Source organism: Lacerta agilis, chromosome 2 (assembly GCF_009819535.1).
Source record: "Lacerta agilis isolate rLacAgi1 chromosome 2, rLacAgi1.pri, whole genome shotgun sequence".
Classification (NCBI taxonomy): Eukaryota; Metazoa; Chordata; class Lepidosauria; order Squamata; family Lacertidae; genus Lacerta; species Lacerta agilis.
The window spans coordinates 70,506,842-70,638,832 of NC_046313.1; the positions used below are offsets into that span (position 1 = coordinate 70,506,842).

General features: G+C 43.6%; 1 protein-coding gene across 1 annotated transcript; it reads left to right on the forward strand.

Annotated features, from left to right (window-relative positions):
• Nucleotides 1-37,339: 37,339 nt before the first annotated feature.
• On the forward strand, nucleotides 37,340-116,213 carry SEMA3G (semaphorin 3G). Its single transcript, XM_033140661.1, has 16 exons — nucleotides 37,340-37,920; nucleotides 68,607-68,767; nucleotides 74,908-74,970; nucleotides 84,342-84,461; nucleotides 88,499-88,589; nucleotides 90,284-90,400; nucleotides 90,806-90,948; nucleotides 102,163-102,277; nucleotides 103,498-103,567; nucleotides 104,706-104,850; nucleotides 106,176-106,407; nucleotides 107,356-107,447; nucleotides 108,125-108,166; nucleotides 109,483-109,708; nucleotides 111,304-111,443; nucleotides 114,285-116,213. Exons 1-16 carry the CDS (start codon nucleotides 37,803-37,805, stop codon nucleotides 114,738-114,740), a joined length of 2,331 nt encoding a protein of 776 aa, XP_032996552.1. The 5' UTR covers nucleotides 37,340-37,802; the 3' UTR covers nucleotides 114,741-116,213.
• Nucleotides 116,214-131,991: the final 15,778 nt, after the last annotated feature.

Consider the following 131,991-nt stretch of genomic DNA (forward strand, 5'->3'; position numbering starts at 1 on the left):
AGCAGAAGGCAGGCCAAGACTGTCCTGGCTTTAATTGGTGCCTCACTTTCTTCCAACATGGTGCGGTATTCAACTAAAAAAAAGTGAGAGTGGAGTGACTTTGTTTTGCACTGTGAGTCTTTCTCCACTCTCCTTCCCCTGAGCATGACCTCAGCAAAGTGCCACTTAGTGGTAACGTTGAGTACAACGCAATATAACTCCTCATAATATAAACTACATAAATGTATGAATGTAACTCAGATGTTACATTAGAAGCATAAAGAGGAAGTACAAATCACCAGCTCATCTTCTCTTTGCCTTTCATGATATTTTGCTGCCTGAGGCAGTGCATCAAATGATGCTCCTTTCCAAGTCAAAGGAGCTCTGGACCCAAGTTACTTTGGCACCTGAGGCAGAAATTTCCATCAGCATCTTGATTGTGGGCTGCAAACAAGCAATCATAATTAATTAAATAACTATCAGAGTTTGCTGCATTTTCCTGACACTGCAAATCAGCTGCCTAATGCAGCTGCCTCCCTCTGCCTAATGGTAGAGCCCAAATTGTACTATTCATGTAATGTTTGCTGTGGGGTTTTTTGTTGTTGCTAGAATGGCTTCTAGCTAGTACTGCTCTGCTGCAGTAACTCTCTCTCTGAGATCTAAGACAGGTAGCCCAAGTGGAGCTGTGGTATAGCAAATGATAAACTCTGTCTCCAGTTATTATGGGTTAGAGCTAAGATTCTACATAATAGCTGATCATTTTAGTTGCTTCATTTCCCTATGCCTATTGTTATCTACTACTACAAAGTGAGTAATCTTGCCTTAAATAAGAACTTAACAGGTGCCCTCCAGATGTTTTGTATGATAACCTCATCAGTTCCCCTCAGCGTGGCCAACAGAGACATTGGGAGCTGTATCCAAAACATCTGGAGGGAACCACTTTGGCTACCCATGATTTAAGAAGTAGGAAATTAAATCGTTGTTGTTGTTGCTGTTGTTGTTATTTCCTTGCTGGTGTAGGGCGACCTGTACTGATTATTCTTCCTCCAGGCCTAATCCACTTGTCCCCTTGGGATCGGTCTGTTGCCAGGCAAACTGTTGCCCAATCTCAAGTCAAAAAAATGAATCGTTTCAGGCTGTAGGTTGAGATAGTCATGCTTTGCTTATCTACAGCAGCACTCAGAAGGCCTGGCTCTGGGTCATGTCCAGACATTTTACACCCTACTATAGTCTTCTGCCCCCGCTGCACTTATAGGGTCTTATCGCACTCTTCATAAATACCTTGAGGGGAACCATATCTCCAGAAGCAAGACCTGCCTTGATGGTTTCCTCCTGTGTGCTTATCTTTTGGTAGGCTCCTGTGATCCCAGCTCAAAGGGATACAAACCAGGGGAAAGACCAAAGGGCCTTCCTAAGAACCCCACTTCAAAGTCTCATCAGATTTGGGACTTTCTGCTGCTGCAGGGAGATTATGAACTGCAGTTGTTCCTGGTGCACTAGGCACATCTGGCTCTTTTACCCTTTCCCCATGCCCAAGGTCATAAGACGTGCCAACTGCTAAGTGCTAATCTCACAAAGCATTTGGCCCGTCTGACCACCTTCTAGTGCACTAGACAGTCAAGGGGCATCTCACTTGCACTTTTCTGAGATGGCCTACCCTCTTCCAAAAGCATTCGATAATTGCAAATGTATTATCAGCTGTTGCCAATAACTTTTCAGATTTGCCCCTGAAAACCTATTTTTGCTTATTTAAAACAACCCCAAGAAAATAACCAAAGCAAGAGCTTTCATTGCAATAATCCATTTTATTTTAAATTAACGTGTTGTTTGTCCTACGGACAAAGCTGACATGGTGGACGTTCTGAATCTTAGGGTCTAGGCTGGGGGTAGCCAATGTGGTATACTTTCCAGATATTGTCAAACTCCAACTCCCATTGTCCTCAACCAGCATAGCTAATGGTCAGGGATGATAGCAGTTGGAGTCCAACAACATATGGGATGCACCACATTGACAACCCCTAGGGTAGGCAAAATTAGGATCTTTTTCTCGGACTGGAACTGCTGCCTCAAATAATCCAAGTATGTGTCAGCTTCATCCATGTCTGGCACAGCACTGGATTGACATGTGACACCACCACCCCCCCAAAGTTATGGGGGTTATGTGGGTGGCATAGAAGAGATGTATTTCCCCAAAAGATTTCTTATCCTTTCAGTGTCTGGCTTTAAAAGCAAATTCTTAGACTACAGTGCAGAGTATGTAGTACTTGAGTATAAAATATAAATCCAGGTAACATCAGGATTTCCAGGAAGTGCTTGCTATTACTGTGATAACCTTTGAACCCTCTTCTTACTCTCAAATGGAGGAGAAAACAATATCCTGTAGAGGATGCTAGACAACTAGGATCAAAAAAGGACTGCCTTTGTAAAAGAAGGTAGATGGGGTGTGTCACCATCTTGCACAGCACAGTATTATAGAGGGACTGGCTGCAACAGGTTTGAGCTTCCTAACTTGCAATTAGGAGATGCTCCAGGTTTTGTGTTGCTAAGGAGTGGATCTTGTTGTATTACAAACTAGAATTAGGCAACCACCTAGGAATCCTCCTTCCTAGCCTCTTGTCTGTTTTCCCCATACTATCCCCACATAAATCAGAACACATGTTTTCTCTTAGGTTACCAGCAAATCCAATTGCTTCCAGACCCATTAATCTCTGTCAAAATATTAGTTTTCTGAAGCTAGAGGTCTCCCTCTTATTTAATCATCAGAAATGTTCTCATTAGGAGGGGTAATGTCTTCATTTGCACTCTTCCTGCATCCCAACGTGACATCCCAGTATGGGATAAATTTAGCCCTATGCAACATTTAGGCTTCAACCCTATGCAGGCTTCATTGGCATCAATGGTATTTTTCTTCTTCATTCATAAAACCCCCAATTCTTTCTAAATACAGTACAGACAGTCCTGCCTGCAAGCATGCAATTGAACATGCAGAATGTAAAATGAAAAGGAAATGGGGAGTAAAGGGGAATGAAAGCAAAATAGGTGTGCAGCCTTAAAGCTTGATAATTGAACTTATAGCATCCAGATGAGGAGACAATTCTGCAAGAGGAAAAGCCAAAATGGCAGTAGGTCCAGACCTAACAGAGTGAACAGGGCTGTCTGTCCAAACTAGCATGCATAGGATTGTGCTGTACTTTGTGTCTGTTCCTCAGAGCGCATAGGCAACAGCAGACTTAGAAGCCAGTCATCCTGCAGTGCCTTTTCCTACTTGTTTATGATGTCACTAGTGGGGCTGTCCAACCTTTAGACAGGAGTGAGGCACGTGGTGGGAGAATGTGGGATGAAGCAGAGACCACAGCCCCCCCCCCATGGGATGCCCTAATTTAATCAGGGCAGTTGAGGGGTATGATGTAATCCTCAGCTTTCCCAACTTTTCATGTTGGTGACACACTTTTAAGATGCATCGTTTTGCGGCACAGTAATTCAGTTTTACTAGCCAAACGGAGGTTAAACTGACCCCTTTCCAACCTCTGGAGGAGCTCGGGGAGCTTTCTTGTGACACGCCTACACACTGCAACTGACACACTGTTGTTGTTGTTGTTGTTGTTGTTGTTGTTGTTGTTCAGTCGTGTCCGACTCTTCGTGACCCCATGGACCAGAGCACGCCAGGCACGCCTATCCTTCACTGCCTCCCGCAGTTTGGCAAAACTCATGTTAGTAGCTTCGAGAACACTGTCCAACCATCTCATCCTCTGTCGTCCCCTTCTCCTTGTGCCCTCCATCTTTCCCAACATCAGGGTCTTTTCCAGGGAGTCTTCTCTTCTCATGAGGTGGCCAAAGTACTGGAGCCTCAACTTCAGGATCTGTCCTTCTAGTGAGCACTCAGGGCCGATTTCCTTGAGAATGGATAGGTTTGATCTTCTTGCAGTCCATGGGACTCTCAAGAGTCTCCTCCAGCACCATAATTCAAAAGCATCAATTCTTCGGCGATCAGCCTTCTTGATGGTCCAGCTCTCACCTCCGTACATTACCACTGGGAAAACCATAGCTTTAACTATACGGACCTTTGTCGGCAAGGTGATGTCTTTGCTTTTTAAGATGCTGTCTAGGTTTGTCATTGCTTTTCTCCCAAGAAGCAGGCGTCTCCCGTTAATTTCATTACATGTCCCTTACCTAACGTGTCACAACACAGAGTTTGGAAAGCTATGATGTAATCAATATGTAACCTTTTTGCTGTATCCCTTTTATAGGCTGGAAGCAATTGCATGTATGCCCAAGCACATGTATAAGAATTTTACTAACCCAGAGGGTTTTCAGTAGGACTGCCTGTGTGCATGTACGCTCAATATATGCCTAAAAGCTTCACTCAAGCCTGTCTCTGTTTGGAGTTTCCCATTTGGCGCCCCAGGCAATGAGCCCTGGGCTAAGTTTCTCCATCAAAGGTTGTACCAGTCTTGGTTAGGAATCTGGTCCATTTTCTCCCTACAAATTTACAGAGATATTTCAGGTATTGCTGCCTGCAGGATAGTTTGATGGAGACAGATGATGTTAGGAGTGTTGTGGATGAAACGAATAAGGATCAATCACGTGTCCTTGTTATAAACGAGGTAAGGGACATGTAATGAAATTAACGGGAAACAGGTTTGCCACAGGGAAAGTCCTTTTCCATACATTATCCAACAGATCTGAGAAACTTCAAAGAGTTATGTGATGCCTGTTAGATTAACCAAGTTCTCCAAATTATTGAATAAATATGTAGAGGATAGCTTCATTCATGGCTATTAGCCAAGCATACAACTCCATTCCTAAGGTATCAGTAAATCTCTGAAAGATTTTTGATTTTCTAGTCCCATGGTTCTCTTAATGGGATGCAGGCTCCTTTAAAAGCTCCAGAAAAAGTCAGGGGCAACAGTTTCCCTCCCTTGAATCCTTCCAGGTGGTGTAATGGTTAAGAGTGAACCGAGTTTGCATCTCTGCTCCTCCACATGCAGCTGCTGGGTGACCTTGGGCTAGTCACACTTCTCTGAAGTCTCTCGGCCTCACTCACCTCACAGAGTGTTTGTTGTGGGGAGGAAGGGAAAGGAGAATGTTAGCCGCTTTGAGACTCCTTTGGGTAGTGATAAAGCAGGATATCAAATCAAAACTCTTCTTCTTCTTCTTCTTCCAGCTCAACTACCTCAGACTTGAATTTTCTGATTAAGAATTTCAGGGTTACTAATTCACCTTCATTTTTGGAATAGAATGTTTTGTTTTTGTTTTGTTTTTTGCAAAGACTTCTGGATTTCAGTGGCATTTTGCCCTTTTGGGGGAGCAGAATTAAGACTGCTTCCCCCTCTTATTTTAAGTTTTGGGAAATGTAACAAGTACCAAAAAGGCAGGTCCTGAAATAACAGTTTAATTTTTCAAAATAATCATATTTAGTACTACAGTGGTACCTCAGGTTAAGAACTTAATTCGTTCTGGAGGTCCGTTCTTAACCTGAAACTGTTCTTAACCTGAAGCACCACTTTACCTAATGGAGCCTCCCTCTGCCGCTGCGCTGCCAGAGCACAATTTCTGTTCTTATCCTGAAGCAAAGTTCTTAACCTGAAGCGTTATTTCTGGGTTAGCGGAGTCTGTAACCTGAAGCATATGCAGGGGCATTCCTAGCCCCTTGGCTGCCCGGGGCAGGAAGCCAAGAGGCACCCCTGGGGGCGGGGCATCGCGACGTGTGCGTGCGCCATGACATTATGACGCACGTTCACAGCGCGACGCCACGCCCCCAGGGGAAAAAAAGAGAAGCATAGCAGGCGCTTGAGCATGCCCGCTTTGCTCCCCCCTTCCCTTTTGGCCGCTTCTTTCGGCGCTGTCTGGGCTGCGACTCTGCAGCTCAGCCAGCGCCAAAAGAAGCAGCTGAAAGGGGAGAAAGAAGAGAAGCATAGCGGGCACTTGAGCGTGCCCACTTTGCTTCCCCCCTTTCCCTTTCGCCCATACATACATGCATACAAAAAACGTTCTGAAAATGTTTTTAAAGCATTTTTAAAAATACATTGTATTTTCTATAAGACTCACCATCGCCATCTAGTGTTCCATTGTATATTGCACTTTAAACACACTTAAAACGTTTTATTTGCAGCTGTATAGCTGAGTCCTATGTTTTTGGGGGGACAATAAAGGCTGTGGGCAGTATTGAACTACCGCATTCTGTCAGTGCAAGGATTTCCGCTTGTGCAATGGGACTTTATCGCTGTGTGTCCTGTGCCCTCCCCGAATATGCTCCAGAGGTTTGATGGGATAAAGCAGATTTAGGATGGACAGAGGGAGGAGAGTTGGAGAAGCAGAAATTCTTGCACTGATGGAACATTCATTTAGCGTTACGTTGGATACAATTCCATTGGATCTCATAAAGCCTTATTCCCCACAATGTAAGCTTATGCCTTGATTTTCACTACAGTTCGGTTTGGAGCATGTGAAGCAACAGAAAGAAAGAGAAAGACCCTCAGCATTTACAGCATGGCTTTTTCTCACAGTTGAGCAAACACAACCAGTTGACAAAATTGTATACATCATTGGGTGATAGAATATTGAGCCTTTGCAAACCTCTTCCCCCTGATACAGATGCTCTGTTTAAAATCTGGCATTGGTTATATGGTTTTGATTAAAATTTATAAAGTGACATTTCTGGGAGAATTTAAAAAATTGGTTTTGCAAAATTGTAAACAAGTTTTATAAAACACCAGACTAGCTGTTTTTATTTATTTATATATATTACAAAAAAAACCAAACAATTTTGGAATTTAAAGAGCGGGGAAATGTCCATTCTGTGTTAAAATACAAAGAGGGATTGTATTAACATTGCATCAGTCTGTTGAACTGAATGTTTGACAACCTGTTTGCTTTTGTCTAGAACTTCACAACCCCTCCTCAACCCGTAAAGTATGAGTCATCCATAAACTGTAGCTGCATGTGTTAGAATTTCTTTAACACACCATTTCAGTGGCACTGTGCTCAGAAACCTTTTGGCAATTATCAGCATGGGATCAAACGCAACACATGTACCACTGTTTTCTTTTTGTTTTAAAGTACAGTATCTTGGCTTTATTTGAACTTGAGGGTTCAAATTTCTCCCAAGAAAATTGACCCACCTGATCCTATGCATGCTTACTCAAAAGTGAAGGCTATGGAGTTCAACGGAACTCACTCTCAAGGATTGCAGCAGGTCTGAAATATCAAATCTGTCTCTACTTTTAGCTTTTAAAATCTTGGCTCTTAAATTACACATATTTATGAAGAAGAAGAAAACCCAAACCTCACATATGCTAGAAAGGCAAGGAACAGAAAGTTTAAATTGATTCAACCTTGAAACGTTTATGGATGCAAATTAGATCAGGAAAAATGTAATCTTGTTACAATTATCTTGTTTGTTCCCAATTTCATTATTACATACAAAGGGGACCATAGCTAGTGAAATTTCTTTCGCTATGATAACCAATAAAAGAAAGTAAAAAAAAAAAACACCCCGCAACATTAACTCCTTCAGTGCTGTTATTTTTGCTGTAATACCTGAGAAATAAGGAGTTATGACTTATCATAGAATCATAGAGTGGGAAGAGACCACAAGGGCCATCCAGTCCAACCCCCTGCCAAGCAGGAAACACCATTAAAGCATTCCTGACAGATGGCTGTCAAGCCTCCGCTTAAAAACCTCCAAAGAAGGAGACTCCACCACACTCCTTGGCAGCAAATTCCACTGTCGGACAGCTCTTACTGTCAGGAAGTTCTTCCTAATGTTTAGGTGGAATCTTCTTTCTTGTAGTTTGAATCCATTGCCCTGTGTCCGCTTCTCTGGAGCAGCAGAAAACAACCTTTCTCCCTCCTCTATATGACATCCTTTTATATATTTGAACATGTGGCTATCATATCACCCCTTAACCTTCTCTTCTCCAGGCTAAACATACCCAGCTGCCTAAGCCGTTCCTCATAAGGCATCGTTTCCAGGCCTTTGACCATTTTGGTTGCCCTCCTCTGGACACCTTCCAGCTTGTCAGTATCCTTCTTGAACTGTGGTGCGCAGAACTGGACACAGCATTCCAGGTGAGGTCTGACCAGAGCGGAATACAGTGGTAGGCCTACTATTACTTCCCTTGTTTTAGATGCTATACTCTTATTGATGCAGCCCAGAATTGCGTTGGCTTTTTTAGCTGCTGCATCACACTGTTGACTCATGTCAAGTTTGTGGTCTACCAAGACTCCTAGATCCTTTTCACATGTACTGCTCTCAAGCCAGGTGTCACCCATCCTGTATTTGTGCCTTTCATTTTTTTTTTGCCCAAGTGTAGTACTTTACATTTCTCCCTGTTAAAATTCATCTTGTTTGCTTTGGCCCAGTTCTCTAATCTGTTAAGGTTATTTTGAAGTGTGATCCTGTCCTCTGGGGTATTAGCCACCCCTCCCAATTTGGTGTCATCTGCAAACTTGATCAGGATGCTCTCAAGCCCATCATCATAGCTGTGGAGAAATGGAGTTGCAGGCTAGACACAGGCTGCCCCATGCGCTGGGGTGTGGTTAGCTCCCGCGTCATAGAGAGTCCCCTCCGTATCACGCCCCAAGCTGACCAATCCAGTCGGCCAGGGGGCGTGGCATGCTCTATTTAACCAGCCCGCGGTCGGGAACTCGCCCCTTATCCTGGTTCCCGCTATTTCAAGAGTATTGCATTAAAGGAATCCGGGGGACGTGGCCCCATCAGAAGCCCAGGCGGGGACTAGGCCCATGGCACGACTGACCCTGGAAGAGTTCCTAGTTGATGTGCATCAACAGGGCTCCCCTACTGGTGGTTAACCCTTCTGAGACTTCCTGCAGGTGGGCAGGAGTCAGATATAGTTGGTTCGGTTCCAATGCCTAAGCCATGGGTAGGCAAACTAAGGCCCGGGGGCCAGATCCAGCCCAATCTCCTTCTAAATTCGGCCTGCAGACGGTCTGGGAATTAGCATGTTTTTACATGAGCAGAATGTGTCCTTTTATTTAAAATGCATCTCTGGGTTATTTGTGCGGCCTGCCTGGTGTTTTTATATGAGCAGAATGTGTGCTTTTATTTAAAATGCATCTTTGGGTTATTTGTGGGGCATAGGAATTCGTTCATCCCCCCCCCTCCAAAATATAGTCTGGCCCCCCACAAGGTCTGAGGGACAGTGGACCGGCCCCCTGCTGAAAAAGTTTGCTGACCCCTGGCCTAAGCTAATACCACTTACATTCTGTAACCATTAAAGTTGTGGCCTTTTTTAGCCTATTAACCTAAAATACTGGTGTCAAGTGTCTTTATTCCAACAAAGGGGAAGGGTTCAGGGCCTTGCCATGCAACTGCGCTTACTTTACAACTGCCAGATCCCATATATTGCACACAACAGCACCAAAACTTCCCCACAGGGGGGATTCGGCCCTTGGACTGAAAAAAGTTTCCTCACCCTTAGTGTACAGAATCAAGTACCTAGCGTCACATCTAAACTGGGTCACTGGTTCTTGCAGGTGCAGTGTGAGCATGCCAGCTCAAAGCCGTACCTCACTGAGCCAGGAATCCTTGCCACAGTCGCAAGTCAGACTAGATATGGCACAGGTGTATGGGATGCTGCTGCAGGGGCAAGCTTTTAACACATGGTTGGAATCATGTTAAAAGTGAGTCTTAGCTGTACAGGTTTGATGGGATTGAGTACTAGTGGGCAGAGCCAAAGTGGATGGGTAGGAGGGTCACATTCTTGCTGGAAGTGGGGAGAGCAGGGAGGCATTTTGTCTCTGGGGCCTGGCTGGTACCGTCTGCGCGGCATTGGCAGTGTGTGAATGTTGCTCTCAATGAAGAGGCCCCTTTCTCTCTCGCTGTGATTCATTTCCAGCTGGAGTTCAAGCCTAAGAAACACTATCCAGAGATAACTCTGTTAGTGTGTGATTTATGGGGCTCCATTCTCTTCACTGACCTGCCTTTGAGCACCTAGATGGAGTTCGGTGTATTGGTGGGGAAGCTGCTGCGCTTAAGAGGAATTCTGCATATGTTTGCATTGATAGGCTCGAGGGAAGGAGCCTAGGAGCAATGGACTCATTTCTTGGACTGCTGCAATTTGTTCTATGCCTGGAGGATGACAGCCAAGAAAGTTCCCCCTCTCCTTGACCTTATGCCAAGATGCAGATGAAAAGCTTGTGCACCTCCCAGCTGAGGTATGGAATGGAAAAGCTTAGGAGGGAAAATGTGGACTCCCCCCCCCCCAGCAGCTTGCTCCAGTGTTCAGATGGGCACCCAGGAGCTGCCTCAAAGGCCTCTTATTACCCATCCTACTGGTCCCTATACCTGATGCAGTGAGAATGGGTTGATCTTTTGACAAGCTTCTGACTTGGAGCAGTGTGTAACAAGGCCAACCAAAATAGGACTACGTACATTCCTACCAGTCCCAGCTAGCCTAGCTACCAAACAACATCTGGAGGGCATCAGCTTGCAGAAGGCAGTGTGGTGCAATGGTTAGACTAGTACCTGAGAGACAAGGGTTCAAATCCCCACTCAGCCATGAAGCTAGCAGTTTGAAAGCACGTCAGAGTGCAAGTAGATAAATAGGTACCGCTCTGGCGGGAAGGTAAACGGCGTTTCCGTGCGCTGCGCTGGTTCGCCAGAAGCGGCTTTGTCATGCTGGCCACATGACCTGGAAGCTGTATGCCGGCTCCCTCAGCCAGTAAAGCGAGATGAGCACCACAACCCCAGAGTCAGACACGACTGGACCTAATGGTCAGGGGTCCCTTTACCTTTTATATAAATGCAACAAACAAACACAACAAGCAAAGCTAAGAAATTCTTATTTTAGTGCTTATAATCTTTGGTTAGAATAAATTAACCTGGGGTGAATTTATTTTTATTTTTTAACCCAGTTCTTTACGTTTAAATGGTTGTTATCCTGGTCTACATTTGTACTGTAGATAGGCCTAGAGAATAGCACTTGGCTCTAAAATGTCATGTCTCCTTTTATATATAACCTGTGTGTCAGAATGAGGGTGCCACTCCTATTTACATTTTATAGTTATATGGAATTATAGCATGAACAAGACCAGCTTGGAGAAAAATACCTCATCAGGTTGACTTAAAACATATTCCCTTTTTTTGGCCATCCTTAAGCCATTAAACCCCTAAATTAAATATATTGAAAGCTATGGAAAATTTAATGCACTCTGGAAAAAATATAAAAGTATAGCCAAATCAGGGCTCTGATCGTTTTTATGTTTCTGAAAGAGTAACCAGCACCAGGAAGAGACATAATCTATAATCTAGATACGTGCTTGATCTGGGTTTGCTTGCTGAATAAAGGCATTTGAAGCATTTGACAACCTAAACAGGAATGGAAAACCAACTGCTAACAAGAAATGACACACACATCCCTCATCCCCAACCATTTCTCTCTTTTAAGTTCTCTTCAAATCACAGTCCCTTGTCTCTTTTGAAACATCCAGCCAGCCAGCAGGATCAGAGGCAGTTTTCGCTTGCTCTGTGCAGCTGTGAGAGCAGGATGGATTACAAAGGCAATATTAGGAAATCTGAGAGGAAGGTGGTGGCGTTAGGTGTGGAGAAAGCAGCCTCTTGGAAGGACGACTCAACTGGGGCATTGCTCCCTGCTTGGGAGGCTGACACACCATCATTCAGTGTCTACCCAAGATCTCACAAGCCAGATGTGAACCTCATGCTTTTGGCTTCTATTTTAATTGGGAGTCTTGAAACCCTAGAGCGGGGAGCTTGGAAGGGGACTCTCTAGTATTAATGAGCCTTTCATGAAGTCAGTGGCCTGGAGAACTTGCCCCCGGAGAGAGGGAAAGGTCAGAGAAGCCTTGAGTGTTTTAGGGAAAGGGAAGCCTTTTGTTTTTCCCTTTGACCTTGCAGGCTGGAAGCTTTTAATTATGTCTCTGTTTCCCCTCCTGGGACTCAGCCAGTTAGACATCTAGCTTGTCAGGCAAGCAACGCTGGCCGCCTTCGATAACGGCACTGCCGCCTGATGGTTGAGCACAGCATCTGGGAGAAAGAATATCCAATGCTACGTCCAGTTTGTAGCTTGACAGAGAGATATGGTGGGAGGGCTGGAGAACCACAATCAGGGTTTTGTCCTGCCATGGCCTCTGGTTAAACTAGGGTTGCCATATTTCAAGAAGTAAAAAATCGGAACACTAAAGAGTTGTTGAGCTTCAGAAACCCGAACATTGTGCCGATTTCCTGAAATTTCCTCCGGACCTATGGCAACCCTAGCTAAACGGGTTTTGATATTTTTTAGCTGAACTCTGTAAAAGGTGAAACTGGCTCCCAGCAGTATCACTGCAAACATTTTGCTGCAGACAGCATCACTCCCTGAGTGACTGAAAAGTTTGCAAACATGTGGGGATAGCCAGCAGATGGGACGACCAGTAATCCCAGAGTTCCTGCTCCCACTGCGTCATGAAAGGGTCCGCTGGCTATGATCTGAAAGTAGTTGTCGTGAGTTCTGAAGGTTACTGAAGGTTTCCGAAGGTTTTCTGCAGGTATCTGAAGGTTCCGGAGGTTCCGGAGGTCTCCGGATAGAAAGATAGGCTGAGCTAGGTAGCGGCCAAAACTTAGAAGGCCAAATAAATGCTTTTTGAAATAAAAGAAATAAAAACTAAGAGACTGCAGTCAATGGTGAAGAAGCTCTCAACTGCTCTGTGCGGCTGGTTTTGCTTTCGGTTTCTCTCTGGCTTGTCTCGCACTGATGTTCTCTCTGGCTTGTCTCGCGCGTTCTCCACACACGCTACAGAGAGCGGAGGCTATTTATTAAGAAATCAAACATCGTCACAACATTTACAAGAACCAATCACAACCTTGTCTCTATGCTAGTTTCTGGGCGGGAAACTATCAACTGACTGTTACATTGGCTAAATTGGCGCGCGTTGCCCAAACGCGGAGGGATCCATGCAGCAAACTCTCTGCTGGATTCTTTGCCCTTCCTTCCTATCGCGGAAGGTTACCTTTAAATAAACAGAAACAAACAGGTGCAGGAGCACCTTAAAAACGTATTCCCACACAAACATTCTGTGGATAATGCATCAGTTCAGTCAGAGGTCTCCCTGCAACAAGCACAGTATAGCAATTGCTACATTCACCCTATTTATACCAGTGGTGTGAAGTTCCAGGGACACAGCGCTTACTTACTAGGTTTAGTTTTGCTACTCCCGTTTCCATGTCCACTACTTTCTTGTCGGAGAACCTGCTCCAACAAATGAGGTATGGTCGTGAGGGTAAAAAACGGGAGACTGCAGTCTGATATCTGGTGCACAACAAGAACAGCGAACGAACCTTCCTGCCAGCACCGGGGCGGCGATTTTTATTTATCCTTATGCATACGTAGCCTATCAGGTCATATACAACCAACCAATAATAATTGGACACATACAAACATTGCCTTATATGGGAATAACTCTGTACATGTGCATTATTATACTTAACATATCATGCCACATCTACTTCCGTCATGCGCAGCAGGCTCGCTTGCAGTTAATGGCGACTACACGCAATAGCGCCAATACCAACATAATCCTACACTTTCTCAATGATTTAATTTTTCTTCCAGTGCTCATAACTATTTCCAGTGTGCTCCTGAAATACACACAAACACAAACAAACACATTTCTTTTGATCCATCAGATTTGCACAAAATCAGAAAACTGTACAAGCAAACCACATCAATAATTTCTACAACTGCAGCAATCTGTAGTGAGAATTTACCATTACTTTCCTTTCTTTTCTGGCTCTGCTTGTAACTATTTCCAGCATGCTCCCAAAGGAAGAACTGCAGCCTTATATATTTTTGCCCTTTAACCCCTCAGATATGCGCAAACCCAAAAACCTGCACAAGTAAATCTACAGCTGCCTGACTCTGTGTTTTTGGACATTTCTTGGGTGGGGAAACCTTTTTTTTTGTGAAACACACATGCCTTATTGGTACATAATAAAATCAACAAATTGGAAGGCAGGAACAAACACCAAAGAGAATGCTGACTGGTATGAATGGGAAAGGCCAATGGTGCTCCTTGTGTACAAATTCAAATACATGCAGATGTGAACAGTTCTAATCTAAGTCAAATGCAAGGGACGGGAACGGATTCACAGCTAAATAATGCCCAAATGTGGAAAAGTCCTAGGCATGTAAAAATTGGGACCAGTGGGTCCCATTCTCCCCTCTTTACCCAGACATTTCCCAAACATTTCCTGTGCCTATCTTTAATAGCATTCTGTATATCTTAGAAATTAAGCTTTTTTATTTCTTCAAAGGTTTGTTGTTCAAACTGTGTTGGTTGTCTTGTACTCCCCACTTGTTATATTCTGATTTGTTATGAATTTATGTAGCTGATATATCATACCACTGATGTCATGTGAGGCCTTAATTCCTTAAACCTTATCCCTAAATTGCCATTCTGTTATTGGCTCATAATTTAACACAGAAATGGTCTAATCCCTTTTCTGCCCATTTTCTGCACAAGTCTTGTTTTCCTACGTTGCTAAATAATATCAGGGGATTGAGCAATGCTATTGATGGCACTATAATACTCATTTGGACATTCAAAATCATTTGGGTAAGTTGGTGGTCCAGCTTATGCAGTTGTTTCTATTGCTTTCCACTCAAAACTAGCTTGCCACCCAACCCCCCCCCCCCAAGCAGGTAAGAGTAACAGGAATGAATTATCTTCTCCAGATATTTCCTAGCCTTATTGGGCCATTGACCTGTAGTTTTCCTAATGAAAGGTGTGCCAGCAATTTCAACACTGACTATTAGGGAACCTCCAGACAAACCTCTGGGTCTGTTAGCCTTCTCTTGTCCAAACACCCATTTGTACAACCATAAGCAAATTATGCTTAGCTCTTTATTAGATTGCCCTTAGAACAGGTCAAGCTAGGAGGCTAGCCAGGACTGTGTCATTTATAAAGGTCTTGATGGTATGGCTAAACTCGCACTTGTATTTTAGTTTTGAGGTTGTTTGCAATGTTGGCACAATGTTGAGATCGAGGTACTTTTAAACAAGTTTGCTGCAGGAATTGTGATGAAATCTGCTAATATAAAAAGGCATGGAGAAACTTGATTAGTATTCTATTTTTTTTGCTTCCTTTACAGAACCCTAGCATTCTGTTTTCTGCTCTTGTGGGCCTTGTTGCCAGATAACTCACTGTTGTCATCACCAGCCATGCATGGAAAAGTTAATCCAGCCCATTGGAAGGTTAAGCTCCAGAGCTATAGCTGTATTGGGGATAAAGATGTCAACATCAGTGACTTCACTTGATTCCCACCATTTGGCACCCATTCTCTTGGAGCGTTGCTCTTGGATTTGGCCAAGGCAGTAAAAAAAAACCCTTCACTGACTCCTTCTCTCTGCCAACAGCTTCTAGAGAATAGGCCCCTGAGAAGACATTGGTAATGGAGTATGACACATGGCAGTGGGGGCTAATAAACAGAATTTCCCACACTATTTATTTATTTAGATTTATAACTTTTGGGGAAAGTTTTTTAAAAAAAATAAATTTAAGGCTTGGGCAGGTAGCATCATTAAAAATGAAAACGATTCCATACTGCTGTAATCAAACCATTCAAAAACAGCCAAGCAAGGCAGTCTTAAAGGGCTGGTGAAAATTCTCAGTCTGCAGAGGACAGGAATTCCACAGCTATGAGAGCAATCATAAATATGTCCCTACATGTCCTGGTATTTTGAGTTGGTGCATGAAGAGAATAATCAAGGGGACACTCTCGGCTGATCCTGGAGGGTGGCGTTTTTTTTTGCAGGGACAGTGGAGAATAAGGGGTCTTTTAGATGTGGTTTAGTTTTTTAAATAGCATTGCCCGGGTCCAACCCTTCCCAAAGATCACATCTGCTTATCTGGAAACATATTGTAGGGAACTGTACTTTGTGCAGGTGGCTCAGTTCATCAGATTGTGGTGCTGATGATGCCAAAGTCGTGGATCCAGTCCCCGTATGGATCAGTTGTATATTCCTGCATTGCAGGGGGTTGCACTAGATGACCCTCTGGGATCCTGCCAACTCTACAGTTCTATGTTTCTATGAGAAATAGGACTCATCCACACTTTCACCTGACCCATATTTTTGATTGTACTGTGAATTCCCTTGAGTCGGAGAGCTTTTCTGCGGCTGTGCCTTGCAAAAAGCTGATCTTACTCACTGAATCAGATATTTATCAGATGAGCAGAAAATCCAGAGAGAGATTTTGCTTTCTGATCTTCTGATTCAGTGGGTAAGATAAGGTTTTTGCAAGGCACAGCCACAGAAGAACTAGAAAAGCTCTCAAACCCAGGAGAATTAATCAGAACACAATACAACCAAGATACAGGTCAGGCGAAAGTGTGGATGAGCACATCGTCTCATCTTTATTGCTGCTTTATATATTTCAGGGCTGAGCTTTAAAGGGTTGGTTGCTAGAGTATGACCTGGTAATACAGGTGGAGGTGAGCTGCCTGTGGCTTCTCCTACCCCAATCCCCTCTCAGTTTCTTCCTTGTGCCCTGCCAGCAGCAGGACAGACCCCTTGCTTCGGCAGGTGGGGAAGCAGGATAGAGAAAAGGCGAGAAAAGGGACAGCTAAAGCTATGCCTATATTGTTCCCCAATTTTTCAGGGCTTTTAAAAGTATATGCAGCATCTCTGGGCTGTGACTTGGCTGTCCTAATATTGTGTGTGGTACAGGTTGACACTGGTACCTTGCCATTTGTTTGTAAAGATCAGTGTTCTACACCAGCTTCAGTTTCTGAATTCAAACGGTCATCAAGAGCAACCCCAACGTAGAGTGTGTTACGGTAGTCTAGTTTTGAAACTAGGTCTTTTTTGTGTGTAAAATTATTCACCAGGTCTATGTCTGATACATTATGGTTACCAAATAATTCACCTACAAATGTTGTTTTTTACATTTAATTAGGTGCTTTAACATTTTTTTCTGCCTGTCAGTGGTGGTATTCCAATGGAAAGTTTTATTTTAATTGGCAAGTGTGTTTGATCTGAAAGTGGCCCTCTTCCACTTTCTCTTTCTACAGTGAATTAGTGATATTCCAAAGTGATACATTCCAGACTAAAAGGCATTATTGTGCGATACGTTTTCAGCTGGAGGGAGTTATCAGACTCTAGTGAGCCCAAAGAATGACTTCAGCTGATGAGTGGGCCATCATGCTCTTAGCGCTTTGACAGAAACCACAAAAGTGGATTCAGCTTGGAGAGAAAGTCCAGAAAGAGAAATAACCAGGAACACCAGCTCTTCAGCAATGCCCTGCAAGCAGAGCCGTAACTAAGTGAACCACCCAGATTGCGCCCCCTAGCCACGGACAAATTATCTCTTCTTTTTTCCGCCTCTCCTCCAGCCCTACCGCCCTTCCACCCATTCAATTCACCCTCTATTTAAAACCATTTCTTATGAGGCAATAATCAATATTTATATTTATGGGCATATTTTTAGCCGATTTTGTGCCTGTCCCCCATTGTGTGTGCCCCTGGCGGGGGCCCAACTCACCACCCCCTAGCTATGGCCCTGCCTACAAGTGGGGCTCACTCACTTGCTTTCCTGATTTTTATGTCAGCAAGAGAGAGGGGGATATGGGACAAGTGACCTGCTTGCAATTTCTTTTGTATGTTTTTTTTTTTAAAAAAATTTTTATTCATTTTATAAGATATAAAACATACAAAAAAAATACAAAAAACCCACACAACACAAACAACTCTTATATAATTCTCACATTTTTTTCCTTAACATTTTGGGCGACTTCCCCCGACATCTCCTGTCTAGGTTTCATTTCCATTCTTCTTTAACAGTTTCATAATTTAACCAAATATCCTTTATCTTGTTCAATTACTTATTATTTCATTATCCATTATTAATTCCCTAAATAATTTAAATAGATCATTTATACCCAATTTTATACCAGAAACCTATAATTGCTCCCTAGGATTTCAATAATTTAAACATTACAAAAAAATTAATTCAAATAAATTTTAAACTTCTTCCAATCTTCCTGCACCGTTTCCTCCCTCTGGTCGTGCAGTCTTGCTGTCAGTTTGGCAAGTTCCATAAAGTCTATCATTTTCATTTGCCAGTCTTCTATCGTTGGTATCTCATGGCTCTTCCATTTCTTTGCAATTAAAATTCTTGCTGCTGTCATGGCATACAAAAAGAAACTATGTCCTTTTGGGGGATTTCCTCCCCTACGATTCCCAAAAGAAAGGCTTCGGGTTTCTTTAAGAAGGTGTCTTTTAACACCTTTTTCATTTCATTATCAATCCTTTCCCAGAAGTCCTTTATTTTGGGGCATGTCCACCACATATGGAAAAAAGGTTCCTCCCTTCTCTTTACATTTCCAACATTTGTTATCTGATGTATGATACATTTTAGCGAGCTTTACCAGAGTTAAATACCATCTATGCTGTACATCATTTTCATCATATTTTCTCTCAGAACAGTACATGCAGTAAATTTTAAACCTTTCTTCCACAACCTCTCCCAATCTTTCAGCATTATGTTGTGCCCCACATCTTTAGGCCAATCAATCATGACAGATTTCACTTTCAATTTCTTTTGTATGCTATTGGGATTGTCTTTTTTTCTGGAAGGGCTCCTGTATGGCAAGCAGATATCCAGCTTCTTCTTCTTCTTCTTCTTCTTCTTCTTCTTCTTCTTCTTCTTCTTCTTCTTCTTCTTCTTCTTCTTCTTGTTTTGTTGCTGCTTCTCACATTATCTGCGTCTTTAACGGCTGTAAGGAAGGCTGCATATTTTCCACGCTCGCTCCATCTTCACATTGGAATGTCCTTTCTGCTGATTATATAGCACTGAAAGGCAAGTTTCCTGTAAGAAAGGATGATAGCACTAGTAGAGGAAGCACATTCCACTATTGTGGAATCTCCATTGAGAATGCCTCATTGCATTCCCTCATAGCCCAAATTGTGCACAGTATACACAATGCAGAGGACCTTGGCTCCATACACACCTTACATTTAAAGCACACACCCCTCCCCCAAGGATCCCGTGAACTGCACTTTACTCACAGTGCTACATTTCCCAGAACCCTTAAGAAACTTCGGATCTCATGATTCTTGGGGGAGGGGAGAGTGCTTTAGAAATACGGTGTTTACACAGTTCTTTTTTGTTCATTCCAGAGATTGTAACGAAACACAGCTCTCTTTCTTTTATTAGTCCTTGCTTCTGTGTCTTTGGGCGCAGTGCGATCTGCAAATATGAGCAGGTGTTGCTAATCTCCATGTTACTGACAGCTTCACTGCTGATAAAAGGCCCAGGATCTGGATGTCCTTGTCAGTTGGCAACTGCTAAACTGGACAACGAAAGTGGTCAGACCTCGATGCTTCCACTCGCGCTCTTATCAAATGCTTACCCCGTGGACATCCCAGCCAAATCAGCCTGAACTGCTGTTATAGACGCTGAAATGTTCTGGTCCCCCCCCCCCCTGGGTTTGGGAAAGTAGAGAACTCCTGCTTTCAAGACAGTGCCAAAGCATGCTGCCCGAGTGGGTGAGACACTTTGAATCTTGGTGGGAGGCAAAATGTGCAATTATATTTTATCAAAACTTGAAATTGCATGCAGTCCAGCACTTTGAAGGAAGCAAGTTGTTGGGAACTGCCTAGCCTGTCTGTGTAAGCACTGAGTAGCCTCCTTGTGAACTCGGGGTAGATGTAACTAATGTCCGGAGAGAAGGAATGAAAGATGTTGGGATTGTTTAACTATCTTGGTTTTATCTCGACTCTTTCCTGCAGTCTCTGGTCGAGGTCAGCATTCTGGTTAGCCCTGCGTTTTGCAAATATGTTTTATTTCTAATTTTCTGCATCATTCTATGGCTATTAACTTTTTTATAAACACGTTTCCATTCTTCTCAGAATCCTTTCAGCTGGAGAAACTAATACTTTTGTTTTTGAAACAGCTGCATGGGTTAAGACCCCCCCCTTCCCCTCTCTTCCTCTTAAATGTTATTTATTTAGACTACGGCCCTGTAAGCAACAGGGGATAAAAGGCTTACACTGGCATTTTGGATTCTCACCATTCATTGTCATGGATGGATCTGGACAACTTTGGGTGGGTGGGGGAGGGGAAGATAGGATGGTCTCCATCTTGGTAAAGAAGAGGACGAGGTAGGTCTTCTTCGCTGCCATGACTTTTGCGTGCATTCTTTCAAGCTCTCACTGTGATCATGACACGCAGGCTGCTGAAGTGAAGCAAATGAAGCAAAACACGCCACTGTTTCATTCAAGAAGCCAAATGAAGCATGCCTTCGTTTAAAGAAAGCAAGTTCACGAGGACCGCCAGTGTTATTTCCTCACAAGGTGATGTCAGGGTTGGCATAAGATATTTTTCTCTACCCCAGCAGTAGCAGCAAATTGTGCCTCCTCCCCAGGAAAAGGTGCATAATACTTAAGGCTAGCTACATATTATTATTATGTTTTAGACCTGAGCAGAGGACCCCCATAAACACTTCTCTCCCCCCGGGAGAGAAACATTCAATAATTTGCTGCCCTTTCCTGACACTCCAAATCGGCTGCATGAGGTGGCCACTCAGTCTGCGTGTGTGTGTGTGTGTGTTTGGGTTTGAGTGAGAGTTATCCTGCAAAGTTGGAAGGACAAACAGCCGCCATCCGCTCCTCAGCAGTCTGGAAAGCTCACCACCCTTTCCACCTATGAGTACACGGCTTGTAATTGCCAACCTCAACTAGATTCCTCCTTGGACGTATGGACTGCCTATTTGAATCTATATGTTTTAATCTGGTTTGGTGGACTATTTTTTTATGTTAATGTCAACCGTCAAGTTCTTTATTTTGTGTCTTCGTATCTTGTCTTTTAGTTATATTTAAAAATAACAATTCTTTTTTTGGGGGGGTGGGGGAGAGAATCCAGTGTGTGAAAGCTCTTGCCATCGGAACGGTGAAGTGATAGGGACCGTTTCCAGTGCTGGATTTCTAGTAGTCACAAAGCGATTAAAAGCCCAGGAACCCTGCCATGAAAGGAGGAGAAAAATGCAACCCCCATGCTCTGGAATCGGCTTCTACTGGATTAGGGATATGAAGTGGAAGCATATGGGCCATTTCTCTGCCTCCTGTGTGGTATTACTGTAGCAAATGCCCTGCAGAGTTTTCTCATTGCAGAATTTCCATTCAAGATGCTGTTTTTGCCTGTTCTAGTAGTCCAGGCTTTGCCAACCTGGTGCTCTCCAGATGTTTTGGACTACAGCTCCCATCAGCCTCCCCTAGCATGGTTGTGCCGGCTGGGGCTGATGAAAGCTGTTGTCCAAAACATCTAGAGGGCACCAGGTTGACAAAGACTAGACTAGCCATTCACGGAGGGGACTTTTAACTATACTTATAAGGGGGGTGTTTAGTGATAATTAACCTGTCAACACAATGTCTGAGGAGAGAGTTGTTACAGGAAGCCACCTCTGCTCTTGTCGGAAGCAATAAAGACAGCAGGCCCCATACATTCTGACAGTGCTCCCTTAGTTCAAGTTACTGAGACCTTAAATTGGTGGAGATGGGACTTGGTTTGAAGGAGTTGCCTGGCCCATGGAAACACAAAAGAGAGGGGTGAGGTTACTTGATATAGCTTCTTGCTAAGTCACTGCTGATATTAGTCTCTCCTACCCAGCTTCCCTCACCCCTCACTTCCCAAGATGGAGATGACCAACGCAGTCAAACTGTTTTTAATTCATTTCGAAGCCTAACATATAAACGTACCCAATGCATGCTGCCTGTCAACTGATCCTGAAGGAGCACACAACCAAGAATCAGTGGCAGATACAAGTACAAAATAGTATGCCTGTACTGTACATCACTTGGACCCTTTAGTCCACTAAGTCTCTCCAAAGCTTTCCATGCGTTTTAGGTGGGTGCTTTGTGTGGTCTTCATGGCACATATAAGAAATGAATGGAGTAAAGAAAGAATATGAATTATGGTGCTGGAGGACACTCTTGAGAGTCCCATGGACTGCAAGAAGATCAAACCTATCCATTCTTAAGGAAATCAGCCCTGAGTGCTCACTGGAAGGACAGATCCTGAAGCTGAGGCTCCAATACTTTGGCCACCTCATGAGAAGAGAAGACTCCCTGGAAAAGACCCTGATGTTGGGAAAGATGGAGGGCACAAGGAGAAGGGGACGACAGCGGATGAGATGGTTGGAAGTGACTGGCATGAGTTTGGCCAAACTGCGGGAGGCAGTGGAGGATAGGGGTGCCTGGTGTGCTCTGGTCCATGGGGTCACGAAGAGTCGGACACGACTGAACGACTGAACAACAACAACACACAGATAATATTGGCCACAACCCATAGACTGAGGAATACTTCTGTCTAATGTGGTTTTCCCTCAGCCACTTCCATCTGATTAGGAAACTGTTATGTACTGAGCTGAATCCTAGAACAATAGGATCCAGAATGCAGCAGTCTGATTGGTCCTAGAACAATAGGATCCAGAATGCAGCAGTCTGACTGGTCCTCAGGAGCCACCCAATCCAGCTCCAGGTGGAAGTGAATCAGTGACCTGATTGGCCTGCAAGAGCAGCCAATCAGGCTCCTGGAGGAAGTGAATCCGCAACCTGATTGGCCTACAGGAGTAGCCCGGAATTAGCCAATCACGTGGAGCCCATTGTGTAAATAATGTATGTAGCAGATGTTTTGGGGAAAGAGCCATTTATTGCTACTATGAGCATGAAATTCACACTTGACTCCGAGTATATTTCAGAAACTGAAGTTATGGTTAAGCTGAGGTGTGTATGTTTCAAGAAGCCATTGTGCTTGCTCAGATGACAGCTTTAATGAATTGGAGTTCAACAATGTCAATGTCGGTTTCTGTTCCCACAGTGGGGGCAGGAAAGCTTGAATTGCTGGTCCCTAGTCATTTATTATTATTATTATTATTGGCAACCACCACCATTGTTTAACCTTGCAGCACTCATCATTTTCAAAATTATTATTTCAGTACCAGCCTCCAGAAACTTGAGAGAGGATGGCAATCAGTGAAAACATACACTTGGGGTGTGGGGGTGGAATTGTTATTCAAAACCAATTTCATCCGGTTTGGGCTTCACGCTTTCATGATAGTTTAATGCAGGTAAAGTGATCTCTTTTACTAGACTGACATGGTTTGATTAGATTTTGCCAGCTTTATTCCGCCGAAGCCGGTCTAATAAAAGGCATCATCTTTCCTATTTTATGCTGAACCAGCACCATCTTCCAATGAATCACTCACAGGACGAAAGCTGAACTAGAAATTACATGCAAATGCGTATTATTTACTCCCAACAGCCCTCTTCCATCCACTCCTGGAAAGCAGCTTGAGAAGGGGATAGTTTGAAAAATCGACAGGTTTAGAGTAGAAGAGGAAGCTCAACCTTTCCCTTGCCCACCAGTTGGGTTCTCCAAATATTCCCTTCCAGCTTTTCCCTGAATGGGCAAAATAACTGGGGTCAAGTATGTGTTGTTTATTTTTTATATTACATGGAAGATGGATATCCCTCAGGAGGTTCTGGACTCTCCTTCCTTAGAGGTTTCTAAGCAGAGGTTGGATGGCCATGTGTCATGGATGCTTTAGCTGAGATTCTTGCATTGCAGGGGGTTGTGCTAGAAAGGTGACCCTTGGGGTCCCTTCCAGCCCTATGATTCTGTGTTTTTCTGCTTCAACAATATTTTATTATGTTCCTATCATTTTATGTAATTGTATTTTGCATAAATTATAAAAAAATGTTTTATTTACAAACATGTTCTATTTACGAGCATAACATTTAAATAGCTACCTACTGTGGGGTGGGGCCACAGGAAAGAAACAAGGTTGGAAGGGGGCCACGGTCAGAAACAGGTTGGGAAACACTGCTTTACTGGACCAATCATAGCTATATTATAAAAGTTGGAGGAGTGGGTGGATAAGGGGCTGAGAAAGGACCTTTGTTTGGCATATCACCTTAAATGGATGCATGAAAAATGAAAAAGAAAGCAGCTTGTGAACCAGGCCTCCTTTGAAGAGACAAGGCAAAAAGAAAGGGATTAGAAGGGATTGCCTCTCGTCAGGAGATCAGTCATAGTAAAATCATTTCTAGTCACTGGTCTGTATGGAACTGTATGGATCACCTCTGACTTACATTGCCCTTGAGGTCAAAGTCTGGCAAATTAAGTGCTTTTTAATTCATGGAGTACTGGATTTGGTAAAATCCCTTTCCAGGGCTTCTGCATTTGAAGAGGTTCACACAACACACACTCAACTGGGGCACTTGGCCAAGTCTTCTCTTCCCATTCCATGTTAGCACAGGAATGTGGGGATGCAGAAGCTACACAGAAGGGGGAGACCCAACTGGGAAGAACCACTACTGGCTTCGGGTGTTGACATGGTTCTTTGTGCACAATCTGCCTTTCTCACTTGGTTTCTGCGTTACCAGAGAGCAGCGTAGAATGGAGCCACTCGAAAATGGCAGCCATGGTACTCCTGTAACTTAAGAGCTGGTCCTAAGAAAGTGTCTTAAGTGGAGAGTGATTTACAGTATATTCCTACTGTGTGATTTTGCTTTGGACAAACACCATGGCTAAGCGTAGGTTCCTTAACACTGAGATATGGTTTAGTAGTGCACATCTGTCGAAATTGCAAGCATGCATTCTGGGGCAGGTGGGTCTCCTCCCATCTCCAAAGGCATTGCCTGTTTCTCGGTGACAAGGCTGTCCCCTTCTGGTGCTGCTGACTCCTGTTCAACCTTCCCATTCAACTGAACAAAGCCTTCCCTGTTATCCCCTGAGGCACTCTGTTCTACAGGAAGGTTGAAGAGGAGAGCCAGAATCTCTAACCCCCTTCTAAAGTGGCTGAAGTCAGGTGGAAAGGGGAGGTCCCCACTCCTGGCACCTCCAGGTTCCTACAATTCAGATTCCCCCTCTGTTTCTTCTTTTTCCTCCTCCTCCTTCATTTGAGCCTGCCACTCCAAACCTGTTTTTTAACAGTGGTGAGAGGCTCATGGCACTTTGTTGCACATTATACAGTACTCATTAAACCCAGCAGATCAGGCAGGCTAAATCAGGGTTTCCCAAACTTTGGTCTCCAGCTGTTTTTGAACTACAAGTCCCATCCTCCCTGAGCACTGGTCCTGCTAGCCAGGGATGCTGAAGGCTGTTGTCCAAAAACAGCTGGAGACCCAAGTCTGGGAAACGCTGGGCTAAATGGAGAGAGGATGACAATTTCTTGGATTCTCCTAACTACTACAGTATTGATTGATTGTGCTTATAACTCGCCATTCACTAAATGGTCCTGTGGCAGATTATTTGTATTAAAAGAAGAAAATGAAAGCACAAAACAAGCAATGACACAATAACTAAATAGCAGGCAAGAACAGCAGTGTACAGCAATGCAGGATGTAAGAGGGGAGAGAGAGAGAGAGAGAGAGTAGTTATGAGTTTCAGAGGTAGATGGAAGTTGAGACCCTTCTAGCCCCTGGACCTAGTAAATGTTAAAATATAAGCCAGACTAGCTTCCTGTGTTGAGGTGATTGCTTGGGTGATGGGCCATTAAGAGAACAAAGGATAGGGGACTCTGTGCAAGATGCAAAATGGGTGGGGGCCCTCCTCAGATGTAGTTAGAAAGACAAAGCCTGAGTTTAGAGTTTTTAGAGTGACGGGACCTAGATTCCTAGAAGAAAAGCAGCAAACAGAGAGGGGGGAGGGAGGAGCCATAGAGAGAGCCATGCCGGATCTCTGAATCCAAGGCTGTGGCTATGGGAGAAACAAGACCCTTTGGGGGCGTTAATGCTATGAAGCCTTCCATCGTAGGCTCAGTTTGTATATATGTGCAAATAAGCCACATATCATAAAGACACCACAGCCTCCACAGTGCCACAGGAACTGTTTGTAAGTAAGTTGGTTTCCTTTTATTTATTTCTAATTCTATTTATTAACAGATATAAAAGTTAGTTGTAGTATGCAAGATTTTCAAATAGGCGACTCGGGATGTCTGAGATTGGCTTTTTCTTTTCAGCAAGAGTCAAACAGATTAAAAAGTTATTGCCTAGAAAAGAAACTTCATTGTAAGTTCCTTAGTGCAATCAGCAATTGATCTCATGTTACATGTTAACAGCTATATAGTAAATGGAAAACAAGATACGGTTTTGTGTACGAGCATCAAGCCTCACTTAGTTATAAATGAACTGAATTGGTCTAGCATTGGGTAGTTATGAAGTAATTCCACTGCAGGGAGTTTGTGAAAGCTGACTTGGTGTGGCTGCTCCACTGCTACAGCCAATTATTGTGTCAGCTACTTACCCAAGTCTTTCCTGGCTTGTTTCTCTGACCATATTCTCCTCCACTTGGCATTCAACTACTGAAGTCTGCTTAGGAAAAATCTGTGTTCAGGGAAGGCCGGATAAGCCTCTCTCTAGAACAGCAGTGGGGAACCTCCATCCCATAAGCCTAATAAGACCCTCCATTTGGCCCAGGAGGCCAAGCCATACCCACTTCTCTCACATTGACATCATATATGACACTAGATGTGGGGCAGGTAAAAGGCCTCTGTGCACAGGTTTGGTGTGAATAGGATGGGGCAGTGCAAGTGGGTGTAACATCACACTCCCACCTAGAGTTGTTGGAGAATTCTGAGGAAAACAGAAATGGGAGTGGAAACTGCCCATGCTTGCTTATTTGTCCCATGTCCAGAATGGAAATAATCCAGTGAATGTGACCAGTATTCACTGTTGTTTCTCTCAGTCCACAAATGATATGTAATTGATTATGTTCAACCCTCCCTGTCTTTACCTTGTGCTTCTTTTGCATTGAAATAAATGCAAAATGGGGTGGAAGAACATAGTTAATAATGCAAATTACGTAAATTACCGGTACATAGTTTTGCCACAGCAGACAGCAAGGGGAATAACATACAGTGGGTTTTAGTGTAAGGCAGGGGTGAAGTGTAGGTGGGTTCCCACAAGGTAAGACACAGCGATAACAGCAAGAACCTTTATTGAACGAACAGAACTGGACAACAGAGGCAAAGCAACTGCTTATATACATTCTTGAAGGCCTGGGCCACTCCTAACGTGATTGGCTGTCCAAACTTCCAAGATGCGAATCATTACTCAGATTATAAGGGCCAATGGCAGAGGCCCAAATCCTGAAATGTTCTGTGATTGGATATCATGTATTTAATCAGAACACAGGAGCTCAGAATCCTTAATGCAGACTCAAGCTCAGGCAAACACAGACCACTGAATACATAACACCAGAAGTTTTCAACCTTTTTGAGTCCACGGCTCCCTTGACAAATTACATTCTTTCTATGGCACTCCTGTGGGGCTCAGGAGCCCAGTTATGTCACCCCTTGCCTGCAGAGCTGGCAGTCACTTACCCTTTTTCAAAAACACTCCCTTCTGGAGTGTTCCTTCAGCCTCCTCTCCTCTTCCTTCTCTTTGGGAGTCCTCTGGGTAGCCGCAGCTGCCACCCCTGGTCTCTGAGCTGTTCCCCCTGCCCCAAAGAGAAGTGCCTCCTCACACTGCTCCGCATGAGCCTGAGAAGCACCCCCTGGCCAGCGCCAGAGGCACCATTCACCTGGGGAGCTTGTAGCCTGGGCTGCTGCAACAAACAGCTATGCAAGCCTTTGGGAGGCAGAAATGCAAGAGGGCATCAGAGGAGGGAGAGAAGGAAAGAGGGACAGAGGCCAGTGTTGCCCGCGGCACCCCTGACCATCATTCAAGGCACTCCAGGGTGCCCTGGCACACTGGTTGGAAACCGCTGGTGTAAGGTGAACTGCAGCAGAATAAACACATTGCTGCATGTGACAAATGCAGAGTGGAACAGAAAACATCTTATATCCCTTCTACCACCATCAATTTTTTTCACTGTTTCTACAGTTTCCTCAGAGCTACTGTTGTCCTGCAGCACTCAGCACATTTTTTTGTAGAGTACAATAATAGGATACAGGCAAAGTTGATGTCTGAAATAGGAGGCACTAGGGCTTCAGTCTTTCTAGAAGCCAGACGCTCTGAGCTGGAAATTCAAATGTCTTGAATTAAAGACCAGGGAAAGAGTCTGTGGTTATTTGGTGGTGAGAGTAACCAGATTTTGGCAGGCACGCCAGCTTTTTAAAAAGACATTCCAAGCATGATATTGCATTCCTGCTAGAGCACTTTGGTTAATTACCAGTGTTTTCCTCTCCCACTTCCTCAAGCTCTTAGAATTTAGACTTTTCTAAGGCCAGTTTCCTTGGGAGGAAAGAGCAGTGAAGGCTTACAACATACTTGAGAAAATCTGCTTATGCACATTGTGCAGACGGAAAAGGAATGGTTGGATGCAGGCCCCAACATTCAGCAAATTCAGAGCACACCAGGCTCCTCCTGACAAATATTTTACTATCTGCACTCCAGAGAACTTGTTCAGAATGACTTCCCCAGACCAGGATCACATTATCAGTGCTTGTGCCTTCCAAGAAACCCATCCATTCCATACAGTAACTGACAAATGAGCTTGGAGGGAATATTTTTACCTTCCTGTGAAGGCAAGAAACTTAAGTGGATAGTTTTAGTCCAGTGGAAAGACTGACTCTGACATTCTGGCCATAATTCAACAAATGGTGCATTCTTACTTGGAAGTAAGTGTACCTCCAGACCAGCTTTTCTCAACCTTGTGTCCTCAGATGTTGTTGGACTACAATATCCATCACCCACTGGTTCTGCTAGCTAGGGATGATGGGTGTTGTAGTCCAACAACATCTGGGGACCCAAGGTTGAGAAGGCTGCTCCAGACTGCCACTATTTTGTGGGAGAGGTTCAAGTGCATACCTGAACTTTAGGTTTGCTATTAAAGCAAACTAAAGAGCTCTGTGGCCGTAGCACATGTCCACTTAAAAAAAGGTGGAAAGGTGATGGGCAAATGCATAGAGAAATGTAAGGTGAACAGGTGATTAATGGATAAAACACCCTGCAAGCAAATCAGGATGAAGGCTCGTTCTCATAAAACCCCCCCCCCACACAAATGCTCAATAATACACTATGTCTTTAAAGCAAAGCACATTTTCCATCAAAGAATTTGGAGCACTGCAGTTTCCCCTTCACAGAGTTACAATTCCCAGCAACCCCAAACAAACTATGGTGCCCAGAATTATTTAAGGGAGAGAATGTGCTTCAAATCTATATTGAAGTTATAGTGTGTACACAGTTGATGTCTAACTATCACATAAACAATGTGCAAGCAAATTCCATTATGTTCAGCTGGATTTTCTCCTACATAAATGAATACAGGATTGTAGTCCTAGTCACACAGCCACACAGATAACTGAAGCTTGACTTGGTGGTGAATAGATATTGCTGGATTGTGCTCTCTTTCTGAAGGTTTTTTTTTTGGGGGGGGGGAATCCTGCTGGAGAGGGATACATATTCCTGTCCCACCCACATAAAGGGGGCAGGCGGGTTTTGAGTTTCTGCTCATCATTTGTTGCAGCACCATCAGACTGATTTTTGCCTAGAATGAATTGGCTTGAGATCTCTCCCACATTTGATTTTTCTTTCTTTGCTTCTGTGAAGAGGAGCTTGGTTGCTTGAGCAACTCCTATCCCCCCTCTGTCTCAGAAATGCTTTAGAAGAGAAAATTAGTTTGAAAGAATGATGGCACAGGGTGCTGATGACAGGAGCCTGGTTAATTAAGGGAACCCGTCAAATGCCCCAAAGGGGAGAGGGACAAAGGTCATATATTTTCTATATCCCAGGAGAAATATGATCCTTCTTTGGTGATGTTGTTGTGACATGGGTCTGGGCAACCCGGATGAGGTCATATACAGCTGTATGCGAGCAGCGGAGTTCGGTGCTCAAAGCAAATGTAGGGAGGGAGGAGGATTATATGGGATTCGCAGAGCTTGGCAGGGATTCAGATTCAGCTGGTTATTGCTAACTAATGCTGCCTTTATTAAAAGGATTTGTGGGATGAGGGTTAAGAGCTTGGCCAAGAATATGCACATAAGCTAGAATGGAAAATAAACAATTCATGGAGAGCCCAAGTTAGGAAAAAAAAAAGTGTGAAAAAAGGAGGTGAACGGCAGGATGCATGAAGAGCCGGCTGAGAGTAGAATGGGAGCCAGGATATCAGGGCTGTCTCTGTGTTAGTGATACTATGTGATTGATTAAAGGGGAGACTGATCTCTTTCAGCCTGTCGGTGGCCAGTTCTGTGATCATCAGAGTCCCAAAGGATGGCATGAAATGAAGAATGTGAGGAAGAAACTTGAGGTGAGGGAACAGCATTGTTTAGATTAATTTAAGGCTGATAGGGGAGTACTGGATGAGGATCATTTTTAGTATGCAAAATGTCGTAAATTTGTGACCCTAAAATTCTCACTATGCATTAACATTCATTTAGCACCAAGGGTGTGCTAGATACTACATAAAACTTGGGGCCCCTTCAGTATATAAGAAACAAAAGAAACAATCAGAATAGAATAAAAAATTGTACAACATACAGCACAGCAAATTACAGTTGCTACAGCAGGCAGAAAAATAATTAAGCACTTTTCAGGGGGCCTATGGTAGAGGAAAAAGTTTGGGCACCACTGTTCCATGTGATTCTGAGGGGTCAGATTCAAAGGAGTTGGCCCTTTATGTCATTTGCACATAATCATCGGCTGCAACACACTGCCCCTTAGCTATGTAAAATGGTATTGACTTGAGCAAAGGCAACTGGTGTTAAAAACAACATTCTCTTCTTTTGAAAGAAGTACCGGTACTTGGGCATCCCTTTGGGCTGTGAAAATTCTTTTAGGTTTTAGGGTCTTTTTATTTTTTATTTTGTGAGCCTCGTCTTTTATTGTTGTTGTTGTTTATTAAATTTATACATCACCCTTCATCCAAAGAGCTCAGGCCAGTTCACAAGATTTAAAAAAAAGTATTCTTCTCTGAGAACTATCAGCATTGATAATGGCATCTTTATGTGCATTTGAGACACAAATACTGTAGTGCATTATTTCCATTTGGCTGTTGCTACATAATGCACCAACCTGAGAGCTGCCACAACCATAGAGGTGTTTTTTATTCCTGTCTCCTCTGAACCCCCCCCTCAACTCTTAAACCCATCTACCCCACTCCAGTGACCTGAGTAGAACTTACCATGGAGTAAATGTGCTTGAGGCAGAGACAGAAGGAACAGAATTAAGGATAAACATTGGAGTCACACAGCACAAACATTTGTGAACTAGGGTCCACTTCATCAGATGCATGATGTGTTATCCTAAGCTGACAGGTATGTATGTGTGTGGTTGGGGAGTCTGCAAGCAGTGAGGTCAGAGGGAAATGACATGCCAGAATTACAGACCTGGACAATTATGTTAAAGTTTAAATGTATGCAGAATTGTTACAGTGGACTATTCACAAAGCAGTGTTGGAGGTAATGCAAACATTCTGGCTTTGGTAAGCTGACCTCGCTGCTTACAATTTGCCCCCAACCCCTTACAACCCTACGGATATGTATACCTGTCAACTTAGGTCCTAAGTCTTTGAACAACACTTCATCCATTTTAAGAAGTCGACTCTAATCCACGAAACTTTATGCTATAATAAATGTGCTGGCTATTAAGGTGCCACAAGATTCTATGTTGCTTTTGCTGCAGGAGACTAACACAGCTGCCCCCAAACAACAACAACAACAACAACAATTTATATTTTATTGGCTGTATGCAGCCATGAGGGCCAGTGAACAGTAGAAAAGCAGTATACAGATGTTGTAGATGTATAAAATTAAACATCAAGATTTATCCCACCAGATCTTGGTTAAGTACCAGCAAGATCACACAGTTGTTTTCCTCATTCACTTACTGTTTAATCTTGGCCAGGGTATATAAAGTAAAAGTTATCTGCCAGAGCCTTTACTGGGAACATTTACTAGCAATATTGGCAGACAGGAAGTTTCCTCTTTCGGCTCATTTTCATACATGGACCACTTACTCCAGGACAGCCTGTTTGTGTTTATTTGACAGGTATAAATATGTTAATTATCGGACTGTTCACTGCAAAAGCATACAGCTTGCTCCTTTCTAGAAGGCCAAGGGCTACTGGCACACACTGACGTTGTGCAGTTGTTAACATGGCTAAGGTCTCTCCCCTCCCACAAGCTTTCATGCCTCTCTCTATTGCTCCTCCTGTCTGGAATACAAATCCTTTACCTCTCTCTCCTTCCTAAACTCTTCCTTGGGGATCCTGGGGCAAGCCCCGAACTAATTGAATTCAATTAGCACTCCCTCCTCTATGACATGCTGTAATTGATTGCATGCTGGACCTCCAGTATTCCCTCGCCTGGTCCTGACATCTGTTTAAAGCCTTTTCCTTCCTTTAAAGCATCTCTGTCTCCTAACGTCTATGTAATGCAGAACAGAGAATTCATGCTTGGCTCCTAGTGCTTGTATGAACATCTCAAGTTAGCTTTTGAGACACAGGCCAATCCTTCTTTCTATATCTATCTATCTATCTATCTATCTATCTATCTATCTATCTATCTATCTATCTGTTAAAATTTGACCCTTCTTGCAGGGAGTTCAGGTTGATGTAGATGGATCTTCCTTGCCCATTTCATTCTCACAGGTATTCTGTAAGGTGGCTAACCCTTTCAGCCTGTGTAGGCCATATTTGCTCTTGGTCAATCCCTCAGGAGGTGCAAGCCATCAGAGGGTGGGTCCAAGACAGCAGTGGGTGTGGCCAAAGTGGGACAGAGAGACCAACGTTCCAATGCATGTGTGCGTACGTACACACACACACACACACACTCAAAGACAGAGCAAGCATTGTCCGTCCCACTGCTCATCAGATATTAATGAGATGAACAGGAGCAAGGGCAGTCCATATTCCCACACTGGTAGAGGGTTATGTGGAGAGATTTCAGCCTCTCTGCCCAGCCTAGTACCACAAGGAAGATGAGCATTGCCTCTTCCCCACTCATCAGAGGTTTAATGGGATCTGAAGGTTCTCTACATACTTTTTTCTTTAGGTAGGACACTAAATTGTATTGGTGGACTAGTAGTGAGCTACCAGGGAAGACTTCGTGAGCTGCTGTATGATGATGATGATGATAAAAACAAACATATAATAATAATTTATTATTTATACCCCACCCATCTGGCTGGGTTTTCCCAGCCACTCTGGGCGGCTCCCAACAGAATATTAAAAACATGATAAAACACCAAACATTTAAAAATTTCACTAAACAGGGCTGCCTTCAGATGTCTTCTAAATGTCAGGTAGTTGTTTATTTCCTTGACATCTGATGGGAGGCGTTCCACAAGGTGGGCATCTCTACCGAGAAGGCCCTCTGCCTGGTTCCCTGTAACCTCACTTCTCGCAGTGAGGGAACCGCCAGAAGGCCCTCAGAGCTGGACCTCAGTGTCCGGGCTGAATGATGGGGGTGGAGATGCTCCTTCAGGTATACTGGGCTACTTCAGGTATACTGGATCAGGCTGGAGGGCATAGGAGCCAACTCCTAGGGGCTGAGGTCCCTTTGCCCCCCATAAAGTATTTGAGGGGGCTGCCCCCCCAAAGTTGATGAGCATTGCCATTCAAATGGTGTGTGTGCGCCATGCCATATGATTGATTATGTGTGGTGGTGCTTATCTGCTCCCCCCTCAATATTTTATTCAACTTAGCACCCCTGCTGGAGGGTCAGTGGCTCCCCACTCCTGCCGTATGGTAAGTTAGCTGAGAGCTAATGACTGCTTCAGGACACCCACTGAGCTCTAGACTTGAGTGGGGTTATGGACCTGGATCTCCCCAGTCTTACTAATATTCTTAACCACCACATCACACTGGTTCTCCGTATTCTTGCTGAAAATGAACTAGGGTCAAAGAGAAAGGATGTCTTGGCAAAAAAAAAGTTTTTAATATATTCCACAATTATAAAGAGATGACCCGGACTTTTCCAGCAGTTCCAAAGACTTATTTAAAACTTATCTTCCCTGTCCCACCAGAATAGAAAGTGCAATGGATTTCCTCAGGCAACTTTAAAACTGGCTGGCCTGTTTCTCAACATTGTTCTGGTCTAGCCCTTTTAATTTCATTCTTATTTGGAGCCTGGCAGTGCAGATGTTGGACCCATGAATGTTAACATGGGGCCCAAGTCCAAATTTTATCTTAGTACCACATGGTGTCTAATGATATTTATAGTAACTTGAAACAATGGTAAGTATTGTCTCTTTTCTCCCTCCCCCAAAATGGCAGCAAAGGGCTTTGTAGATTGCAATAAATTAACCAATCCCACTGCTATATCGGATTGGCATGTTTACTCAGAAGTAAGTCCCATTGTATTAAACAGGGTTTGCTCCTAGGAAAGTGTGCATAGGATTGCAGCCATGTTCTCTGACAGATGGAATAAAAGAACCGGGTGGGAAGGGAGTTTTGTTCTGGGGTCACCAGATTCAATAGGGGGGGGGGGTCAAGATTTTTTATTTTTATTTTTGGCTATAGCAGTTATGCGGCAGGGACAATTTATGGGGGTGCAGTTTCTTACATCATTGCAGCATTAAGGCACATACCTTCTAAAATTCTTCCTTCTAAAAGGAAAACACACACACACACACACACACACACACACACACACACAGAGGGAGGGAGACAAACCAAAACATTGCTAACAGCACAAAAGACCTATTCTATATTAACCCAGGCAGTTGCAGATATCCCTCAAGCTGTATGATGAATATACAGGAAACTAAGAAGTACAATGCAAGAATCCTTATACAATTTGCACAAGTGAACAATTTGCCCCTGAACTTTCCTTGCTATTAATGTGAATATGTGCTACTGGTAATGCAGAACAGAGAATGCTTTAATTTGAGTGGGCATTCTGGCCAATTAAAGTTTAATGCCAGCTAAAGTATTAGAAGCATATTCAATCAAACTCTCTTAAAGCCACATAGTTGAAAATGCTCTTTGTTATAACTAGATGAATAATTTCAAAGATGCGCTATGGCTCAAAAAACATTTTGTATAACTCCCTGTGCTCACAGAACCAAAATTTCTCAAATTTCTCAAGACCATCTCGGTCCAGTATCCTGTTCTCATAGCAGCCAATCAGTAAGTTAGTACCCATTGACAGACTTATCATCAATGAACTTATTCAAACTGCTTTCAAGGCCATCCAAGTTGGTGGCCATTGGCACATCTTGTGTTAGTGATTTCCATAGTTTAAATATGCGCTGTGTGAATAAGTACAGTACTTCCTTTTGTCTGTCCTGACTCTTCCAACATTCAGCCAGGTTCTATCATTATGAAAGCAGGGTGGGAAGTGTCTCTGTTCACTTTCTCTGGCACCATGAACAATTTTATACACATCTATCATTTTCCAAAGGTCCGTATAGTTAAAGCTATGGTTTTCCCTGTAGTGATTGATGTATGGAAGTGAGAGCTGGACCATAAAGAAGGCTGATCACTGAAGAATTTATGCTTTTGAATTATGGTGCTGGAGGAGACTCTTGAGAGTCCCATGGACTGCAAGAAGATCAAACCTATCCATACTTAAAGAAATCAGGCCTGAGTGCTCACTGGAAGGACAGGTCCTGAAGCTGAGGCTCCAATACTTTGGCCACCTCATGAGAAGAGAAGACTCCCTGGAAAAGACCCTGATGTTGGGAAAGATTGAGGGCACAAGGAGAAGGGGACAACAGAGGACGAGATGGTTGGACAGTGTTCTCGAAGCTACCAACATGAGTCTGACCAAACTGCGGGAGGCAGTGGAAGACAGGAGTGCCTGGCGTGCTCTGGTCCATGGGGCACGAAGAGTTGGACACAACTAAACGACTAAACAACACCACCACCATCATTTTCCAGTTACTTGTCATTTTTTTCTAAACTAAAAAAAAAGCCCAAAATGTTTCAGTCTTTACTTGGGGTGGAATTGTTCCAGCCCCTTGACCGTTTTGATTGTCCTTTTCTGAACCTTTTCCAGCTCTACAATATCTTTTTGAAGGGGAGGCAACCAGAACTGTATACAGCAGAGCTTTCCAAACTGTGTGTCGCGACACATTAGTGTGTTGGCTGCAGTGTGTAGGTGTGTTGCGCGAACACTCCTGGCACTCCTACCGGGGCTGGAAAGGGGTAGCTTAACCTCCTGTTTGCTATTACTGTGCCATGAAATGATGCATGTCTAAAAAGTGTGTCACCAACATGAAAAGTTTGGAAAAGCTCTGGTATACAGTATTCCAAATGTGGTTGCATGTAGAACTGTCCAATGGTATGATGATACTGTCACTTTCATTCTCAAACCCTTTCCTAATTATTCCTAACAGGGAATTCACGTTTTTTTTTTCATAGCTGCCACACACTGGGCTGACATTTTCATTGAATTGCCCATCACGGATTCAAGATGTCTTTCCTGAACAGTCATCACCAATACTGTATGCAAGTATATTTTTGGACTCCATAAGCATACATGTGAAATTAGGGATTTACTTATTTATTTTGCTCAAATGTGCATCACTTCATGCTTGTATCTTTAAGCGCCTGGGCTTGGCCAGTGTCAGAAAGAGGATGATAGTCTGCATGGGCCACTGGACCTGCAGTTCATCATTTCTCCACAGTCACTTCCTTTTAAAAAACATTAATGAGTGTTCAAGGTAGTTTACACCATGCAGTTTCATCCTATGCCAAGTGGCGACTGGTGCCCATTGGGGCTGATGGGGAAGAAGGCAATTTTGCCCCCATCCTCCTCCCTGTTGCTACACATATGTAAACTGCAGTCAGGTGGGGCCCGTCTGAGATGGTGAGGCAGTGCCCCATCTGCCCAAATGGACCAGACTTCATTGGCTGATGCATATTTACTTGGAAATAAGGCCAACTTGTGGTCAACGTATGAGTCAGGCAGCCCTGGTAGTGGCTCCATGTTCATTCATTCTGTCGCTTTGCTGTGGTGACCAGGCTGGTCAGGCTCAAAAATGGGTATCAATATGTTTTTTTAAACAGCAAGCCACTTTTAGGCATCCCATTTCTCTGCTCCATTTTATCTGGAGCAGGCACCAGCGCCAGCTCAGTATCTGTGTAAAATGAGATCAGTGTGAGAAACAAAAAGGAGCAGGTAACTGGGGCAGTCCAAATGGACACATCTGGCAGCAAGGAGAACCTGAGAGACACTGCTGGACTGTGTCCATTTGGCTACAGTGGGGAATCAATATATTTATTTTTCAGATGGGGGAACTGGGTGTGGGTGTGGGGAGTGCATTCTTTGGGATGGAAAAACTGTTGCAGGCATGGAGAGGGGGGGTGTAGTAGGGAAATATTACAGGACGACTAGATCCCCAAACCCAATTCCAAGGATCAACTCCATCCCCCTTTCGTGAGAATGGACAGGAGTCAGTCAGCGTGGAGTTACAGCAGGGAGTCATTTAACTCGGCGGTTGCTTTCCCGTCTCAGCGGAAGGAGAGAGTGGGCAGCACTGAGGAGAAATGTAACACATGCACAAACACACCCACACCCTGAAGGGTGGCTCGCTCGGTGGGGCAGCTTAGTCGCCTCAGGCGCGTGCGGCTGGCGGGAAGTCCTTGAAGGCGGGCCGCGCCTCCCTCCCGCGTCCTTTCCCCGCCTCAGCTCTCTGGGGTCTCCGGCGATCGCCTTGCTGAGAAGCTGGGTGGAGCCCTGCCTGTATAAAACTTTTGCTGGAGACGCGCGGCCGGCTCCAACTCCTGAGGGCGCGTCGCGCTCGTTTAGTGTAGAGGGAGAAAGCGCGCGCTGCGGGAGCCGCCACTTGTAGCAGGCCGGCGGCGGCGCACTGAGGGGCGTCCCTGTCACGACGGGAGAAGCGGGGTCAGGGTGGCAACCCCTCTGAGCTGACGGGAAGAAGCGGCTGCCTCCCTGCGAGAGGCAAAGCGAGGGACCATGAAAGGTGGATACATTTTGGCTGGCCTGGCGACTTGGTGGTGGCTCATCTGGAACCCCTTTGCCAGCTGCGGTGCCACGAAGGGCAGCGTGCCCCGACTTCGCCTCTCATCTAAAGGTAAGCTTATGATTATCACCTCACTCAGTAGTAAGCATTCCCCCCCCCCTTAAAACAAATCATATTTGATGGCTGATGCCTGCCTTCTTTTCTTATTTAGCATCCAAATAATCTTTGGAGGTGGGACTTTAATGTTCCAATTTTACAGATGAGCAATGGAGGCTGAGAAAGTGCGGCTCTAGTGAGTGGTATCCATGGGCCAGGCAGTCGAGGGAAGAGTTAGGTTTTGAACCCTGGTTTTCTGAAGAAAGCCAAGTCTGCCTCCACACCTGAAGCTTCTGTGTGTACATTATGGGCGCTTTCAGAAAACCTGTTTCATTCATAGTTATTTGTTTGCAGGGGAATCAGGCAACATTAGCAGTTTTAAGGAGCATTCATTCTGAAATGTTTGTGGGGAGGTTAGAAGATGTTGTATCATACCTGAAAATAATGGCAGTCTGGAAGCACTGTGTGTATGTGTGTGTATACCGTGTTTCCGGTTTAAGTCGGTTAACAATGAGAATGTGAATACACAACCTTGGCCAGTATCTTTATGCAGCCCTGCTCTCTGGGAGTATCTTTATGCTGTGTGTTGGTCCTTCACCTGTACCACAATAAGTACAGGAGAGGCTTAGACAACATTTTATCCTCTAGAACATGCTAACAGCTCTCTCTGTGTGTCTCAGTAGTTCAGGCTGGGATGGTCCCATGTGCACTTTTTTGTTTGCTGGGTACCTTATTGACTCCCAGTTGCCACATGGAGATTCTTTGGACCGAGTTCCACATTCTTCAGAGAGGTGGCGGATGATAGAATCCATTAAAGAGCTTTGATCATGACTTATTTCCTGAGTTGAGTAAGAGAAGGTGTAAGAACAGGGGTGGCAGGTGAGGGATCTTGGCATTGGGTGGGAAGCAATGCGTGGCTGCGTTGTCGAAGTGTGCAAGTGTCCTAGGGATCAAGAATAGGAAGGTTGTGAGAATGAAATAATATAGGTGGTCGTGGAAAAATGAGGGCAAAGTTGCATACATGTCAACATCTGTATTTTCTCCTCTGTGTGCTATCTCTTGCTGTGTTTGTAGCACACATTTGAACAGATCATTTCCAGGAACACTCATTTATGAAATGCAGCGCATATAACGCATGCCAAATGTACACGAAAATCCAGCAGAACTGCCAACTGAATAGGAAGGAAAAACCAGCCAGCTTTGGTCTTGTGCCCTTAACAGCAGCTTCTTGTGCAGAAATCAACAGGTGAAGCTTTTTACAAGATGATGATGAACATTATCACTCGATAATAACTGCATAAAGTAGTTATTGCTAAAGGCACAGCTGCAGGGATCAGTTAAACAATTGGAAACTCCACTGAATTCACCTGAGCAAGCCTAGGTGTGAAATTTGCTGTTGATTTTTATTTGGCCTCTCTGCCCCTTTTCACTATCAAAGGCTGCTATAATCACTTCCAGTATTGGAGGCAATATGCTGAATATGAATTACAGGAGCAGAGAGTGCTGTTGTGCTCATGTCCAGCTTGTGGGGTTCCCATAAGCACCAGGTAGGCCACTGTGGAAGCAGAATGGTGCCTGAGATCAGGCTTTATCCTGATCCAGCAGGGCTTTTCATATGTTCACTTTGCCAAAGCACATTAGGCAGTTGACTATGTATTGGTGTACAGTATTTATTAGAAGTTCGAAACATTTTCTGATGTTATTGTGTGGCTTGCTTTTCTCTCTCTCCCATTCATTTTGTGTTCTTTTTTTCTTCTGTGTGATTTTTTAAAAGAACTTTTTAGGTGTGTTGTTTTATGTTTATGTTTTATTGCTTTTACTGATTGAGATGTTTTGCTTTTAAATGTTGTAAGCCACCTTGAAGGGAGCTCACCTAAAAGATTGGGTATAATTTTTTTTTAATGAAATGAGATGAAAATAATAATATATGGTCTCCCCAAGTAGCAACCTGCCGTACCACTCTTACAGAACATTAAATGTAGCAGGTTAAAAAAACTATGGATTGTAGCCAGCTAAGTTGTTCTGTTAGCACAATGTATTTTGTTTGCACAGCAGGACTTTTTCTCTCTCTCTCTCTCCTCCCTCTTTTGTCTCCCCCAAATCCTGTTCTGGGTGTTCCCTCAATCCCCCAAAGCATATTTGGAGGGGGGAGCAGGAAGATGAGAATGAGAAGAAGTCCTATTGCTCAGGCAGAATTCTTTTTGCTTATGCAGCAATGGGGAACCTATGGGCCAACTTATCACATGATGCCATTATAATGCAGGCTGCTTTGACAGGTGGGCCAAACTGGATCCCTTGATGGCCAAGGTTGGCCCATGTGCCTGAGGTTTCTTACACTGTGCTAATGGGATGGCTCTGCTGGATACAGCCTGATGGTTCCGTTACTCCATCTAGCCCAGGGGTCAGCAACCTTTTTCAGCTTTGGGCCGGACCACCATCCCTCAGACCCTTTGGTGGGCAGGACTATATTTTGAAAAAAATAAATGAATGAATTCCTTTGCGGCCCCCCCCCCCCCAAATAAAACGGAGATGCATTTTAAATAAAAGCACACATTCTACTCAGGTATAAACACCAGGCAGGCCCCACAAATAACCCAGAGAAGCAATTTAAATAAAAGGACTCGTTCTACTCATGTGAAAACACGCTGATTCCCAGACCGTCCACGGGCAGGATTAAGAAGGTGATTGGATTTGGAAAACTGATAGAGGATAGATAATGAATTCAACAGGGGGGGACCTGAGGAAGTCACCTTGAAAATGAACTTGAGGAAAGGAAGAATATCTGGCCTACAGAAATGGGCCAGGCCTAAGCAATGATATTGAGTATGTTAAAACAAAATAGAAAATTCTTTCCAGTAGCACCTTAGAGACCAACTGAGTTTGTTCTTGGTATGAGCTTTCGTGTGCATGCACACTTCTTCAGATTCGTGTGCATGCACACGAAAGCTCATACCAAGAACAAACTCAGTTGGTCTCTAAGGTGCTACTGGAAAGAATTTTCTATTTTGTTTCGACTATGGCAGACCAACACAGCTACCCACCTGTAATTGAGTATGTTAATTATTGTTAAATGCGAAATGCTTATTGTCTTTCCCGGTGAGAGAGGGGAGTGAAAACTTTCTTCCCCCAGTGAGAGGGGGGGGGGAGGATGAAAATTTAATGATATTGTAAAGTGCTTAAAATTGTTAAAATCAATTTAAAATCAATTTTAAAAATTTTTTGGGGGAAAGAAGGCGATTGGGCTGCATCTGGCCCACGGGCCTTAGGTTGCCCACCCCTGATCTAGCCAGTGCCTGCATTGACTTGCAATGCCTCTTCAAGGTCTCAGCCAGGAAACAGCCCTGCTCTCTGGGAGCCTTCTGAACTGGAGATGCCAGGGTCCTTTTATGCAAAACATGCACTCTGCTGCTGAGCCCCCCCCCCCCCCGTGTTCCCAGGAGAAAGTTGTAACGACCATAGCCTGTTTTGTTTCAGCTGTCAAGGCTCTGTTTTCTTTAGCCAGCTTGGGGGCACGATGATCATATCTCAGAGCAGGTAGCATGAATGAGAGCAAGGGAAGATGCTCCAGGTGTTCCATGTGCTTGTAAAGTTGCCCGAGCTGTCTAAACCAGGGCTAGCGCTTCCAAGATACAGACTGAGTTGTTTCCTGTTGCTCTCACTCTTATGGACTGGGGTGATTCTGGTTGAATCTGTCAGGTCTGCAGAGCTTGAACTAGTAAGCTTAGGAGTGGCTAAAGCACATACATATTTGGAATGCCTGCTCTGCAAATGTCAATTCTGTTTCCTCAGCAGTGCAATGCTTTAGTGCTATATGGACTAGGGTCGATTGCATGTTAGAAATACACTCCCCACCTAGCCATTCACTTGCCATCTCTAATCCCCCAAAAGGTTGGTTACTGTCAGATCCACAGTGAACTACTGGATCCAATTCAAGTGTAAGCGCACACAGCCATAAAAAGTACCTAAAATAGTGTCCCATCCTGTGTCAACTATCTTGCACGCTACAACCAATGTGGGATGCCCTGTAGGTGCTGCAACTGCTGGATACCTCTCAGTTGGCAATTGATCTATGTCAAGGCCTTCTCTGTAGTGGTTACTCATTTGTGGAATGCATTGCCCTCCCTGATGAGGTGCATCTGTCTGCATCTTAAAGTTCAAGAGAACTTAAAAAACCCACTTGCTTACTGAGGCATTTGATGGCTAAAATACACCGTTCCTGGAGACCCTGAGATTATTAACTGGGAGGATATATGATTGTTCTCAGGTGTTTTAAATGTCTTTAATTTGTAAACAATTGTATTGAAGCCCTGCTGATGTATTTTGTTGCATTACAAAGATGTGTACAAATGTGACAGGAAGGCTGGCAACGTTACCGCTGCCATGTGGGAATCTCTTTCAGAAGAACACAGTGCCTGAAGACAGGTTGTGCATCCATAGCAGTGGCCAGAGGAGGAATGACTGCTGGGAGGAATGCAGAGAGAAGGAGCACCTTGGTGCATGTGCAGCAACACAACCTGACACCTTAATCTGCCCCAGCTACAACGAAACATGTCTCTCACATACCAGTCTCTACAGCCACATGAGGTGCTGTAACCTTCCAACAGTTTGATTTCACCTCCGAAGATGCACTCCTCCATCGCCTCCCAAGACAGACAGCTGCTAACTTTGCAGCTCCTGGACAGGAATTCCTAGTGTTTCCTGACACCAGAAGCTTAGCAATGTTTTCACAAGAAAGAGGAAAACCCAAAGGCTTGAGAACTGTAGTTTGGACATCCCATATCACAAAGTCACTCAGTGTCAATATTATGGTTGGGAACCAAATGAGTCTCTCTTGAGAATGGAGACCTTTGTGTGAGAAGATGGGTAGGAAGAAAGTACAAAATGCAAGAATCAGAGACATACATTTGGATTTGCATCTTAGCCAGAAGGTTTTTCCTTTCTGCATTTATTTTGTTGGCTGGCTCCTATGGAAGCCAGGGGTCAAATCCACATTTGATTCTCATTGGAATATGCATAGAGGCCCATGCTTGTGGGTAGTTTTGGAGTACAGCATCTCATTGAGGTACAGTATTGATGAAATGGCAGCTGCACATACTTAGACATGCAATTTTTCTTTCTGACTGGATATTCATTGCTTCAAGATCCAACTGCATGCAATATGAGAGACTGTGGTCAGCAAGCAAAGTCTCCTTAGCCTCAAATAGGCTAAAGGAAATGGAGGAAATTCTGCCTTTAGGAGCAGCTGGGGGAATGCAGGAAACACAAAACAGAAGAGTTGGGCTTGTGCTGCCTTAGATTGAATACTCATGCAGATTTTCACCAGAGGCAGATGCGGTACTGGCTGAAGCCCAGACTGATGTATCTAATGATCTGAGAGCCTCAGGACTGGAAATGGTAAAGACTCTGAATCCTCAGTTGAGTTATTCTCTAAGTACTTTGTAGTCATGGACACTTGCCTCATCATAGAAGGGAAGTAAAATGAATCATGCTAAAAAATAATGCAAGCATTCAATTTCCGACAGTTTTTGGTTTTCTAAACTCCCTTGTCAGACAGTATCCATCTACCATAGGGGGTGTTGTAAAACAAGGAAAATATAAATCTGAAAGTGTTCAAGCAGCTCCAAGCTAGGAGAGATTGTTTGAGAACAGTCCGCATCTTGAACTGTTTGAAAAAAATAAACCAATCTAAATTTGATGTTTAAAAATAGCTCCTCTTTCAACACCTCTCCAACAGTTGTCATAGTTGAATACCTATAATTTATATTGCAGCTTATGAATGCTTGCAGAAACAATAATAGGTGCTATTACTGAAAACTGGACCGCAAATTATTTCAGCGATAATCAAGGCACTTGGACTAATGCCTAAAAATGTGAATGAGTAGCTCAAGATAACAATGGGCACAGAATTCCAGAGGGGCAGCCATGTTTACCTGTTAACAGCAAACACACATCACACACACAAGTCTTTTGTTTAAGGTGCCACTAAGCTTATTAATAGGTAAGCAACACAACTGCAGGCTTGTACCCACAAACTGGGCTGTTAGGGCCTGTGAGAATTCCAAGGAGGGGAGATTCCACAGCAAATAACAGAACCCACAAATATCCTGGTCTTGATTCTTGGCTGGCATTTGTTGAAAACTGGATAAAATTAAAAGCTTTTTAGGGTATGAATAGGCCATGTCTGCACCTCCCTTAGCTTCTGGAATAGGAAACAGAGGAGGCAGCCGCAAGATACACATCAGAATGCAGGAATGGTGTGGCATAGGGAGAATCCTGCTCCCCTCCCCTTCATTCCACTGTGGACCCCATGTCCAAATGGCATTGTGCCCATCTGATATCTAGATCTGTGCAGATCTTAAAAAAGGAAATGTACCACTTTGGAGAAAGCAAAATTGTTCCAGCCCTTCAAAATATTCTACGTTTGTTTTTTGTTTTTTCAAGCCAAGTATTCAACTAAAGACTAATTCAAACATTACTTCAGTGGTATAGTTGGCAGCTGCCATTGTGGATCTTTCTGTGTGGCTACAGTAGATTCAAAAGTTACCATAATTCATGGAGCCCAATCCAAAATATTTTCATGTTGACATCTAGCATGATTTCCCTCTATATTCAGTCTTCTGTTTCAGGGAGAGGAACAGTAATAACCATTAGAGATATTTTATAGAATAGCATGTGGCCTGCTCTAACCAACTGCTTTTCTCTAAAATGCAAGGCTTGGCTCACTAAAGGAACAAAAGAGTATGTTTTAAGGCTTCTCTTCAAAATCCATTCTGAGTAAAATAACTTATGTTTATTAGGAAAACACCATAGAGATACAGCTGAATGAAAACATTCAACATATTAACATATGCCTATTCAGCACTTTTACTGATTGTTAACAATAATCACTGTGGCAAACTCTGGAGATAAGCCATTTTTGGCTTACAACAATGGGAGCAAGGTAATGTGACCGGGTGTTTTAAAACTTTGATGCTCCCTGTCAGTAACACTTAAGAGGCCAGTGATTCTCTTCTGTGTTGTAGTGTTTTCTAATATCCAGCAGCAAGATTTCTTAATAACGTGAAAGGAAAAGCTTTGACCACTTAGCCCTTAACCAGAGGATCAAAGTAAGTCTGAGGCACGTTGTAAACAAAACTGGAATTTTATTTATGCACACTCAATGAGGGTTGAAGCTTTGTGGTTACTCTTCTAAGGCACAGCATTTTGTTTCAGTCAGAATCACCTTACAGAAGAAATTAAGAACCTTACTTAAAATGCCTACTTTAAACTTGTGTCTCCTAGAATGACCATTTGATCTACGAAGGTGGCCAAACCACCCCAGCCCCTTCTAGAATCTTTTCCTACCCTTGAGGGAAATCATTTGGTTTGTCCTGCCCAGCAAGCCCTCACCCACCAAGGTAATTCCCTAGCCCAAACATCTTCCAAGCCTTGCCCAAGTTCTATCATTTAACTCTCTACCCCTCCCTGTTTGGTTGACATTCCACCCAGCCCTGATTGGCCTCTAGGTCTCTAGGATGATGACCCAAGGTGTGCCCACCACAATTCAAGGGTCGCCAAACATTTTGGCCTGGGGGGGGGAATCTAAGAAACTATTGTGGGCACCTCAGAATTCCCATTTTGCAAAATAAAAACTGGTGATGCTCAACAGTGCCCCAAAAGCAAAACACTGATGTCCCCACCAAAGAAAGCAGAACAAAGAGAAAAGTAGATAACATCCCTCCAACCAGCCACCCCCATTTAAATTGGAGGAGGCCGGGCTCATGGTGTTTTTAGTCCTGGGGTAGCCAGTGTGGTGCTCTACAGACATTTTGGACTACAGTGCCCATCAGCCCCAGCCAGCATGGACAATGACCAAAGGTGATGGGAGGTGAAGAGGCAAAGAAATGCAAGCTATGAGCATAGGTGAAAGCGCTGCTTACTGGTGGTGGTGGTGGTGGAGGATGGTGTCACATGAATAAGAAGCAAACCTGTATGTGAAGGACATGTTAAAGCTCTGGGTTTTGGTGGCATCTTCTTGAAATGTATCTGGGCACTTCTGATCTTTTTAAGGTGCAAACTTACATGCTTAATTTCAAATATAACAGCTAACAACTTGAGTTAGACCCAAGGCTGAGACGAGAATTCTGAAGCCATGGTAATTCACCATGGAGAGAGGGACATGTGGAGGGGGCAAGATGTACAAAGTAGAAAGCATATCCCAGAGGTCTCTGGGTCACTTTTTTTTTCATTTCAAGTGCTGGACTGGTGTTGAGCAAGGTTAAAATGGTGCATGCACAACAGATTTTAGATCAGTCCTCTGCAAGGGTTACATGTATATCTGTTTCATTGCAAAGGCTATTGTCTTCTAGAGTTTTTATAAAGCATGTCTGTGTATTAAAAGAGAAACCTGTGTAGCTTATTTCCTTTATCACACACTCATTGATCGATTGCTGGATGGCCCTCTGGTTTCTGGAAATAAGTCTAAAGTTTCATGGAACCATAAACATCAAGAATATCCAGTCAAGCTGTGCATGAATTGGAGGGTGTTGGGCTTCTAGCACAAATTCACCTGAGTGCCCAGCATTGCCTCCAGCACCACACAAGCAGCAACTTCCTCCTCTCTGTCCCTCATGCACACTCAAAATCTCCCCTGTGGTATCCCCCAACTCTCTGGAGCAGATTTTGAGGGTGCTGGGGGAAAGGGAGGAATGGAAAGTTCCAATGTGGAAGTCTGTTGCACAAGTGGAACAGCAGCACTGAGTACAGTCTTGAATCTCTCCAGTGCTATCCTGTGGGGAGGCTTGTGCCAGACCCCACACTGAGCAGGAGGATGTTGAGTGGCTGTGTTTGGAGATGGTGCTGCATGGACCACTGTTTATCACATCTCACATTCAAGAAGACCTTTCCATTTTTCCTTGTTGCAAAAGAGCAAGACCAAAACATCCTCGTCATCCTGCCTTGACACAGTGAAGTGTCTTGCTCACCCCTCACCCTCTCAGTTTCCTTTCCCTTGTAGTTTATTTTTAAACAGGTCATCCTTTCATGCTGTAGTTTATTTGTTGAGTAAAAAGACTCTCACGGTCAGGCTTGCAGCTCACTCCCAGCCCTAATTCGCCTGAAAGTGACACAGCAGATCTTGTGGGAGAGTGTCCAGGGTTTGCAAGTGTAGTCAGTGCCCAGATTTCTTTTAGCTAAGCAACATGAGCCTTCACCATAGCAACATATATGTTCTTGAGATAGCTTTAGAAATAACCTTTATTCTGATTGTGGGGCTTGAAAGTTTATTTCACTATCTGAGGTTGGTCTAGTGTAAAGTAAAATGTGATGTGTTCTTTGGGAAAGGACACAGAGAAAGTTGAACAAATGATTTCTTTTTAAAGGCTTACAGTTTGCAAATAGATTGTTTCATCTAAGGAGCTGACTCATTTTTGTCACACATTTGAGGTGGCCCATCCCTACTGCAAAATATAATTCCATGTTTACATTTTACTCTTGTCTTTGGGAGCACACAGTGCACAAAAGTCGTGCTCACACAGCAGTGATAGAGGGAGAGAATCAGGTGTGTGCCTTGGGAATAGTGCAAAAGAGCCACCAGCTGCAATGCAGGAGGCAGCCTGAGAGTAAGAGAAGCGGCAGAAAGTAGAGAATTGGCTTAGGAGTTCTGTATTGGAAGGCTGAGCTTGGATGGTGTAAGGAGGGATAATAAAATCCTCAAAGAGCAAGAGCTGGCTGTGTGACAATCCAGAGAGGTGCCAAGTGAGGCAAGTGTGTCAACAGCCAGGATTAACTGGAAAGAGGCAGAATCCTGCCCCGCCCTTTGGAGTTCTTGTGAGTATTTCTGGATGTTATTTTCCACTTCCTGAGACCAGCTGCATCACATAGTTTCCTTCACAGTGTGTAGGTACACACAAGGAAGTAGTAAGCTTACTCTGATAAGAACAGTTACCTTTGCAGGGTGGGTACTCCTTGATGTTTGTTTTGCACATGAGAGACACCAAGGCTACAGGCTTGTTTGGGAAAACTCTGCCATTTGAGGGGGTTCCTCTTTTAAGTGAAAACCAGCTAAGCAGTCCTTGCTGTATATGCAACAGAAGGTTGAGTCTTTTCAAAAGCAAATTTCACAAGTTGGATCTGGACCAAAACCTTAGAGAGCCACCAAAGAGAAAGTGCTGCTGCGTATCTTATAATTGGTACTCTGCAAATAAAATACGCGTATTATTACATGCTTATCTTGCCCTTCTGCCAAGGAGCTGGGATGCACATTTAGAGCTAAGTTACCCCAGGTGATGTGATCTGCACCTGTGTGTAGCACCTCCTGGTCAGCTATCACTTCAGCCACTGCTTTCCTTGTGCAGTTTCCCCAGAGGCATTTTTATTTATATTTATTTCACATTTAAAATTGATGCCAGAGCATCCATTGCTAAATTGCTTACTAAGGACATGCTGAGTTCTTAGGAGCTGCTAAGATAGACCTTACTTTCTTCACTGACTGTTTTAGGATAGCCTTCCCCAACTTTGTGCCTTCCAGTTCTTTGAACTCCAACTCACAACAGCCAATGCAATTTGGAGACGTAGTTAAAGCATCTGGAGGACAGCAGGATGGAGAAAGTTGCTCTTGGGTTCTGTTCTGTAAAGCCACTCGCAGCCAGTTGCTGTCCAGAGCCAATTTTCTCTTGTTTGAAAAGTTCCCAGGCCATGCAGATTCCAGGCTTTGCAACATTTTAAGCATTTAATGAGGAGGGCAAGCTAGGATTATGCTTCGAGTGCCTACAATTCCACACTATTCTTTTATTGAACTTTTACCCTGCAAGAATTTCCGAGGGCGGGGGGTGCAGGCCGGTGCAATCCTTCCAGTGTGGGCAAGGCAATCAAAATGGCTATCTCCCCCCCCATTGGAGACTGAAATATGCTTCACGGCTGGTTGTGAATGGTCTTCTGATAAAGAATCTTAAGGCCCATTGACACTTATCTGGTGTGCAGGGAAACAGCTGTTTGGGGCAGGGGCTGCTGAGGCTTTTGCAGTGGAAAAGGAGAGGTGAATAGGATATTCATTTGCTTTTGCCAGACATGGGAAAAAAAATTAGAAAAGGGATTTTGAAAATTTCACCCAGACTCTGGAAGTAACAATTTTTCTTCTCTATATAGGACTTATTCACCTTAAATGGTTTTTATTGATATATTAAACAAGTGACAGTCTATTAGTTAACTCAGTTCTGTTAGTTAACTCTGGACCACGCAGGAGTCAAGCAGCCCAAGCCCTTATATTCATGACATGAGAAGCTGCTGCCAGCTTGTCATCAAGTCCAGTTTCATTCATTGCTGTTGTTGCTGGTATGTGTCTGTCTCAAGAGACAATGGAGTGCGCCTCCGGGTGTGAAGTCAAATTGCAGTGTTAGCAGCACCGAAGTGGCTTCCCCTGGTGCGCAAGCCGGGATTGTGTGTATGGAGGTTCTGGGCTGCCTAGACGACAAGACTCCCCTCTTAGCCTTGTTGATGTGGTTCAAAAGAAAACAGAGCAATGTAATATGAAAGCACCATGCAACCAATTTAGGGATACATTGCCACCATACTGCAAAAAAAATGTCCCTGGTTTATAAGTTCCCCTCAATGTTTCTGTTTCATGTGTTCTCTGCAGTGGCCAATAGACAAATGTTCTTTACATTATAAGTCCTAGTTTAGGCCTTGCAGGGACTTCCACATTTGAGCAATTGATAGCCTTGCTGCCACCAGCATGGATGTAAAAAAACAACAACTTTCATTTAAAATTTTCCACTTATTTCTTTCATTGAGAAGGACGCCAAGTGAGGTGTGAAATCCATTGATTCATGCATTATTTTAGGTATTCCTTAATGTACTACTCCCCAGAATATATGGATATCTGGGCAGCCCCACAAAAGATGGTGATCTGTCTCTCTGTGTCTATATCCCTTCCAACATAATAGAGCAATCCCAGATGTTATATGGGAAAGCTGAACCAGTGTTCTATACCAGCTGTGTATAACTGTATAATTGTATTTCCCGTAATATAGGAAGGTATAAATTAGGCTGGTTTAGTTGACCCAATCTTCTTCCATTGCAATTCATCAATATTTGGGCCCAAATCTGATTCCCAAATTCATTTCAGTCCACATAGAGTACCCATCAATTTTCCAACTAACCCATTATACATTTTTGATTTTACAGATAGGAATAGATGATAATATTAGCTTTTCAAACTACATAAACATCCTGCAGGAATGCAGTTTTATGTTGGGAATCTAGTAAAGGTAAAGGTACCCCTAACCATTAGGTCCAGTCGTGGACGACTCTGGGGTTGCGGCACTCATCTTGCTCTATAGGTTGAGGGAGCCGGCGTACAGCTTCCAGGTCATGCGGCCAGCATGACTAAGCCACTTCTGGCAAACCAGAGCAGCACACAGACACGCCGTGTACAGTGGTACCTATTTATCTACTTGCACTTTGACGTGCTTTCGAACTGCTAGGTGGGCAGGAGCTGGGACCGAGCAACGGGAGCTCACCCCGTTGTGGGGATTCGAACCGCCGACCTTCTGATCGGCAAGCCCTAGGCTCTGTGGTTTAGACCACAGCGCCACCCGCGTCCCGTTGGGAATCTAGTAGCAAATGACAAAACTGGTGAACTTGTACCCATTCTCATCCAGGCCCCTATGTCTATTATAAGTTGTTCTTCTGGTCCTGTTTTTCCATTCTTGAAAAAGCCTTTTCAAGCCAAAAATAGCTGTTAGCTTTCCACAATACTATACCCTTTCTTAGGTTCTCATATTTCACTACAGGGTGATATATCAATGGGAGCTGCAATGAACGCACCAGAGAGGAAGATTTCTGCCAACCCATCCACACTTGGAAGGCACTTCTAGTAAAAGGGTTCTGCATGTGTTTTATTGAGAAAACCACGAATCTAAAGAAGCCTTGCACCCAGATTATCTTCCCACCCAGCATGGTTGCTTCCAAATTGATCCAATATTTGTTGGCTTTGGGAAATTGATTTATTTTAGAATAATATGTAAAAAAAAGGTATAATTAATTGCTCCTGGTCATAGGTAAGGCTACTCTCCCCCTGTTGTGTACAGATTTATTTATTTTTTGTGCTTGTCCTGTTTCTTCCATAGCACATTAGCCAAAAGCTTTGAATTTCAATTTCCTGCCTCATAAAATATCTGGTTAAGGGCTATTAATGATTCAGCCATTTTATGTGCCTCCGGAGCCACAAGTTCCTTTCTCTTGGATGCCAATATTTTATTGGACCCCCATATTTTTGTATTAGTGGTTGGATTTATACATTTTAAAGCTCTTTCACTGGAAAAAAGTGCTGTGTAGTTTGCACTTGGAAGTTTTGACTCAGGATGCTCTTTCTGTAGACTCAGCTGAAAAGAACAGGGCAAGCAGGGCATACTCTCTTCGTTCGATGGGACGTGACAGTGTACATCATGGGTTAATAGCAGCACCTGCACATCACAATCAACAACTTGACTCAGAACTTCATGGACTGCAAGTACTCTGCTTTTCTGGTTGTTGGTTTTAATTTTGTGCCACCAAGGATGATGCTCTCATTTCCCTAAGAGACACAACTGTGTACCTGGACAGCATATTTGTATCTATTTAAAAGATTCTTGTACCGCTCTTCAGCGGAGCTACCAAGCCCTCTGACAGATGGGGAAGAATTCATACCTTCTACATGTGCAGAATGAAAACTTTTAGGACATGTACAGTTGAGAGGCCTTTTTACACACACACACACACACACACACACACAGAGGTATTTGGGGAAAGAACAGTGACCCCAAGGAACTTGAGGAGGAAATGGTAATATTCCTACTGATCTCTTCCCCAGAAGATAGGCTTATAGTATACCAAGATAGAAACGCAGGAAGCTGCCAGTCAGCTGAGTCAGACCCTTGCTCCATCTATTGGACTAAGGTGATTGGCATCAGATAGCTAGGCTAGGGTTTCAAACAGGGTTCTTCTATCCCAGCCCTACCTGTGAATGCCAGATATTGAACCAAGGACCTTCTTTTCCATGCAGAGCAGATGCTCTGCAACCAAGCCCACAGCTCTTTCCTAAATTCTTCTGATGAATGCAATAGGAGGCAGGTGGATTAATTTCTTGTATCCCAAATGCCCTGCAGTAATCCTAACTTGAGTGAACTGCACACGTAAATATTGCTGACAGTTTCCACAGTTTCCTTTTGTTCTTCTGATCCTCATCTGTCTAGAATTCCCACCTGTTCACAATCCAGCTTCATCTGTGCACTTCATGGAGCTTCTCAAAGGCGAAAAACAATCTTCAGTGGATGGACTGTAGCGATAGTGTAGTGGAAGATGAAACAGAACCGGCAGGTGGGGCTCTGTTGCTCTCCAGCCTGCCTCTTACCAAAAGGCAAGGCAGTGTAGGTAGAGTTTGGGTACAGCATTGGAAGCAATGGATTGGCTCCACTGCAAGCCAACACTGACTGCACTGAGCTCCCAGTGCCTTGCCCCTGCCTTCTAGATAAGCAGCAGTGGCCCAATGCATTTGATTAGAGTTACTGATTCCCATGAGTTTTCATGCTTGGGCTACGGTTTCCCAGAGTATGTGAGGCCCTTGCTCTGGCAATCACCCGTCTGCCATGCCAGCAGCAGATCAGGCTATATGTTCATGTTATTAGGTGAAAAGGGAAGCTCTTTAATCAGAGCCAGGTTCTTGTCTTTTCCCAAAGTGCCGTGGTGACACAATAATGCAGCAAGGAGAAACGGGTAGCATGAAACCTTCTCAAAAGATAAGAAGAGATTTTGCAGAAGGGATGTGTCAGCAGCACCACAAAACTAGAAGTAGTGGCTCTTTGCTTAGTTGCTCAGGTCTGTTGAGACCTGGCAGCAACAGGCCTGGATAAATGTGAGTGAGAGTCTGTGTTGCCTATATGTGGAGGAACTCTGGGCAGAAAGCCCAGGCTTTCCTTGCTTACTGGTAAATGGAGTGATGAAGAGCGAGACCATTCTTTTGATTGTCGTAGAACAGTGTAGATTTTTTTAAAATAATATTTTTATTGGTTTTCGTTATAACAAACATAACAATAAACATTAAGAAATAAAAAATAAAAATTTGAACAACTGTATCATTTTGCATAATGTTTGTACATTTAATACAGTACCGAAATATGGGATTTCTCCAATCCCCTGACTTCCCTCTACCCCCTCCGTGGTTCCATTATTTGTAGAACAGTGTTGAAACTTCAGGCTCCACGCTGAAGCAAAAGCGTTGTGGGCCTCTTATAATTCAGCCATCAAACACTGCTTTATGGTCCAGCATGTAAACATCTTTGATGTTGCCTTTGGTTCAGCAAGTCACCCAGACGAGGCCCTGTTGATAACCAGCAGTGAAACACAAGTGATAATTGCTTCACAGTCTTTTATTTATTTTTAAAACATTTATAGACTACCTTTCATTGTAAAATAGCAATGCAGATTACAAGAGAAAATGAATACCAAAAAATCCAATTTTTTTAAAAGGAAAAAACAGAACCACCACTGATATCTAGGAATTCCAGTAGAGCTGGTACTAAAAATCAGTGCTCAGGCATGCATGCCCTTTCAAACATGCATGTTTTTGCCAATCGGAGGAAGGCAATCACAACAGCTGCCCTGCAATGACATCTTTACAATCACCCAATCAATATAACGTTCCCCCAACTGCTTAGCATTTCTAGTAAGGGTAATGTTTTACTAGATGTGGCCATGGCCGTCATGAACGAAATGTGCCTGGGCCTTGACGTACATCCTCATAATATTACATACGAATAGTAAACTCATTCTCTGTGTGCAGACTTCACGTCACCTGAAACAGCACAACTCATGTCCAAGAGGGAGACTGCAGGCTTTGGGGAGTCCCAAGGTTTGCTGAAGTACCAGCAATATTCAGTGGGGAAGCCCAACCCAGTGAAGACTTATCATGGTCAGTGGTCACAATGTTGAGTGATGGGAGAGGATAGGGTGGAAAACTGGTGTGCGAGAATAGAATACAGTCGAACCTTGGATCCTGAATGCCTTGTGAGTCGACCGTTTTGGCTCCCGAACGCCGGTTTGCGAACATTCTTTGGAAGCCAAACGTCCGATGCGGCTTCCGATTGAGTGCAGGAAGCTCCTGCAGCCAAACGGAAGCCGCGCCTTGGTTGTCAAATGTTTTTGGAAGTCAAACGGACTTCCAGAACAGATTCCATTTGACAACCAAGGTACGACTGTACTGTATCCTGAAACAAGACATGGCTGGTTGAGTAGGGTATTAAACAGAAGCACGCCGCACTGCAACATTTTGTTACAGGTCCCACTTGTATCTCCTTTTGTCCTTAGTTAATGTGCACAATCAGATTGTGCTTGATGCACCCTGAACTTGAATTCCCACAGAAGGATTCGTCCATATTGGTAGAAAAATGTAACTGTTCTAATGAACAGCAGATATTAAAGCTACTGATAGATGAATCTGTGCACTAAAATGTTAGGCCAGGATGCTGGGTCAGATGAGCCTTTAAGCCCACTCCATTCAGGCTCCTCTTGTGTTCTTGGTAGACCGACCATACTACTCCAGAAGCTGTAGGAATTGGCAGTAAGGAATTTGCATAACAAACCCTTTCCGAATGTAACCTAGGTAATCAAGTCCAAGAAGCTCTCCAGACTCAGAATTCTGGTGTATGGTGGATGCAGTGAAGTCTTTGCTTATAAATGTACCTTTTCTCAGAAGATTATGTGATAGATGTGTTATTGCGCGCCATGATGCCATCATTCTTTTCCCCGAGAGAATGAATTTTTGAGTGTTATTGCACCCTGGAGAGGGATTGGGCATAATCCCTGAACCTCACTGTTGCAGCTGACCCTCATCCATTCTTCTACTGCATTAATCTCTTTCTATATGAAAACATTTGAGCAGGAGGAAAGTCTTGCCAGGTTAACACAAACCTCCCTATTCAAGGAGAGGAAGTTTTCTGAAACAACAAAAGCATGAGAGCCTGCGCCAGTGCTATTCTGAGACAGGAAAGTATTATTTCTGTTTAATAATAGAAAAATATATGTCTTCTTTTGAAGTGGCCTCTTCTGGTGCTTATTATTGCTGAGAGTCCTATTAGTCTATAGGAGTAGAAAGACAGCCAGCTGCACAGTGGAGAGCAGACAAGACGCATGTGTTTGCCCAACTCTCGTATTTTAGCCCTAATCTTGTACATCTAAGGGCCTTCCTAGACAATGGATACATATGATGTGGATTCAATACAGATAACGTTGTGCCATGTCTAATGCCGTTATACAAATCTGTGTTGGAACTGCATATGAAATACTGTGTACAGTTCTGGTTGCCTCACCTAAAAAAATGACATTGAAGAGTTGGAAAAGGTCCAGAAAAGGGCAACCAAAATGATCATGGGGCTGGAGCACAACTCCCCTATGGGGAAAGGTTGTAGCACTTGGGGTTTGCTAGTTTAGAGAAAAGGTGAATGAAAGGTGACAACATAGAAGTTTATAAAATTATACATGGCATTCATAATTTCCCTCTTTCATAACACTACAACTTGTGGGCATCTATCTGATGAAACTGAGTGCTGGAAGATTCAGGACAGATGAAGGAAAGTACCGGGTATTTCTTAAACTGTTGAACTGTTATCCTACAAAGGGGGTCTGGAAATACACTGGTCCTCTTTAGCCAAATAAAGACAAAAGCATTGTGGAAAGAGTTCAAATTTATTGCAGACTGCCGTAAGAATAAATGATCCAGAGGAATGCTCCAAATTCTGGACCCCAAATACAAAATTCAAGATGCTTTTTGTTGTGTCGTTAATAACTGGAGGCGAGAATCAGTTACAACATCTCTTTATTTCAGAAACAGGAAAGAGCTAGCTGGAATGGAGAAAACTGGGGTTTATATATTAACAGGCATCTAGTAGGGAGAAGATACATTTTGGCGGGAACCAATGGCATGTCTTCCCTCCAGTGGAAACCAATCCAGCAGAGGATCCAAATCCTGCTCCCTGAATCAGCAAATGATTGCTGTTCCCGCTGTAACTTGTACATTCAAATAAGGTCTGTAATATAACACAATACACTATATTAAACATATTGACTGTGTTATTGCTTAATACACAATACTTTTATAACATTCTCTTTGCATGGTTAGCTTGTGTGAGAGGAGAGAGAGCCAGTGTGGTGTAGTGGTTAAGAGTGGTAGACTCGTTATCTGGGGAACCGGGTTCGCATCTCCGCTCCTCCACATGCAGCTGCTGGGTGACCTTGGGCTAGTCACACTTCTCTGAAGTCTCTCAGCCCCACTCACCTCACAGAGTGTTTGTTGTGGGGGAGGAAGGGAAAGGAGAATGTTAGCCGCTTTGAGACTCCTTTGGGTAGTGAAAAGCGGGATATCAAATCCAAACTCTTCTTCTTCTTCTCGTGAATGATCCCTTTCAGCAACATGTTTGGATAATAGAATGCGGGGGCAGCTTGTGGAATCCTCATGTTCACTTCTAATTGGTTTACAAAAAAAAATACGCTCTACTGTACTAGCTGTACTATGGCAATAGATAGTTCTGGACAAAGTTTATGAATTCACTATTTTTCTGTCTCATGCAAAATGTTGCATTTTTGGTAGCTTGTTACGCGAAGCGGTCAGTTTGGAGCTTCTAGTCTTTTCAAGGCCACTTCATCTTTCTGGTATGTGAAGCTGATAAGTGAGGCCCTGCTTGTTAGCAAAAAGACAGGTTGAGTTGCATGAAAAATCTCTGCTTAGCTAGGTATACAGTATACTTTTATGCAGGACAATGGCACAGATACATTGTGGTTGTGACTGAGAACATGTTTATGCAGGCTCAGCACTTAGCAGGCTGAGGTCAGTTGTGTATCAGAAGCATGTTCTGTGACTGAGGGTGAGAGCATGTCAGTATAGTGGTACTCTGTACTTCACTTTCCAGCTAGCCTGAAGGGACTTGGCAAATCTCCTGCGTTCCTAATCGGCACAACCTCTCCTTGGTATCCTGCTAACTGCTGATAGCGGATTGTAAGCTATTGTTCAGTAGAAACTGATTCAAAGCAGAAATATTAGAGCTGTGAAAGCAATGTATGCTCAGAAATGCCTGGCTGCTGTGTTGACCCCAGTGGATCATGACATTCACCTGAGTCCCAGTGTGGTGTGGTGGTTAAGAGCGGTAGACTCGTAATCTGGTGAACTGGGTTCGCGTCTCCACTCCTCCACATGCAGCTGCTGGGTGACCTTGGGCTAGTCACACTTCTTTGAAGTCTCTCAACCCCACTCAATCCAAACTCTTCTTTTTCTAATGACATTCAGGTATCAGAACTTGTTCCCACGGGAGACAGTGATAGCCATTAACATAAAAGAGGTTTAGACAAATTTATGGGGAGTGGGGGTCAATGGCTGCTAGCCAAAATGGCAATAGTCTACCTTCACTGTTGGAGGCAGAATACCTCTGAATGTCAGTTGCTGGGGAGTGTGTGTTTTTGCACTCAGGTCCTGCTTATGTGCCCCCCCATAGGCAACTGGATTGGCCACTGAGAGAACAGGATGCTGGGCCAGATTGGCCTTTGGCCTGATCCAGCAGGATTTTCTTATGTTCAGGTTTCTCTTAAAACAAGAGCAAGCTTTAGTAGCTTTAACATTCATCACAGTGCTGTGCACTTAAAAAAAAAATCACAGTTCTTGGAAAAATTAGATAATTGTGTTCATAAGGGTTTGGGTTGCATTGGATAGATTGCTAAGAAATCTAGGTCCCAGGCTGGTTTATGTTTCTTACTTTTTGCCCTTCATTTGTGCATGTGTGTGTTCTGCGTTAATCCATGGGAATGAGGAAGAAGGGAAGAGTCTGCCACACTTGGAAAACAGCTGCAAGATGTTTGTGTGTGTTCTTGTGCGTGCATTCACACACAAACACACACAGTGCTAGTCCACTGCCCTTCAGTAATAACCCTCCAAACACTGAGACCGTTTGCCATATGCACAGCAGGAGAAAGGGGCCTTGCCAGGCTGCTGGCAGCTGCTATCTAAGAAGTTTTGCTGGGAATGACTGGAATCAGTCCCTAGCGTATTAAGAAGGGTTACACTTGTCTTCCTGGCTCCTGTTCCTGCCAGTGGGAACTGAAACAGAGAGGGGAATAAGCTGCTTGTTTGTAGGGCGTGACTGGCTAATTTGCTTAATTTCACATTAAAGGTAGTGCCAATGAACAGGGCTTTTGGTCACTTCTGTGCAGAGGACATTTATTGATTCTCTAGCTGTGCTTATGTGTCTGGTGGGTACCTTAGTATGCTGTTTGTATTATTTTGCATTTGTTTTATTCTATGGATTTGGGGAAGTAGTACGTAAGCCTAGGGTGTGTGTGTGTGTGTGTGTGTGTAATGTGATCTTTCTTCCTGAAGTGATTTGTTTATTTTGATTGGGTGTTTGATGCTTGTTGCTCTCAAAAATATAGCCAATTTAAGAATATTTGCTTTTTGCCACACACACACTGCATTTTATCATGCTGCTACAAATGTTTCACAATATGGCCTCTTTCTGATGGCTAACCCCTTCTACCCCTGTCATCTCAGTTTTAGTCTTTTCCGTTTAGTGCTGAGCTTCTCAATTCCAGCCCTCCATATTCTGACTTGGGGAGGTTCCATGTGGAGTAGGACTGCAAGGTGATGACCAGCTTTACAAGTTACGGTAGGAGGGGCTAGTGACTGTGCTGACTGGGGATGATGGGAGTTGTAGTCCAAAACATCTGAGGGCACCAGGTTGGCAAAAGCTGGTGCAGAGGCAATCTCTTACGATAAATAACAAGCAGAGCCATTTTGAGCCTTTGGGAGCGAGGCAGAACTAAATAATATACCAAAGAGCACAAGACCATGTTATAAACCACTTGAAAGGAATATTCTGGCAATGAAATTCATTTCAGTACTATAAAGTTCTCCTGAGACAGAAAGGCAGTGGCCATGACGGCAAAGGACAGACTGTTCTGCCCAGTGAGCTTCCAGCTATGCCACATCTGGAAATAGGAACAATTGCCATGCACTTAAATTTGCTGATGTCCACCCCCAGGGCCTGCTAACCAAATACCATAAAACCGTGTTGTAAAAATAGGGGCAGCATGCCCAAATGCTCTCCCTGGAGGACAGAAGTCAGGCAAAAAGTGTAACGCAGGAGTCCAGCGCCTTTCTGTAAGTAATGAAATGGGTAGGAAATGCCAGATTTCAAACATGACTCCAAAGCTAAGGGCACAGCTATGGGTGAGAGGATGAGAGGGGTCTATCCTCCCCCAAGCCACATGCTTCTCAGCATGTATGGAGTGCCATTTCTTTGTGAGGAGCACTCCCTCGTCTGTATGGAGGCTCTTTGCACATCATCCTGAGAGTGTTGCATGGTGTTCTTTGTCACTTTTCCATTTCTGACAATATTTTTTTTTAAGGGCTGCAGTCAGGAGAAGAGTAATGGTGGGAGGAGACAGATGTGTTTTAATACTGGCCTCATTGGCCATTCTCCCTCTCAGAATTAACTCTCTTCCAGCTGCTGTTCTCCCTGTAAGGAAAAAGAAATGAGTCCCCATCTGCCTAGGGTTGCAACAGTCCCATGACCACTGGGATGAGGCTTACTGAAGTTGTTATATTCTTCCACACAGGGGAATAGTCTTCCTCCTCAGTTGATATGATGAAGTCTAATGATGTTATGGCTGCTGACTGACTGACTTTTCCACTTGGTTCTGTTGTTTCCTTTCCCACATTTCCTTCTGTACATTTGTAAATTGCCCAGTTCCTGTAGCTCAGGTGGTGCTACAGAAGTAAAATAGACCACATTACAACTGTAGCTACCCCGTTTTTGCATGAGGGAGCTGTTGACTCATTTTAAGACTGAGGAAGCGGGCAGCTTTTCCCTTCAAGCAATCTGTGCCACATTTACTTCTTTTCTTCCTTGATGTCAACACACACTTTACTTTATTTATAACCCCTTAAGAGTCCTCTCTCATCAGCCCATCTCTGGGAATTGTTGTTTTCGCTGCTTTTGCTTCTCCTTCACACGTCACTTGTTTGTGTTCCCCCTCCCCACTTGCAATCCCATTCTGTTGACAGGATACATGTTGTGATCCCAACTGGGTTATAAATGGTTTTCTGTGTCTCTGGTCTCTCACAGGATCAGGTGACTTCGGCCCCGTCAGAGAACCAGCCAGATTCTCTTGAGAAATAATTACAGAGCCTAATGCAAATAAGCAAAGAGTCAACTGGAAATATATGACACAGCTAAAGAAAACAAAACTGGGATGTGGGGTGGGGTGGGAGGATGTTGGGCTTTTAAAATAAACTCTATCAAAAGCGAAGGAGAGGGATTTTAAGGGAAGGATTTGGGATTAAGGACTTTGAGAGCTAAGAAAACTGTTGGGGCAGTAGAAATAAGCTGCTAATGTTGGGGGTTCAGCCTTTTGCGGACTTAACTCACAAGGTTGCTGTGAGCATAAAACTGGGAGGGGGAGACCCACCTGGAGCTCTGGGGAGGAAAGGTGGGATATAAATGCAGTTGTCAGTATTAATAATGACAAGATGAAGGTCTACCAGGCTTGCATGTTGAGCACACTGCTCTATGGAAGTGAGTTGTGGGCAACTTACCAACCACCGGGAACAATGCTCAATGGCTTCTGCATGCACTGCATCAGGAAATTTTTGGACATCACTTGGCAAGAGTCTTAAACATGGATGTGCTCTAGGTAAAGGTAAAGTCCAGTCGCGAACAACTCTGGGGTTGCAGCGCTCATCTCGCTTTACTGGCCGAGGGAGCTGGCGTTTGTCCGCAGACAGTTTTTCCGGGTCATGTGGCCAGAGGCGTAGGAAGGTCAGGTGGTATCCGGTGTGGAAAATTTCTTGTCACCCCCCCATTGACCCCCCCCCTGCAAAAATGGTTTTGCGTTATTTCATATTTTCTTACAAAGGAATAATAACAAGTAATAATAATAATAAACTTTTATTTATATCCCGCCCTCCCCGGCCGAAGTTGGGCTCAGGGTGGCTAACACCAGATACATAACATTGGTATAAAATCAAACAATAATTAAATTACCTCCTAAAAACATCTCAAAATCAAATTAAGGTTAGGGTTGGGAACAGTAAGTGCTCCACTAAACTGAAATTTCAGCCTTAGAACACGACATAGGAAAACAGCCAAGTAAACAGCTATTTGGGTGGAAGAGGGTCAAGATATTAACCGATATGCATGAAATTTCATATATAGCTATATAATCCTTAGTATAGTAAGATAAGACTTTTGGAGCAGGCATTTTTAAAAAAAGTTTTTTTTATGACCCGCCCTAGTAGGGCAGTAATTGTTCCTTGGTAATTTGTCACCCCCTCCATTATGGAACATGGGACGGACCACCCCCTACGCCCCCCTGCTACGCCCCTGCATGTGGACAGCATGACTAAGCCGCTTCTGGCGAAACCAGAACAGCGCACGGAAACGCCATTTACCTTCCCACCGGAGCGGTACCTATTTACCTACTTGCACTTTGACATGCTTTCGAACTGCTAGGCTGGCAGGAGGGATGTGCTCTACCAAGCCCATATTTCCAGCGTGTTCACACTCAGGATCATGGGTTCAAGCTCCACATTGGGCAAACAATCCCTATATTGTGGGGAGTTGGACTAGATAACCCTTGTGGTCCCTTCCAGCTCTACAATTCTATAATTCCTGTCTCAACAATGTCTGCGCTATCTTGGTCATGTCCACAGAATGGAAGATGGCAGAATCCCCAAGGACGTGCTCTACAGAGAGCACCAGGCCTGTGGCCAGATCAACTCTGCATTACAATGATGTTTGCATATGGGACATGAAAGCTGGCAGCATCAGCCCCATCATCTGGAGCACCTGGAGACAGTCAGGTCATGGATTGGTGGAGGAATAAGTGCTATGAGGAGAGTAGACAAAAAACATCATGGTGCATCTGCAGCAGCACAACCAGACACCATCATCTGCCCCAGCTGCAACAAAGCATTTCTCTCCTGTATCAACCTCTACAGCCACAGCAAGCACTGTAACTCTCCAAAAGTTTGACTTCACACCCTTAAGGTGCATTCCTCCACTGTCTCCCAAGATGCCAGCAGATATTAATATAACGTGTGAAGGAGATTTGCAGCATGCAACACACCTACCGCTATCTAATCCACAATAGCATGTTGTGGTTTTTTGGGCGGGGGGGGGAATGATTATTTGGGTTTTAATAGTTGGGTTTGCAGAGGCCCCCCACTGAGTTGTGACCCATCCGCTTTTTCGTTTGCTGCTTTAATTGCCAGCTCCCCTGTTATATCCTAAACTTGGTTTGACAGACACGGAGAGGATGGGAGCAGTGTGTCTTACAAGTCTTGGCAGTGAAGCATGAAATAACTTCCCTTTTATTGGAAATTATAATGTGGAGACTATCAAACCCATTCCAGATGTGTGGCGAAGAGGAGCTGTTTACTGTGAGGAGACTACACAACTGGGAGTTTTGGGAGAGGGGCCCACATACAGGCACGTTAGTGAGGGGGGAAATTCCAGTGGATTGGAGGTTGGGGAGGAGCAGAATGGCCCGTTCTTGCTTGCTGCCCTAGTTTGAACAATCGTGTTCAGTAAAAACACAACCTATGCGGGAAGGAAGCCAAACCGAGAAGCAGGAGCAGCTGTTGCAGTTGTAGACTCTGCCTTGGCATCTATGGAGACCAGTACAGGAGGGCTGTGTTCCAGCCAATCTATGGAATGACATCTCCATTTCTTCTTCCGCTCAGTTGAAAGTCCCATTTGACTGTGGGAAAGCAAGTGGTCGCCACTACAGATGGCGTTCACAGTTTCAGCTCCACAAATGGCTTCCGCCCTGAGCCCACTATCTGCATGCCTGCACATTACGATGGGGATTACAGCCAGGGCAAAACACCCAAAGCGTGTTTTTTTTATTGTTTACAGCTGCAGCTAAGCAGAGAAGGCTTTAGTATCTGGCGTGCTTTATAGGAACTCCCTCTCTGTGTAAAGCAGGGTTTTTAGCTATTGCATGGCCTTCAGTTGAAGCGGCTATAGAATTCAGCCCCAGCAGAAGTTGCTGGCCCATAAACTTTAATGGCTAAATAAATGGCCAGCCTCAAATTTAGACATCTGATGTAGTAGTGGAGGCTCTCAGATATTAAACCCATGAGGATGCACAGGTGCATTTGTTGATAGACATTTTGATCAAACGGATGAGCGGTGTGTGGAAATGAGTAGTGGGCTGTAGTAAGAATGGTAAAGTACTCTTTGCATGGTGCCAAACATTATAATCATTAGGGCCAGTGTGGTTTACTAGAATGTTTACACAAAATGTTCAGCCTGGACCCAGATATTGGGCTATTTAAATTTGAGTTTAAATCATATGGTAGTCATGGACTAGTGAAAGAGGATTATATTGAAGACGTTTTCAAGTGTTGGATGTGCAAAGGACTGTAATGCTTCCTATCTACTACAAGCATCATAGAAATATTTGCTAATCATCATCTAATCTCTTTTAAATCCATTTGTGTCAATAAATAGCCTCTTCCTTTCTCTGGAGAAAATGACCAATGTCCATGCTTTCCAATATATGTGGCATTTTTCCTTCTCATAGCATCATGTCATCTTACAAGTGCCCATTGAATGGTTGTTGAAAGGCTTCTTGATAATGAACCATTTCTAACCATACTGCAAGTCACCTTGGGTCATTTATGCATTTTATCTCCCTTGTTCCTCCCCCAAATGCCCAGAGGTTCCCTTTTGGCCTTACATTCATCACCAGTGGGGTGCACATCACTCCTGAAATGTTGCCTATGAATGATGAGCCACCTTGGTCATTAACTCTTCATACTCTGGGCAGACATCCTCTGGAGGTTGGCTTTAGATTTGATTAGTTGCTGCTTTGCCTTTGCTGAAATTTCTTGCAGACTGGACAAGGAGGTGTGCAGAATTACTAAGAGCTGAGCCAAGATGATGAGGGAGAAATTAACTCATCCACAAATGATTCTGGAATGTGGGGAATATAGTCAGGTCAGGATTTATTGGTGTGTTGTTGTTTTTTTTAAAAAATTGCCTGGCCATCCAGCATATAATTGTTCAGCAGCATCTCCCACACACTATTCCCATCCCCTCCCTTTCTCTGCTGCTCTGATTTATATTTATGCTTCGTTCAGAAGCCTTCCAGTAAAAGGGCATTTTTTAAATTTTTTGCTGAGAAATATTAGTCCTAGAAGATGGATAGAGATAGCAAAGAACGGCTACTTACTAAATTAGAGAAAGCAGCTATGTATGCAAAACAGGTATGCCCTAGCAAATGCAGACTAATGAAAAGTATTTTGTTGTGTCTGGGAAATCCAATAGACACAGAAAATTTGGCAGCTTGAACACTATTTCATGCACAGATCCTGCCCATCAGTGCTAATTTAACATGTCAGAGGTATTCATGTATCTGGTTTTGCTTCATGTGAAGTTAGAAATACAGCGGTACCTCTGGTTACGTACTTAATTTGTTCCGGCGGTCTGTTCTTAACCAGAAATCGTTCTTAACCTGAAGACCACTTTAGCTAATGGGGCCTGCCGCTGCCCGATTTCTGTTCTCATCCTGAAGCAAAGTTCTTAACCCGAGGTACTATTTCTAGGTTAGCGGAGTCTGTAACCTGAAGCGTCTGTAACTCGAGGTACCACTGTATAGGCTGCTGCTACTTCTTATAGCTTCAGCCTAGCCAGAACTACAAAGAAACAGCGGGTGGAAGTCTTGGGAGCAAATTGGAATGCAGAATCACCAAGGATCCTTACTGTATTGACATGTATGTTAACATCTGGGGAATGATTCAAAATTGCTACCACCTGACGCTACCCTTGGATTTGGGAGTTTTGCTATCTTTACGGGTGAAAGATAGACTCCTGCACGTGTGCCAGGCAGCCAATCTCTCTGGGGATTTACCTTCCTAAGGTTCATATTTTATCATGTTGTACAGCAGAACAAATAAGTTACAGGAATGACACAGACCATCTGACCTGCTGGGGGGGCCTCCTGTCTGTGGAAGACCATGTGGTTTTCTGAACCTTCCTCCCACACACACTGGCCTCTTCCGGCTTAAGGGTGTATCTATTCCTCACTAAAAAAAAAAAAAACCCACCCCAAATAATTTATTCCACTGTTACAACAGGGAAGAGCATGAGGGAGTGCTAATGCGGTGAGGTCACTATTGTTTTGTTATAGGTCAGGTTTATAAAATGTGGTGCTTAAACCACTAGCAATAAACCCAGGGAACAATTAATAATTTGGGTTGAATTCTCATTCAAGTTTTTTTTTTAATTTTCCTTTAATTGGTTTTTAAAAATAGCATATTTAACAAGGAAAGAAAAAAATCAGTGAGAAAAAAGAAACAAAAACCACAATCTGCTTACATTAAAAATACAATAACTGCCAACACATTCATCTTATTTTAAACATGTAAGTCAATATATGCCATCCAAATGTCCAAATGAAGTTGAGATGAGATGCAGCTTTACTTAAATTATCAATCAATCACACGGGTGCCCAGAGAGTGTCTAACCACTCTGTTTGAGACAAATCTGCTGGGATTGCTGTTGGCTGTGGAATTTTATTCCGTCTCATTGTCTTTTTTATATTCTGAGACACTTCAGCCTCAAGCTCCATCTTGATTTCTGTTTGCCTGCTTATACTTTCAGCTGAAGTTGTTGCTTGTTAGTGACAATTGTCGCTTGTTGCTTGTGGCGGCAACTCTGAGGTCACAGCCTGAGACAGTAGGTTTGTTCCATGAAATTTCACGTCCTGGCCCTGCATTAAACAGCACCTACATATGAAACCACAGTAGTAAGTGTGACCCTATGCATGCATATACTCAGAAGTAAGTCACGCTTTGTTCAGTGGGATTTACTCCTGAGTGTAATTGGCAACTGCATTATTTCACTTTGTACTATATTTGCAAGGACTTTACCTTTGCTATTTTAACTACTATTTTTCCATCAAGACAGTCCATCTTTGTAAGCTCAACAGATGACCTTTGCTTGGCCAAATATTGCCTGCGTTGTTGGTGCTATCCTTAGGCAGACTGAGGTTGTCGCTTCTGACAATTGTTGGGTGTAATGAAAGGAAAGCAGCTCGTTAGTTAACTTTCACTGTGGTTTATTTATTGCTAGTCATGAAAGGTGCTTGTGATATCATAATAACTCAGCTGGCCTTACGATGCATGTCTTGACCTGGATGAGTGGGTGGGATTCATTTGCTGCTCTGCACCAGGCAATGAAATGACTTGGGCTAGTTTTGACCCTCCCTGCACATATCCCAGGTGAATGAAGAAGGAAGTGGTGATTGCAAGTCTTTGTATATGACCACCCACAACTTCAATGGATGGGTGTGGATGCGCCCTCCCATAGCTGGGACTGCCTTTGTCTCATTTCATCTGTTTTCAAACTGATTTTGCATCTATCTACAATGAGCTTTAGTTTCTTAAGAAACTGGTTTCATTCCAAAAGTGTTTTTCAGGGCCAAAAAATGTGCAGTTATTCTAGAATGTGTGTGGACTTTGTAGAAAAAGCAAGCACTCAGGCTCCATTGATTCCAGAATAAAATGCCATGTGTACACAACCTGTATGTCTGTGATTTTAAGTTCTGCAAGTTCCCTAAATTGCCAATATCAAAATATGTGTTTCCCTGAAACTCATTACATACATTATGGCATTACATACATTTGAGATACCAAAAATCCTAGCATATAGGAGCTGCAGAAACAGAGTTCTATATGCAATTGTTTAAGCGTGTTATTTAAACTGGGCAATTGGTCTCTACATTTCCTCTTCCCACAAGACCCCAAGTCATCTCTTCCCCTTCTATTTCCCCACTGCATGGCTTTCCTTACCTTTCCCCCACAGTGTTTCTTGCACTGAGACCTCAAATCCACCCCAGCTTTCAGCAGCCGCTGATAAAAACTCCATTCTGCAGCTGTCAGGGAGTTATCCCTGTCACACTGATGGACTGTTTTATAAGGCATTTATCTTTTAGCCTTTTATCAGCAGTAAAGAGACCTCCTGTCTTCACTCCCAGCTAATGACAGCCTCCTTCAGCGTTTTGGATGGAGCATCCGGTGTTCCTAGCTGCAGAAATTGCTTGGTGACCTGGGACTCCATGTCCGGGTATAAAAAGAAAGAAAGAAATGGCCCTCACAGACTGATGAGATTAATTTCCAATAGTCCAGAGGATTCATACACAGACCACTAGCGCCTCGGTGCCACAAAAAGCTTGGTCAGTGTGCCAAAAGGTTGCCTTTGTCTTAAGATCTCCTCTGCCCCAAGCCAAATTACATTGCTGTGAATCAGGGTAAGGTAGCAGTTTGAGCTGAGGTTCAAATCTGTTTCTCCTGCATCCAATTTCATGGACCTCTCTTTTTAAATAAGGAAAACAAAGCAATTCAACTCTAGAAGAACCCAGTGTATGTCAACAGCAGAGAAACTATGCTGGTAATGAGAGAGGGATTTAGATATATCTTTGCTCAAAACCCCTCTTCATTGGCTCATGGTTTAGGGAGTTCATGGAACTGAAATGGACATCTAGTTATTGCATTTGCATCTTGGTGCAACTAATGTGCTGGTCATTTGCTGCAATCCTAAGCAGGTTTACTCAGATGTAAGTCCCATTGAATAGGAGGCACCGCTGATCTTCCACCCTATTTTCAAAGTATATTTTTATCGCCCCTCTTTCCTTGTTCCCGATATAGATATTCAGTTACCCTTTCTTCCCTGTTGGGGTGGGAAGGGATGGGCAGGTGCCATTTTGTGGATGGCCTCAGGTGCCAAAATGTCTTGAGCTGGCCATGGTGAAGGTGGTAGACTTTGAGGCGAACAGAATAGCCTGTTAATTCCCTCCCCTCTTTGATATTGAGCTGGGTGCTTGTAATGAACCTGTAAGGATGGAAGCCTATTGTGCTACTTAGTAATAGCTGGTTGGGTTAACACTTTGTAGGTGTGATGCATCACATCAATGTGTTCAATCTGCTCACTTGTTTGATTTTCCTTTTAGAGCATTTTGATGTAGTTATATTTTTTGTATATGTTTAAAATCACAAAACGCTAATATAACAAAATGATAGGGCATTGTTGCAAAAGGAAGGGGTCATTTTGCAATGTTTTTATCTGGCTGGTGGTTTTTTTTTTAAGTGTCACGTGAGCTTTTTAAAAAACTAATTTTGAGATGATTTTAAAGTTTCATTTTATTTAACAAAACTTACATACCACTTCAATGTAGAGAAAATACCTATGTGGTTTGCGAAGAATATAAAATATACATTGAAGTTATCAATACAAATCAGTTTTTTAAAAAAAGTTTTCTAAAAGGAATCAAAATAAACAAAAATACTGTGTTTCTAACTGCAGTATTATCCAAATCCTATACTTGCAGAAATGCAGAACACAGTGGATAAAATAAAGCGAAAATCAGCCATGGATTAAGCTACCTTGAAAGCAACGGGATTTGTATGTTACACAAAAAGACAAGCACCAAGAGGGCATTGAGTGCACTTTAAAATGTCATGCGTTTACAACCTTAGTCCTTGACTAACTTTTGTTGAATTTCCACCTCAAGCTTAAGCAATGGCTTGCTCAAGTGAAGTAGGCACATGGAGTACGTGTTCAGTTAACATGGACCCTCCTCTTTCCGTTTCCTTTGCCTCACCTTCTGTTTTCCTTTATCATTTATTCCCTGCCTTTTAGATCTTTTGGCCACTAACCGCTCAGTCCTGTTCCTTGGGCACCGAGGAATTTTAGACTTCCGCTCCTTGTACCTCGATGAATACCGTGACCGCCTGTTCATTGGAGGAAAGGACACGCTTTATTCTCTTCGGCTGGATCAAACCAACATGGATGCTAAGGAGGTAATGTTCTCGATATATAATGCAAATCTAACTTTTATTACAATCATGCATGTTGAATCAAAGTTTATATGGCACTTTCCCAAAGCACTCAAAGTGGTTTATGTACGTATATCTTTACAATACAGTGGTACCTTGGTTTAAGAACAACTTAGTTTATGAACAACTTGGATTAAGAACGCTGCAAACCCGGAATTAGGTGCTTTGGTTTGTGAACTTTGCTTTGGAAGCAGAACATGTTCTGCTTCCTGTTGAGTGTGTTCCATTTGTAAATCGAGTCCCCCACTGCTATGGGAAAGCACGCCTTGGTTTAAGAACACTTTGGTTTAAGAACGGACTTCCGGAACAAATTAAGTTCGTAAACCAAGGTACTACTGTACTGAAGGTAGCTGAGCATTCTTATCCCCATGGGATGAGAGCTACCATACCTTATGTGAAGCTTCCAGAGCAAGTTCAGGGTGTAGTGGAAGGCCACCAGTTCATGCACTGTACTGCTTTACGTATGTTAGGTACATGTTTGTTATACACAAGATAGGAGGCTCTTCTTAGTAGGGGATACTAGTACTCCAAGAACCCGAATGATGGGAAGCAAGCCTTGGGAAGTAAGTAAGTGAATAGATTCAAATGGGGATTATGCTCTTTGAATAAGGTTGGGATAGCTGATGAAGGGTGGTATACAAATTTAATTCTTCATCATCAACATCATCATCATCATCATTCACAGGCTTTAGTCAAGACAAGTGAGCAATTCCCACACTTTGGGAGGAATTCAGCATAGCTGCTTGGCTGATGGAACCATCTGCCCTTTCCTCTCCCAGTGTGCTACTCCGTGGGTTCTCCTGCCAATTGGAGTGGGGAGCAGGAGGCCCCCAGAAGTCCTTGTGTAGGCTTCTGCTGGTGGGACTGGTTAGTTGACTCCGCCCATTGATATTGGCTGGCTGTTGCTGGCACTACCTGCGATAGCTCAGTTGATAGAGCATATGAGACTCTTAATCTTAGGGTCATGGGTTCAAGCCCCATGTTGGGCGAAAGACCCCTGCATTGCGGGGGTTGGATCCTCATGGTCCCTCCCTTCCAACTCTACAATTCTATGATTCTACCTATGATTTGGCTGCAGAAATGGGATAGTTGTCGGCAATCAAGTACTGACTAACTGATTTTGCTGTGTTTTCTTGTGGTCCCATAACTTTGCCCACCTGCCTAAGCCTCTTTTTAGAACCTTTAGTTGTACATTTCCACCTTGGAGTCAGTTTAAACACCAAGTTTAAACAAGTCTCACATTATATAGCCCCAGTAGTTGCGCCGGTGGAGTAGATTCTGCATGCATATGCAGAGGTGCAGTTAAATGGCTTTAAAACGTTCTTCCCATCAAGTGGAGCGCCTTCATGGGTAAGCACTTTCCAGTGGCCTCCGTAAGGATACTTAAAGCATCCCTCAGAGGAACCGTTTTTCCATAGAAGCTGAAACTTGAGATGAACAGAAGGCATTCAGTAAAGCCCAGGCCTTAAGCAGACTTATTGCCCAGGGCAGAGAACTTCATTAAATAGAAGCCAGAAATGTGACACCAGCCAAAGGCTGGGGGTGGATGGGAGCCTGTGTAAGGAATGTTCCAGTCCAAAAGAGATCATATTGCAATTATATGTAATTGGAAGTGTGGGAAGTCTAGACATATGATCAGGTTATGAGCAATTAATATAAGTCTGCAGAAGGACCTGACTGTCATATATGGTAAATGATTAAATTAACTGCTGAGTCAAAACCCAGCAAAACTGTGACAGGAAATGAGATACTTGACAGGATGGATGTCTCTCGTACATTTTCATGTGTGCGAATTGCTATATGGGAATCATTCTATTCCTCCTTCCAATAATTATGTGAAGCAGGTCACTTTAATACTATCATTTTACAGGTTCAGAACTAGGGCTGGAAGCGTTTCAGTTTAAAGCGTTGTAAATTTAAGCTGGGAAAACAGGTAGAGAAAAATGGGACTCGACGTCGCCAGCTGGTGGCACAATGTTCTATCGCACATACAACGCGTATAAATCTATTTTTCTTTACCAGTCTAGCTGAGTCCTAAGACTATAACGAGAGAGAGAGAGAGAAAGAGAGAGATAAAGCGCAACATTCCAAACATTAAACAATCAAAAAAGAAACTTAGAGGTCACATAATGTTTTCCATTTTTGTACAACTGAGAGGCGTGGAGCCACTTATTTTAAAAAAATCAGTACTTTGCGGGGGTGGGTGGGTTATGTCATTATTATCTCCCTTAAATAACAGTTTTTAGTGGCTACCAGCCATGATGGCTCTGTACTGCCTCCATTGTCAATGGCAACATGCTGCTGGGGAACACAAGTTGGAAGAGTGCTGTTGTACTCCTGTCCGGCTTGTGGGGTTCCTAAAGGCATTTGGGTTGGTTGCTGTGAGAACATGAAGCAAAACTAGATGGGCCTTTGGGATGACTCCACATGGATCTTTTAATGCTCTTATATTCAAAAGCAGGCCCCAAACATCATTGGCACTACTGTCATCAGTGCCAAAATATACAAAACATAGTTCCCCCCGCTCCTTTTTTTTTTTGGTCATTAAAGTATCTCTCCACTAACAACATGTTACACCCAGTACTTGTTCTGAGCTTAACTCGAGCGAGCTCCAAACAGTTGTTTCCCTTTTTGTACTGCCAGCTTGTCTTGGGTAGGTTGAACTGAAGCACTGAAATGGCAGACCCCAGTGTTGCCGATTGTATGTGCAGATAGCAGGCCTGCTCCCTCCCATCTTTAATTCTGGAAAACTGAGATTGGCATTTGGCGTTCTAGAGCAGCTACAGGCTATGCTGCCCTATTGCTAGTGATTTTCCTCCTTCTCAACTTTTTCCAGTAAGGGAGCATCAAGGAAGTTGCTACTGGGAGGTGTATATAATTGATTCTCATTTTCTCCTCTTCCCAAGGTCAGGGAGGAACTGATTGACACACATACACACGCACACACCTAGTTCTTTAGGAAATGTTGGCATTTGACATTGGAAAACATGATACATGTTTATTCTACCATTTAATTTTTTTTAAAAAAAATACCAGCCACTTTATTACTTCAACTCCCATTGAGCTAAATGGCTCTAGAGACTTTTCACATTGACTGATTGATTTTTTAGCTGACTAGTGGCCGTACCTCCTGCTAATCAGCATAAGATCACGATGTTGCTTAAGCCACACCACTGCTCCCTGTCATCCTCTGGCTCTCTTCCCTCCCCCTCCTTAGCACAATCTTTTTCACTACAGTACCAAGACTGATAGGATCGGCTCAAATGCCACTTGAAAGAAGATGGTGTAATATGGAAGAACTTCCCATTGAGCCTGTGAAGGCACTTTTATGAACATTCGGTTTTCACAAAGCATTCTGTCTTCTTGGTACCACTCAGGGGTAACTGAACAATACTATGCCTGTCATCTCTAACTACAGTGGTACCTTGGGTTACAGATGCTTCAGGTTACAGACTCCGCTAATCCAGAAATAGTACCTCAGGTTAAGAACTTTGCTTCAGGATGAGAACAGAAATCAGGTAGCGGCAGCGCGGCGGCAGCAGGAGGTCCCATTAGCTAAAATGGTGCTTCAGGTTAAGAACGATTTCAGGTTAAGAACAGACCTCCGGAACGAATTAAGTACGTAACCAGAGGTACCACTGTATTGGCCATGGAGGATGGAGCTGATGTTATGATCCAACAACATCCAAAGGGCACTGGCTACCCTTACATTACTGCCACGGCAGGGCTATATGTACTGTAGCAAGAGCACTCCCCAATCTACTTAATGCATTGTCAAAAATGAGGACCTGTCTCCGCAAATAAAACACAATTGCATTACTTTTGATATGCCAAGTGTAAATGCATTATTAGAAAATTTTTTACTGTAATGTAAATAGAAATACAATGCTTTTCATCGTAGTGGGGAAGACTGTATCTGCATGACCCTGCTCAGTCTGCTGTCCATAATTGTTGATGGACAACTTCAAAGGTCCTGTTGCCCCTACTTACATTTATTTGCCTTGGAACTGGGCTTTGACCAGACAATCCTTCAAATGGACTTACTCAAACAGAGGACTGTCCTAAGGAGGAGAGTTTGACTTTTGTTTGAGTGCCTAAATGGAGTTAACTTTTAATAAATATTTTTAAAAGAATGCTGAGCATTGTAGTTCTTAAATATGGCAGCTGGAAGACAAAACTTTGGTTCTTTTCTTAGATGTTTTGTAGACTTTTGTTTCACTAATCCTCCTGCTCTGTGATACCCCACCCACTCCAGTCTCTAGTTGGTAAAACATGTAGGGGCAGGCCCATGAAATGTTGCATGGGATAAGAGTGCATTTATTATAATAAATCACACAGTTTGGCTTCTTGATGCCATTTTGGAAAGAAGATTTTAAGTACCACTGTGTTCAGCTGACATCTTAGCCAGCTGCAAGTTTTAGCTTTTACTTAGAAAGAGCAAGAAGATCAAACTTTTGTTTGTGTGTCGCTGTGTCCTTGAGGGTGTGAGACCACACAAAAGGGAAATGGAAGGTCAAAGGAGACCCTTCTCCTCTACATCTTACAGAAAATGAATGTCTCTCCAGAATTCTCTGCCAGCACATTAGTCTGTAAAACAAACTTTATAAATCAGTCCATGGCTTGCATAAACAGTTGCTAGGCTTATGGTTAAAGAGCCAAGTTGTAAGGCCAGGTTAGGGTTAACCAGATGTCCTTTATTTGAAAAGATTTCTCTAAATTCTCTCCTAATTCATGAAACTGCAACTCTTTGTAGGATAATGGATGCCTTTTGCTCGAGATAAAAATGACTCCAGAGGCTCCTTTATTTTTGAAATATTAATCTGGCATCTTATATTCTTTATTACCATATTAAATGGAGTGAAGCATCCATTACAGGCAAAAGAATAAGATTTAGCTTCCTTCTCTAAGGAAGCACTTTATTTTGTTTCTTTATTTTATGTCTTCCTCTAGTTACTATCTTGGGTGATTTTAACATTTCGCCCCTTCTCTTCTTAGGACATTTTCTTTTCATGAGTATGAACCAATAAATATGGATTTCTTGTCTTCTCGTGTTGCTCTTCTCTAAGCCCCCATTCTGTCTTGTTCTTGTCCTGATTCTGCAGCTTTTCATTTGCCCCCAACTTTTTATATCATTGCTTCAAACTTGTTACTCTGTTCTACATTCTTGTAGGTCTTCCCTTCCTCCACCTTTCTTCATTTACCATCTTTACTCCTATCCTTGTGCTTCTGAGCATACATAGCCATGGCATGCCGTAAATAATATTGTGGAGATAATTAAATAGTAATAATAATGCCATGTGATCTTAAGGCACTTTCGAACGGCATTCATCCTGATTGGTTTGTAGGGATATTAGGCAACAATGGCTGTTTAAGGAGCATTCATTCTGATTTGCTTGCCAGAGAGGTTAGATGAAGTGGAGACAAAGCAAGCGTTATCCCACATTTTCCAATGCATTTCTCTGCCATTTCCCTTATCACAAAAGTTTTGATATTTCTGGGGAGCAGGTTTGTTGCATGATGCCTTCTTCCAACTGTGCAACTTGCATTTGCCAGTATGTGATTGAATCTCACCTGAAAATAGCCATGGTCTGGAAGTGAACTGATTCATTTTAGGCTTTTGTTTGTTTGCTCTGTCTCCTGCAAAGGAAGCTTATTTAAACTGCTTGATACTGAGGAGTATTTTTTGAGTACAACAGAGGTGAAAATGAGCGCTGCAGCTGCCTGCCTGTGGTGATGACTTGTATTGGCATGGGACAAGCAGAAGTGTATTGGCATGGGACAAGCAGAAGTGTTGATGAGCCCTAAGTGATAGACTGAATGAGCTTCATGGCTGAGGGGGATTTGAACTCAGGTCTCCCGGTTCCTAGTCTGACATTCTAACCACTATGCCACAATCGTTCTCATTCTTTCAGGGAAAGTCTAAGTACAGGACAATTTTATTCCTGGCAAAAAGTACAAGCATAACAAGGAATTTAGTTGTTTGTCAAATAGCAGGAAGGAAGAAGACCCCGCACCAAGGATTTTCTTCTCGGCCTGAGGAAACTCACTCCCCAGTGCCATGTCCTCGGAATGTCTTGCACTTACGTTTTTGCCTTATGTTGCAGATCTACTGGCCACCACTCCCTGGACAGAAAGAAGAATGCTTTCGGAAAGGAAAAGACCCAGTGGTAAGTCACCCTGTAAAGTATCCTGATTAATTTCCTATGAGTTTCGGCACTGCTCTGATGACATGTTTGAAATGAACCTGCAACTTTTGGGGAAAAGGCAGGCTGCATCCTTTGCTGACATCATCTTAATCAGTTCATCCTACTTCCATTTGGGGCAACTCCTCTATCCCTCTTCTAGCTTGTTCATGCTAGAAACAGGTTTGATGATAATCCATTCTTCTCAAGGGATCCAGGGAATTGCAGCTCTGCTGAGTCAGTCTAGGGATAGCTGACAAAGACTTCTTAATACCCCATCAAATGTCAGTTCCCAAGATTCTTAGTAAGTCACCTTGGCAATTATTATATAACACTAATAAAAGTTTGGAGAACAGAAGGCTAGAGGCATAATACATATTCATGACTGTAATAGAATGGGACGCTGGTGATTAGCATTCATAACCTTGAAAGAAAAGTTAAGAATTGGGTTGTTTTAAGCTCACTAAGTATGTGACATTTTATTAAGATTTTATCACATTTTAATTATAAGAAAACTTGCCAGTTTTAATGAATATAGATTGGGAACCAGTCCTTCAGGCACCGTGTTCTTGATGTGTCCATACATAAGCACCATATCTTTACAGATTTTACTTGTTCAGGCTGTTAGGAAAAAAAAGCTCATCACATGGGAAGGTGAGTAGCTTGAGGGACAGTTCATTGTTTAGCTCCTACCGGTTGGATTTTGGAAGCATTCCCATTGATAAGTGCACATGAATATGCTTTGTTGCAATGAGTCATCCATGCAGCTTGTAAATTGCTTTCAAATATATGGGGTGGGGTGGGGGTGGGGTTATAGAAAGGTGAGTGATTACATGTACTGTATAAAGAAATGGAACTTGCTTCAAGGCTCTTTGTTACATTGTTTTGGGAACTGAAATCTTTTGTGTGTGTGAAAGTGCAATTCTAATTTGAGAATAACTGCCCAGGCATCTCTCTCTGCCCCCAGTCCCATCTTGATACCATATATCTGAAACTGGTCCCCACCTGTACTTCAGTATTCATCTGTCAAGTCAAAAAGGAAAATAAAAAAAGAATTTGTTTTATGATACTAGGGAATAAATACAGGTGAAACTCTAAAAATTAGAATATCGTGGAAAAGTCCATTTATGTAAGCAATTGTTTTCATTAGCTACTGGAGTTTAATATATGAGATAGACTCATGACATGCAAAGTGAGATATGTTAAGCCTTTGTTTCTTATAATTGTGATGATTATGGCGTGCAGCTGATGAAAACCCCAAAGTTGAAATGGTTAATTTGGGGTTCTTATCAGCTGTACTCCATAATCACCACAATAATAACAAATAAAGGCTTGACATATCTCGCTTTGCATGTCATGAGTCTATCGCATATATTAGTTTCACCTTTTTAGTTGAATTACTGAAAGGAATGAACCTTTCCACAATATTCAAATTTTTCGAGTTTCACCTGTATATTGTACTGTATGGTCCAGTCTTCCCCAGCTAAAGCCAAGTTCACATATCCGCTCACTGCTAGATGCATCAGTTAGCTTACATTTTTAGACACAATTGTTTTTGCAGGCATGGGCAAGTGGAAGACTTCTTCGGGAAAGAAGAATCTTAAACAAGCAGCAGGAAACTTCCTGCAGTTTTGGGGTACCAGTTATATGTGGGGTATCACACACTGAACTATCCAGGGTGAAAGAGACTGACAGTCTTTTTTTAAAATATTATCAAATTTTCAAGCAATAAACATAATCATATCAAGAAAAATACAAGTGCATTAAAAAATTCAGAGAACACAATATTTGTAAAGCATGTCGTGTAATCTTCCCATATCACAGATATTGTCACTGATGCATGTTACAAAAGGATATCTCATTCAAACATAATATGACAAGTTTCCCATCTCCAAAGTTAACAAACTACAGGAAAGGCTGATTGGAATAACCGTTCTTATGAAAAGCAGAAGAAAGAAAACGTCAACCTGCTGATATCATCATTACTAGAACGATGGGTTAAACAGGCTGCCAAAATCCTTGGGGGGGGGGGGGTGGAGTTCATATACCAGATGTATATGAACTTGGGTAAAAATGACCAATGTGTTATTGGGCTAAGTTTGCTTCCCCCTCAAGAGACATTACAAGGGAGATATGATTACATAAGGAAAGCTGTGCAGAATCAGACCAACTGTTCACCTGGTCCAGCATCTTACTTCAGCATCGCTCTAGATTGATTGTTCTGTCAGCACAAGCTTTCCAGCTTTCCAGATGGAACAATCTCCCCTGTCCTCCCCAATGCCTCGTTCTGGGTGTTCTCCCACCCCACAACCCAGCTTCAGGGATTAAAGGGGGTTCGGGGGGGGGGAGGAGAGCGGGACAGAGACCCAGAGTTCTTTGAGGGAAAGAATCTGCTTTGAATGTGCTTTAAAGGTATAGTGTGTATGGTGACTACACTACCTGATAGACCATCATTTCCTGCATGAAGATGCCCACATATCATCAGGGGATTCCAGGACATCTCCTGCCCTCATTGGATACATTCAGATGCCAGGTTAAACAACCCCACTTGAAGGTGTTGTGTGTGTGTGTTTAAAAACCATATATTGTGGTACTGTTCATTGTTCTTGCTTTTTTGTTTTATTTTCTTACTGCTGGATTGTGTTACTTTTGTTTTAAGATATTTTGACTGCAAACCACACCAAATACCTTATTTGAGTAAACATGGGATATAAATGTTTTATACATAAACAAATACATATGTGGTATATTTATATTACTTTTCTCATAGCTGCAGTGTTTTCCATTCCCTTACAATGCGGGTGGGAAATCTTTTGGTTCTCCAGATGTCATTGGACTACAACTCCCATCAGCCCCAGCCAACACTGGTCCAGGTGGGGGATGCTGGACATTGTAGTCCAGCAGTATCTGGAGAGCCACAGGCTCCCCCACCCTTCCCTTGCATATCTTACCCTCACCAATGCTCTGTGAGGATTACTGGGAGGGAACTGAGGTTGAAAGACAGTGGATGGCCCGCAACAATCCACTGAGCTCGCGGTTCAGGATTTGCACCCAGGCCTCTCAGTCTGACTAGGCAGCCACTTGTGTGGACAGAGCCCGGGAAAAATGTTAATGGGAGCTTTTCCCGCAGGGCTCCTTGCTTTCCAGCTACGCCTATTCTTTACATATCACTTCACAGTCACGCAAGTAGTTACTTAGAAAACATGCTCTGAGACAATGGGGACCTTGAGGGGCCTAAGAGGGGATCTGAACCCCTTGCTGACAGTCCATCCCAAAGTAATTGCTCCCAAGAGTGGCCATCACTCACTTCGGTTTCCACATGTTTATTTTGCAATCTGTCACCAATGGCTGCAGCCTTTGGGGTAGCCTTTTAAAATTCCGGCTCCTTGCTATTTTAGTGGTTAACTTTTGCAGAAACAAAGCAGGGAATCCTCTGAAATGAAGCATTTAGCTACACTGAAGGGCACTACAGTATTCGGGCTCTTAACATGGGAACTTGACCCACGCCACACTGCAGGGAACAGAGCAATGGAAGTAGTCCTTAATTATAATGCCTTTTGGGAATACACTTACCGCCAGAGGTTCAATTATCTTACGGAAGTCAAATGCCTTTGCTGGCGCCGTCCTGCAAAGGCACCCGACTAGAAGGTAAGCGTCATTGCCGTCAGCCATTCTGCCTGTTGGTTATACTGAACTTTCATAATTCATCCTCATCACTGCACTGCGAAGGTTACTAGGAGGGAACTGAGGCAGACAGACAGTGGCTTCCACAATGCATTCCACCAAGTTTTGTAAACTGTAGATTTCTGTACTTTATTTGATTCTTCTAATCGATAACGCTTTGTGACTTTGTTGACAACACTGCCCGTTCCTTTTCTTTTCATTATTTATTGCCTCTACGAGCCAGTACATGACACCCAGGCATTATGCCCTCATTTATAACCACTGGTTGCCTCTTCTCCCTCAGTGCTCCATTGAACACTGAGAGGATCTGGAAACTAAACATTATGAGGAACAGTTGAGGAAGTTGGACATGTTTAGCCTGGAAAAGAGGAGATATGATAGACATCTTCAAATATCTAAAGGGCTGAGCAAGCTTGGTTTCTTCTACTCTGGAGGGTAGGACCCAAACCAATGGATTCAAGTGACAAGAAAGCAGATTCTGACTAAACATCAGGAAGAACTTTCTGACACTAAGAGCTGTTCAGCAGTGGAACGGACTCCCTTACAAGGGGGTGGACTCTCTTTCATTGGAGATTTTTAAGCAGAGGTTGGGTGGTCATCTGTCATGGATACTTTAGTTGAGATTCCTGCATTGCAGGGATTTCGACTAAATGACCCTTGGGATCCCTTCCAACTCTACGATTCTTTGATTCTAGGATTGTAGAATAGAGAAATCAAACCAACTGACTGAGTGAATGCCAGTTACCACAACTGGCTGCATCATGGGCATAACATTTTGCATGTCTGTTGACTGATAAGGAGAGGGACAATAAGTATTCCTTGTTTTCAGGTGCTACTTTTGGATTCCCCCCCCCCCATTTAACTCTCGTGCCCTCTTGCCTGAGAAAAACCAGTTGCTCCTGAAGTATGCTTGTAAGACTAGGAGTGTCAGAAGGCTTCTCTAAGCACCATAATTCAGCTAAATGGAAACAGAGATTAATCATGGTTGACAGAATTAAATAGACTCATTAGAACTCCTCATGCCACTAGAAAAACAGTAGTAGTAAATGCTAAAAGAAATGGAAACAAGGACTTCAGAGCCAACTTTCTTATTATAAGGGGAGGAGAAATGGGTGTATGAAAGCAATTAGATTATCGGCAGTGAACTCTGGTTGTTTATCTGGACTAAGGACCTTGGTAATTTGATGCTAAACTCCTCTATTTTGGTTTAGCTTAACATAGCAAAAGGAATATTAGGACTCCATTGGAATATTGGTCTAGTGTTTCCAACCTTAAGCTTAAAAATTTGAACTCTTTTAAAATCACTTATTCCTTTTTCATGCCACAAGTTATTAAAATTTACATCATGGAGGCACTTATCCTGCCCCATTTCCAGTATTTTCATTTTTTGTTCCTATTCCCCCCCCAATATGTTAGAAAAAATGGCAATCCAAGAAAGAAGTCAGGATGTGAGAGGTTAATTTATGACTCGTTTTTGTACAAAAGGTGCACTATCTGAATACTTTAATGTTGTTAAACCTGCCAGCTTTTAATAAATCACAGTTTATGAAACATTTGGAAAGATCATCTTAACACTGCAAAATTTCACAATGTGAGGAAGAATGTATGAAAAACATGAATCGTCACACCTTGTGGAAGTTGTTTTGAGAAATAATGAATTTCTTTTGAACACATTCAGACCTCAATCTTTTTTCCTTGATTGTGATTCTGACTTTTGTGAGTGTGACACTTCCCTGCCATGAATTAGACTTGTGCTTCACTTGCTATTAATCCCTGTATAGTCTTAACTGGGTACCAACTTTGGCCTGGCTTTGAACCCATGTACTAAAAGCAGAGGGTTATGTAACCCATTATTTCATTCCCTTGAGGTTTGTAATTTATTACCCCCCCCAAAAAAAAATTGGTACAGCTAAGATGGATAATCAGAGATAGGATATAGCATGTTCTATTTGATGGGGTGATGGAGAGTAAGAAGGCCAGGATAGGAGTGGGAGTGACTAAGCATCTGTTTTTCTACAGCAATAGATGTAGTTCCTTCTGTGTGTTGTGAGATGGATAGATCTTTAGAGGCCATTGGAATCTGGAGGTGCCTTCAGCAGTCTCCCTGACTTCTCTGTGCTTATCTGCCAATGCTTGCTGCTCCGGAAAAGGGAGCAATTAATCCAGGTCAGACTTGTGAATGGTCATTTGTCATCCTGCTGTGTAACTAACTAAACTTCCTTTTTAAATGACTACTTTGTCCAGATCAAGGTTGTATGTCTCCTTCATTTCCTGCCATTGTCCCTCCCACCACCACTATTACATTTCCCCCTATATCTCTATCAGAATTTGAGAGCAGCTGAAATTAGGTTTCTTGCTGATGTTGGCTTTATACAGTACCTTTCCTTCTTGGGGAAAGAACATAAGGAGAGCCTTGTTGGTTCTGGTCCAGCATGCTGTTTCCCAGAGGGTCCAGCCAGATGCCTATGGATGCTCCTAAGCAGGGCCCAAGGGCAACAGTCCTCTGCTGCTATTGTTTCCCAATATCTGGTATTCAGAAGCATGGTGCTTCTGACTCCGGATATACTAGTATACATCCATCATGAGTAGGTAGCTATGGAATGTTTCTCTTATGAAAAGTTTTGGGATATTTGCAGGAAGCTATGGGCCACACATGAATTGCTACTTACGCCACGTGGCTGTCCTGATAGTTTTGAGGAAGCAAGTTTTGAGACAAGACTTATTTTTGCAAAAGCCATGCTGATTGTTTTCCAGCTAGACTTATTCTTCTGAATGCCTGATGATTGTATATTTAATTATGCTTTCTACCAATTTATCTAGAACAGTTGTAGATATCTGACCTGTAATTTCTCAGATCACCCTGGACTGCCCCCTTTTTTAAAAACAACAATGATGTGTTACTTTGACCACTTTCCATTCTTCAAGTACAGAGGCCAGTCTTCAGTACATATTTTTGTAGGTGATAAGCAATTTTATTTGAGTTCTTTTGAGAACTCTCAGGTGGATAACATCTCGATTCAGTGATTTGTTAGTTTGTGAGACAGGCCTAAAACATCATCTCTTGTCACTACTATTAGCCTCAGTTTCTCAGACTCCCTTCCTGAAAATGTCACTTTAGGTGTGGGTATCTGCCCCATGTTCTCTGCAGTCAAGATAGATGCTAATAATTCAGTTTCTCTGCAATCTCCTTAACCTTCTTTAGCACACTATTTGACTTTTTTATTTTGTTGCCCAACAACTTCCCTAACCACTTTCCTGCTTGTAATATATTTGATTATTTTTATTGTTGATGTTAATGTTTTAGTAATACGTACCTCCAATACCTCTCTCTCTATCTCTGCATTCCTTATGGCATTTCTTTTGGCGATGTTTGTGTTCCTTTTTGTTCTCATTTGGGTAAGACCAACATCCATTACCTAACGATGCTTCCTTATTGCCTCAAAGAGCCAAGTGGAGGTGGATTTCCTTGGTGAGAGGCGGTCTGGAAGATTTGGTGGAGTGATGAAGGGCAGTGAGAGCTGTTACATTTCTGTGTTAAGTGTGAAACACCATATAATGTTAGTTTATAATTTAAGAGACATTCCCTTATTTTAGAAAATTGGCTAACCCTTTCATGCTAAGATGTGGACAATGGCCCACATTCCCATGGAGTTGTTGGAGCAGAGGAATGACCAAGACTGTTGTACAAACTGCTGACAGAATCTGCAGGTTAAATTATGGTTTATGCCAGTCTTCATTCTGTGTTTTATCCTCATTGACACAAAATTATTACATACCAAACTTTAAAATCACATACAGACACAGAGACATGGCCAAATAGCTATCTCGCAAAGCGAGTGTAAACTGGCAATGCTTGGTTGGGGTTCTGTTCTGCATCTTGGTTTCTGATCAATGGTCTGGAGGCAGCTAGTGGCCTCCTGGAACGAACCCAGCACCTTGGCTCACGATCTAAGCTCCCACATTTCATGGAATTGGAAGGAGTCTCAATGTTTGTGCATGCCAACAACCTGTAGCACTGAAGTGGTATTTGTCATTCCCAAACTGTTTGTTCTAGGGCCCATTAATTAATACGGAATCTGCTTTCCTTTAAACTGCCTCTTAGTGTTATTGTCTTTGGAGGCAGAGGGCAATTATTCCCTGTCCTTTTCGAGGAACTCTTTTGCATCGTGTTGCCCTTTGGAGGACATCTGACTCTCAGCAATTTTATTATAACTCTTGGGATTCTAATCATAATTTTATGATTTAATCCATAAATCACGTATATAGCGTTCTTAAACGTAAATAGCTATTAAAGTGACTTTGGTACAGATCAACAGCAAAGGAGTTAAGAATCAAACTGGGGGAGAAGCCTCGTGGATTTCTTTTAAAGATCAATTATTTGACCATTTCATGGTTTGAAGTAGGGGTAAAGAGGTTCTGTGTTGTTGTTGTTTTTAAAAGTTGAAGTATTGTCAAGACTACTTCTTGGAATTTCTAAATAAAGATGCTGTTTCTAGCCCTATTGTGACAGTTTCTTCCTGTTTTCTGCTAACCTAACAACACCGTTACGTAGCATATATCTTGGCTCATACAGGAAATCAGGGCACAAGGCAATATGAAGACCTCACTTCCTGGCCTGAGTTGACCATACAATGGGATGGAGGCAGAGGGGTCACACGTGCAGTCTGATGGGGGAAAGGGCTTGCATTGGCTAGAGGAGAGTGGCAGGGAGTGTGGGATACGTGCCAAACGTATTTTTAAATTTAAAAAAGCAGGAATTTACTGCCCACTTCCACAATAACAAGGAAGGCCTGATGCCTAGCTGGACATAATACAATGGGGATTGGTCATGTGAGCTTGGAGAGAGGAATGGACCGTGTGACTGTAAAGGTATTTGGCATTGTTCTGTGTACTTGTGGTGTGTGGAACCAGATTTTTTGCATCACTGTGGTCCTTAGAGGATTGGAAAACCCTATAGGGTTTACATCTGCATGTGTCCCTTCCTGCTATTTGGATCCTAGGCGTTGGGTGGGGTAAGAGCGGGCGTATCCCAGAGCTCAGCATTGTTACTGACTTTGACCCAGAGGACAATGCTGGCAAGTCCAATATGACACCTGCTTTCATTCTGAATTGTTTTGGTTATACTGCCTCCTTTTCTCCCATAGTCATTATTATTTAATTAGTTAATTAATTAAACATTTTTTAAAATTCCACTCCAGCCAAAAAAGGCTACCAGAATAGCTTACAAATAACACACACACACACACACACACACACCACACAGAAGAGAAGCCTGCTGGATCAGGCCAATAGCCCATCCAGTCCAGTTTTCACAGCGTCCGACTAGATGCTTGTGTGAAACCAGCAAGCAGGAAGAGAGTCCTGCTCTCAGGCTTACCATCTAAAAAAGACATGAGAAAAAGGGGGAGTGGATTATGAGGGAGAAAGCAATAAACAAGCTCAAGTTAAAGTTGTTAGATACAGGTTGCGCTAAGAACCAACTGGTCTCTCAACTGCGTTGATGGAGAGACCTTGTATCCCTTCTCTTCCCTCTCCTGCTGATTAAGCTCTGATCTCAATGTCCATCCTGTCATCACACCCACCTACCTTTAACCAGCTTTGATAATTGCTAAATGTCAATTTCTGTGATGCACGTGAAGCATCATGAATCCCAATCGTCGTTTCTTTTCCAGACAGAATGTGCCAACTACATCAGAGTGCTTTACCCTTTAAACCGGACACACTTATTGGCCTGTGGAACGGGGGCTTTCCACCCAATCTGTGCTCTTATCTACGTGGGACACCGAGGAGAGGTAAGGAAGGATGCCCTTTCCCCCCTCTGTGATAATGTTAGCCCTGCGACACTATAAATGTATGATGTGGGAAGATCTGGCATGTAGAGGAATGCAAAGGCATGTGGTTCCCATCACTGAAGACTTAGAGCAGGGCAGGTGGCAGGTAGATCAGGATCTGCTGGTAGATGGGCAAAAGCAACTCTCAATAGTTTAACAATAGTAAGTAAAAGTTTTTAATGCAATATCTGCCATAGCTGGCCTTGAGCTATTTGCTTATCTCTTAGCCTTTGTCTACCGGTATATCTTCATTCCAGTGTGCTGGCCACTAGGAGTTCTGTGTTAGAACCCCTGGTCTACTGTAACTCAGGCGTAGATTTGTGTCTGTAATACAGCGCACGTTTTATGAGGTGCTATAGGTCATTGACTCCATCACTGAGCCCATATCTTGTGGGATGTCTTGACTGTTCCATAGGCAGGCTGCTGCAGAAGAATATAAGAAGAGCTCTGTGGAATCAGGATCTAGCTCAGCATTTGGTTCCCCCAGTGTCAAACTAGGTGCTTATGGGGAAACAGATGCTGGACTAGGTAGATCAGGAGTTGGGGGATGGGGGGAGTTTTTACAGCCAAGATCTTTACTTGGCCATCCACCCCGCGGGACACTTTTGACAGTCACCTAATGTCATTATGACATCAGGTGACACCTTCAGAGGGACCCGCTGATTAGCGCTGAAAGTGACCCCCTATGATCAGCTGATTGCCTCTGGCAGGACAACTTCAAAGGGCTCACTACAAGCCCCAGTTTATGTGCATTGCTTTCAATTTGGATTCAAACCATGCCTGAAAATGACCATTATTTTCTTTGCAGAGGAAAAAATCCAAACTGTGCCTAGAAATGGACTTCAGAGCAGTTTGCAGTGAGCTCCTTTGAAGATGCACTGTCAATGAAAGCATACCTTCAAACGGGTTTTCTGACAGCCCTTTGACCACAGGAACCCACACACAACCTGCCCCAAATGCACTAGGGAGTTCCCCAATGGAAACTGCTTAGTGCAATCCTACCCATAACATAGAGAGCAATGAATTTGCTGGGAGGGGGGATGAGGACAGGGACATGGGATCATCCTCTCTTTCTCCCTCAATGCATGAGGTTTGAATGACTGGTGTGTATTCTAGGCTCAGGAACTTTCGAGATTTGCATTTCCTCAACAAGCTTTCCCAACCATACATTTATATTGGCCTATTAAATAGAGAGGCTGATTTAAGTGCTTGTATTTCTTTAAAAAGGGGGAAAAACAACACCCTTGTTGCCCAATAAACTGGACTCTTAGTATCAGATGCACTTAAGTCTTCTTGCTGTTATGTGTTAATGTGGCTGGACTTGTGGAATTTGACCAACCTTGTAAGCATCCAGGAAAGAAATGGATTTTGGGTCTATTAATCTGTCAGGCTGATTGATGCTCTACTGTGTATCCGACCCCAGCTCATACGACCTCTCCTTTCTGGTTGTTGTTTTTTAAAGAGAAATCCACGCCCCCTTTATTTTTTGGACACTCACTCCAAGCACATTCTGTTAGCTATTTGAAGGGAAGAAGGAACAAGAAAGATGGCTGTGTAAAAAGAGCGAGAGAGAGCTTAAAACGGGGAACAGAGCCAAGAACCAGGGAAGAGGCAGGTGAAATTGAGATATCAACGACTGTGCTCAGAAGAGAAGCAGCATGTTCTTATTAATTTGTATTAAACCACCTGTCTCTTGGGGGGGGTGGTGTGGCAAACAGACATGAACACCATCTATTTCTCTCCCTGTGCAACAATGCTTGGCTGCCTCATGTGAGAACTACAAGTATGGCTGGCTGGTGTCACAACTGGGAGAGTCCAGAACACCAATTTTGGACTGTGGCTTTATTTGTCTGGTGTTGGAAGCTACTAACCATATTGCTAAACTTCCTACTCTAAGCAAGGAAGGCCATTGTGCATGAGACATGGATCTCATTTACTAGCTCAATCCCTGTGGTTCTTTTCTGGACTGATTCCTGAAGTTGTACAGTCTTTATGGATGTGGACAGTGCTTGCTTCCTGCTGGGATTACACACACACACACACACACACACACACACACACATTATATAAAATATGTGGGTGGCATTCCCCCCCCCCCAAGCTTTTGATTTCCCTCAGAGCCGTTGCTCATAAATCAAGCTGGCCTTAGCAGGAAGGTCATTCAGCTTCACCCTGTAACCTCTCTCACTTGGGAGGATTTGACTCGCAGAAGCTTTTATTGAGTGCATGAGAGAAAGGACCCTTTCAGCACAGCTGTTCATCGTGAACAAAAGGGATGATCGGACTGTCCCTCTGACATCTCACCCCATAACCATATCCGGCAGTGCCTCCCCCCTTGCTAAACACTCATACTGATTTAGCCACAGTATTCATAGCTGTCAACTTTCCCCTTTTCTTGTGAGGAATCCTATTTGGAATAAGGGAATTTCCCTTTAAAAAAGGGGAAAGTTGACAGCTATGACGGTATCGAGAGGCGTACCAAAATACAATCGGGGCCCTGTGCTGCTGCTGCTGCTGCTGCTGCATGTCAGAAATTCAACAAGGCCTAGCCTTGGCCTTATATTGGCCTGCAAACTGTACTGGGGAACAAACCTATTCTTGGGTGTGGGTGGACAGTTGTATGATGAAGACATTTAATTAGGCAGCTTGAAGAGGCTGCTTTGTTTGGCCAAGTGGATAACTGGCAGGAAGGCAGGAAAGCACAAGCTGTTCCAGGCATTGCAAAGCAGGAGGGAAAATAATACAAATTCCCAGCATCCTAAGGCCTACTGTCTCATATATGCCACTTTTTAAATTTTTTATTCTTATGATGGCCTGTGGTGCTGGATCAAAAGTGTCATAACTGCTTGCCATCTGAACGTCAACACACAGCAAAAGCTTTTCACCAAAAACTTTTTGACAACCCAGCAGGTTGGTTTGAGAAGGAACTCTTTGTTCATCTGGGATCCAGGGTAAGAATGTTCTAGAGTCTTCACTCTCTCCCTGCCCCTCTGCTGCCATCAGGGGTTACATAACTGTAGTCTAGATTGTAAAATCATTTCCTGGCATACTGGAGAAATGAGGAGATGGTTTTCTGAGCTCTTCTGAAAGCCTTACTGAATCGAAAGGTTCCTCTTGTTCTGGCAGTTTTCTCTGTTGCTGTCTCTCCCAAGTCCCAGCTGTTAACATCATGGGCTTGCTTCTCAGTTTCCTGAAACCATGTCTGATTAAACTTATCAGAAGACAGGAAAGATGAATAGTGCTCAAGCCTCTGTTAATAATTTTCTGAGTAACCAAATCTGAAATAAGTACAATTCCTTATTGAAAAAACACACCAGAGCCAAAATGATTTCAATAATAAACAGATTAAAGGGCTATCAGTGTTGAGAAATATACAGATTTAACATGTTCACACTGAGATCATAACTACACGTGGTGCTGATTGTATTGCTTACAATCATGCTGCCATGATCTAATTATTTAATTAGAGGTGCACCCCTGGTTTTTTAATTGAAACGTGGGTGTATGGGAAAGGAAAAAATAATCACTTCGCCCTCCGGTGTCAAAGAAAATGGCCCAATGGGGGCTTTTGACCAGTGTGGTGGTGGTGGTGGTGTTGCTGCTGCTGCTGCTGCTGCTGTTGAGATTGCAGTGGGGAGGGAAGAATTAAACTTCTCCTTTTTGCACATGGGGGCTCTAATTAAAAAAACAAAAACAAGGTCAATGTAATTGCAAGTGACCAGCTGGAGCCATGTGTAGTTAAGGCCCTAATTTTCACTGAATAATGTCAGCATCCATTTTTCTTATGGTTGGAAAGAAAACTTCATCCTGGTCACTCGATGCTAGCATCCCATGCTCTTCCTAAGATGTTTTCTGATGCATCTATCCAGGCTCTCTTCATTCCTTCCACATGAGCACTCCCACATCACCTCTGAATTTCAGACTACCCACTCAGAGAGCTGTGGTTCTATTAAGCTGTCTTGATGCCTTATTTGTCATTTGTGCTCTTCTCTCCCCAGCATGTGTTCAGCTTGGATCCTTCCAGTGTAGAAAGTGGCCGGGGCAGATGTCCTCATGAGCCCAACAGGGCATTTGCAAGTGCTTTCATTGGTAGGTGCCAAACTAGATCAGTGTGAGTTTTGTACCCTAGCAGCAGGGTTTAATGTCCTTATTTTTATCTTTATATATTGCCTTTCTCCCAAGGCATTCAAGGCAGTTTACAGTTTAAAACACTAAACAAGGTTACAAAATATTAAAAAGCAGATTTGCCTTCAGCGTTTGGTGGTTTCCCCAGAAGCTAGTAGTGCGAGCTCCTTGCCTGGCCTTTGCCTCTTCTGTTCTTTCCCTCAGAGAACATGGGTCTAAATTCTCTCAGGCTCTTTCATGGCCACCTCAAGAGCTGAGGACATGGTCTTTAACCACTATTTTGGGATGGGGAAGCCTCTGTGATCATGTGAGTTTACTGCTTGTCAGCTTCTGGCAGAAAAAAGGCTACAAGCAAGCTACTTTCATAAACCCACCCTGCAGCCAGCTGCTCTCTGAAGTGAAAAGTGGAGGTAGCTCAGGTTGTACAAACCAGTTTTAAAAGTGGCCAATAAATTTCACCTACAACCTAAAGTTAATACGAAATTCAGTAGTGAATTCTTTATAGGAAAGCCTTTATAGGACCCCTCCCCCAAAAAAGTTAGGTTTGGGGAGTTGAATGTTCATTGGAGGCATCCATACTTCTCCTCAGTTGTGTATGGTTTGTAAATTATTATTATTTCAGTTTCTTACCTGCCTTCACCATAAAGTGCCAGGGTGGGTTACAGCAGCTGAGATGTGGTCCCTTTCATAGGTGAGACTATGCCCCCCCCAGCCCCATAAAAAGTGTGCCTGCTTCTGAACTATATTTCATCCAATGAACTTGCAGTATACCCCAATCATGTGTGTTACGTACCAACATTTCAACTAGGAAACTTGGCATGTGAAAGGAGGGTAATCTGTCATTTACCGCACTTGCATGCTTGTGTAAGGCATTTTCTGAACTCTTTCAAGATCTCTGTGCTGATGTGTCCTCCTTAGGATTTGTATATAACTCAAAGCTATGGTCTATTAAACTATGGTTTATTAAACCATAGTTTGGTGTTATGTTTGTACTTTCACTAATGGCTTCACTAATGTTTGGTTACTGCCAGCAAACAATGATCTGAAGCCTGTTGTTTAACTATGCCTTGGCATTATGTGTGAACTTAGCATCCTTCCATACCATACCATAGTTTGTTTGGACACCTCAGACATTCACCACGAAAAAGTACACAAGGCACAAGTAGCTGGAAGACTGACCAAATTTTGAAGAAACAAGCCATGGTTCTTTTGTCTGTCTGGGGAACAAGTCGTGGTTAACTCATGACTTTTTCAACCATGGCTTAGTGTTATACTGTGTGAATCAGACCCAAATCTTCTCTTTTTGGTGTAGTTGTATAAAACAGGTTTATGTGACTTTTCAGCCAAGCAATTCCTGTGCTGTGAAGATTGGTATAAGGGACTTGCCAAGATTATGACCTTTGAAAGAACCAGTGCCCAAATCAACGCTCACCATTAATTCATTGGGAGACTTTAGGCAAGGCTAGCCTCTCTCTGCCTCCCATCTACAAATACTGATGTACTTTATATGATGGTTATAATATAGGGTGGTAATAACCATCATGTATGGGAAGCTTTTTGAATATTCTAGTGTGCTTTATAATGCTACGTATTGTTTTTCTTGTTAGTGCATGACTGTTATGCAAGGGTTGATTGTTTCTGTGGGGCTTCTTTCACAGGTGGAGACTTGTATACAGGACTAACAGCAGATTTCTTGGGCAGGGACTCTGTGATCTTCCGAACTATGGGACACCGCTCTCCTCTGCGCACTGAGATGGACCAGCGGCTGCTTAATGGTAGGAGAACAGGATGAGAGGTGGAGTGGAGGCCAAAGGCTACAATATATTTGTATACTTAGAAAATAAGGACGGGGAGTTTTCTGTACAACTAAGCCTCTTTGGAATATATGCCCATTAATAAGAGGACACCTTGTGTGCTGCTTCTTTTGGTAACTACTTGTTATTAAAGTGAGCTTATTAGTATTTAATTAGGAATATTTTATATTGTTTTATGTAAACTGCTCGCAGGTTTTTCCAATTGAGTGGTATACAGTATAAATCTTGTTAAATACAAATAAACAAACCATGCCAAGAGGAAGCCTGGAAAGGTTTTAAAATAAAATAAAATAAAGGTCTGTGCCATGCTTCAAGCTATTTCTGGTGATTTCTTTCTAACGTGCCCGTACAATATTTTTCTTACAGCCCCCAAGTTTGTTGCTGCTTATCTGATCCCAGACAATGATGACCGGGAAAATGACAAAGTCTACTTTTTCTTCACTGAGAAAGCAGCAGAGTCGGACAGCAAAGGCCGGGCCATCTTTAGTCGTGTGGGGAGGGTGTGTGTGGTGAGTTCATGGGGTCTATTTTATCTGTGGAGTGTGATGAGCATCATACTAGGAACTGAATGTATGGAGACCAACAGCTTGGTGCATTACTGACTCCAAACCACTGTTTTCATCTACAGGTAGGTAGCCGTGTTGGTCTGCCATAGTCAAAACAAAATAAAATAAAAAATTCCTTCCAGTAGCACCTTAGAGACCAACTAAGTTTGTTCTTGGTATGAGCTTTCGTGTGCATGCACACTTCTTCAGATACGCTGAAACGGAAGTCTGTTTTCATCGTATATGCTTCTCTCCTCTGTTTTCATTGTATATGCCTCTCTCCTCTGTTGGACATACAGGTATGTGCTTACATGTTTGTGTGCGTGTGTTGCCTGAATGTGAATTCCTCCCACCATTGTCACTTGAAATGTACTGCATGTCAGAGGACAAGGCTAGTCTACTGTTCATCCTAGGTGGACTAGCCTGGAGCAGCCCCCATATTTTACAATCAAAAGAAAGGGTGACCATACACTGTTAGCACCAGATAAGCTCCCTGATTCTTTTGCCACAACATAAGGCCCCATTTGACTTTGACTCTCCTGTTCAGAATCTCAGGTTTTATATGTCCCAGTGGCTTGATTGTGGCTAAATCCCATTACCCATCCCTTGTGGCTCTTCAGTTTCAGAACCAGCACATTCTCTGGAAATCACAGCCTATGACTGCACTAGCCATAGGCTGCTAATGCAAAGCCAGTGGAAGGGGTTGCATAAGCCTTGGATGGGCTTAAATACACACACAGAGAGAGACAGATCTTCTTGGACAAATTTTGGTACTTAAAATGGGGATTTTCAGGGGACCCAACACCTTTCCCGATTCACGCACACCTCGGCAACATTTCCCACACAGATTCATTTATGCTTTCAGCTTCAGCTGACTGTAGGTTCATCACCATTTTTTGTATGATAATCATGATGTCAGATCAACTAGTCAGATTTGGTGACATTACAATGTCCCTAGTACTAGAAGGGCCACTCTGAACTAAGAAGGACACTGAAGTGCAGCCATAATGGATTGGAGCCCACTGCCTTCTATGTGCAGAACCTCCCTGCAGCAACAACAACAATAATAGCCCCCTGTCTGCAAAGCTCTGCGCCCAAATATTACAAGTTTGCAAATATATTAACCAGGGCTGAGCCCGTTTGGGCTGAGCCCTGGAATCAGATCTGCTTCCGTATTGCCTTTGGCTCCTGATCAACAGCTACGGTATAGGAAGTCTGTTTGGCACGCACAGCATTTTTAAGCACTTCAGTCAAGACAGTGCCTGGCTTGAGAGGGCTGCATAAATCTCTTGTGACTGCAAATGTTTCTTTTCAAGCCAAGCTTAGGAACATGGAATTTTTTCTTTTTGGTAATTCCGTATAATGTGATGTGGGGGGGGGGGAGGAAAAAGCATGGTGGGGGGATTCCTTCAAAGTCTTTGAATTCTTCAGCCTTTCATCCAAATGGAAACTCCCCCATTTTCCGTACATGTCACTTCCAATTCCAACCTTCCTTTTTTCCTAGATCTTTTGCACCACAGCTGCTTTGTGCTCACTTGCTTTTCCTCCAAAGGATTCCATCAAAGGGTCTGATGGACCATCCTGCGTGTATCTTAATTTAGCTGAAGACTTGCATTGCAAGGAAATGGACTAACAGCACAAATAATTTCTCTGTGCCCATTGCCATCTGTTTTATAGAACAGTTGTTGCATTCATTTCTTAGAGATCTCCATAAAGGCACTTTCTCGTAGGGTGAAGCAGAGACTTCTGCTGAGCACGTGTCAGAACAGAGAGCCTGTGCCCTTTCCTGAAGGTATCTTTCTCTCTCTGTCCTCATTTTTAAAGGCTTGAAGTTAAATAATTTATACTTGAGAGCCATTATGGAGCTGGAACTCTGAGGTTTTAAAGACTGACTTATACTGCTTTGAAAATCTTCAGCTGATTTTATTGATTTATCCCTGCTGCTTAATTTTGTGCTGTGTTTATTATTATGGTTTGGAGGGATTGTATTTTAGTTCTTTTATTGTAAAGCTGCCCAGAGAACTCTGGCTATGGAGTGGCGTATAAATGTCATTACTGTAATAAGAAAGAAATAATTGCTTTGAAACTTTTAATTGTCATATCTTGCCCAAATGGGTATAGAGACATTTTTGTTGGTTGGGCTGAAACTGGAGTACTTAACACTAAGTATCCTTTTGAATTATGCTAACTTTATTTAACTTAATGTTTTCAGAAAGGACAGAGACTTGAAGGAGCTCTTCATTTCATTTCCTTTTGTCTTAACATTTTAACCTGTAAAATTGACTTATGTTCCGTAGCAGCTCCTTGCTAAAGCAGCCTTGGTTTTTAAGGTGCTAAACTAGAATCAGCAGCAGATTTCCATGCAGGACTGAACTACACAAGATGTTAAAGATGTGGTTTAATAGCATGTTTTGTTTCATTTTGTTGTCAAGCAACAACCCTGCAAATAACATTAGGCTCCCGTTAGTATTGCTTAGGGCTTTTCATGAGGTCTTTATTATGTACCACATTTTAAGGCCAGCGTTGTTATCCCAGTATTGAAAATTGAGGGTGGGGCAGAGGAAACAGAAAGACTGGGGGGGGGAGACTCAAGGCCACCTATTGAGATCATGCCTGGAGGGAGAGTTGTACTGGGAATTTCCCAATTCAAAAAATAAGCAGAACACATGTAGAGGTGAACTGGTTCCCAGTGTGTTTGGAGATAATCTATTTGCAAAGGGATGTACACACACAGGCACACAATCCTTTCTTGAAAAAAATCCTGCTTTGGACTCTTTCTCTTGCAGCTCACTTAAGGAGCTGCTGTTGTTTGTTTGTTTGTTTGTTTGTTTGTTTTGGGCCTCCTGAGGTTGTTTTTGGCCTTATTATTGTGTGGACTTCCAAGTTCACAGCAGAGATGGGAAGACTTTAGGCTTGCAGGGTGGAAACATAAGAAGAGCCCTGCTGGGTCAGGCCAATAGCCCATTAGTCCAGCATCCAGTGGCCAACCAGATGCCTGTGGGAAAACCACTCTATCTTCCTATGGTTTCCATCAAATGGTATTCAGGAGCACTACTGCCTCCATGCCTCTTCTTTGTCTTTTACTAGAACCCTGAGATCCACCAGATAGAGGCAGGGGGAAATTAAAGAATTCTGATGCCTGGCATCACTCCCCAAACCCCTGATGAAATAGTGAAATGCACATTTGTCAGATATCGCTAGAGGAGCTAGCTCCAGAGGCATGATGCTGCAACCAAGAAGGCCCTGCTTCATTCTGGGTAAAGGTAAAGGTACCCCTGACCATTAGGTCCAGTTGTGGACAACTCTGGGGTTACGGCGCTCATCTCGCTCTATAGGCTGAGGGAGCCAGCGTTTGTCCGCAGACAGCTTCCGGGTCATGTGGCCAGCATGACTAAGTCGCTACTGGCGAACCAGAGCAGCACACAGAAATGCCATTTACCTTCCCCACGGAGCTATTTATCTACTTGCAATTGACGTGCTTTCGAACTGCTATCTGGGCAGAAGCTGGGACCGAACAACGGGAGCTCACCCCATCACGAGGATTCGAACTGCTGACCTTCTGATTGGCAAGCCCTAGGCTCAGTGGTTTAGACCACAACACCACCCGTGTCATTCCGGGTAGGATTGTCTAAGCAAGAATGTTTTTAGCAGGTGCAAAAAACAGAGTGAACCTCCCATGACAGTAGAATTAGGAGCAGAATGCATCTCTATGAGTCGTGGCAGAAAAGGGGAATGTTGTTTTATGAGATAAGAAGAGAAAAAGAACCCTGTTGCACCAGACCAAAGAGTTATGGGAAGCCACAGGCAGGAGATGAGCACAGTAGCCTTTTCCCACTTGTGATCCCCAGCAACTCCTATTTAGCGGCAGAATAGCCAACATGACAAGTAGCCTATTTTAACCTTATCCTCCACGACCCAGATAGTTGGTAATTGACCACTGACCCAGCTGTTTACTCAAGGCTGTTTCACATTCTGCTATTCTGAATGTGAACAGCTTGAAAACTTTTTCTTTTTTAAATCTGAGGGAAAATATAAAGTGATTTCATTTGTGTTACGGAGAACTGTTCTTAATTGGATCTATTTTGGCAGTGGGGGTGGAGATAAAAGAGGGAAAAGCTGGTTTGCAGGAAAGAACTGGGGAATAAACAACAGGTAATCACTGAGGCCCCTTCATGGATCACTGCCTTGTCGTGGCGAAGGGGCTTGAATTACTCAGGCAAGCTATGGACAGGTCAAGATGGACAGGTCATAGCGGAGAGTTTGGACCAAACGTGATCCACCTGGAGAAGGAACTGGCAAGCCGCTCCAGTATCCCTGCCAAGAAAACTCCATGGACAAAGACAACAGGCATATAAAAGATATGACGCTGGAAGATGAGCCCCTCAGGTCGGAAGGCGTCCAACTTGCTACTGGGGAAGAGCGGAGGACAAGTACAAGTAGATCCAGAGCTGATGAAGCAGCTGGGCCAAAGCCGAAAGGACGCTCAGTTGCGGATATGCCTGGAAGCGAAAGGAAAGTCCAATGCTGTAAAGAAAAGTATTGCATAGGAACCTGGAATGTAAGAACCATGAACCTTGGTAAGCTGGATGTGGTAAAAAATGAGATGGCAAGAATAAACATTGACATCCTAGGCATCAGTGAACTAAAATGGACAGGAATGGGCGAATTCAGTTCGGATGACTATCATATCTACTACTGTGGGCAGGAATCCCGTAAAAGAAATGGAGTGGCCCTCATAGTCAACAAAAGAGTGGCGAAAGCTGTACTGGGATGCAACTTCAAAAATGATAGAATGATCTCGATACGAATCCAAGGCAGTCCTTTTAACATCACAGTAATCCAAGTTTATGCACCAACTACCAGTGCTGAAGAAACCGAAATTGATCAATTCTATGAAGACTTACAACACCTTATAGAAATGACACCAAAGAAGGATGTTCTTCTCATTATAGGGGATTGGAATGCTAAAGTAGGAAGTCAAGAGATAAAAGGAACAACTGGCAAGTTTGGCCTTGGAGATCAAAATGAAGCAGGGCAAAGGCTTATAGAGTTCTGTCAAGAGAACAAGCTGGTCATCACAAACACTCTTTTCCAACAACACAAGAGACGACTCTACACATGGACATCACCAGATGGGCAACATCGAAATCAGATTGATTATATTCTCTGCAGCCAAAGATGGAGAAGCTCTATACACTCAGCAAAAACAAGACCTGGAGCTGACTGTGGCTCAGATCATCAGCTTCTTATAGCAAAATTCCAGCTTAAACTGAAGAAAGTAGGAAAAACCACTGGGCCAGTAAGATTCAATCTAAATCAAATTCCTTATGAATACACAGTTGAAGTGAAGAACAGGTTCAAGGATTTAGATTTGGTGGATAGAGTACCTGAAGAACTGTGGATGGAGGCTCGTAACATTATACAGGAGACAGCAACGAAAACCATCCCAATGAAAAAGAAATGCAAGAAAGCAAAGTGGCTGACCAATGAGGCCTTACAAATAGCGGGGGAGAGAAGACAAGCAAAATGCGAAGGAGATCGTGAAAGATACAGGAAATTGAATGCAGATTTCCAAAGAATAGCAAGGAGAGACAAGAGGGCCTTTCTAAACGAGCAATGCAAAGAAATAGAGGAAAATAACAGAATGGGAAAAACCAGAGATTTATTCAAGAAAATTGGAGATATGAAAGGAACATTTCGTACAAAGATTACCACAATTAAGGACAAAAGTGGAAAGGACCTAACAGAAGCAGAAGACATCAAGAAGAGGTGGCAAGAATACACAGAGGAATTATACCAGAAAGATATGGAGGTCTCATACACCCCAGGAAATGTGGTTGCTGACCTTGAGCCAGACATCCTGGAGAGTGAAGTCAAATGGACCTTAGAAAGCCTTGCTAACAACAAGGCCAGTGGAAGTGATGATATTCCAGCTGAACTATTTAAAATTTTAAAAGAGGATGCTGTTAAGGTGCTCCACTCAATATGCCAGCAAGTTTGGAAAACTCAGCAGTGGCCAGAGGATTGGAGAAGATCAGTCTACATCCCAATCCCAAAGAAGGGCAGTGCCAAAGAATGCTCCAACTACCGCACAATTGCACTCATTTCACACGCTAGCAAGGTTATGCTTAAAATTCTACAAGGCAGGCTTAAGCAGTATGTGGACCGAGAACTCCCAGAAGTGCAAGCTGGATTTCGAAGGGGCAGAGGAACCAGAGACCAAATTGCAAACATGCGCTGGATTATGGAGAAAGCCAGAGAGTTCCAGAAAAACATCTACTTCTGCTTCATTGATTATGCAAAAGCATTTGACTGTGTTGACCACAGCAAACTATGGCAAGTTCTTAAAGAAATGGGAGTGCCGGATCACCTCATTTGCCTCCTGAGAAATCTCTATGTGGGACAAGAAGCTACAGTTAGAACTGGATATGGAACAACTGATTGGTTCAAAATTGGGAAAGGAGTACGACAAGGCTGTATATTGTCTCCCTGCTTATTTAACTTATATGCAGAGTACATCATGCGAAAGGCTGGACTGGATGAATCCCCAACCGGAATTAAGATTGCCGGAAAAAATATCAACAACCTCAGATATGCTGATGATACTACCTTGATGGCAGAAAGTGAGGAAGAATTGAAGAACCTTTTAATGAGGGTGAAAGAAGAGAGCGCAAAATATGGTCTGAAGCTCAACATCAAAAAAACTAAGATCATGGCCACTGGTCCCATCACCTCCTGGCAAATAGAAGGGGAAGAAATGGAGGCAGTGAGAGATTTCACTTTCTTGGGTTCCATGATCACTGCAGATGGTGACAGCAGTCACGAAATCAGAAGACGCCTGCTTCTTGGGAGAAAAGCAATGACAAACCTAGACAGCATCTTAAAAAGCAAAGACATCACCTTGCCGACAAAGGTCCGTATAGTTAAAGCTATGGTTTTCCCAGTAGTAATGTACGGAAGTGAGAGCTGGACCATAAAGAAGGCTGATCGCCGTAGAATTGATGCTTTTGAATTATGGTGCTGGAGGAGACTCTTGAGAGTCCCGTGGACTGCAAGAAGATCAAACCTATCCATTCTCAAAGAAATCAGCCCTGAGTACTCACTAGAAGGACAGATCCTGAAGTTGAGGCTCCAGTACTTTGGCCACCTCATGAGAAGAGAAGAATCCCTAGAAAAGACCCTGATGTTGGGAAAGATGGAGGGCACAAGGAGAAGGGGACGACAGAGGATGAGATGGTTGGACAGTGTTCTCGAAGCTACTAACATGAGTTTGGCCAAACTGCGAGAGGCAGTGAAGGATAGGCGTGCCTGGCGTACTCTGGTCCATGGGGTCACGAAGAGTCGGACACGACTGAACGACTGAACAACAACAACAACAATCACTGAGGAGAAAATACATAGGAAGTGGGGATGTTATGGATGCATCTTGCTTGTTGAGAGAGGCCCCCTGTCCCTGATCGTGCATTGGATATGCATCATAACAGCATCATACCCTAGGAATGTTGATGAGAACTACACCATATGGAACAGAGAAGGTCTACCCCCTGCTTTGCTTGCCTTCTCTCAGAGTGCCATTTGGTTGGGATTGCTCCAGTACTTTTGGATTAGGACTCCATCAATATGCTCATTTGCTCTTACCCCTCCTTTTGTCTCGTGGGATTCCACAGCTGCTGCATTCACTGTTGGGAGAACACTGCCAGATTAACATCTAGATAAATCGACTGCACTGTGCCACATCATCAGACCTCATGGCTATTGATTCTCCATTGCAGTACTGATGGGTAAAAACATTATTGTAAGCCACCTAGACCTGACCTCCGCATGGATATGTTAGCCAGATGTCACATTCCAAAAGGTTACGATTATTTCAATTGCAGTTATTTTAACCTTGGGCCTTTGGTTTCTGGGAAGCCTAAGAGTCACCCTGTCAGGGACCGGTTGGATGCGGAGGAATGGTGGGAGGGACCAGTTGGGGACTTTCAGCCTTGGCAACTGATCCATGAGGAAGATCTACTAGGGATGAATTGCTGTGCTCATTAGTCTGGACACTGCCAAGTCTGTGCAGATTGTGTTTTTGCTAATAAAGAGTTAACTCCAACTTGAACGTGTGATTTACTGCCGGCTCACTCCTGACACACCCTAATGGAATGAAGGGCCTAAGAGCTGGATTCAGTTCCTGCTTCTGCCACTGAAAAGTAAACTCTCCTCTGTTGCAAAGAAATAGGGGAGGGGGAAAAATCAACTGGAAATTATTGTGGAGGCACCAGCCTGTAATAGCTCAAATTCTTTGGAACAAGTACGAAACAGTACGCTGAGGATAGAGAGGGGAGCTGGCAGCTTTCCACGCAAACAGAAAAGTTCTGTTGGCTGTGAATTCCTTGCTCTCCTCCTAATCCTAGAAATAAACATTTAAGACACAGCGATGAAGCAGTTATTTATTGGATTAATCAATCCCTACACAGAGAGGGATTGTTTGTTTGAGACGCAGAAACGTGGATATAGTCTGACTTCCAGAGCTGGCGGATTGCCATATGAGTCAAAGGAGATGCACTACTTTGTTGTCTTATCTTCTTTGGTGTCTGTTGAAGTCACAAAATACACACAATGAAAACTACTTAAGCTGCACCACCGCTGGATCTCTCAAGAGCATTAACACTTTGCGCCCATGGGATTCAGGGCTCAATTAGCAGCTGTGTTTAACTTGCGGGACTTTGGGTAAGGAAAATGAATGTCTTTCTGAGAGTTTTTTCTTATAATCCTAAGATTAGCGAGTTCTGGCCCAACTGTACTAACCATTGCTTAGTTTCCAGGCTCAACCATTTAAGCTTAATACGGCTCAGAACCGCAGTCCCCAAAGGACTGCCTCTTCCCATATGCACCTGCCTGGAGACCATAATTCCAAAATCAGTGGGGAGGGTAGGTAGTGATCCAAGAATGGGTCTTTCCTGTCATTTGGAACACTCTCCCCCAGGAGGCACACCTGGCTCTGACTTTACTATCATTTTAGCACCAGATTAAAAAGTTTTCATTCTCTTGGGCATGTGGGCAGCTTTAATAATATGATTCTTAGTTATTCAATCAAGGCCTTAGTGTGTGCATTTTTGCAATTGTTGCACTGATAATTTTGCATTGTTTTTAATATGTTTGCATTGGGTGGGGTTCCCTGAATGATTCCCAGCAGCAGCCCTGTGTAAGGTTTTCTACATGAAATTGGGCTTTCTCCCCTTCTGTACCCCTTGCACCCCCAGAATTGGCTTGGGAGAACCCCCAGAACTGAGGGGGGGAGGTGAAGTTGAATTGCAATTTTAGTGCTCTTTCCAAGACTGTAAAGAAAGGATTGCAAGTGGAGATTGCTCAAGCAGCAGGGCATATTGAAAGGAATGCAATAAGACACTGCGTACTAAAATAGTTATTCTGTGTGAAAAGTATAGGAGTTGGAATGGCAGCAGATAACTCTGAAATAAAGGAGCACCAAAAATAGATGGGAACGCAGTTTCCTTCAGCATGAGAGTCAAGAGTGTAAAAGCGCCCCCCAAAAAGAGCTGCTTTTGGTATGTGTCAGAAATTGTAGTTGTGGGAAGTAGGGCTACAGAAATGTTTATTGATGGTTCCATGGAATGAACTGGACATTTCTGCAACATGGTTAAAGCGCTGGTACCAAAAGCTGATGATGTGAGGCTGCAATCACAGAATTTATTTCAGGCGTCTAGAATGCAACCTGAGGTGCAGTTCCTAAAATCAGCCTCATCAACAAGTGCATATGCAAATCCTAGCACTCCCCTTCAGGAAGAAAAGAGAGAGGGGAATTTCCCATTCAATTCTCTGCTTGTGTGGTACCCACATTCTTGGGGGGCAGGGAGAGATATAAAACATATGTCTTGGGATAATGAACAAAAGACTGTTCAGCTTCCAGACATTAATGTTTCAGAAACAAAAGCTGAAAATTAAAATGCAAAAAAGCCTCACACACTTTAAAAAAGAAAACATGGTTGATGAAACATGTGATTTAATAATAGAAATGTGTGCTAGAATAAAAGTTCAGATTTCATTGGAAAAGCTGATAACACGGGACTGCCTTGTGTATCTTTGAAGATGGAATTTCACAACTGGGGATTTACTACTGAAACAGTCCTCCTTTCTGCTGTGTACCTGCACAGCCCATCTCAGCAGGCTCATGCTATATGAAACAGGGCTTCTCCCAAACTTAGCAAAAAGCTACAATATTGAATTAAAAAAACCTGCTGATCACTGCATGTTTTGCAATAAGGGAACTGAAGCGTAGGTTTGACTTTCCTTTGCCCAGAAGCAGTATTTTTGTTTGCTAGTCCTAGTCCACTTAGCCATGTGAGAGAGGTTTCATAGCACATCCTAAAATATGCCCCAGAATTCTCGCAGTGCACATGAATTTCATGGTCTGTATGGCCTCCGCAGGCAGTAACACAGACTTTTTAGGCAGTAGCTGCTGGAGGGAAGTCAATGCTGAGTGATGAGGTGCTGTAGGACAGAGCTGGGTGTCCCATGTAGTCTGATCTGTGCCCTCTAAGCTAGCCTGCCTGCTGCCCCATCTACACTGATGTTGAAGTCAAATCTGTTTCTGTTTGTGGAAAGTAGGGGCAGAATCTGGTTCTTTGCTTCAGGGAGCAAAATGTCTTGGACCAGTCCTGTCTCTCAGAAGCCAAGGCTGTGTACCTGTTTACTCTGTGTTCAGTGTGCTCTCACTGCTGGTTTGGGAAGCGGTGTGCGCACAACCTTAGTCATGATCCATATCCGTTCTGTATCTGTCCTGCCATTTCTTATGGAATGCTATATTTTGATGTGTTTTTTGCCCAAACCACCTTTGATCTGAATTGAGAGAAAGAATGGCCAGCTGTATTTTGAGCTAATAATGTATGTGTGGGCCCAGGCCAGGTCTGTATGGAAAATGGGTTTCCCTTGTGTTAGAATGCCTGAAAATGACAGATCTACGGAGCAGAAACGAGAGCAATCTGAATAGAAGCCAATATCTGTCCTTCTCTTGGTTCTGAGTTTTTAGTTTTGCTTTTGATGCCTCTGGAAGGATTCCTAAAGCACAGCTTAAGCATGTTAAACATCTTGTTTGTTTATTTGTAAAGAGGCCTCATATCAGAAGCATCAGCTGCCTCTGCTTCAGAGGATCCTTGTTTACTCTTCTCCTTTCAGAATGATGCTGGAGGACAGCGAGTGCTAGTCCATAAGTGGAGCACCTTCAACAAGGCCCGGCTGGTGTGCTCTGTCCCAGGACCAGATGGCATTGACACATACTTTGATGAACTGGGTAAGTAAGAGAAATGAGCTCAGGATTGGTTGCCTTTCATAGGATTAGCTCCTCAGTTTGTCAGCTGAAATCCAAGCCTTGAAAAGTGGGGTTTAATTTGGCAATATGAGGAGAATGGGGGGGGGGGTCCATCTCAGTGAACAGTCAGGGGGCACCTCATGGCTACAGCAGTGCTCAAGCTAAAGAAATATGAAAGTGAGTAGTGCTTTGGATGGGAGACCACTGGAAGCCCCAAGTAAGAATAGCTAGCTACATCTCACAAGACATAGGCCATGTTGTCTGGAGCTAATGAGAGTTGGGAGTCCAACAACGTCTGGAGAGCCACAGGTTCCCCACTCTATGAATAGATGATGAAGGTTATATTTGCATTAGGAAATCACTAAGATCAGGACTGGCCCAAGACGTTTTGTTGCCTGAGGCAGGGCAGCAAATGGCACCCTCCCCAACCTAGTCAAGGTGGACAGTACCTAAAGCTTGCCAGGCTTTCCAGAATATGCCACAAGCACTTTTCCTTCTTCCCAGCACTAACAATATAACAACAAAATGAACAGTAAACACTTTGCTGCCTTTTCGTAATGCCCCAAATCTGCTGCCTGAGCTGCCTGCCTCATTCAGCCTAGTGGTAGGGCCGGCCCTGTCAGTTGTATGTTGGGGACTACAAGTGTGTTACAGCCTGTGAGTGCCTTCTGGATGGGCCACCAGGTTTCAGGAGTTGGGCGTTGAGAGCAGTGTGTGATGAAGTGGATGTCAAGGTCACACAGTTCACCTGAGTAAGATATTTGGAAATCACAGTGGTAGTGCCAAATCACACATACACACACTGATCTTTTCAGCTGTCTCTTTGGTACCAGCATCCATCAGCCCCCAGCTACTTGCATACCTTAAGCACTGGTAGAGGAAGAGGAGTGCGGGGGGAGCGCACCGCCCCTGGCAGTGCGATCCCAGTTGGGGTGCCATCGTGGCTGCCCCCCCCCGCCCATGCTGGGTGCCCCGCCCCTGCAGGTGGTGCTCCCCGCCCCTGGGACACACGCCAGCCCCGCCTCCGCCTGCTCTCCGCCCCCCAGTGCTGGGGCATAAAGCTCTGCCACTGACCCTAAGCAATCCAATTGATTAAAACAGGATTTTAGTTTCTTGGAATGTGTATGTTGGTAGGCCAGTGATCAAAGTTAGGTGCATGGGAGAGCCCTTTAAATGCTGTGAATCAAACATCTCTTAAACAGAGGATGTCTTTCTCCTGAGGACCAAAGATGGGAAGAGCCCTGAGATCTATGCACTCTTTAGCACTATCAGGTGAGATTATTTTGCTTTTGTTGTTCGTTCGTTTTTTGCTTTTGAGGGGAACCTTGAGATGTCTAGCACTATAAACCTTGACTGAACAACTCTCATCCATGCAAATCTTCTCTGAGGGCCTCTCCAACATGTTGTTGATGCAATAATAGTGCATTTGTAGTGGATTTATGATGGACTGTGTACATATCATTCCTCTTTGCTAGTTGTTCTCTGATGCTTTGCCACTGTTTTTTGCATTATTGCCATCTGGAGAGGCACTCTATTGGGGGACAAAAAAGAAAAATGCCAGATCTCTTGTGGTATGAAAAGTTACAGGATTTTACCAGGAAGTTACGGGACACGCACTGATCAGAAATGAAGCAGGTGCACACAGTGTTGAAACCTGGATCGTGTATTGTTGTTTAGTCGTTCAGTCGTGTCCGACTCTTCGTGACCCCATAGACCCCTATATCATCAGCAGCACAAATCGTCTTGTGTTTCTCTAGTGAAGGACTAGTTATAGCTTGCCAGTTTTTCAGTACTTATGCTGTTAATTTGAAGAATGGAGGCCATGCGCTCTGATATGGAATTCCTAATATCTGATGATATACAATCCTCTTGGGTGATTTTGAAGCATTTACAACTGGAAATGTAAGACTGTATTTTAAAGGTAAAGGGACCCCTGACTATTAGGTCCAGTCGTGTCCGACTCTGGGGTTGCGGTGCTCATCTCACATTACTGGCTTAGGGAGCCGGCGTACAGCTTCCGGGTCATGTGGCCAGCATGATTAAGCCGCCTCTGGCGAACCAGAGCAGCGCACGGAAACGGCGTTTACCTTCCTGCCAGAGTGGTACCTATTTATCTACTTGCACTTTTGACATGCTTTCGAACTGCTAGGTGGGCAGGAGCTGGGACCGTGCAACGGGAGCTCACCCCATCTTGGGGATTCGAGCCACCGACCTTCTGATCAGCAACCCCTAGGCTCTGTGGTTTAACCCACAGCGCCACCTGCGTCCCTACAAGGCTGTATTTTACCTCAGTCACTCCTAATATACCTAAGCATTGAATACACACAATACTAAATATTAAGACAGTGTTTGGAAAAAATGTTCTTTCCCCAAATATGTTCTTACTGTGGCTAAACCTCTCTCATTGCAGCAATGTCTTCCAAGGCTTTGCCATCTGCGTATATCGTATGGCAGACATCTGGGAGGTTTTTAATGGACCATTTGCTCATAAAGACGGCCCAGACCATCAGTGGGCAGCTTACGAGGGCAAGGTGCCTTACCCGAGGCCAGGAGTTGTAAGTAATTCATACCTGAACTATGAAAACAATATTAAAAACTTGTTTAGAAAAAGATCTTCCTAATCATAGTTTTTTTACTTAATAACTAATTCTGATTTCGGATATTATGTGGCTGTGCCTTTAAGACCCTGGCTGTATATCTGAAGTTTGTGTCTAGCAGTATTTTATGGGGCAGGAGATGTTAGGGTGAACTGGCAACTCCATGCAAAACAAACAAATGGCCTTTCATAAAAAGTCTCCTGTTGACATGCGTGGAATATGGCATTTGGATGGGTTTTTTTTTTAAAAAAACAACAAAAACTATCAACTTCTTTTTGTGGAACAGTGTTAAGGCTCATGCAAAGGCATTAATCCAAGTTGAAAAGTTGCAAGTGGGTGACGTTCTGATTGGGAAGCAGACATTTCTGAGGGGTAGCACAAATACTTTGTTGGTAGTGACTAAAGTGTCCTCTGCAACAGAGAGACATCACGGAAGATAAGCACATAGTCCAGGTAGAGCAAGTTCCGAGAGCAGCCAAGGGCCAGTGGCCCAGTGGTTAGAGCACAATGCTTTGTGTGCAGAATGTCCCAGGTTCAATCCCTGGCATCTCCAGTAGTGCTGGGAAATTCCCTTCTCTGAAACCCTGGAGGTCCTCTGCCAGTCAGCGTAGCATGTCATCGGCTTTATCCAGTCGGAACCATTGTGTCATGTGTTAAATATATTTCTAGTACTTAAGACAGAAGCAAACAGTGGACTCTTCCTAACGAGGTCAACTGAGACCTGTGCTGATTTATAAATGAATTTCCATGGGGCTTCTATCTGGTACTGGATGCGGAGGCAGAGCTGAACTAAATGAACTTTTAGGGATAGTATTCACTAAAGCAGTCAAAAACTCTGTAGAGAACCTTTCTCAGCCTGAGGGCCGTGCTTCCTTCTTGGCAACCTTCTGAGGGCCACATGCCAGTGGTGAGTGGGACAAGAGTCAAACGTGGACAGAGCAGTGAGTGACCTTTATTCAGTAAGCTACCGGTAGTTCCTACAACCCGCCACCCCAACTTCCATCCAGGCAAGCTAGAGTCGTTTTCAGAGTTCAAAGACACATTCCAGCCAGGCAAAAACACTCGAGGCAAGTGAAAGGTGTGGCTGGAGAGGAAGTGTGGCCTGGGCCAAGGACCAAATAGAGAGGTGTGTCCTGAGGTTCCCCACGCCTGCCCTAGTCAGAATCATTCTTGTAAGTCAAGAATCATAGGGGGCTTTTCATTGTGATCCTGCTCTGAGGCAGATAAGCAGCAGGAACAGAGCCCCATTTGGCTGAAACGCTGTTCATTTCCCTCCGTTCCAGTGCCCCAGCAAAACCACCAATCAGCCAAGCCGGCAGTACTCCTCCACCAAGGACTACCCTGACGAGGTCCTGCACTTTGCCCGTGCCCACCCACTGATGAGCAGATCCGTGTACCCACTGCATCGCCGGCCTGTGCTGGTGAAAACCAACCTGCAGCACCGCCTGCGGCAGATAGTGGTGGACCGTGTGGAAGCTGAGGATGGGCAGTATGACGTCATGTTCATTGGCACAGGTGCAATCGCGTGGAGTGTTAGGGATTGGTGATATTGGGGTGGGCATCTGTTAATGTGGAAATGAATATCAGAGGCAATCCCTTGTAATTTTGCATGCTCTGAGGCTCAGCTTGGGTATGGAAAACCAGGTTTGGGGCCAACTAAGTACTTGTGATCCCTGGGTCAAATTAAACCTTTTTGTATATGAACTGAAACCCCAAAGTTTCCTGCTGTCTAACAGAATGACCCTTGAAGCTTGCCTGCTTCTCTCTTTCCTCAGTTTCCACACACACTTACTCTTTGTAGGTGATTGCTGTTTTGGAACTTAGGTTTAGCATTTATCCATTATTGTTCTGTCCTAGGCCACTGTAAGCATTCTTTCTGTATCCATGTTGTGATACACTCCATTCTTAGGTGAGTGAAAGTACCTAATTGACTAGATACAAGAAGTTGAAAAGTTCCTTGAAAGACCATGGTTGGGGAAGAAGAGGGCAAGATACTTTTGAAGGGGCTCTCCTCTTTCATCTTGTCCCAGTGAGCCAATGAAGCTACCCCTCCACGTTTGTCCACACTGAGAAGTGGGACCAGCAATCCTCTTATCAGCTGAGAAACAATTTCATTAAAACTAGCATAGGCTTCCCACAAAACAGCTCATAAACAAAAAGGATTCAAGGACAGGAGAAATGAAGAAGACATCCATGATCACACGTGCAGTCAGTGGTGTAAATTGGAGTCAAATCCCAGTTCTCTCTTGACTTTTGGAAGTAACAGCTTTCTTTGTGTCTTTTATAAGTGCTTATCTGTGGGGATAACATGGTCCCCAAGGACAAGCTGTCTTTCTTTGCAAGTTTCTGTCCATGGTAGAGATCAGTGGTCAAAGAGGAGCAGGCTTTTGCCTCTGACAGAATGCCTGGTGGCCACAGAGGTTGTTGCCTTTGTTTCACGGTTCTCCCTTTCCTGCTTCCTAGATGCTGGTTCTGTACTGAAGGTTATAGCACTTCAGAGAGGGAACTTTGCAGCAGCCGAAGAAGTCATTTTGGAGGAGCTTCAAGTATTTAAGGTGAAGTTTTTATGTTTGTTTTTTAAGGCAACATGTGTACAGTACCTGATCCCAGAACAGATATGCCAATCATGACTGTATTACACAGACATGTAATTAGCTAAGTACTCTTTTTTTGCTCACGTGTAGATTGGATGTATCCAGGGCTTTTTTTTTAGTGGGAACTCACAGAAACTCAGTTTCAGCATCTCTCAAGTGAGCACCATTGCCATTCTAAGAGAACAAGGGAGGAATGTTCATGGTGAGTTCTGGCACCTCTTTTGCTAGAGAAATAGCACTGGATATATCTCTCTTGCACATTCTTGCAGCATGGATGCATATTTGTGTACTAGCAGATATTACCTGTCTAATTTTGTGCTCATGTCACAGAAGATGTATATTTGTTATTGCCCAGTTTCCACACAGACTGTCCTTTTTATCTTATGCCATATGTCATAGGACATGGCATTTCAACATTACTAAAGCTATAATCCTGAACAATTTCTGTATCTCTCTCTCTCTCTGTGTGTGTGTGTGTTCCTGTGCCTTTGTTTTTGTGTGAGAATAGGTGGGAGCTGAATGACCCTATATCTCTGTAGGAAATGCAGGACAGAAATGTGCAGTTGTGGGGGGATTGGGGCAGGGATCAGTTCTGTGGCATGTTTTACCTGAGAGGCCATTTCTTTTTCTCCCTTCAGGCACCAGTCCCTATTACTGAGATGGAAATATCTGTAAAGCGAGTGAGTAATGAATTACTTCTTTAAAGTGCAGGTGTGGTGGTGGAGAAGCCACTGTGCAGGAATGCCTTAGAAATGCTGGCCAAGCCATTGGCTACTGCAGGCTCTGGTGGTGGCAATACAGCACTGTTATCAAAATAAAACCCTATCTATTAAAGACCAAAGACCCCTGCAGCAGCTTTATAGTAAAGGTTTGTTTGTTTGTATCCCAGGAGATCCAATCACAGATTCCCCATCTGATGTCTGTTTTGACCCTCAGTTCACACCTAGGTGCAAGGTTCATTCACATCCATACGTTATGTGTGTAGGAGGCATCATGTATTAGCAGGTGAGGTGGGTGGGACACTTCTGGAGATGCTTGCAGGGTTCTCATTAACAAGGCTGAACAGAAATAAGCATGTTTCACTACAAAGATGGACCTCAGTTTTAGATTCTGCTATACCAGGACAGCAACCCAAGGGTCAATAATTCCGCTCTGTGAAACACTTGAGTCATTCATAAACTGCAAGATCCTTTTTTTAGTACAATCCTGCCATGCAGAACCTCAGTCATGTACATTTTGCTTGCTCTTTGACCTTCTTCACCACCTGAACTTTTTTTTTGTCCAAACAGATAAAATTCCTCTACTTCTGTAATGTTTGTTTAGATCTGTAACTAGACCCACCCCCTGGACTTTAATCTTCATCTATTATTTAGTTCCCAGGAAAGCTAGCAGAACTGGTGAGAGCTTTCCTACCCTTCACCATTTCCCATAAATCATGCTGCATTAAAGTCCAAGCATGCAGCACACACATCCCTCTTTACTCCTTGTAACCTGAAAGGCTGCCTTTCACTCCCTGTATACCTGACAGCGTACTTCTGTCATGACCTGCAACATTCCTTGTATTGCTCTCCCACCTGGATATTGTATCTAGAACTGTCAGCCTGTTTTGCAATCCCCTGGTTGCTTTAGATTTAGTTCAGGCAAATCTTAACCTAATTATTCTCTAGTGTCCCAGTAGCGAATTTGAAAAGAGTAGCTTTTATGGATAGTTGTCTTCAGGCAACATTGTCTTCAGACAGTTGGCTCCAATTGCAGCCCAAGTTTCTGTTTGCCAACCTGCAGTCCAAAATATCTGGAGGGTGCCAGGTTGGCAAAGGCTGTTCTACTGGGTGCAGGAGATGAGCTTCTTCTGGAGAGAAAGGAGTGCATCAATGCTACACTGCAAGGGTTTGCTCCCTTAGCTCTCATAGGAATGCTGTTGAAAATGTTGGTTGGAGAGTAAGGATTCTGCAGTTTACTACTACTCCAACTCACCTAGCCTCCTTTGTTTCGACAGCAAATGTTGTATGTAGGCTCCCGGGTGGGAGTTGCCCAAGTGAAACTGCATCAGTGTGAGACGTACGGGACAGCCTGTGCGGAGTGCTGCCTAGCACGGGACCCTTACTGTGCCTGGGATGGCCTCACCTGCACCAGGTACCAGGCATCAGGCAAGCGTCGTTTTCGCCGGCAGGACATCCGAAATGGGAACCCCATGCACCAGTGCCTGGATCAAAACTTGACAGGTGAGGAAACATGCGAGGTACATACCCAGACCAGTAGCTGTGGGCTTTGAAGAGAACGGGGCAGCTGCATACACAATACACTCTGTTCCAGTGGAAGCTCAGTAGGGTAGCCCAGTGGCAATGTGTTTGCTGTTGTGTTGCTCTCTTTTTTGCCGCAGCATTGCTCATTAGATCAGGGGCCACGAGAGTCTCACAGAATTACAGTCTATTTTTTTGGGAGGAGGTATACTTATTCATTTCATTTCTTTTATTTTGTATTTATATCCTACCTTTTTCTCCAGGGAGCTCAAGGTGGCATACATGGTTTTCCCTCTCCTCGTTTAATCCCCGCAAAAACCATGCGAAGTAGGTTAGGCTGAGAGCAAGTGATTGGCCCAAGGTCACCTAGTGAATCGCCGAGTGGGATCCCAGGTCTTAGTCCAAAACTCTAACCACTACAGCACGCTGCCTCTCTTCCAGCCGATCTCCCAGTCCCCTACTTCAGGTAGCTTCAGCCCCACCACCCTCCCAATCTCCCATGGCCTAGAATCTAATAATGTAGGCAGGTGTTCTAAGCAAGCTGGTGGGGGCAGAGGCAAGCATCGCTTGAGTGTTACAAGAAAGCAGTACAGCCCAGGGATCCAGTTAAGAGGCTTGCTCAAGAGAAGTGTAAAAAGGTGGGGCTGTGGGGTGTGTGGGTGTGTGAGAGAGAGAGAGTAGGATAAACATTAAATATGTGCCAGTACAGAAAATTAAAGCTCTAAATCAGATTGTTGAAACTAATGTAGCAAAACCTATACCGTCTGCAGTTCATAGTATATTGTGATGTATGACTATGGGCAAGATGCCATGTTTTATGGGTTTGTTTTTTTTTAAAAAAAGGATAATTTTTAAAAATGCAACAGTAGCAAAATAAATAATAAAAAAGAAACTATGTCAGGTCGTGTTCTGTGAATGTTTAATTTGGGTGATTCTTATTCGCAACTAAAAGCCAGAGGGGCCAATGAGGAAGAGTCCCTGTAGGCAGGGAATGCGGAAGGAAAAGGCAGTCACCTCTAATAGGTGAGAAGTCGGGTAGAGAGGGCTAATATTTTACTGCCAGACAGGAAAACAGGGTGCTGGTGTGGGACATGACTGGCAGGGCATCCTGATATGATGTCTGCTATTCCAGACACTTGCATGGAAGTTTTAAAACACCAAGCTTGCCAGGCTCAAGGATTCTTAACAGGGGCATTGTCATAAGCCATATCCACAGCCCTTGAAAACGGCAACAGTTTGGGCAGCTAGCATTAGCTGAGGCTTCCATTATGTTATCACAGATGTGCCTCAGGGGAGCCTTCATGCACATAGAAAAAAATAATTATTTTAGTGTCCCCAGGTGTACAGGTCAAGTTTTTGCTTGGAGCTATGGATGTGATATGTGACAGACCTCTCTGTGCCAGACAGCCACACAGCAAGTCCCTGGCTCAGCAAGGCTTTAAACCCAGCCCCCAGCCCCTCCCCATGTTCAGCTGCAGTATTTTGCCCTGTTATGCAAGCCGTGGCTCTCTGCAAGGAGATGGGCTCTTTCTGCTCAGCTAGCAGTCTCTGATATGGGCACCCTCCTGTTTCCATAGTGGATGATTTCGACAGCACGGAGGAGAAGGTGGTCTATGGGACGGAACACAACAGCACCTTCCTGGAGTGCATCCCAAAGTCACCCCAGGCTGCGGTGCAATGGTTTGTACACCGGTCTCCAGAAGAGTTAAGAGATGAGGTGAGGCCAATAGGGATTTCTCAATACTCTTGCTTCCTTTTCAATAGGATTCAAAAAACAAAACCTCTCTCGCCAAACTGGCCCACGAGTCGGCCCCGAACCGAGCCACCCACTCGGCGAGCCCCCTGCGTGCTGTGCTAAACCGGCGCAGCGTGGTGCGGGAACTCGCCAAGCAGAACCTAAAAACGCGTCTGTGCATGTCCAGATGCCGAAAAACGCTTCTGCACAGGTGTGATTTTGGGCATCTGGGCATGCACAGAAGCGATTTCCGGTATTGCGCTGCGCCAGTCTAGCCCACAGACAATCTCTGTGGGAGTGATCCGGCCCCTGTGCTAAATGCATTCAAATGATTAGTCCTAACCTTGTTCTTCCTGCTTTGGGGTGGTGATGTTCATCACCACTGTGAATTCAACGGCTAAAATTTTTTTCTGCCATGAAAATGTGGTAATAAATATAAACAATTTAAACAAGTAAATTAAATACCTAAGCCCATTCTACCCATTATGCAGAATGAGCTGGGAGACCGAGGTGGCAGAATTTTGCTTAAGTACCACTTCAGGCTGCAGGTAGGGCATGTATCTCCCTGCCCCCCCACACTTAAATGCTTCCCTCACAAAAAGTTCCTTATATGTGCAAACTAGTCCATCAGGTAGAGGAATATACAAAACTTCTGTCTGTGGTTTTTGCAGCCTGTGGGTGGTTTTTGTTTTTTGTTTTAATGGCATTCAAAGATTTGCTCCATCACTGCAGTCTGTAGTGGGGCAGTTCAGAATTCCACCCTCTCTCCAGCCATTTTGGGTAACATGTAGAAAGGCTTTGTCTATGCCTAACTTGGATCTTGTCCACATTTGAGCTGGATCTCACTTAGAAGCCACACATTCTCTATTCAGATTTGATACCAGTTACACACACACAGAGGCTGGGAGGAGCGGAAGGGAAGTACACCTGGTTAGTTCCACAGAATACAGATGACCACGGATATTCATTTGGAGTGCCACCAAGGAGGAGCTGGCTTGTGTCACATCCAGTTAATACAGACACCTCCTGCTCAGATGTCAACAGATTCTTTAGGGCCTTTTCTTTGTACTTCCATCTGGCCCCTGTCATCTCACGCGCTTTCCCCCCTCTAGACCCTCACTCTACTTCTTTAACCTTTCCTCATTTGGTTTCTTAGCCTTGCCTGCTGCATGGATCTCCGCTAGGAATTCTTGAATTAAACTGAAAATGGAGAAGCCCACGCTCCTACTGTGTGAGGTCTCGTCTCTCTCTTCCTAGAGTTAGCAGGCTAGTCTAATTCCCAGGAAGCTGGGTTGAGAAAGATGTGATAATAGTGTGAGGTTTCTGAAGGGGAATTCTCTGGAGCAAAAGGGGCAGTTGAAGGCTGGGTTGGCCAGTAAACACAGCTGGTAAGTTCCAGTCTAAGACTGGCAATTGCTAATAAGGACAGCTCTGGTGTCATAAAGAGAGCAAAGTGGTGTCAAGACTCTCTCCTACCTCCCTCCAAACCCCATAGCTTTGTTAAAGGACCACACAGAGCATTGGAATGCGTCGTTCCTGCTTGGTTCCTTGTTCTGTATGTAAGACAAATAAATACAAATCATTCCATCGTAAAGTGGGGGCGGGGAGGAAAACATTAAATGGATTCTTATGTGCCTCCACCCTTTTTTTCAGTGTAGACTTTGAATGCAGCAGCATTTGGAGGCAAGGCTTGTGTCATAGGACCTGCCCGGAATGGTTTTACAGGTGGAGGATGTTCAAAGGAGAACAAAGGCTTCATCAAGACTGAGCCTGTTCTATCATTCTTCATGCACTTAAAAAAAAAAAGCAAATGAAGCTTCTCCATCTAGTAGTTTAGGTGGTCCTCCTGGGTGGAGGAATTAGCTCAGGCAAGTGCTGCTTCCTTAGAAAGGGTGTTGGTTGCTTATACCATAGGAATGAGACCCCCCAGAGACAGTTTCAGCTTAATTGCCAAGAAGGGATAGGCAGAGACAGGGAAGCTGTATGGATGGGGAAAGTGAAGAAGATGAGAAGAGTTGGTTTCTTTACAGAAAATGGCTGAAACAAAATCGAAAATTCTTTCTAGTAGCACCTTAGAGACCAACTGAGTTTGTTCCTGGTATGAGCTTTCGTGTGCATGCACACTTCTTCAGATACCAAAGAGCAATGGAAGCAAACATCGGAATTGTACTGACTCTCCTCCTTTGAGTTTCACACCAACTCCCCCAACTGCCACCAACCCTTGGCTCATTCTTCAGCAATGTATCAGTATCTGGGATTGTGTGTACGCATGGGGGGGGGGATCTACATCAAGAAACCCTGAATTCATTGTCCCGAATAAATCATGTGAATGAGACAACTACCCTGCACAATTTATTCCATCTGTTCTAGTTAAGAGGAAGAGGCATGATGTATTTCTGACCACTGGAAATTCCTCACACACTTACACCTTCTGAATCTTCACCAGTCATTGGTTATATAATTTCAAACATGTCTCCACAGCATCTCTGTGAATCATAGAATTTTTGGGGTGCTGTAACTTTGCACCCATTACTGCAGGGATCTACTTGATGATAGCAGTGCCACTACGAACTTCAGAAAAATACTGGCAACCCTCTCTCTTGATTCCCTGAAATGCCTTGAATACAGAGGTGCAGATCTGTAATTTTAGACTCCTTTCCATAGTGTTGTGTATTACTTCAAAATGTGCCCTCCTGCTTATTCTGCCGAGGAGACCCTGAAGTCCTGCCATGATGGCACCCCTGCTTTAGTAAGCTACAGGGCACCACCACCCAGAATCTGACCTCCTGCTCCATTTCTTTTCCCTTAACCCCCTTTCTCCAGGTGAAAACAGATGATAGGATCATGAGGACAGAGCAAGGACTGCTCTTCCGGAAGCTTTTCCGCCAGGATGCGGGAACGTATTACTGCAAGGCTCAGGAGCATGGCTTCACTCAGACCGTCACCAAAATCACGTTGGAGGTGATTGAGAGTGAGCAGCTGGAGCAGGTCTTTCAGCGGGAGCAGGAGGAGGAGCCGCCTCGCCCGCTGTGCCGGGTGCCCGATCCCCGCATGCTGCATGGGCAAAGGATGTGGTTCAAAGACATCATGCACCTCATCGGCTATTCCAACTTGCACCGGGTAGAGGAGTACTGTGAGCGCGTGTGGTGCGGAGACCGCCAGATGCGGCACAAAGGCAGGCCCCCCAAGAGCAAGAACATGCTGGATGGTGGCAAAAAGGGGAGGGGCAAGCAGCACGGAGAGAGGAACCGGGTCCCTAGGCAAGCGGCTGCCACATAAGTGGGAAGGGAGCCAACACGTGGCGGGAGGAGAACATGAGAGGAGGAAAGTCGGGCATGGACCAACCTTCCTCCTCGAGAATGAAAATCAGCCCCTCTAGGAACTGTCCTTACGATAGGAACTTGTCCTTTTGGAAGGGGCCACCTTGCTGATCAGCTGAGCCTGGAGACATTCCTTGCTGGAAGCACATCACTTCCCTCTATCACTTGCATTGGAGACAAGGACTCAAACACCAGACCCATTTCCTTCCTATCCTATCTTGATGTATTTCACTTGCACCTTGGGGGGTTGGTTAGTTGGTATCAGGTCTGGGATGGTGTGGGTTGGCCTGAAGACTCTACTCTCTCCATGCAGTTGTTGTGTATATTCAGTTGCTGCCCCCGATGTTCAATATGACTGAGCCACAAAATGCAGAGACATAAGGGTTGAGGATCTAACCATGTGGCAAAGGAAAACCATCAGCAGAAGTACCAGAAGACAAGCCAACAGCACTCTTTTTAGAAGTCTGGGTGGGAATAGCGGTGAGTTCCTGCTGGGAATGGGCAGGATGGAGGCAGGCAGGTCTCCCCTGCAGGTGACAAGTGACAGGCACATTCAGCTGCACGCAACATGTGACAAAAATCGCCTCTCTGAAAAGAGCGGATGCGGATTCCAGTGGGATCCCACCTGCCCCCAGCAAAAATGGATAAGGAATGAATGTGATCGATGAACTATGGATTGTAATTGTCCTTTGGTGGTGGTGAGGCAAATTCTGTTTGTCAGTCTTAGGGATTTCATCTGCCTGGAGGCAGGAAGCAGTCTAAAACTTTTAGGGAATTTTCACTGATGCGGCTTAATGTGGTCATTTGTGAATGCAACGCCTACATTGACCAGAATGCTAATTCACCTTGTCAGTAGCTTGAGCAACAGTCTTGATGTTAACACTAATAGTGCAAAAAGATGCTCAACGGGAAATTATAGGCCAAAGAAAACATTATGTTACAGCTGCACTACAACATTAGTCTGCTACTACTCAGTTACAAGGTTGGGGCTTTCAGGGCGGGAAGTGAGTGGCAGGAGAGGGGTTAAGCACATCCTTCCACCTGCCCCCTTCCTGCCACTATGTGTCCCCTTCCAGGAGTGTGTTGGAGCTGAGGAGAAGCCACCAGGCTAATATTTATACGTGGCTGCAGCCATGTAACATGTAGCTTGGCCCTCAGTTGTACATATGTGAATTTTGCAGGCTGCCTCATACCACCCATAGCAGACTTACATCTTTCCCACCTGTGTCTTTTGAGCATTCTTAGCTGCATTCGCTAGGCCATGCAACATCTCTTCAAGCCCGTGTCAGAACTTTGGCTTTAAGTGCTCTCCGTCTTTCATTCCTGTATCTCTGAGGCTGTGTTGATCCCCTAGATGAAACTGATTAAATGCCAACAGCTGAATGAAAACCACCAGTTTGTTCAACAAATAAATTAAACCCTTATGCAGCAAGCTGAGGCTTGGGGGCAAGTCTTTCCTCTTTTGTTTTCAGTGATTCAGTGTTCAGCTGCACAATGGATGGGTCTCATAGCAAGCTGTGCCCAGGACTGAATTTTATTGCTAAAACTTCTTCCTACAATGTCACTCACTGTACAGTCAAAAGTTGATTGTTTTCTCCAAACACTTATCGAACAATGCATGTGTCGAGGGGCCAGAAAATTAAGATCAACTATGTATGGTTTTGTGAAGAGATTAGAAAGGTTGGCAGTGCACAGATGCTTCCTGAAATAAGATGTCCTCTCAGTGACCAGTTTCTGGAGAAAGCACTATTGACACAGTCAGTTTGGTAATAAATGGGCAGATAAAGACCATTGGGTGGTATTCAGTAAAACTTAGTTGAATGCCACCCAGTGTCATCCGTCCCCACCACCACCCGCCTTTCTGGCTGTCTCCAGACAGTGTGCAGTTTAACACTGGACTGGATGAACTTTCCTAGGAAGCAGTACCCACCTCTTGACCTGAAGAGGTGTAAGTCAGGATTTGTGCAGCAGTCTCTAGGCAACCATTCAGAGTTACTGTGTCATCTCTGCCCACCTGGACTCATGATAGATCACCTCAGGGAATGGCACACTCTCCTTGTGACTTGCTGATGTCATGATGTTTCAGCATACAAAACTGGGATAAACACACACTTCTCAAAAACAATAAAAATGGCAAAACACCAATAGGTATATACTATGCACATTAACACGCTGGTGTAGACATAGTGTCTCAGTTTGAAATCCACTTCCATCAGTTTCCGGTACAGCAAATGAATATTTGGTATAGTGCATGCTGGTTTTAAAAGATGTCATTTACATGAAAGGGATCCATCAGAATTTGGCAGGTAGAACAATTGCATCAACCTTTCATGCCAAAAGATGCCCATCAAGGCAGGGAGAAACAAGAAGTTCTGCCTACCAAGCCCAGGTTCTACCTCTCCTTTGTGACTGGAGTTTAAAAGTGCTCAGTGCGCATTGAAGGCAGCTAAATTCAGATCGGTCAAGTTAGGGATCAAGAGATGGGTTGATAATACAACTAGTAGCAAATAAGACATGGAAAGCATTATTAGGAAGGATTAGGGAGCAGTTGTTGAATAAGAGAGAGAAAACATCTGTGATAAAGGCAAAATTAATGGCAAGGATACTTGAACATAATACAAATAGTTCCTAATGCAGCTTGTACTGTTATGGTGCAGCAGTTGAGTTCTCTCTCTCAATAATGTTTGGTTCTGAAGTCAATGGATTTGACACTGATGTATCTTACATGTCCCAGGATTTATGGTGGGATGAAGGATGGGATAACAGAATGGCATTGAGTTCCTCCTCGAGTGTCCTCTAATTGCCCATTGCAAATTGAGTGTGTGCTTTATTCTGTGTTTTCATGCATCACCAGAGTCCCATTCAAAAGACGTCTCTTAACTTTCTGTGCAGCAAAGACTTCTTGGTGAAAGGGTGGCTTTGGTATTCCTAGCTTGGACACGGGAAGAGAAAAATGTTCCTTCCAGGAATGTCATTGTATCTGTGCATGTCATGAGGCAAAGCTCATACTTCCTTGAGCCCCGTCTTTTGTGTCAGGACAGGAGGAAAGGCCTGTTTTCTAAGCCTGGTTTAGGGATAAATATTAGGGTCAAACAGTCCTTTCACTCCATATGACCCATTCAGAGCAGTGTGGAAATGGTATGCAGTGCTGGGATCCTAATTAAATGGAGGGAAGTAACTGTGGTTCATCTTTGGAATTACAGCATTTGGTCTCGGGAGGAGGTGCGGTTCACTGAGGACAAGTACGGACCCTGTGAATGCCACAGGAGGGGGGATGTCAAGAAACTAGTTATAAGTCCATACAAAGCAAGCAGGGTGGGATATTGGTTGGAACTTTTGCAGACCAACTTTTGGGTTTATATTTGATTTGCTGCTGCTGTGACTCTTGTGAGGTAGCTGTCAAAGGAGGGAGATAAGAATGCACTACTTTTCAGACATTATTAGTAGTAAGGGTGTATTGGACTATATGTGCTTCATATTTTGGCTTCCAAACTGTTCTGGACAATTTAACAATTTCCATTGCCCCTTCATGTGAGATCTGTCCATTTATTCATCCGTCCATTCATGATTGCTGTAGTTACTAACAATTACACACTCAAGTGGATGGTTTAATAATATTTTGCCTCACTTTTAATGTGAATGGGACCCTATGTCTTGCATAACTATGGATTTGTTGTGAGACTTTAGGGAAAAAACAATTCCCCCCACCCTTTTGCCTCAGAGCAATTTAAGGCAAATTATCTTTTGATTGGAGCATATTGAGGGGATATGGAAAGCTAAACTATTAAGCATGTAAAGATTCCCAAGGCACTAAAGTGACTTATAGGGAATACCATTATTACGTTGTTGTTTTTTTGAGGGGGGGGAGATCAGAGTTTTTAAGCCTTGTGTGTAGAGCATATACTTGACATCTGATACATCCTCTGTCAAGAAAACTCAGAAAGCAGAAAGCCTTTATGATCTTTGCCTTCTCCAGCTACAGTCCCATGAGCTAATGTGCCAGCAGGTCTTTGAAGCCGGGTGTGCGAAGGGAGAAGACAGGCAGACAATGAACTTCTTTCCTGCATCTGCTGGAGTATAATTACATGGAGTTTATTTTTGCAAAAGGCCTACAAAGTGGAAAGTGAGCATGACATGAGGTAAAATAACAAATAGTGGGAGATCGCAGAGAGTGGATTTCACAGCCTGTGTATGAACATGATTTAGACCTTTCTTGTGCACTAAACTCGGGTCTCCCCATTTGCCTTGACTTCTCAAACTTGTGTGCGGTCATTCACCTCAGTGAACAAAGCAGGATAAAATCCCATCATTCAGATGCTTCACACAAGAGTACTGAATCCTACAACACCATACCAAATTATTGCTCAGTGCTTCAAAGTGTTAAAGGGCACCAAGTTTTTCCAGAAACCTAACAACATGATCCTAAGCACCTATTTGGTGTCAAATTCTATGTGGGTACATTTAGGATCTGCTGCCTGAAGCTTGCTTTCCCCCAAAGTAAACCCCATTAAACTTGGTGAGACTTCCTTCCGGAAAAACGGGCTTAGGGCCAGGTTGCCAGAAATAACTTCTTTTTAGTCCACTATGTGTTATTAGATGCACCATCTTTTCAGATAATAGATTTCCAGGGTGGGTTGCATCAAATTTTAAAAACCACTGAGATAAATTACAGTTAATATACCAAATAAAACCACCACCAAACGATTAAGAGCAGCAGTAACAAGGATTTAAAACCAGCTGCTAAGATCAGCTTAGGTATCAGAAACTGGCTGAGAGGTCTGAGTGAGTAACAAGATCCTTGTGCCATAAAGGCCATTTGATTTGGTGCCAGGCAAGCATCCTGGAGGAGGGCAGTCTGCATGGCCATTCTCAGGGTAGTCACAGGTTCCCCACCTCTGATGTAGACAACACTTGAGCTAGATAGACCAAAGATCTGAGTCAATATAAGGCAAGTTCCTTGAGGGCTACACTGAATGATAGGATTACTCTCTGCTCACACTAAACACTCCGATATCAGCTTCTTTTCCTTTGTAAGTTGGAAGGCAATTGCCAGAAGCCAGGTTGCGGTTAGAATGAAGCTGTGTTCAATATTCAATTAGCACTACGCAAAACCACAAAGACGGGAAAATGTCATTAGGAGATTTCTTAACAGGGACCTGGTGGAGACAGGAAGAGATGCTGGAACCCTTTCAGACATGGATTCCAAGAGGGTGGAATGATTTTCATCATTCATCTCCATTTCCTTTTCCTCACTCAATATTTCAACTCATTTTGTGGGTCTCGTTGTCTGTAATTTCATGGGCTCTTCCGGGTGGAAGATCTTTCAAATGGTAGTCATACATGATTAAATGTACTGAACAGGACTAGTCCAAAAAGGAGTTGTCATCTAGCAAGAAAAGTGTGGTAGAGCAGGGATGAATAGAGGATAAGACTAGCCCACCACTGAACCCTGATCTCTCGTAGGCCACCCATCTGGCTGCTGGATTTTATTTTACAAAGAAAACTGGACTAGATGGATCTTGCATGTTTTAACTGGATAAATATTCAGCATATTCAGTAACATGTGCCTCAGATTACTTATACCTTAAGAGGACCTTAGCATCCTTGCTTTGTACACTGAAGCACATCACTGAATCCTGAGGGTTGGCGAGGATGGTGATACTGAAGTCATTTATGAGCCCACTCTTGTGATAGAGATGCAATAGTAGGGCGTGTGCATTCTCTTCTCTCCGTAGGATTCAAAGCCTACCTGAAAAACTGTGTTTGGTTTCAGATGAAAAAGTGCAGCCAAATATATTTGGGAAAGCTTTGGTCATATGTGAGCATGTGGTGGAAATCCTCCTCTCCCTTTTGGTAAACAATACTCCCTGCCCCAGTACAGGTGGAAGGGAACAGAGTGGGCCACATAGGGTCAGGTCAGTGTTTGAATTACAGGGAGATCAAAAGAGACCCAGGCCCCTTCACATTTTGCGACAATACTCTCGGCCACTGTTCTTAGAAGGCGTTGGGTGAAACCATGCATTGACTAAAATTGGGAGCAGGGGGAGAGGGTCAGGAGGTGGGCCTTGCAGATTTTATTCCAAGGCCACTCACCTCTCAGACCCCCAACTGACCTCTCTGTGAAGCTCAAAGAGGAAGGGGGCCACACCACAATTCAGTAGAGTGTTGCAAGTTGCTAATCCTCATGCAACCACGAAGCTTGTAGGGTGACCTTAGATCAGTCACACACACTCTCAGAATAATGTACCTCACAGAATGGCTATGAGGATAAATTGTGGAGGGACGATGATCTCCTTGGGGCAGAAATGCCTGTATGCACAGACATGACCTCTCAGCCTCATGTGTGGCAGATTGGAGCAGAGATTTATAAGGGATTTCTGCGGCACAGCCTGGAGAGGGAACCAAATCCTGTTGCAGCAGGCAGCAGTTTTGGCTGGAAAAGGCAACTCTTGTGTTTTTATGGGGACAGCATGATCTCACTTGCTCAGTAAACTCCCTCAGGCTGATAAGGATCTCCCTCCTTCCTGCAGCCGATCAGGCCTCACACAATAGTGTGAACCACCAGTCCTGCTGGGAAGAACATTGTTGCTGAATGTGAAACATACACATACAAAAGCCACTGCCTGCCTTGGACTAAATAAGATCAGGGGGTGTTTATAGACCTTAGCACTTCCGAGTGGGCGTTCTTTAACATACCAAGACAAAGGATGGCACAATAAGAAATTGTTCCATGTTTACTGGTGTCTGTTCCCTTCAGGATGTGAGGATCTCATTAACAGCATCAAACAATCCCACACATTTGCTGGAAGAGAGGGATGCTGCCTCAGTTATCAGTCATCCTTTCATGTGTGCAGGCAAGAGGGAGGAAATGACAGCTGCTCAGAGATACACAACTTGGAACGGAGGCTCCGATTCAATTATCTCCATGATGGACATAAACAGGAGGGCTTTTTTGTTTTGTTTTTGTTTTACTATGCAGACCCACATTTTCAAAATGTATATGGCTGTTGCCATTGTTAGTCATACTTGGAGTAGAGAATTAATTCATTTCAGTGGGTCTATTCCGAGTATAATTTAGTAGAATATAACCCACACAATGAGGAAGTGAGGTTCCATGATAAAGCAGGTTATCTAGGGAATTAGAAAAGACCAAAAAAAAAATATGAATGAGCAAATGGCATCCAGTAAATCTAGTTATATATTCTTCATGCAGGAAGGTTGTTTTAAAAACGGGTGAATCTCCTTTACAATTCAAGTATGGAATGTGCATCAAATGAGCTGGGTATTTTGTTTTGTTTTGTTTTTGCTACCTACTCCCCCTTTTTTAAAGAGGTAAATCAATGCTAATACAGGAAATATTGTGTATTTTTTTAAAGAAAGTAAATTGACTCAGTAGAGCATGTGACTCTTAATTTCTGGGTCGTGGGTTTGAGCCCCATGTTGGGCAAAAGATTCCTATGTTGCAGGGGGTTGGACTAAATCAGTGTTTTTCAACCTTTTTTGGGCAAAGGCACACTTGTTTCATGAAAAAAATCACGAGGCACACCACCATTAGAAAATGTTTGAAAATGTTTAAAAAATTAACTCTGTGCCTATATTGACTATATATAAAGTAATTTTTCAATTTTTCCCACGGCACACCAGGCAACATCTCGCGGCACACTAGTGTGCCGCGGAACAGTGGTTGAAAAACACTGGACTAAATGACCCTCGTGGCCCCTTCCAACTCTATGATTCTAACACACTTATGAAAAGAGCTCTCTCTAGGGATTAGGAAAAGTGGAAAACTGACTTAGGAATCCATCAACACTTTTGAAATTTCAACTGCAAATGAAGATCATCAAACTCTGCTGGCTCCAGAATCTATGGATCCTTGGATAAGCTTCCTCCTCTAGTCTGCTCCTCTGGGAGATTTCTCAGCCCTTCAACTATGTGTCAGATTTTTGGATGTTAATGTAGGCTGCGTTCAACAGCATAAAGATTTTCTTTAATGAGGCCCGGTTCAGGATGGAACCGTATTGCAGTGCCCAGATGGAATGAGAAACGGCTGCATCAGACACATAGCTCCAACCTACTGAAAACAATAGACTGCCCATACCAGAGACAGAGAGACGATTCATTTCTGGTCTTAGAGCTCAGAGGCACCATTTTGCTTGGTACAAATAAACCTGTTGCACAATTTTCACTTGCTTGTTAACATTTGTACTCTTGTCATTTCCTCCAAAGAGCTCAGCGCTGTATTTCAACTTCAGAACACAACTCTGTGAGACGGAAAGACTTGCGCAAGGCTACTTGGTGAACTTCGTGGCAGTTTGAACCTGGGTTTACCACATACCGGTACTTAACCCAGCAGTCTAGCCGCTGTGCCACACTGGTACCAATGCTGGGGAAGGAGCTCCACAATCTGATGAGCAGATAGGTAGAAAAACAGATAAAAGATAGTTTTGTGAATCTATGCAGAGGTAAGGTAAGGGCCAGAGCTCAGTGGTAGAGCCCATGATTTGCGTGCTCTAAAGTTTAATGGCTGGCATTTGAAAGACGAGGGAGCAGGTGCTGTGAAAGGCCTCCACCCAAGACTGCAGAAAGCCATTGCCAGTGAGAGAAGAAGAAGAGGAGGAGGAGGAGGAGTTTGGACTTGATATCCCGCTTTATCACTACCCGAAGGAGTCTCAAAGCGGCTAACATTCTCCTTTCCCTTCCTCCCCCACAACAAACACTCTGTGAGGTGAGTGGGGCTGAGAGACTTCAAAGAAGTGTGACTAGCCCAAGGTCACCCAGCAGCTGCATGTGGAGGAGCAGGGGGACGCGAACCTGGTTCCCCAGATTATGAGTCTACCACTCTTAACCACTACACCACACCGGGCTGAATGAACTGTGGAACATGAGAAGAGCCCTGCTGGATCAGCCCAAGGCCCTTCTAGTTCAACTGCCTGCATTCCTAGTGGTCAACCAGATGCCTATGGAAGCCCTCCAGGAGTGCCACAGTGCTCTTTTCAGCAGTCTCCTCTTCTCCTAATATCACAGTCTTCCCCCAGGCTGCCCTCCTGAGTCCATGTTCCCATAGTAGGAACAGCACAAAAGAAGTGGGACATTTGAAGCTGGCAGTTGCTGCCAAGATGGAACATGTAAACAGTGCCCAAGCATTTAGCTCGAAAATGGAGCAAACAGTTTACAAGAGAAAGATAAATGCCCTAGGAAGTATGTGGCCACTTAATGACAACTGCAATTACCTAGAATAAACTGTGGCATTCTTAATTTTAAGGGCCCTGATCCATCTTCCCTTTGAAGTCAATACCAGCCTCCCTAATCAATCTGCAGTGAGAGGCTAAAGTGTGCCTTTTCTCAACACAATAAAATCCTTTGCCAGGAATTATTTCCATGGGGTAAAGAGCTAATGCAGCCAAGCAACTCGGTGGAATCTCACAGCTGGGCAAACTTAGAGTGGGCCAATATAGTGAAAATGGCACCAAGAGGCTTGCTTGCATTCTGTTTACCGTAATTAAATGGAGTTAAGCGAATGTTTACCGTGGGAAAACACGATGCGTTTCTTTCTTCTTTAAAAAAAAAAAACATTTTAGTTGCTTCTTTACAAAACGTCCGAAATGATACATAAAAATTAGAACAGTCCTCTTTGAAAAAGAAAGCATAAACAACATGGTAAACCAGCAGAAGCAAAATCCAATTAAAAATAAGCTCAGGCTGCCAATGTTTTGTTTTGTTTTTTTAAAAAGCAGACTTCCCAAAGGGAGATTCTTGAGTCTGATGGGGCTGGTTGTGCTTCTTGGGGGAGAAAATTTCTCAGGGTGGATGGCAAGCCCCCATGAAAGCCCTCCCTATGGTGCCCTCATAGTTCTAATCTTGGTGAATAAGGGAATGCAGAGTGCAGCCTCTCTCATGAACCTAATGTGCATCTGATGGCACAGATGTAGAATGACTGCCCCCAAACCAGCCGTCTCAGGCCCTACGAGCAGCAGGGAAGGCCCTGCTGGTGCTGCTGCTGCCTCTGTCAGTTGTCTGACTGGCATTGATCTGTGAAAGCGAAGCCAGCAGGGGTGCAGCCACTATTAAACACAATATAAAGCTAAAAGAAAATAATTCAGAATAAAAGTGCTAATAAGTAAAACCACAGCAAGCAACAGCAAGCAGGGAGTCTCATCTCCCATCCCGCCCAAATGTTAAGGAAAGTAGGGGAAAGTGTCATGGGCCAGGAGTCAGCTTCGCCTGCTGAACAGCAGCCTGAAGGGGGAGAAGGCAGATTGACTCCACCTGCAGCTGATCAGCCTTCAAGGACTCAGAGGTGAAGGCGCTGATGAGAACTATCTGGCTTCAGCCTTTTAAAGCAGAGCTTCCAGCAGCAGTCAGATGCTGGTAACAACGCTTGTACAGTCATACCTCATGTTGCGTACGTTCGGGATAAGCACTCCCTTACCCCGGAAGTGCTAATATACTAATATATTCTAAAGCAGGAATTTTGAGGCTAGGACAACTGATTAGCACAAAGTCAACTACGGTAGAGGTTTTTTTTTTTTTTTTTTTTAAACACAAGTACTACTACTTGCCATTTTACTTGCTATTGTTAATCTATCATCAGTCAGAAATCCTTGCTGATATACTGCAAATTACCTTGAGATGTACCAGTCAATTCCTTCTTCATTCTTTATGCAGGCTCCCCGTCCCCCACTTTTTTTGTCTGTCAAGTTTTTCTCTCTAAATGTTTTATTGTTAGCATTGGTCCAGCCCCGTCATCATGGAGTCAAGATGAGTCAGATAAATTTAAAAAAAGCTTTTAAATCACACAATGCATGTGTAGATCATATTTCTGAAACTTTCGTGGTCAGATGGAATTCTCTGTAAGCTGCTTTTATTGTTATAATCAATCAAATTATTAATAGTAAAAGAATAGCAACTTGGGAATAGTTAGATGCATGTCTCAGACATAGGGCTGTTGGTCCAGCTTCTGTGAGGTTTGCCAAACATATGTTTGAGATGCATGGTTGACAATTCCCTAGTTTCCAAAGGCGCACATCTTCTGGTAGGGAAATGAAGTGCGGCAGAACCCAGCATATATGGGGAAAGAAGGGAGCTAAAGAATGCAGGATTTATTAATATTTATCATCTGTTCTGTGTTAAAGAACTGTTGCTTATTCTAGAATACTCTGGATCGTAGAATATGAAAAACCCTGTTACTAGGACAAGCACAAAAAGCTCTATAGTCAGATTTATTATTGCAGTTTTGGATTTAGTGATTTTTGTTTGGTCAACACGTGAAACCTTTCTTGGAAGAAGAGGGCAGTACAGACTGAAGATTGGGCCTGCTTTCAGAGTTGCTGCAAGATTTGAAGCAGCATTAGGCAGACTAAGGGGGCCACCTCAAGAGCAGACAGCTGGGGACAGAGCAACAGCAGATCACACAGCCTACCCTGCACCCCTAAACAAGGGGCAGCTAACCTGTGGTCCTCCAGACGTTAGTTGACTACAACTCCCTTCATCCCTGATCATTGACCAATGGGAATCCAACAACTTCTGGAGGGCTTGGCTACCGTTGCCCTAAGGCAGGCAGCCCCAAACTCGGCCTCCAGCTGTTTTGGGACTACAGTTCCCATCATCCCTGACCACTGGTCCTGTTAGCTAGGGATGATGGGAGTTGTAGTCCCAAAACAGCTGGAGGGCCAAATTTGGCCATCACTGCCTAAAGTATCCTGCTACCCCCAGGTGTGGCAGAGGATGTTGCTCCATCACCAGCATTGCATCACGATTCAGCTGCTTATCTAGTCAGAGCACAAAGAATCCTGGGGGCTGTGCTTTGCTCACCACAGCGCTACAACTCCCAGCACCCTTAACAAATTACAATTCCCAGAATTTTGAGGGATAGCCATCTGCTTTAAATATGTGGTATGTACACAAGGCAGTGTGTATACCCGTGGTTCCCAACGTGGGGCACAGTTTGATTTTTAAGGGGGGGGCAATTTGAGAATGAATTTTTAACAGTGAATGGCCTTTTAGGCTTCCTCCACGTGAATAGTTCACTTTTTAAATAATAAGAATTATATGTCATAGGGGGGTGGGCATCAGGATTCTAGAGATGCTTAGGTGGGGCATGGCCAAAAAAAGGTTGGGAACCACTAGTGTATGTGGAAGCAGAGAGGGACAAATGTTCTTTAACCACAGGCAGCAAACTGTCTTGGAGCAGTCCTGATTTAAAGATTCAAAGGCTATGATACTGAGTCATTTAGCACTTTTTTTTACTCCTCATCCCTCCGCATTGCAGGGCAACTCCCCCCCCCCCCCCCGTAAATTAATGGTTGGACACAATATGCCACTGGAAACCACAAGAGGGAAGAGCGCTCTTGTGCTTGAGGATTTCCCACAGAAATCAGGTTGGCCACTGTGAAAACAGGAACCTGGATTACAGTCTGGTGTTTTTATGTGGTTTACAGTCCATAAGAGAAATGCAAGCAAACTCTGCATGTGCTCAATTAAAATAGACGTGTATATTCTGAAAGAAGCTTCTGGAACGAGAAGTTGTGCAGTTGCCAGCTTCAAGAAACAGGGTTGTCAATTTTTCAACTGTCCACTGTCAACAAGCCAGGCCATGCTGCCTCCTGGTCAATTGGCAAGCCCGTGTAACAACAGAGAATGCAGTTTTCTATTGAAAACACAAAGTATGGTACTGTTTTGATGAGCTATCCCCGGGAGGAAGCGGGGAGCCTCGTCTCTTCCAACTGTGCAAGATATTTGGCCACTCAGAATGCTTATGGATGATCTAGAGCTGGCCCCTTCCAGGCCATAGGAGCAGAATGGGGAGTGGGCAGCCCTTCCCATAAGCTAAGTAAACATAGATTTAATTATGGTGACAGCTCCTGTCCTAATCTGCCCCCTTCAGTTGCTGAAATAAGATCTGAATTAGACAGCAATTGCAGCAGTGTGGTGTGTGGAGAGAGGAGTGAAGTTCCTGCAGTGCAGAAAATTATTGTTCAAAGGATTTTCAGCATGACACTCTGGGTTGATCTAATGGTCCACCTAGTGGTCTGCTCTGGTTGCAGCAGAGAATGTAATTCTCAAAGGAAATGGAAGACTGGTATCTTTGACTGATCAGCCTTTGCCCTGCTTCCTCAAGCTCAAATTCAGGAGTCTGTGGAAGGGATGGTCCTTAGCCAAGACAGAGTGAGGCACTATCTCGCACCTCTGCATCAAGGAGGACTTTTCTGGCTTGTTTCCCTGTGAGATGGAGGAATTTATGTAACCTCTGCCAGGTGGATCCTCAGCACATGTAGAACTTTATAAAACTGTAGATATCCATTAAGTCCATTATACTGTCTTGGAAAGCATCCTGTTCTATAAGCTGAAGTGTGCAAAACAATATAGTAGAGAATGCCTCCATTCTATGCAGATCTTGACACGCTCCATTTTGGGACACTGATACATTCTCAAGATGCGTATACCCTGAAAACAACTGGTGCATAAGATCATTTTATTTAATTTCTTTTACTAATAATTTTTATTAGTTTTCAATTACAGTCCAATCATAGCCTCATTATAACAATACCAGTTTATAATACAATCATTAATACCAATTGTTCAAATACTGAATTGTATTATTTAGATAAAGTGGCCCCCCGCGTACCAGATTTGATGATTTTCTTTATTTCTGTGTTCCAAAATCTTATTAATTTCAATTAGCTTCCGGTCATAACAATAATCCCTCATACAACAACTGCAGTATTAATAACTTCTATTTGTGTTGGCACATTAAATGATTTATAAAACTACAAGTGAGGAACTCAAATTATATCCTTCTCCCTACATGTGGCAATTATTCTGTCCGTTGTTTTTCTTCCTGTCCTTGTTAGATGTTATGTCATTCTTTCCCCCGGTTGTTGCTGTTATCTGTCATGCCTCGGGCAGAGCTAATATCCCATTGTTCCAGAAATTTCTTTGTCGCTCCGTCCCATGCTTCGTTGTTTTGCAACTTTAACAACAGCTGCAAAAGTCACTGTCTCAGTAAATATTACCTGTTGTCACCATTTTTCCTCTCAGCCTGGGAAGAAGAGCAGTCTGTCAAACTGCAGATGACTCAACAAAGAACCCTATCAGTTCCTTGGCAGTTCACGGACTCCTTTCATCTTTCCTTCCAACTGCAGATATATGAGCAATTATACTTCCAATTAAATTAAATCCCAAGTCCTCTTAGCGTTATTCAGTTCACTTTGTAAATAAGAAAGGATGCGGAAGAGTCAGCTCCAAGTTTCCATCATAAACCTTTTGCAAAATAGAGCTTTCCTCCATTCCCCGCCTTTTTTACACACACAGTTCCCTTTGATGTCATATTCCATATTTATAATCCAGTTTATTCCATCCTCGCTTGTACAAATGTATTTTGAACTAACATTCAGAATGGGACGTCCCTATTTTCATTGGAGAAATCTTGGAGGGTATGAGATAGAAGTAGAATGATGGCATGAGAAGATGGTGTGCTTCTTGGGGGAGAAAATGGAAGGAGAAAGACATCTATCTAGTGAGGAAATACCCAAAAGGCTGCCTCTTTCCCTACAGACCTCCTTCAGTGTTAAGATCGGCAGAGGGAGCCCTCTTGGTTCTTTCACTGCCTTCAGAAGCTTGGGAGCTTGGGGGTAACGGTGGACAAGAAGAGGACATCCTTTGTGGCAACCCATAAGTTGTGGCGCTGCCTCCTTACAGAGGTGCATCCGGCATCTTCATTATATAGCTTTTGGCAGATGCTGAAGGAACACCTATTTACTTGGGCTTTTAACACCTGAGGTGTATAGATTTTTAGGGCCAACCTTCTCCTGCCATAACACCAAACTTTTGCAGAAATGGAGCAATCTTGTGGATATGCCTGATCTCATCAAAGAATCTTTGTACGCTGTATTCACTGTGTAGTATGGTGGCTTCCATGCTGTTGTGCAACACATCCCCGAACACATTACTTGTAAGGGCCTGATCACTTATGGCTTTTCAGGCAACCCATATAACTCCTCTGGGATTTCTTAAGCAGCTGCATGTTTGAGAAGACTTGGTTCAGCACGGCCCTGGCAGCTGTTCGCTCCAATGGGGATTCTGCTTGCTTGGCAAGAGAGACCCCTCACGTTGCCAGTGCCAAGACGTGATGATTAGGGCTGCGCTTTCTCCCCGTCTCATGCTATGCAACTGCTGATTTATTTCACAATGTTGTGTGTGTAATTCCTAGCACGCCGTCCAAATAGTTGCGCAAATAATATTTATTTGTGTGGGAACATGCACTTGTGGCATCAGGAAGTTTTCACAGAAATCTGCAATGAATATCGGTGTGTGTGTGTGTGTGTGTAAAGACAATTGTGATGTAACTGCAATCACAGTCTGCTGTCAAGACTTGATGACTCAATAGCAGATACAAGGCACCCTTAATATAGATGGATTGTCTGTGCTTAATGGTTACCAAATGTTCCTCGCTTAAATTTATTTATTGTTTATTTTATTTAAAGGGATACTTTTATTTGGAGATGCAGTCCTTTATTTGAGATCAGAGATGTTGCTTCACGCGCAGTAACTATGTCATGGCAATTTATTTGCTATGCAGACTTCCCTGGGTTTACAAAGCTGAATGGATGGCACAGGATTGTAGCCTACCTTATGCTGATCCTACTTAGTTTGATGCAACCCATAGGCTCCTGTCTGCCTTAACTAACACTCCTCTCATCTCTGTAGAGTCCAGCATAGCCTTGTGGCTAGAGCACTAGCCTATGACCCGGGGAATCCCAGGTTCAAAACCCCTCTCAGTCATGAAACTCATTGGATCCCTGTGGGGCAGTCACCATCCCTCAGCCTAAGTTGCATCAAAGGTTGTGGGGGGGGGGAGTGTTCCATGTATGCTACTCTGTTGCTGGTGGACTTGGGCTTGACTTCCATGTGTTGAATTTGTGAAGAAGCAATTTGTCAGGTGCAGCTGCCATGGCACAAAAGTAACCGCCATATATAAGGTAGTTGATTATGTGGTTACAAGAATATGGGAGGACCAGCATAAAGTATGTAGGTGCCCTTTTCACCAACTTATGCTCCCTGCAAATTCTCCTATGAAACTAAGGTATTTAGCTCGGTTCACTTGAAAGTCAACTGGAGCTATTTGCTCTTCTCTTAGGATCTGTGGGATTCTACGAAATGCACAAATTTTCTCATAAAGTGTGGTAGATTGTTTCAGGCAGGTTGATTGGATTAGTCACGAAGGGTATGTACATAATAGCGGCTCAAAATGCAGTGAGATCATTTCCCCCCACTGCAATTCAAGTCACATTTGCACGTGCAGTGGATGCCAGGCAGAGGACAAAGGTGTCTTCACTTGATGCACATTACCTGCTTTATTTTCCTACACCTGCAACTCCCCCAAACTCCAATTCAAGGAAGCTGACATCTATGCACATGCTGTCATCTGCCCATAAGCAACAGCTGTTTGACCTGCGCAAACCTCAGATTAATCATGGCTTGTTTTCAAATTGAATGGAAGCTGTCCTGAGGGGAAATGCATCAAACAGAATTAAATCTCAAGAAACTATGGATTACATATAGATTGTATATGTAACTTCATGTACACCAAGCTTTGAATACCAGTGAATACTAGAGAACGCTGAAGATGGAGTAAATGGTAATGTGTGGCTTTTGGCTTTCTGCTATGATTTTATGACTCCCCCTTCCATTTTTTTTTTAAGTAAATTCTTCCCTGGTATATGATTACAAAGGAATGGTTGCTACCTTTCCAGACGGTTGGACAGGTAACCACAAATACACACCAAAGTAAAACAAAATTAAAACATTTTAAGGGCTGAAAAAGGCCCTTGGTTATTTGACACAATATCTTTGGGGATACTGCCATCATGTGGCTTACTGATGCTCAGTTTCTTGCCATATTTTTTCATCATCTTGGTGCTCTCCAGTTCAAAAATCTTATTGGTTATCTTCCTGGATAAATGGGACAGGGGGTAGGGAAGCAAATACAAATAAACTTGCACAATATTTAGTATCACAGGGCTGACTAAATATTTTAAATGGTTAGATGTGCAGCAGGCCCATGAGTTCTGCAGTCTGTGAGGACCCTGATCCAGAGAAAGGGATAACCATAAGGCTGGAGGGAGCTTTGTAGACCACGCCCCTACTTGATGCATGCAGGCAATCCTGTGCTAGAAATGGTTCCATCACTAGTTTTTATTTTTCTATTTTTA

Coding starts and splice junctions, on each gene's coding strand:
- SEMA3G (XM_033140661.1), top strand. CDS start 37,803: ATGAAAGGTGGATACATTTTGGCTGGCCTGGCGACTTGGTGGTGGCTC. Junction 68,768..74,907: donor CCAACATGGATGCTAAGGAG/GTAATGTTCTCG, acceptor CTTATGTTGCAG/ATCTACTGGCCACCACTCCC. Junction 111,444..114,284: donor CAGAAGAGTTAAGAGATGAG/GTGAGGCCAATA, acceptor CCCTTTCTCCAG/GTGAAAACAGATGATAGGAT.